General features: G+C 38.8%; 1 protein-coding gene across 2 annotated transcripts; it reads right to left on the bottom strand.

The window, feature by feature from the left end:
* Positions 1-28,946: 28,946 nt before the first annotated feature.
* On the bottom strand, positions 28,947-74,708 carry LOC124300576 (zwei Ig domain protein zig-8-like). 2 transcript variants are annotated; one of them, XM_046754810.1, is made up of 6 exons: positions 73,438-74,708; positions 42,575-42,741; positions 39,442-39,652; positions 32,644-32,771; positions 32,062-32,230; positions 28,947-30,044 (listed from the first exon to the last, which is right to left on the bottom strand). In XM_046754810.1, exons 1-6 carry the CDS (start codon positions 73,547-73,549, stop codon positions 29,956-29,958), a joined length of 876 nt encoding a protein of 291 aa, XP_046610766.1. In that variant the 5' UTR covers positions 73,550-74,708; the 3' UTR covers positions 28,947-29,955. The 2 variants fall into 2 exon arrangements, with proteins under 2 accessions (XP_046610766.1, XP_046610765.1); XM_046754809.1 differs by having other exon boundaries at positions 28,947-30,047.
* Between the last annotated feature and the right edge of the window lie 46,563 nt (positions 74,709-121,271).

A 121,271-nucleotide genomic window follows, 5' to 3' on the forward strand; every position in this document is an offset into this window, starting at 1 on the left:
CGTTAATGTAAAGTACCTGAATCTGAAAAAATCGGGTCTATGGCGCCATTTGACATTTTGATATTATGACATATAACCTAAATAGTTTAAAAAAGTAACCTTCTAAGAATATCCAAAAAAAATTTGGAATGATAATATTTAGTGGTTCATTTTTCGTAACGTCTTTATCATTGGACCATCACGACCCCAGTGTGTCAGATATGTGATTCTACAGAAGTGTGTCGAACAAGGGTTGAAAATATCCAAATGTTAATGAAATATCGCATGACATAATGATTCACACAGAAGTGAATTCCTGTCAGGCTGACAATTTTTTAAACATTTTCTAAATAGTTGCGTGCACAGTGCACAACGTGATAGGAATTTTCCTTTACGACAAGGAGAAAAATGTTTTGTGGTGAGTTTCGTACCGGGAGATTGGCTCGCTGTTGTCATAGTGTCGACGGGGGTGAAACCTCTTGGTTAATTTATTTAGCCCATAAACTTTCATCTCGGCGTAGAGCCGGGGGTTACGATAATATACGTACACACCACAACCACTTACTCACACATATACACACACAGACACTTACTCCGGCATCGCTTTGCGAGGGGAGTTTTGAAACAATCGACTTTCTGCCTCAACTCTTCCGAGTTGACGCCACGTTAATAAGGAAACCTGCAGCTTCTCACCCTGCAGTTGTTGAAGCGAAAGCTTTATCGTTCACCCGAATATATATTGCAATTATTGGCGTGCGATTTGTACCTGCGTGAAACCGATTGGCGAAAACATGTTACGGCTCTGCTTGTCCTCGGGACGATGAAACTCTTGTTTATTTCGTATTCCGTAGCTAAATTTCACCTTTTATTGCGAGTCCCGGATATATTCTGAAAGGCGTGCCTTACCGCTTTATTACCGGACTACTGTATTCAGATGGCGTCTTCATTGGCTTGGTTTTCCCCCGATGAAATTCTCGAGCAATTTTTTTTACCCTCCAGCCTTCCGTGGCTCCCCTTCGGTTACTTTTTCCCCATCCCCTTCTTCTTCTTCTTCTTTGCCACCATTATTCTTATTTAAAAAAAAACATGCTCCAGCCCCACTTTGGATGTCTACCTTTATCATGCCTCCAACGTGTAAATGAAACATCTTCATGGGTAGATTTTTCCATACTCGTAGCTGTTGCGGTCGCCATTGCTCGTACACTGAGAAAAATTTTTAGTTCCGATTGCCACTTGGTCCTTAACTGTTTTCATTTTTTACCACAATCGAAAAATATAGTTCTAGGTACAAAATGAAAATTAGTTTTGTAGCTGTTACCGGAAAGTCTAGTATCCGTTACTATTCTTTCTCATTACGATCAGTTACTAGATTTTTTTGCTCAATTAATGCTGTAAAACTGCGATTAACGGAACCACAATGGGCCAAAATTTCGCGATGATTCATATAAGATGGTGCGAAATTTAGTTGAAGGAAGTGAAATTGGAGTAAATTCACTTTCGACTTTTTGACAATTGTTGAAGACACTGATTGGAAAAGTTGGAATAACTATTTGGGGTAACGTGCCGGATAAGTAAACGAAGCGATTGAGCATTGTAATCAAATTCGTGTCAGGTAAAATTGGATTGAAGTTCGCCGAATGCATCGATCTATTCCCTGCTGCAGGTACTGCGTTTAGCTCTGTTATTACCACGGTTCATTGGCTGTAATTGATTGAATTGAATAATTTGATTCCAACACCCGTTGAACCGTGTGTAAAACGTGACTAATTTCACCTGTTCATCTCTACAAATGAAACTAGCAGAGCATACCGTCAGAACCCGGGCTAATTCCGAAGAATAATTCATCGCAAAATCTATTTTATTAATCAGACATGCAATGTGCGCACAGTATTAATAAGGAAAAACATGAACCATCCACGAATACTTGTAGAATTATTTATTTCAAGCGATCAATAATTTAGGATGGTTTTTACAAAGGACATTTTTTAATTTCGACAGGTGCAGCTCTCACAAATCGGCTTGAAATAATCAAAAAATTATTCCCTCATTTTTTCAAATTTTCATTTCGACTGTAACCCGTGCCCGCAAAAGGGTCGATCTCCCCATTCAACCCTTTCAGGGGCACATCGAATCTACCGAACCGATTTCTATAAAAATTAATATAGATAGGCTTCTTGGGTCACTGATTACGAATCTGAACTCGAAATTACAAAATTCAAAATGGTGGATCCAATATGACGGACCAAAATCCAAAGTGTTACTTGATATTGCCACATTGGATCTATTATTTAGAAATTTCTTATTTCAGGTTCAGATTTGAGTACCGAGTTTTATCAATATCGAATTGTTCTTTGGATTTTGGTCCGCTATTTTGAATTCTCCATTTAGAATTTTCAAATTTTTAATACAGATTAGTTATCAGCGACTCAGGAAACTCTTTGTTACCAAATTTGATCGAAATCTGTTGGGTAGATTTAACGTGTACCTGAAAGTGTTAAATGGGGAAATCCAACCCTTTGCGAGCACGGGTTAAAGTTGAGATAAAAAATTGAAAAAATGGGGGAATTAATTGAACTATTTGGTGGGGCAGCCGGTCGAAATTCAAAAATGACATTTTCAAGGCCACCCTAATCAACAAAAATGTTAAAATGGACAAAGAACTCAACGCTGCTTCGCGTAGACTTTCTCACACTGGGAATATCGATCCTTGTTTTGATCAGATCACGAGTTGATTATCTCGAGAAAGGAAGTCACAATTCTACAATAACGGGTCGTGAATTGAAGCTAACTTATAACTGCGGGTTCGAGCCGATATGGGAACAAAGTGAAGCGGTATAACGCGAAGACATCGCGTGACGCGAAACCTGCCGACAGGGTCCATTGTAGTGACATAAAAGCTCGACAGCGAACGGCAAACTGTACCTACCCATAAATTCATTACCCGAGCAATGTTGTTATACATTTCCCCGCTGTCTGAGAATAAACTCCGCTATGGCTTCGAGGTATCGCGCAAAAATTAGCCGCAAACTGTAACGATAGCATGCTGCTGCAGCCCTGTAATTACAATGCAGCACGATAACTTCAAGGTCCGAGTAAGGGATGTGAGAGACGAGGCTCCGCAGTGCTTGCCTGCTTTATGCAAATTTCATTCAAGCCAGTTGATCACTCACATGCAAAAACTGTTCTATGACCGAGTAGACTCACGTGTTCATGCTCGGAGATTTATGAGAGATATGTAATGAAATCGGTAAATCGCAAGATCACGATGTGCTGAGGTATTGGTTTCAACGGTAAAACCGACAATGCGCTCTCATAGTAGAGAAAACTCGTATTCCATCCACGCAAACATTTCTTTAAACAATGCCAGAATGGTCAAATTATTTGACTTTTGGTATACTTTGAACTGAAATCAAAATTGCTCATCATCCACTGTTCCATCTGTTACTTCTTTCTCGTCAGGTTGTTTGAAATTTTTTGATACTGTCAAGCCTAGAAAACAGTTTATCTTTTTTACTAACGTCTAACTCATGAGTCAACACTCGGAAGTACGTGAATCTTTTCCTTTTTTAACAACGAAACGAATGGTAAACAGTAAATATAATTTTATTGAAGTTTAGTTGGTGAAAAATTCAGTTACTACCAAAAAGTGCTTAAAACGGTAAAAAAGTCATTTTTCCAACAAAATCTTCTAGCTTCTTTTGCGATGAACCGATTTCCTAATTTCAAACGTGATTTTGAAGAAGTTACGTTAGAACATCAGGAAAGACTTACTTTTATCTTGTCTCGTTCAAAAAGTATGTTTATTCCGGGATATGAAAATGGAAAAAATACGAAACACGGAAATACGAAAAAAATCAACAAAAACGTAGAAAAAAAGTGTTTATAAAGGGTGTTCGTACGTTTTCGAGTCTTTTGTCTAAATAATAGCACATAATCAGTGATGATGAATTGAGGAAAAAATAGTACGACTGATTCAACTGCAGTAGCCCAAAGGCAACAAAGCAGCGTTCGACGTTCCTCGCAAACGGCCAAGTTTTATCTTTGAGCCATTTTCTGCGTAAAAAAATTAAAAAAAAATACATACAATTTATACAAAATCGCTGAATCCATGTATGTATAAATAAAAATAAAGTTGCGTACTTTTTTTATAAAGCATCCAAGTTCACGGAGAAAATTGCTTCAATGTGTGAAATACATGGCTTTAGATAATATATTTGATTATTTGCGTTTAAATTACAAAATAACAAGTCATATATTTTGATTTCAGTAAAAGAAAAAAAAAAAACTAAATTCACATACTGCCACGAAACTCCAACGGCAAGTTGAGAGTGGGATCGTTATCGACCTCAACTGGTTTGTTTTTTCAATTGTTCAATTACGGAAAACGAGATACCTACACGTAACCATTTTTCGTTATTGTCGATCCTTTTTTGGTAATTGCAACGAAAAATCCGTTCGTTCGGTTTACTCTACTTTTTTAGTTAAACAAGGCTTTAACGTCAATTTATTGTTGCACAAGCATTAAATTTTCGCAACAGTTACAAGAAAATATAGTAACAATGCTCGTAATGAGAAAGAATAGTAACGGATACTAGACTTTCTGGTAACAGCTAGAAAATTAATTTTCATTTTCTACCTAGAACTATATTTTTCGATTGTGGTAAAAAATGAAAATAGTTAAGGACCGAACTTTAACCGAAGCTATAAATTTCTCTCAGAGTAGGCAGAATCAGTGATGCAGGGGAACAATGACTATATCAATATGTGAAAATGACCCGTTCAATCCGAATTGAGAATATCTTATACGTGTGACTAAATGAGCAGCAACGTCCTTATCTTCATCTTGTATTCCACCTGCAGACGACACTGCAAAAGACTTTTGAATAGCTCGCGAATCAAACCCCTGAAGTACACTAGTTTTTCACTAGTTCTTGCAGTACATTTTTCAGGCTAAGGAAGGATGAATACTAGCGCTTAAACTCGAAAATCTGTCTAATGCCGTAATTAGAGTGTCGTGGCCGAAAAATGACACGAGAGCTTCAGAGCCGGCACCGACTTGAAGCTTTCGAGCGATATTACCATGATCTTTAAAGACCACACCTCGTTCTCGGTATATAACACGTTCCATTCAACTGATTAATACGAATCACGATTCTGTTGACGATAAGCGATTTACCTTTCCAGCTCTAGGGAAAATTATACAAGTAAACCTGGCCGTGAGGTTAATTGATTGGGCAAAATTTCGCACCCGTAAACCAACGAGCCTCTATCTTACGGCTAGATCGTCTTCCGCAAGCAGAGGTCCGGCATTACTATGTGCATATGTATGTATGTGTATATCTACATATAAATAAAGTTTATCGCATTTCACACGCGTTCCCTGTTATAATATTTACGGATTAAGGTGTGAACTGCCGTTCTACACGCGTAGTCGCGTGATATTTGTCTGAGACGCGTTAAGCCCTTGGCATTGTTTACTTGAATGGAAGTACCTAAATTTAGACCACTTTGTTACTATTTTAGGTGATAATTCTGTCCCGAGATCGAAAAATAGTACCTCAATTGGCATCACGAAATTTCGCCGTTCACCTGCGGGGTCTTACTTCGTCCAATTGTAGGTTACGCCTTATACAAGAGGGTACCAAAACCACGTGGAGGGAACTTGAAGGGATGAAGCAATTATTAATGCTGGGTGGTTTTGTTTGCGTCATGTGAAACACAACGAGGACTGTGTACGAGGATTTCGGAATACTGCCTGAGCTCAGGATGTTCATGGGTTTGCAGAGGAGGGTGAGACGGTGGTTACGCCAATCGTAGTTTCGCGTTATCGTGACAGTACCAAATTTTCCACGCTGACTAAACAGATCCAAGACATCCAGCCGGCTTGCGGAGCGGTTTATGAGGGAAGAAGCGACCGGTTTAGAGAAAAGCTGCAACTGCGAAAGGGAGTAATTAGTTCTGAAGTTATTCACAGTGAGCGTCGTTAATTACGTCTTTGCCCAAGCGTTGCCTGTCTGCATGGTGAGAGCCAACCGGAGAAAGGCAAGGGAGCCGAGGAATGCCTTCCGGGTACAGTGGTGCACTCATCTCGTAAACACAGTAGCTTTACATGTATTGCCGTAGCGTATATAAAGATACACTCAGAAACGGTCGCGAGAAGAGTCGTAAAAGTTGCCACATCACGAACAAGTCTAAGTGAATTCAAAGCTTTCAGTCAAAGAGATTTCCTCTCCGTGCTGTACAGTTTTGCACCTTTGAATCAGAGAATGCTCGGCGCGATCTGGGTGACACTCCCGGTTCTTGTACGAAACACCTGAATCTGCCCACAAGTCACATTCACCGATGTCGAATAGTCAGAATTGCCATTCCGAGCGCATCGCCAGGTCCTATCTATCCCAGAACCTGGATTTCATTTCTTTTACTCTGCTGGTTAAGTTGCAGACTTAAATTAGATTGGACTAAAGTGTGCAGATGTCAATGTTACGAATTGTCATGTTTATACAACTCACTGACCACTATTGACGATACAAATCGTTGGTACGATTTTTCATGATTCGACGTATTTTTAGGATAAATCGAACTCCGCGAATGCATTTGGTGTGGCTCGAATTTGGACTTACATCTCTTTAAGCATGTCTTGTTAGGTACGTGGATACGAGCTGCTCTCAAGACCGTATCAAAGAAATATCGGCTGACGTCCGTATACGCGTAGTCTGCTTACCTATCCCACGGTGCTGCTGCAATGGGTGAGGGAATCTGCGGATCTAGTCCCGGTAGAAATCCCATCCCCGTCTCCGAGCCTTGCGATCCTCTCTGCACCAGCAGATAGAGGCCTTTTATCCGACCAAAGTGCTTATCGCATAGAAATCCGAAACCCGTGTCGTTTCACCCTTCAATTTCTCATGCCACTCTTTAAATCCTCTCTCACACTACTCGGAGAGAGAGAGAGAGAGAGAGAGAGAGAGAGAGAGAGAGAGAGATGGGGAGGGGGGGGGGGGGGGGAGCACTGATCTGCAGGAGGGACGCAGCATCTTCCACTGTCACCCTGTTATGGAATCCCGATCGCATTTGGAAGGCTAATGGTCGATTTTCGCGAAAAGATTTCACTCCCCGATGCGGTCCTCAAGAATCACGAATCCGGCAAACATACCATTCCACCCTCAAATCACACCCCTTGTCGACACTAGTCCACAAGAGATTACATACTCACGCGTTGCATTTATGACATGATTTGACAACGGGCTAAGAATCGAACCGATCTTGGACCCAGGCCAACAAGTATCACGACTACGGGGTTGGAAATTGAAACAAAAAATCATCCCTCAAGTTCACGAATTGTTTCCGAAAATGTAGATCAGATGCACCGAGGGGTTAGATTGCTTTGGAGAGTTCTGTGAACCGAACTTCACGAGCCCTAATGAAACGTCAAGCGTTCGATAGAAAATCGGCAACTATTGGTATCAATATATATGATGAATAGAATGTCTAAGCGTGTGACATCTCACCAACATAATTTTCGCACACGTAACCCCGTCGTTCTTTTGTATTTTCATCACGTGGTATTATCGTGACGGAAATCTGTATGGTTATTTGGTGCTTTTGTTCCAGAGCTTGGAATTGGAAAAGTGGGGTGATCGTGAGTTGGAAGAAAAACGGAGATGAAGTTTCCCTTTAAGATACGACAACGGTAACGGAAGTAAACTCGGATACGAGAATTCTCTCTAAAATCTGAGATGCAAATAACGTAGCGTGATTGCCGAAATTACCATCCATCTCCATTCTCCGTACAACTTTGCGGTACGAAGCAAGGCAGCTCCGTCCTGTCAACACATCTCGTCCCCCATCAGTGCCACATTGTATATCGCAAACGCCAGTTCCCCTCACAATGGATTTCACCTATCTGTCGAAATCGAATTGCACGTTTCGCCGTTTCTTGGAACTTATCTTATCGCTTCTACTGCTTGTGTGGATCTCCTCCTATGACATCATTCTGAAATCCCACTCTTGTCACCGACATCCTTTCGATCTTAACAATCCCACGAATGTATGGCCTTAGTCAATGAACGAATAACCTCATCGAGTGGAAATCCCAAAATGATTCCTTGCTCTTTATATGAGGATAGTGCTTCGCTTCCATCTTGGGATGAGCAACATTTTTATCACCCGATCAGAATCGGTTTCGCCAGAGAGTTTTCAAAGCTTTCAGTGACCAATGACCGTACATGAGTCTTCGCTACAGCCAGTGTCCATCTGTCAGCCATTGCGTTCGCTAATCCGACATCCATCGCATCCTCGATTTCTTCTCTCGGACGTTTTCTTATTGGTTTTATCGAAGAAATCTTTCCTGCAACGGAAATTATTTCATTCCAGAATGCTGTGTACAGACGTGGCGATATTTCTTTCAACAGAGGAAAACTAAATCAAGTAAAGGTTCCTCGTAGGAAGAAATGCATGACACCTACTTCCAAACGATCGATGTTTATACATATATTGCATATAGAACTTTGATACTCGTTAAGTCAGCTGTGTTATTTCAGACCAATTTGCAGAGCTTGCAAGCAGTAATTGGATGATAACTCTCTACGTTCGAAGTCGTTCAAACAAAATTAATTATTATTCATTCCTTCCATTCCAATTGGGTTCTTGTTGAGGAAAAAATGTTGGATACCAAAAACTTGATGTATTCATCAACCTTATAAATAATTTATTCAGCTTAAGATAAGAAATAAGCTTGCTCAGTGATGTAGCACCAACAACAACTCCACCTCGGATGGGAAAGTTCGAAACAAATTTCACGATTTTTACATTGAATACTTAAACGAATGAATGAAGATGCCAATAATCACTACATCGCCCCACGTAATAATCCATATCATAGAGTGCCGTATATCGAGTTCCATAGATCAAACGATGGAAATTTAGTATTCCACAGCAATATCAGAATGCAAGTGAAGGAGGCGATACATTGTAGCCGAGTGAGATATACCTGCTTTAATTAAGCCAAGTTTTGACTCGGAAGGTTGATACCGTGGTGGTTCAAGCATCTGGAGGAACGAAGGCAAAAAGCCATGTAGTAGTCCATTGTCACGCGAGCAGTGCGATATGACAGATGTTACCGCGAGTATTCAAAGGATTCTCAGAGCATCTCGGCGTCTAACCGAATTTGAATTTCAAATCAGACTTGAGGAACTGTAAAATTCCGTGCATTTTGATAAAGTAGGTACCTATCCACCCGGCCTCGTGCCGTTCTGCTCGTACCACGCCGTAGTGAGGCGCAGCAGTCTGCAGTGTACACAGCGAGGCGGAGGATCGCGGAGCCGCACCAACGTTTGGCATTCTCTCGGGAGAGTGAGCAGCAACTTTGTTGTTTTCCAATACCCGCGTTCTATTTCTCCGGTGGATATTTAAATATTTATACCTCTCGGAGTCTCGTAAAATCATTGCTTGATTTTCATACACCAGTAGCTATATTATACCGACCTTCCTACTTTCATAGATCCTGCTTTTACCGCTGTTGCTGCAGGACCATAAATTCCATCATAGTTGAAATTTCACTCCCATTGTCTGCGAACTACCATTGTTAACGGATTTAGTGGTGGACGTGAAGAGAAAATTCTTCCAACTCCTCTTCTGCGTCAAGATCGATCCGCATAAAAACTCTCTAACTATATTTTTTCTGACATACCGGGTTATTACGTGAAAATGTTACGTGAGCGATTTGACACGGGGTAAATCTGTGTACATTTATCGTAACTCGCCTGCAGTTATGCTGTTCAGGGTACATTTCAACGAAATCTGCCTGCAGTTATGCAATTCAAGGCACATTTCAACGGAATCCGCCTGCAGTTATGCAATTCAGGGTATATTACAACGAAATCCGCCTGCAGTTATGCAATTCAAAGAACATTTGATCTAAATCCGCCTACATTTACGCAATTCGGGGTACGCTTCGCCAAAACCCGCCGGCATCATACAATTCAGGGTACAATTCACGGTAACTCGCTTGCGGTTACGCAATTCAGGATATAATTTATCGAAATTGGCCTGCGATAATGCAATTCAGGATAGATTTTCACCAAATCCTGCAAGTATATTTCCGCAGTTGCAAGTATTCATTTTAGTGGCCGGTATTTATTTCACTGGTCAGGATTGACCGATTCCTTAACTCGTTCTCTCCAGAATTGTGAACCATGGGACAAATGTTCATTGGTAAAATATACCCTGAATTTTTAAAGTATGGGAAGATTTATCCTGCGTTATACTTCCTACGGAAAGTTTCGACGGAATAACCCGGTATACACGAATAAAGGCGTATACTGTACCTTGTATATTAGCGTGTATATAAGAATCCGTCGCACAGCCAGTTCGGGAGTATATATTGATATTGAGCGAGAGCTCGTTCAGCGTTATGAAAAATGTCAGCTGAAAATACATCCGGTGTACTCAGGCTCCTTCTTATTATAATATATACCGATATCACGCGGGCAATAAGAAAGTTCCTAGACACCAATGTATTCAAATTGGTTCTTCTTTCCATTTCAACTTTCAATTAGCATCCAGATCGGATTCGACTCAATCAGCTATATATTAAAATTTTAAATCCGCCGGACAAAGTCGATCCCTTGCAGACTAACTTCGCCGACTGTCTCGAAGTTGTATGCTCAACTCCATTTCACATTTACCAGAACATTTTATACGCCATGTAATTTATTACCGAGTAAACCTCGATTCGAGTAGCAACCGGTAATGCAATTCTCATTATGTATTCACAAAAAAAAAAAAAAAATTAGGCGACTCAATCACAGGTTGCGACAATCAATTGTGCTTGCAATTATGATATGTATTAAAAATATATTTGATTAGGTATTAACCACAAGTTCTGGATTTAATTATTGAATACAGTCGCTGAAAATTCTCGACTTTCACACCACAAGTGTGTTGTTTGCAAGGCGATCGTAGCGGGAGCAATTAAATCTTGAATCGATCACAGCGAGAGGCCGAAAAACGCAGGCATTCAATTCTCTATCCAAGTCGATTTTGTGGCGAGCTTACGAAGCCAATGCCTGCGGGGAGTTGAAAAGTATCGAGTCTCACATTCCGCTCTTGTCTGCTGTGTCGTTTTGAACGAGTCCATCGGTTTCTCCACAGCTTTAAAGTGCCGCTGCACGTTTATTCAAGTCCTGATACTTCCAGCTGCAAGCTCAGCCTGTATAGTTTCTACTAAGATTTTGAATAGCACGGAAAGTTGTTGGAAAACAGAAACGTATCTGAGCTTTTGACAAGCCAAAACTTTGACAAAATTATTTCTGCAAAAACCAGGTATTGTGCTGAATTTTTCATTTCTTCTGAAACCCTTGCGGAAAAAAGTTGCTGATAAATTGAACGCATGCTAGCACGGGAATTATCGTGCAAATGTACAAGTTATTCAAACCTCGTCTCAAATATTTCTTCCTTTCTTCTTTCACAAATTTTCCCCTGCTGTCAAAGTAATTGAGTTGCAGTGAAAAGTTGTAACTCGATTGCCGCCTAAGTTTTGACTCGGAAATGGTAAACCTGCAGCTCAGCTGCACTTTCTGTTAACTTGTACGAATCGTTCATATTTGTAGCTTAAGTGAAATGATTCGGAGGTATTTTTTAATCCAAATAAAGTCGAAATTTTGTCACCTCTCGTCGCATGTATCGACGCAGTTTTTCTTCAGAGAACAAATTTCTTATACTTTCACTACTTCGTGCGGTGGTGGAATGTCAACATCTTACTCCGATGTAACGTCTAAGCCGTAACAAATATTTACACCTGTTTGAGAGGTTTCTGAAAGCCATTCGCCGAATTGCTTCGGTATAACGTGAGTGTTCATGTTTCTGAAAGGTTTAGGTGTGCTTTGGAATTCTGAGTTCCCAAACATGAGTGAAACCTTGAGCATGTTTTATGGAAAATGAAAATAAAGGCTTGGATGTCATTTCACTTTAGCATAAATATACCGTTCTATTGTCCATCACGAATCATTCAATATTTTTTAATTACCGATTTGGTGTTTTATGATTTTCCTTCATTCAGTGATCACCGGGAAACATTTTCAAATACACATTCAAATGAAAAATAATGCTAGCTTCAATTATGTTACATCGATTATTCTTACTCTTCATCTTCTTTGGTACCTAAATTTTATCTATCCTAATTATGTGCAGTGAGGCAAATTTATATTCAAAGGAACGAAGCAGTTTTGTGGAACTACAAGAATCGCACGAGACAAAGGAATAATTTTTCTCGTAAAACAAACCGTTTCTCAATGCCAATAGAGACGCGGCGAGTTAAAGCGGCTGAAAATTTACACTTGACAACGGTACAAGTTTTACGGTAACAGCTTCCTTCAACGCCCGGTTAATTAACGATTGTTAGTCCACAGTTGCGGAAACGAGTTTCTTTTTAGGGTGATTAGCGAGCGCAAAATCGTGCAAAATGTAGGAAAATATCCTTGACGTTGGCCCATTAGCCAAAGCCAGTATATACATACATGTTATAAGCTAGCGTAAGTACAAAACCGTCGTCCCGACTTTCCCACTCGGAGCAAAACTTGTAACTCGCCTCTGTCTACGCAGCGCATGTTTAACGACGCAAACTTGACGCTTTCTCAGTTATTAGCTGGCTGCCGTTGACGGGTTCGCTTTTTATTCTCATTCTTCTCATTCTTTATCCCGATTATCTTTGAACCTCTGTTTCTGGCCACCGTAGCACAAACCCTCCGCCGTTGTTTTTGATTCTAGTCACGAGTAGAGTTTACGCGACGTCTCCATTGTGCCTTCCCGGGTCAGTAATGAAGACACGGAACCGAGGGTCGAGGGAAGAAGGAAGAGGACCAACCCATGAATGATTGCCGCTCGATCCTCGAGAGCTTTTCGTTCCGAGCCTGGGAAAGGGGGGGGGGGGGGGGAGGGTGAAATTCCAGCGTGGGTAGGGGTCGGTTTTTCGAGAGACGAGAAGCGGCGAGCCTGGCAAACTGCATCTGACTGCGCTGTCGGCTTTTCTTACATCGCCACGGCTTACGCAGGCTACGCTCCTCAATGTCTTAGCTCCGAATGGCCGTATTCTTCCCCGTCCTCGGACGATGGATCATTTTTTTATTACACGAGTAACTCGAAACGGTGCCAGCGTCTCGCCCTCCACCCCGCCACGTACCTTCGGAGGATTAATGACACGGACGATGGGGGGAAATTTGTTATCTTCACTCTTGAAAGCTCGCTTTTGTAATATTATTTATACCATATATGTACATATACTTTGGCCGCTGGAGTGCTTGATATTGTAATAAGAAGTGACTCGAGTCGGATAGAACCAGTCACTCGAGAATACGTGAACTTTTTACAACCAGCTTCGTTTTCTCGCAATTCTCTGTACAGCTGTATTCTTAGTTCATCGAATACCTTCTCGAATTTTCTATCGGGCATTAGAATTCCAGTTCTGTACCATATATATGATACTGGGACAGAATCTTCTACCGTGAGCATTAAAACTTTCTCAGTTGTAAACTTTTAGAAAACGATAGATACGTATTTCACATTTCACAATATAGGGGCAAGGAATTTCTCGCGCGCTTCTCATAATCCTGAAACATTAATATCATATTGTTTGCGGTATCTCAGAATATCATCTGAGGGAACATGTATGTAGAAGTTGTTTCCGAGTAAATGCCACAGTATGTTGGGTTGCCTACCACTAAAGGGCACGAATATCGGTAATGCAGACCTACAGAGTTATCGGCAGTGAGCTTTCTACCGATAACTCGGTAGGTCTGCTTTAACGACATTTGTGCCTCTCAGCGGTAGGCACTTTAACACAACCGAAAACGGTCTGTACACCTTATACTACGACATACGTATACCTACGTATATATTGTACAAGACTTATGTCAAAGTGAAGCGTCGCTGAAACATTCCGCATCAATATTACGAATACCTCTATAGACACACTTTGAAGTTGTTATTCGATGTATGAAGTACCTCAAATAAATTTCTCATATTCGAGTTGATGAAAGTTTGAAGGTTCAGCTTCAATGATACCAAATTTCCGCCAGTCACACGAGAAATGAAAATGCAATATAACGTCAAATTTCGAAGTTTCTATTACATAATACGTAATTTCATGTCAATTTAATAGAAAATTGGAGGATCTGCGTAATTTTGGGCAATCGAAGAATCTTGATACGGTCGTTTCTTATTAATTTACAATCAAGTTAACAAATATTTTGTATTTTTTCACTATGTTAAAAAATATGGCAAAAACCGTACAACATATTTATTATAATGGGGATTTAGTGATAAAGCGCGATGAAATCATGAAATTGAATATCTTATACTTGAATCGCGGTGAATTCAATCATGCACTATGTTTAAATTGGTGCTGGAATAATTTCTTCGTTGTGTGATTCGAAGGCGGAAGTGGATTCTTTTTCATCTGAAATAACTTGCCCTCAACCATATGTATGTATATATATATATATATATATATATATATATATATATGTATACAAAACCGGTGTTCAAGGAGAAAAGCTCCTTTGCTCTGCATTCATGGAGTTGATCCGCGCCTCTCATTTCGTGAAAATATATTTCCTACTACTTTGCTATGCATTAAGCTCCCTCAAAGCAGACCAGAAGGCTCCTATCCCAAAGCATTTGGAAGTTATTAAGATTGCACAAGAAATAAATGATGGTAAGAAAATTGGTATATCGATTCTCAGTGACTCCCAGAGAAAATTTTTTCAGGCAACTCTATCCAGGAACAAAATAAACCGGGAAAATTTATCTTTTCTCACGCGTGGTGTTTTCTCGGTATTGCAACAGCTTTTCGGCCGAATTTCCTAGTACATCATAAAGTCAGCCGTTTCTTAGAGACATATAACTGTACTTGAATTTTTATCGTTTCATATTTTACGGTTTCAGTTATTTTATTTGGGATTTATTGCCTGCTGATCAGTTTTTCATAGCGTAAGAAACTGGTATTAATTCGGTGCTATCAGAGATAGAAGAATAGAAAATGTCAGAACTTGATGAAAAATATTTTGGGATTGCGTTGAAATCCAAAGGTTTTATGGATTGATAATTTTTGCCCAATTTTTTGACTTTGCATGTATCATTTTTCAGTTTTTATATGCGATTCATTCCATAAAGATTTCTTTGAATCGGGAAAGTTTTAAAATTTTCAGAGGTTTTAGGTATGCATTTCTCACATCGTTTAGAGTAAATTCACCTAATTAGATTCTTCTTTAAACGTATCAGGATGATTTACTGACAATGAGTACAATCTTTATAAAGTATAAAAAGCTGAAAATTCATTGCGCGCAAGATTTTTCACGTAATATTTGTAGAATAGCTTACGGATTTTTCTGGTGTAATCTACTTGCAAATGCCCACAAATTATTATAAGATGTTTTCAACAGCTTCATTTTGAAAGCAAATACATCATTTTCAAGAATCGTGGTGAAAAATGAGCCGTCTCTCAACATAAAACTTTAAGTATCTTTCTAGTATTTCCCCAGGTGATAATTTGGGCAATTCAGTTCGTTATAACATATCTTTGAATAGACATTTTTCATCCCGTATTATAATGAGCTTTTATGACTATTCTTATGTCACAAATGCAATGTAATAATAATTACGAGATGTCATGGAATGCCCCATATGTAACGTATATTACTGAAAATATTGTGTGCAAGAGTAAATTGAAAAGCGGTGGTAGACGCGCCGTGTATCCCAAAAGGCTATCATTATCTCCAATAAATAAATTTATTTTCAAATCAGCCAACACCCGACTCGGTCCAATCTCGCAACAAAAAATTTGATAAAAAATGATCGATTCTCGGCCAAGCAGCTTCCTCAACACGAACGAATCGACGATGGCTGGAGGAGCAGGCGACTTCAGATGTGAACTTAAACGGTAACCACAAGAGCTTTCAGAGCGAGAATCGCGGTTTCTACGTACGGTTAAACTGCGAGATAAGACGATGTCTGCGGCTTTTGCTTGGGTCTGAAATAGAGTGGCGATATGCGCGTTCCGGGCCAGCAGCAGGAGGTCAGACCGCCCTGAAGATGACGGATCGCCCCTGATTATACCGCGCAATTTATCTCCCCCTTCCGTTTGCCACATCGGTGGGGCTTCTATCCCGCAGGAACGATGGGGAGTTTCTAGCGTTATCTACCCTTCGCACTTAGGTAATTATCCAGAATAAATAATCTTGTCAAACGAAATGCTGCTGCTGGTGCTTCTCGGCGGTCGCCGGCTTCTTTGGAAAGGGTTTGTAGGTCGGTGCTAATGCTGCCCTCTGTAATGCCCACTTTGATATATACCTTCGCCACTTGACCTCCGGGCCGGGCGTCACGATCTCGATATGTTAACTCCGGGGCGATAAGTAAACGTTGGAAAATTATGAATAATAGTAATTGCCCTGTTCGTGCGGCTGATTGCTCGGCTGGCATGCGAGACCGTTTCTTATACCCGTCGCACGTTCAACTTTGCTCTGACAATATGATTATACAAAATGTACATATTTGTTCGTTAAATTTCATCCACCTCCGGTTAGATTTTCACTCAGGCCAGCGGAAACATCTCGATAATTTTTGTCGATGTTGAAAAACGAAACGCCGCCCATCGTCTCGTAGTGGTTCTGGATAAATCGCACACAGCTTTTCCGAAAATCACCTTCAACATTTTAAAACCAAGCTTTAACCTATCGGATCGTCTTGTATGATATCTTATCCGAACCGTTTCCAAATGGCTGCTGTTTCAGTGCATATTTTATCCCAAGGATCGGACCGCGTTTAACGCTACCGGAGTACTTTGATGCCCAGACTAATCCATCCATCGAGGTAATGGAGACTCTAAGTGCACTTTGGGCTTGTTACTTGCTCCGCTGGACGAAAGACGCCTGCCGTCATGGAAATATAATTCACTACCTCTTGACGATCGTCAGAACTTTCTCTTCGGGGTATTCGAAGCTCGCGTCTTTGAGATTCCTGGATTAACGCATCGTTGATCACTCGAGCAGAGAATCAACTTCCGGGGTTACATTTTTCAACGTGTCAATCTTGCGCATAGTTGCGGTAATTACTTGGATCCGTGTTTTATAATGTCTCAAATTTTGACAGCTTTCTTGTAGTTCGTACTCTCCTGATCCAAGGAGTGTAGAAGTGATCAATGTAACATTTAATTATTCTCAACAATCGAATATCCGTTCGACGAAACCTGCGATGCTTAAATGTGCTTTTTGACCTAGTCGATAACCATTTTTTTTTTATTGAACATATCTGATAAATGCACGCATTTGATTTAAGAAAAGTGCCTTTAAGTTCGACTTGAGTTGTAATAATATCCCAGCCCTTATTTTTCTATTCCTCAAAATTTCTCCTCATTATGCAAACTTAATGTATACCAAAGACGTCATCTCACTTGCTTATAACGTATATCACAAGGAATCGTGTTAACATGCTTCTGAACTTTTGGTTGTAAAGGAGTCTTCAAATAACAGCACAACTCTCCGCCTGTGAATCACTCAGCAATTCCTTTCTCCCAAATCTTGTCATCAAATTTTGCAATTATCATTATTTTTGCGACTGACACTCTGTAACTTGATCCAAAAGAAATTGTGGACTGTATATTTTGAAAAATATTATTCTAAAATTGAGCGGGAAACATTCGTGGCGCATGTTTAATAGTTAAATAGATTGAAAGCTCCTTTAGACGACAAGTTGACCCATGACTTAATAACGCTCTTTACGTTATGCACCTTGTATGACTAGCGAGACGGAGATGTTTGTGTAGGAGAAACTTGAGGGTTGATTTTAGCGAAGCCGAAAATATATGTTGCTGAGTTCAGCTGAGCATCGAATCGTAAGTCAAATTCGAAACTGCATATTTGGTGAGCAAACGGGAGTCTCTTGTACAAGTATCGCGCAGACTGTATCATCCGAAATTCTACATCCCTCACGGCAAGGTTGAAGTTTCATCCCTGTGAACGATAAGTAGAGCCGAGCGGAGTGTGTCAGATAAATGAAACCAATTTACCCGCGTTTCAGCCAAAAAAAAAAAAAAAAATAAGAGGAGTAAAGCGATCATGCCAGCCAAGTGAAAATTGGCAATACTTTATCATCTGAACTTCTCAAAGAAGCTAAGATTCTGTTTTACACACAATTGAGTTTAATTCCAAGTAATTAACCGATGTGTAATTGGATGATTTTTGAGTGAAAAAAATTATTCGACTCTGGTTGTGTGAAAAGAGAAAACAATGAAAAAGAAAAACAAATCTTCGCAAAAAGTCAAGAATTAAATCATTTTCCAACAGTAAAATATTTCATTGTTCAGTTTATAGTGGCATCGTAATTCGTTTTTATACGTGTGATTATTATGACGTCAACGGTTGAAAAAAAAAAAATAAATAGATAAAAAATAAAACAAACTCATCGTTAATCAAAGTAAAAATAAAAGCACATACACTCACACATACAAATTGTTCAAGAAATAAAATTATCTACGATTAGACTGTGGTAATTTTTACACGATGTAGATAACAATTCGAAAATTTTCTTTGAACAGTACGTTTTTCAAAAATACATCAATGACAAAATGAATAATAAAAAAACAAAAAAAAAAAAAATTTTTTTTTTTTCACACACCTACAAAGAGTCTGCGTAAAGTTATTGATTAGAGGAGCATTTTGACCATTTGATACGACAGCATTGTTCAATTCCAAAGCTTGTAGGTAAATTATGTTTTATTTCATCTCTCTTCCTTTCAAATCTACTTTTTTATCCTAGCATTTTTTCGGCTCGAGCGAAATACGAGTGTAATAAGAAAACCGTGTTGTCTGAACGATAATTTATTATTTTTGGAATCGATTTAATGACGAATAGAATGTTTTAGTTTCAAACTAAAAGTTTGCAAATAATTTTGCAACAAGTTTGTTCCTCTCTTGGCCCCGAGACCGGTTCTTGGCACATAATTTATTTGCGAATGGTTTAAAAACAGAATATGTGATAAAAACATATTTAAAACGTAAATTGCTTATGCTAATAAGCGATTTGAAAATATTCGGTTACCTGAGAGTAAAACGTTGCTTTATTGAATAAAATTCCTCAGGAAATTATTTAATTAGCGTTGGTAATTCGAGAAGACAATTGACTTCTTAATCTATTTCATGATTTACAGTTCCAAGAACATCTTGAATACACAAATTGATTTCCAAAAGGAGTAAGCATTTTAGAACTGATTTTTCGTTAAAGTTGAACGTACATTTTCGCACACAAAGTTACATGAATATTGAAAGAGTAAAAGGTACACAGTACTGCAAATGCTTCGCATGCATCACGTGCTTTTCCAGGCCACGGTGAAAACTGAATGTGAAACCCGTTTCGATCATGTCTATAAATCTTCGGAAACTATGTCTGACTGTCAAAGCCCCTCGCGACATTCTCATGACGCGTCAATTTCCGGGTCTAACTGAATTTTGTTCTTTCGATCCTGGGTTTCGACTCCGGCCTCGTGGAGTTTTCACAGTTTATAGGCCCATTGATACGGCCGCGGATCAGAAGAGTCATAAATTTTGTCACGCCGACTTGGAAAGGGTGATAAATTTTCACCCGTCGTGGATAAATCATTATTAGTCAAAGTCAGTCCCTGTACCATGAATGTGGTAAAATATATAAGATTCCGTCTCACGAGGACTGAGTTTTTTTCTCAGTTCTACCGAAAAATCTGTTCAGAACTCTGTTTCGGTTCGTTCGACGATTCACCGATTATTTAGTCGAACCGTAAAACGAAATGAAAACAACTCGAAGACTGTTGAAAAATTTTACACTTTCGCGCTTTTTTTCTCATCCTGACGCTCTCGTACGAAATGTTATTCGGATTGAGCGACGATTCTGCCGGATCTCTGATACTGTTCGAGAGAGTTTTTGTCTTACGTGACTGTTGAATTTTCTCCCTTCATGTTTTAATCATTTATTTATGAACATAAATTTTAACCAACCTGAATTTCATGAATTGTTGATTGCTACAGTCCTAAATTCACAAATGTTTCGGCTACGAAATTTAATTACGACGAAGTTTGTAAAAGATTTCAATTAATTAAGAAAAAATTTTATTCCAACGATTTTCCAAGAAATCATTCACCGCGGTTAAAATATTGTTCCCAAAATATAATTGGAATCAAGATAAGTCTGTACATTAAAAAACCGACGATTCACAATTATGATAATTTCGAATTTCTTGTTTAGATTCGCGGATTTTAAATTTTTCGCAATTAAGCGAAATTAAATTTTAATACGAGTCTAATTTTTTTTTTAACACGTGGCTTATCATTCGCGTAACATTTTTGGTCTGATATATGGTTGCTGTTACTGCAAACGGGCGCAAAATTAAAGAAGTTGGTTGGTCAAAAATCGATACATTTTACCAATTTTAATACCATGCCCGATAGTCGAACTAACACAATTTTTTTTTTTTTTACGAGCAGTCAATTTAATATCAGTAAAAAAGAAAAGTTCCAGTGAATTCATAAAAAAAATCGTCTTACGATTCAAACGAGCGATTATGGAGTAGAATCGAGTGGATTTTATAAAATTTCAACCGTTTTGAACCAATGTATTTAAAACCAAGCAACTCGCAGTCCCAGCTTAAGTTCACAATTCTAGTACAATTTTCTATTCTCGAATTTTGAAAAAAAACTTCGTAGCTTACGAATTTAGAAAATAATTTCACAATAGCTAATTAATGTACGAATATTTCTAATAAAATGAATGAAACGTATCCGGTTTACTGATCAACAAAAATTCACTTTCTGTGTGTAACATGAAAACTTTCAACTGATTATGATAGGAACAAGGTTCCGTACAATAGAATTGATATTAGAATATTTTAGATACGAATATTTTTGTTGTAATATGATTTTTTATGATGATTTTATGCGACGCTGGCATCCAACAAACATTCAAGCACTATGAATTCAGTCGTATTTTTCAAATTTGATTTTCTCGGACACGGCTGTCTGTCTAGAGTTTCTGTTTTGAACAATTGAAGTTCGAGTCACGGCCGACATGTGACGCAAGTGTCATTGAATTTGGCAGCAGACAGATCTAAGTCACCCATTGTAAACAACAAAATACCATGAATCAAAAAAGGTAAGTCGAAGCGACAAGCATTAAATTTTACTCGTAGTAGCTAAACTAACACAAAAACTAGACCTGGTCGAATCAATATAAAAAATGGTTTTACAAAGAAGGTAGCTACGTATTCAAAAACTAACAATCACCTTCACCTTGTTATAAAATTTTATTGACCAGTGTTTTGGTCAAGTAACTTCGTTGATGTGTTACTAGAAGATTTTTGTCGAAAAGATGAATTTGACGCGCAAATTTTTAGTTTCGGTTACCGCTCGGTGCTTAACTATTTTCATTTTTTACCACAATCGAAAAATATTGTTCTAGGTACAAAATGAAAATTAGTTTTCTAGCTGTTACCGGAAAGTCTGGCATCCGTTACCATTCTTTCTCATTACGATCACAGTTACTATATTTTCTCGCAACTGTTGCGAAAATTTAACGTTCGTGCAACGATAAATTGACGTTAAAGTCTCATTTAACTAAAAGAGTAGAGTAAACCTCAGAAACTGATTTTACGTTGCAATTACCAAAAAAGAATCGACAGTAGCGCAAAATGGTAACGCGTGCCTCGTTTTCGCAATTCCAACAATATACAAACAATTCTTTTAACGATACCTGTTTTATTGAAGTGTGCGATGGGTTGGATGGGGGGACCGAGTATCGCTCGTCTCATGGTTCGAGGTGAGGGTCGCGGTATCGACTGAAGCAGGAAAGCGACGGGAAGTCAAGACGGAAGATCGCAGCCGAAAGGTCTGCCAGGGTGGCGGTGTAAGCGGGCGACCCCTATTTGTCCGAAAGCCAATTTCGAGTAGGAAAAAGCTTTTTCGCTCGGCTATTTCCTATAATAGATGAGTCCGAGGCCGATACCATCCGAAAAACTCATAAATAGGTCCAACCGCAATTTCGTGTACCAACCCCGCGACATATCATCGTTGCAATCGATGCAGCCGACCGACGGAGGGCGGGGAAAATTTGACACATGTCGTCAGAGCGCCCGCGATCAGACCCCATATTTTTACCTTACTCTACCAACTTTTAGCGCTGCGACGCGTTAAAGTGAACGGAAAAAACCGCCTCGCTGCCCTCGGATAAAATTTATCATCGTTATTTACGGATTATTGATGCCGCTTCCTGTATCGACAGGGAATTTTGTCACCGAATCGTTATTGAAACATAACGTAGTTCGATGCCTCGATTAAGGGACCTTTTTTTTTCAACCCACGCAATTCCCATCTGTACAGGTTTTTTTTTTTTTTTTTTTTTTTTTTTTCACACGGAAGTGCGAGGCTAAAAGTTACGATTTTAAAAAAGCGTCAAAAGTTACTGGGAAAAATGTTTGCTATTCTTTTTAGTGTTTATTAATACGTTGTCGAATTTATTTTATTTTTGATCTTTATGCCTATTCATGATTAATTCCCATACGTTTTTCATACACGGTGAGCCGGAAAAAGGAATTTCTTAGCCCTTGAATTGTTTCTGCCTTGGGGATAAGTTGTTGCTAATAGATAAGGATTCGTTTCAAAATTAATATTTTCTATTACCGATCAAGTAACACGCATGAGTTTTGTTCAGTTGAATTATCGAAAGATACGTTCAAAGATATTTTCTTTACAAGAAAAAAAAAAAAAATAAATAAATAAATGAAAAAAAAAAACAAACAAACAACACAATCAATTGTTAGGCAATAATCTTCGCCAATTACTAAGTCAGCAAGGATAAAAATTCTGTTTTCCAATATTTATATTGACAAGATCAATCGTAAATCGTCATCGATCCTAAACCTATTTTAAATCACCAGCTTTTTAGGACAAGTATGAAAAGTTGCACGAAATCGTCACACTACTCGTCGGAATTACAATTTGAGCAAACATACAAAGGCTTGTTTGTATGTTTTGTAAATTTTTTACGAACCGAGTTCTTGCACAGCAAACGTTGAATCCACCTTTCTTCAAGATACCATTTTCCGTTTATCCATTAAAATAAGCAAATAAGCGCAATTTTATTATGTTCTTGAATGTTTATCGATTCGCAAATACGAAACAACAAGGGACACCAACGTCAGAGCAGACCGAAATATAACGGTACAAAAATATTTACTAATACACAACCGACAACAAAGTACGCTATTGTTTTCTCTTTTTGTCTAGGAGTTTCAATTGTCGGAAAAACTTAGCCCCAAAATTTCTAGCCTCTGTCGCCCCTGCATAAATTTCAGAAGATTATCGATTCGTTGATTATATCTCACATACAAAATTTTTCCTTCAAAGTTTGTTGAAGTAAATTTTACGCAAGATTGAAACATTCTCGTGGAATTAGAATTTAACTCTAGTTTGTTTTGAAGATGAAAATTATCTGCCACAGAAATTTTTATCGTCGGTATTAAATTTTCAGCAGACGAAACAAAACCATACCATAAAAATAAGAAACAACAATTTTTGTCGAAATCAAAATCATGTAAATCAATGAATGGCGCAAAAAAATTAATTTATACATGATGCGAATTTTTTTTAACTCGCTATAACAAAATTCAACGGTCATTTATTTATTATTTGATTGATTTGATTTGAGATGGCGGTGTGCGGAATGAGAAATAGAGGCCAAGATTAAAACTCGATCCGGAAGCTGCATGTTTGCGCTGCACTTTTCACCTTATCTGGATATCCAAACAAGCCCGTAAGAGCATGTTTCAAAGAAGTTACATATTAGAGATCAACGAGAAACTCAAATATTTATCTCTACCTCGCCCTCCAGGGATTCCTAGCTTTTGCCGGAAGCGAAGCTCATGCTGCCAAGCCAAGCAAGATTTCGCTACAAGCTATTTCAACAGGCTGTGCTCTTACAGTCGCCATTGAGAATTCATGTTGATCGGTGCTCTCCGAGAGCAATCATTCGCTTCTATGGGCTTATTCCGTGACCTTTTCACGCGAGTGGAAAAATCGTTTTTCCGGCCAAACTCGTGAGAATTAAAAAAGTCAGCATTGCCGAAGGTTTGACGATTCTCCGTACCAATTATTTTTGGTTTTTTGATGATTTTCCGAATAGCCCGAACGCGGTAAAACGAGAGAAAAAAAGTAACCAGGAAAATATGTAGTGAGAACATTTTCAGGAAGTGACCAGGCGAGTGCGAATTTCTTTGGGAACTCTTTTGTACAGCCGCCGCTGAGACTGCGAAACCGAAAACTTTTTAAAGCTGGTCGGTGCCGAGGATTTTTATTTTATTCATGACTCTCGATCTTGTCAATATCGAGAATCGCGTTGGAGGTAAACTTTGTCAGACACGATTTACACAAGTTTTACCGTCAACAACTTCTTACCCCGAAGTTTGCAAGCTCGAGTCTCTACTACTTGAAGTCGGCCAGCACCCGATCTCCAATAACGAATAGAAATATCTGGTCTACCTTTTTTACCAATACTCGAACGAAACTTCGCTCCAAAAGAGTCGATTGCGCGATTCTAATCTCGCAGCAGACTTCTTTGACAATATCCTGCGAATTTCCCCGTTCGTTTACATTTGCCATTTCGTTACCTCCGTCGACTCGAAACCCGTTCGGTTCACGAAAATTTCACTCATAAGGTCACGTAGTACTCTTACCCTTACCGACCGAGCAAACTCCACCTTTTTTTTTCCTATATCAAATAAGCAGCCGAACGGCAAAGATTGAAATTTCGACGGTGAATCATTCTTTCGTAGCGGAATTCAGGAAAGTTACTAATATTCCAAAAACCGGGGCGCTTTTTGGCTTCTGAAATGCGGGAAATTAGGGAATAGGAAACACGTGTCAAAAAGCATGATATACGAGGATATGAGTAACTTTTCTGAATTCCGCTGCAAAAGAGCGACGCGATGTCGAAATTTGAACTCTATCCGTTGGTGTTTTTTTTTTTCTCTTCTTTTTTTAATATATGAAGAAAAAGGGCGAGTCTGCTCGGTCGGTAAGGGTAGGAGTACTACATGCCCCTAAGCCTTCTTTACCAATGAGAGCCCGATTATTCCTGCAGTACAAGTGGCTCCGATAAATCCATAGGGCGCAAAGCTCCTCGGAGTCTCTTGAGGCGGGGTTATGATATCGCAGAATTCGTCTCCGCATCATGTAACGACTAATGATCGAGCCATTGTGTTGATCCCTGGCTGCGGATGGTTCGAATTATAATAGCATTCGATCGGTGATACATTGTTGAGGCTCAACATGCCCGACCGATGAACGTACGGCCGTATATACTGCCAATGAATCATCTCATTTGCGTATGTATACCCAATTCCCTAATGGCAGCACCGCGACGAGACGCGTCTATTGCGAGATGTGCGCGAAATTGTCGAACCGTATGTTCCATTTATACAAATTGAACTAGAACCCGCGGCGTATTCTCGTCGATTATGATTTGAAAAATAAATCAATCATTTTAACGAGTAATGAATTTCGAACTCGTTGCGGGGCTTAACAGGTTTCAAAGCCTCTTTTCCACCGTCTTCCGGATTCTCAAATCTCAAACCTCAACCCTTGGGCCGACTATAAATCCCGTAAACCGAGTACGAATTCCACAGCTGACTGGAAACAGGATTTAACAAGATTTAATGAAACTGTTTTGTGAATTCGGATGGAAATTAGGGAGGATTGATTTAGGTAAAGGGTTTGATAAAGGGGACTTCGTGTCAGTTTTAAAATATACGGCAATTGTAGAAAACTGGGATCGTGGCATGGAAGATAAATTATCCGAGACTATTATTTTCGCATTTGGAGTAAATCGGTTTAACCGTTTTTTAGATATCGTAAATACTGCAGAAAAAATTGTCTCGGAGAGCGCAATGGCGGATGTTATTGTCAAAAACAATGCTTTCTGCGGATTAATTTAGATGTAAAAAATATGTAAACGAAGTTCGATCTGCACGCTTTGAAATAAAACAATCCGCAATCGAATCTAGTGATCGCTCGTCGAGATATTAATTCCAAAACTTTCACTCACCTTTCCAGCTGTCTGTACATAATCGCAGGCAAATTCACATCATGGCGAATTGCAAGTCTCACCGCAAAGTCCATTAGTCCACTTTCTCCGGATTCATCTTTTATGAAAAGAGTGATTGTCAAGTCCGTGCAGTTGAAAAAGACTCGGATATGCACTTTCTTTTACTACTCGGCGGTAAGTTCCACAGCGAAGCAGTTTTCCTCTTCATCCCCTCGGAATTCTCGGAGACACGGGACGAGGAAGAGCGTGGATATAAAAGGTATAACTACACGGAGTCCCATTCAACTTTACGCTTTTACAAAGCAATTAAGACGCTTATACGGCATCGGGTATTTTCTGTACGAAGAAGCACGAATGCTTTCGCGGAAGCACGGATCCTCAGAAGCTTACAAAGCTCGCATTATAAGTGAACGGCCGAGTGATTCGATCCCACTCTTTCTCCCTCCTTCTTCCTCTCTTTCTACTTTACAGTTGTGTGCAGTACAACGATGAAAAGAAATTTTACGATCTTTTTACTTACTCCATGAAGAGAAATTTCGTCAATGGGAGAGACTAACTGTAAAGCTCGAGAAGGATTTCACCCTGATTTTCTTGGCTGCTTTCTCTGAGGATGAAAAACAGTTTTTTTTTTTTTTTTTTCATCCGTACCGAACCCTTTCTTCACGTGATTCAAATTCCGAGTAGACGTAATTTGCATTTTGTACAGAATTGACGTGTTCACGGGTTGGGGACAGAATTCCGAAAGACTACAAAGTCGAATGGTCGAAAACCCGAAATTTTCGAGATACCAATTTTAAAATAACAAAATTCGGATTTTCGATAAATCACCACGTAGAATAACTGTTTTCCCGAGATTTCGTTCAACCGAACGCTCTTTTATCCTTAAAAGTATGTTCAGAACAGTTAGCATTCCGAATGAACAAACTACAGAATGTGAAGATTTCGAAAAATGAAAGTTCCGAAATTAAAAATTGAGAGCGGCTAATACTTCGAAAAGCTAAAAAACTAAAAAAAATTACTTGTCGAAAATTAAAGTTCCGAAGGAGGAAAATATCGAGCCCCAAAATGTAGAAGGATCGGAGCTCGAAAGGACGAAATACCGAATCCCCTGAAAATTCGGAAAATTTGTTGATTCTGCCTCAGTAGGTATCGGGAATTTTTTTCGGTCAGTGGTTGTTGATAAATTTAGATCCGTAAATTTGCAAAAAAAGCACGAGTCTGACATTTGAAAAGTCGAATTTTTGACTCTTCGGTATTTTGGCAATTCAATATTTTTCGTAATCTTATCCATTCTCAAAAAAAGTGTCGGTATAAATTTATTTATAAATTTTTGCGTTCTCTATTTTCATTTTTGTACAAAACAAGTTTTTGCATTTCTGGTCCTTCTATATTTTTAACTGTCGACAATTTGACTTTCGGGATTTCCTGCCGTAAAATTTTTGGTCTTTCGCATTTTTGTACCCCATCCGTGTTAGCTTTATGATATTGTTCTGCACCAGTGATGGGAAAAGAGATTCTTTGAAGCAAACTGAAATTCATTTTGCCCTTCGAAATGCCGAACGATGCTTTTGATGATAACCAAAAATATGTATATACAAGTCAGAATTTCAAAATAACTTTTATTTCACTTACCTGTCGAAACATCCGTGAAACGCTGGTATTTATCCCTGAATATGGGACCATTGATTTCTTTACGTGACGAAAACACGCTGCAATTTCCAAACCATAAGGCTAGTGTGCAAAATCGAATCCACGAATCTGAAACTTGACGTGAACTTCTGAATTCGGAGAATCAATCCAACCTTCTTCACATTCATATTCAATAGGTATGAGTCGATGAAATTTATGCGTATAACGTCTCTAAGCACACTCGATCCTTTCACAGAATGTATAATTATTACACAAGGAAAACTTTGTAATCGGTTTACGCTGTACTTACGAACTAGAATCCACAAAGCATAGTGAACGGGTTTTTCAATATACCTGCTGAATAATATTCAGATTACTAATAATAATAATTTTATTTTACATAAAAGAAAGATGCCCGGGATCGCATCTCGCATTTTTTTGTTGTTACTATTTGGTAATTAGGAAATTTACGCCGAGTCTGATTCACCCTCACCTTGAAAATTTTTCGAACCTAGTAAACGGTTGCGATTATTCAGGAAGCCAATAACTTTATTGCATTACGTGAAATGTCGGTCAATATCAATATCGTTTATTTACACATTTGTGGAAAATTACATAGTTCGAGTATTTTTTAAACGAATGTATTCCGGGTGAGAGTTAGCTTCTTATATTATGATTTATAAAAAATCTGACATATTTCACTACCGTCAATAATCGGGCTAACCTTTCATCTGCATAAATGCAGATTTCGAATGCAAGTATAACACGTGTCTTGAAAGTCATGAAGTGGCAACTTCATCCGTAACTTCGTACATCAAATTTCTTAAATGTGTTCCGAAATGATATTTTATTGTTGTCAATGGAGGATCGAGCCCTCGTCAATGCCTGCACAATGTTTGCATTCAATGTTGACCAGTGAATAAATTCTACAAAGATAAGCTTTAGTGTGAATTTCGGCACGCCATTTTCACCCTCATTGTGAATCTGGGGTGGATTTGTACGGAACAATGATATCCATAGCATCGTTCTCTCTATCCTATATCACAATTTTTGATATAATATAAAATAAAAAAAAGTTCAAGTAATCTCCGCAACAATAATAACATCAATAATACACTTTTGTTTTCAATAATACTTAATATCGTTAAGCCGTCTTATTCGGTATTCAATTAAAATCTTTTATTTACAAAATTTACTAATTATCGTTGTTCGCTATCTACAATCAATCCTCAATTTATAGACTATCGTATTTGTGGTTGTTTTCTTTTTCTTTTTTTTATACATATACATATATTCAGCTTTTCTAGTTTACGTATACTTATAATTCAAATTATCTTTACATTACACATGATTTGGAAGTATGAATTTGGTTCGGTAAAATTTTTCCTCGCGTCTTACACCCCTGACACTCATATATTAACGTAAGAGTGCGAAATTTAATACCACTCGCTCGAAGCGATTTAAATACAATTTTACTTTATAATTTGAATCTCACACCAATCGTGGTTTTAAAATCATTCATACATAAATTTGTCTGACACACTTATCACGCGAGTAATACATCTTTGACAATTTTCCTCTATTTACATTATTCACAAAATCCTAAAGGTTCTTCGAACAATTTTCTTTTCACTGATTTATGACACTCGAACACTACGACTGTCCGTTTTTCCGTTCCGGTTGAGTTATTTGACGCTCACAGTTTCGATCACAGAACTCGCTTCATGATAAAACAATCGTTTTTGTCAAATTCACAAAGCTCACGTATAATTATAACAACATTATAGTCATCTATATTTATTTGAAAGTTATATCTCCAAGTGATATGTACAGAATTGTGTATTTATTTACACAGCCGTTGATTACGGTAGAATTTGTTTATCATATTATACTCTACGCCTTACGTCTTTAATTCTGAAACGTAACAGTCTGCGTATAATGCAGCTGATCTACTTACGTTGGAATTAGCGATGTCGTGTAAAAAGTTACCGAGACGGATTTTTAACGCTTGAAACATTATTGAACTCTTCACGTCGATTCGGTCATTTTCAGTTTCTGTTCTTTTATTAAACATTTTACGTAAGAGGTTAAGAAAGAGAGAAAAAACTCACGTAGCACCTTCTTCGAACGGAAGTCAAGGAAACAGAAAATCGTTCCTCGCAGCTCCTAAATTTCGCTGACTCAAAACGAACAAGCTTGATGTCATATTTCGTTGAGTAACGTCCCTGTGGGCCGATCCTAAAATATTACCCATAGAAAAGCGACAACGGGAAGTAGAGTGGCCGCCATTTTGTCACCACTACCGTGATGCATTGCAGCTGGGTGTTCTTCTGAAACAAATAACAGGCTATAGTCGGCGTTTCGGGACCTTGAACTCGCTGAAATTTTGGAAAAAGAGAAACATATCAAAAAACTTTGTCAAAGTTTCTGTATCGTTCTACAACGAAGATATCCGAATGACTTGCAAGGTGAACGTTAATATAAAGTTTGAATGAATTGCATCGTATGTTCGTCTGCATCTGTAACTCGGAGTAATCATTACATACGATTTGTGACATTTTTGCATTTTACCTGCCGACCAATGCACGATACATACATTATTCATACAGCGAGCATAATAATAATGATTATTCAATGTTATTTTATATTCGAAGTTAGCGAATTTTTGACATCGTTGGAACCGGGAGAACGTGAATACGAAAAAACCGACGAATAATTATAGAATTTGTATGATGGGGCGAATAATAGGGAAGCACGGGTATGTCAATATGTCCAAACTCGGATATGATCTATCTATTTGCATAGGTGTATAAATCGTGAATAATGCATGTATGCAAATTTGTAGATGCGCAGTTCAGACATTGTTAGTATCAAGCCTGAACACGAAAGGACGAGGGTTGTAATTGCGGGAATAACACTCAACTTTGGATTTGAATAATGGTATTACAATCACTCGGTAATTGTTCACAACTTCGAATTTTCGAAAAAGTTTCATGCACTAGAAGTACGTGAAAATAGAAAGTTTCTGATCACTGACGCGAAGAATTACAGGCAATTCGAAAGTGAAGTCTTTGTGTTCGTTGGAGCGTGATGAAGTGTACGAAACAACTTTTGTCCACGAAATCGGAATAGTGTTCTTGCATATAGATTCAATTGTCACGGAAAGTTTGCTATTGTCTTCTACGCGTTTCTACAACATTCTACGATTTTCCAGCAATACTTGAATAAGTTTAGAAGAATAAGATTCTACGGTATTATTTATTCGTCCGAATAAAATCAAGTTCAATATATACCCGAAAAACTTTATGAAGCCTCGTATTCCGAGTGAAAGAATTTTTTAATCTGTTCAAAATTCAATACAAGCCTTTTCTTTGATAATAAAAGAGCCTCGCGACGTATATTCAAGGGCACAAACCCGTACAAGGAGAAATATTCCACATCGCCACTTCCAAGCAATTGGCCTGAATAGAACTAACTAACAGGCTCTAATAAATGCCACGAAATCAGCTCACAAATTTCCAGACGTATTCACAGAATACCACCAGTGACATCTCTTGTAACGTTCGATTAGAAATCCTGTTTGTCTTTCACTAATGAAAGCCTAAGTATAGACATAGTCTTCCACCGAATTCGCCTACAACTAAACAAACCCAGGTACATTACGCTTGACTATCGGTCTAGACTATCGTGCCCGTAGGGTTCAGACAGATTCTCTGCATCGACTGGGAGCCAGAATACTCGCAAGACTGGATTTCTTCTCACCATAATAAAGCCTGAAACTGATACCCAGTTCTAAGAATGGATATTTGACAGGCTCATTCAGGGCATAGAACCATGACGCTTGAAACGTTGTTCAATGGGCTGTGAGTACCGTGATATGTGGATCCCATCGAGGATTTGACGCTTGCTCTAAATAGGGCGTTCACATTCGCGTTCAAATTCACAGTTACAGAGTCGGGTATGCATAAATGAGGATCGATCCACCGGGTTGTCAGTGTCATGGTCTTTTTTGTTTTAATTTTTCAAACCTGTTCGCCCCGCAATGCCATGCACGAGTTTGGATCAACGTTACAGTCAGGCTTCCTCTCGCCGAAATATTCATGTCCCGACCCGTATCCTCGGGGCTTTTATTTTCCGCGTAGTCCTCGGAGCTTTGTTTGGTTAGAGTAGGTCGATAAGAATGAGTCGGGAATCATTCGAGACTGCGATGGTTTAAGAATATCTTGAAAAAAGTGTCGGAGTTGTGAACCGATGTGTGGCGAAACGAAGCTCGGTACATCGATCAAAAGCTATCCTTCAAGTTTCGTTTCCAAAAGCTTTGCTGGGCTGTTGCGTGTCTCTTACCGTTCAGGATGTGGACCCGTACGTTCGTCGGATTTGCATTGCCAGGCGCACATGTGTAGAGACCAGAGTCGTTGAGGATAGCTTTTTGAATGAGAAGTCGACTGGAGGTCACGGGGCCCTTTTCGGTCACCAGGCTGATTCCTCCCCTCGGTGAGTCGAAGTTGATGGCCTGCGAATAAAGAAGGGAACAAGACATTAGCGTAAGCTGAGCTTGGGTCACTGAGGACGGCGCAATTGCTCCCCATCGGAGTTTTGATTTCGGGTAAAAGCTGCCGCTCAGTAAATGCAGACGGCAAAAACGTCGAGCTTGAAAGTTCTTGTTGAATTATGATTAATTCCTCTTGGGCACCGAGTGTGTGTGTGTGAGTGTGTGTGTGTGTATGTGTAGAAAAAGTATCGGGCTGTAGTCTGCCGTCTGCACTGCACAGTAGTCGGGTATTTTGTTCCTGTGTTTGTTTTTTGCTGAAAAATTGTCCAATCTAAAACCTCGGTAAACTTCCAACCGTTGTAAATGCGTCAAATTTATAACTCGAAGCGTATACCTGTACTGTACCGGTGAACTGTTATAAATCTATAAATTACCTCACGATTGTGGCTCCAAATCATAGTTGGCGGTGGCTCCGGAGCGAATTTAACGTGGCACGTGAGGTTAATGGTGCTTCCTTTATTTATAAAGAGATCGGGTCCTCCGACAATCTCGGTGATTGGCTCTGAAATTGGAAGAAAATAAGGTATTCGTCAGGATCTCGATTGAACCGCCAAGCCCCTTTGAGACTCGTGCCTCTGAGCATTTGGTCTCTTAGTAGTTCTGCTTTCGGAACGTTTCAAGCATTTCAACGAAACAGAATCAATGCTCACCACTCTTCACTTTTTGCCAGTATATAGGTACACATCTTATCTTTTTTTTGCTCGTTATTCAGGCTTATATTTATATTCGACTGGTTAGAAGTTGACTCAACTGATCATGTTGACACTTATAACATAACACACAGCGTAACTGCAAAGACTTTTGGTAACTAAATGATCGTATGTTTTGATACGTTTTATAAACTCTGTACTCGCAAGGACTTGAAACGAAAAAATACATTCGGCATGAGTTTTCCTTCAGAAATCAATAAAAATTGTTCAGTTTAGCCAGAACTATTTTTGTGCAGTTCGAGTTGTGATTCAAACGTATTAACAAGTTTTTTTTTTTTTACGAATCAACGATTGAAAATGAAGAAGTATTTTCTCAGTTACGTTCTTTTATCACCGTTTATTTCTTTATCACCGATGAACAGGCCATTCATTCAACCTGACTAATGAGCTTACAGTTAATCTGCACTACAAGGGAATTCGCGAGGGTATTTTATTATACCTATATACAACACTGCAGATATCTCGCGAAATTCCGAAAGTATTCTCTGAAAGTTCGTCTCTTGCGATGCTCAGCGGTGAATTAGGCCACCACTCTGTAGAAACTCTTTCCTTTGTTATCGGAAAATAGTTGGTCAGGTAGGTCCGTATACCGTACTCCGGATCGTGTTTGGAATGAAGAAGCGTATTCCATACCACACACTGTGTACCTCGTGAAAACCTAATACTTTACAGAGCGCCAGGCGTGAACATCTTCCGAAATCCAAACGCGTATGTTGAATTAATCTCACATCTCGAACCATTTCAGACGACAGTTCTCCATAAAATCAGATCGATATGTACGTAATTGGTAACGCAATCAAGTTTCTTTGTCACTTCTCTTGAAATATATCGGTAGAAAATTTGACGAAAGAGATGCGGATATATCCAAACCCTTGAAACTCATAGTTACATTATCGGTAATGAAGATACCTCGAAATCGTCGGAAAAAAGAGTATAACGAGGTTGAAAAAAACACGGTGATTTACTAGCTTTGAAAAGGATATATTGTGAAGTTTCAGGAAATTGAGTACTCAAGGGTGCATGCACAAAGTTTGGCGTCTGTTTAGACAGGTTAGCCAACTGGGTCCTGACTTGAACAACCGATACGCGCAAGTGTTTCGAGGTTATGTGGACCTGAATGCTGTTCCGTTATATTTTAGCCATTTTAAACTCTTAACGCAACGTAACATCAAGACGCGTGCAAATTTTGATAGCAAACGTCTGTCCACAAATGAATCGATCAACCTGTCAAGCAGCCGAAAAACTTGGTGGAATTAGTCGAACCTACCAATGAAATTACACGATTTGGCTCATGCGCATTTGAGTGTTCCATTTCCTCAGTCTGTGACGATAACTTTTTGCACCTTTGAGATTAGCAAGAGCTGAAAAGCTTCTGTGTTTCCAAGCTCGCGTTCTAATCCAGGCATCAAGATGCTGATTGCAATTAATCTTGACTTGTTCCGGGGGAAAATGCTCAACCCCAGTGTTAATGCGGGAGTGATTTGCGCCTCGGATGTGCGACGGTTAAGCAGCATCCTCGAGGCGTTAGAGGATCTGGAGCGTGAGCCGGACCATAGATAGTGAGACGCATGCAGTAAAGACCGAGATATAGACGTAGAATATGGGGTGCCGCAGAGGGATATGCCGGGGAACGGCTTGCAGGAAGGGCGTATACCACGCTTCGGGGGTACCCAAGAGGATGTCATTAGCTACGGACGTACGAGCGTCTATAACACAGCGTCGCGGGTACTTATATACGTCACAGCAAAGTAAGCCGGCGGCGGCGCTGCTGCTGCATGTGTTACTGCAGGAGAGTGTAACTGGGAACTATGAGGGGCATATGTTACGCGCCATATCGCCAGTGTCGGGGGGGTGAAAGCCAGTGGTTCCTTCCTTCGTTCGCGGCTTCGCCTTGCGCCCGCCCAGCCATCGCTGGGATGAGCATTCCTCGGTCGATAATAACCTTCCGTTCGCGCCATTACCGATCGAAATTAATTACGGCGAAATGCGCTCCCGGGTACGATTCTCCTCGCGCTGGGTCTTCTACCCTATCTAGTCCGGCGTATATACCTAACTCCTATTGCAATAGCCCGCTGCCTCTCCTATAAAGGGACTCGAGGAAACTGCTGAACAAGAGTCGTTACCGCAAAGGACTCCGGTAAAGTAGGTACCCCGCCTCTAATGTACAATGCTGTACTGCCGGATATGCCCGGCACCCCAGAAAAGACAATGATTAAACAGGCGAGGTTTCGTGTATATATATATATATATATATATATATAATCCTCAGATCCTATACGATCTCTGCCGTCCAATGTCGCGTTAAATAATATTCACGCCGGATGCTCGATTGATACACATCGGAGGTGATGGACATGGTAAATGGAATGATCTTCGTGGAGGAAAATGACTACTCACGTCGTTCACACAACATTCATTTATGGAAAAGTGCAATTTATCGCTGAATGTGGTAATTCCAATTGATTTCTGTGTAAAAAAATCCTGAAAATTTTTTTCGTTGTAGCAAAATATTCGATACATTCCCATGATCTTACACATTTTCGCTTGCATAACTCAATGTTTCAATGCAAGATTGCTTACATGTGAACATGATAACTTACATGATTGGAGTATGGGTGAGATTCTGAAATTAGATCAAGCCGATTATTGTCACATTAATTGTTCGGTTTTTTGTTTAAACAACGGGTCGGACGGGAGTTTCCTGTTCACCGGTGCAAAGCGACTATATCAATTTCTTTATCTTGAATAAACTGACCGAAAACGATCTTGGCCGTTTGCCAACATGAGAAACTAGTGGGCACCGTATTGAGCCAGTGTGGCTTTAATTTAAAGCCCGAGCTTCAACAGTGACCTACTAGCTGAAGGAATTCCTGATTTTAAATGCTTAATGTATTGCGCTCTGAACATTCTCAATTTATAGCGATCTTAGATTTTATATCAGATCGCGAATTTCGGGTTGTCAGGAATTTTGAAAAATTGGTACAAAAAGTATCACCGATTGTGATATATTAACCGACACGTTTTTTTAGCAACTGCTCAGAACCTATCATATTTTTCAAACGAAACTGCCAATCATTGAGGAAGTGTTTTTCACTTGAAATAATCCTTTCGCAAATGTAATGTTTTTTTTTTTCAAAAATTGAAAGTTTTGACAGGAATGAGTATAAAATCTGAGAACAGTTTTTGAATCTCGTCACTCTCGTGAAAATAAAATAATCTGGGTGACTTGGACAGTATTAATAAGAACGGGACCGCAAAAAACTTGCTATACTTATCGAATTCATGCTGAATAGATAACTTTTGCCCACCTCGGATCTAGAAGATTTCTAGTTTCTACATTATCACAGATAATCAAAATACTTTGATTACTCTGTTTTTTAGGGGAGTCGAATAGCAGTAAATACAATAAATCTTCACGTAATCATGGTATACTCTAATTTCTTTATACATTTTTCAATAGTTTAGAATTCTGAATTCCCAAAACGTGTAGCGCTTGCAATGACTCAGCCAATTTAGGTGAATATAAAGCAAGAAATAATTCGTATTAATTAATGAATCAGGCGGATGCCTCATGGAACTGCTCAAACTTTGGGCAGTCACTTCCCGACTTGAAAATTGTTAGAGTTTAAATTTTTAATAGTAATGAATAAATAACCATCGTCACCTGTGACAGAATCGTGTATAATGAGAGAGAAAAAAAATAAATAAATAAATAAATAAAAAATCACGGCATGGCTCTCATATCTGTAACGCATAACGGTTTAAATTTTTGGTCAACTGAAAAACTGTCTTTCATTTGATTGAAATTTCTTGAATACTCGTATTTCTGTTCATATTAATTCCCGGAGCTGGCAAAGTGATATATTAGACAAGAATTCCGGGCTTTTAACGTTATAATCAATGTGCCAACGGATATTACACATTCAATACTGTCAATTTTCCATTTTTCAGCCATTCAGGCCACAGCATCAGCTCGGATTTTAATTACATAAGTCATGTTTCGAGACAGAATTTTATGTTCTATATAATTCAAAATGAACATTATAATTGCGCGCATTGGTTAACCAGAAGGTAAATATATACTGTAGCACTTTTATCGAGGTGTAACAAAAAAAAATTCATGAAGAATCTGTTACCATAACGAAATCGAAGCACCTTGAATCGCGTCAAGTTTCCCACAAACGAACTATCAAAAGTTTAAGAGTGGACGTCTTGGGGACGCTCAAAGAATGATGAAATTTACCATAATTTTTTCAACCGCATACGTACTGCACGTACATCGTTGCTGAACATGCAGAGGGCAAAGACAGCACAGATTCTGTGAGCAAACCCGGGGCAAGAAAGCGAGAGACACCAGAAGCGAAGGTTCGACAAGGTTTCTTGTGCGCAGCTTCATTAGCCATGGGGTAATTGGCATCAGTCGTGACTCGCGTTAACAAAACAACCCACGATCTTTGATGTCGTTGTAATTTGCCTCGGCGTCTCGATCGACCAGATTGATCTATGGACTGGCAAATTTCGTATTCCGCTTGCTCTCATCCTGTGGTCATGGTACCCTCTGACCTGATGGACCGAGTCCTTGATAAAGGACCTTACCTCGACCCCAGTCACGTTTTCACGTTTCTCAACACTTGCGAGGTGGGACACATTTTCGTGTTCATACCAAGGTTCTGGATTGACATGTCATGAGTGTGACTGTGATGCAGTGACAATGAGTACAATAACATCAAAGCATGTTCCACGTGGGGCTGAACATGAATATGAAAAGATGCATGCACTTTATATTTGGGTGCGTGAATTCATCGCGATTCGTTCGGTAAAGTTGGACCTACTATTAATGTCCGTTTGTGTAGTTTTGGTTGCCAAAAAGATAAGCATCGACTATAAATTTTTCGAAACCTCCACAATTAACAGTATTCCAGGAAAAATTCATATTTGTATCCTGTAGCCATGTGCAGTTTTCGTGAATTGTTCACCGTGACTACTAAGCCATGAAATATTTAAACACATCACGTTGATTTTTGACGTAGAACGTAAATAGCCATGGATGACCACGGAGTGGGCGAGTAGCAAAGTCATGTTTTGGCTGCACGGAATCCCCCCGTGAGTTGATCGATGACGATCAGAGATATGTTCGAAACGATGTATACGGCCGACATTATTTTGGCATTAATGCTACATGATTCACATGCGCCAACACGGGAATTGTGATACCCCAGATAATTCTACCGCAGGCGATGGCAAACACCCTCCGATAGTACGAACGGGCAGCATCGCAGTATAGCCAGCTAGCTGGAATCCATATCATCTTCATCGAAGGGCGAAGTTAGTATCGTTAACGTAACGAAACACCATGGAAAAAACAGTTGTTGTACAATGTTAGAAGGACTTTCATGGAGTCGACTTTTCAAACTATGAACACGTTTTCTTTGTTATTATTTACTCGCTGAAAATTTCAGAAAATCTTGAGGTTCCAAATAACGACAAAGTAACGTTACTAACTTCAACCTTATTCTTGATCAACATCTAGATGATACATAATTAACGTAAGTCTTACCGAAAGAAATTCACGCAAGCTCCATATTCAAATTTAACAAAAGATTTGTTCGAATAAATATCTTTGCAAACCATCGAACTTGATTTTTCCCTTACTTGCTCAGATTACAAAAATAAATCACGGTCTAACACGATGTAACATATTATGTCATAAGTGAACAAGATTAGCTTAATTATGATAAATGATTCATTGTAGGTACTTTTCAAAGTTCGTTTCATAACCTTTTCTTTCTATTCCTTTCCAATCGAATACTAGTTGGTAATAGTTCCCTAAAATTCACTCGTCTAATGATATCGCAAAGCGAAGAACCACGATTTGATTCGAGTTACGGCTTTCTCTTCACAGGTCATCTGCAATTAGCGTGTTGCAAGTTATCAGGAATAATTTGCATACTTGATTAGAGACGAGATCAGGGTTTGGCAGAATTTTATGGTGATTTCCAGAACACAAAGTTACTTCGACCGCTGCTTGAACGCGGCTTATACTTTATCCAAGTCATTAGGACGATAAAATAAGGCCACCAAGATTACGCATCTGTAAAGGATCTCCTGAATTTAACAAACCTAACTAATCGGTCACATAAATTATTTGCTCAAAGTACTTTTCCACCGAATCAGCTGAATAGCGATAATTTTCTTTTCTTCTTTTATACATTGTATCGATATTTGGCTTGCAATTAGTCAATTTTGATGTGTCCTAATCAAAATGCCGCTTTACGAACTTTTTATTTGCTGTCGCAGATTGTTTACAATAGCAATACACCTAGTTTCATTCAAATGTAATCAAACAGTTGAGCAGTTTTATATTCTGCTGAAATCCAGCATGAGAAGTCGAACATCTTCGAAAAGAGCTGACTATTTCACGCGACATCGGCGAGGTTTCAATTTCTGTAACAGGGTACTCACCGACGACGGAAAGATAAACCGGATGACCCATCGGCGGCGTTGTCGATATCTGACACTCGTAGAGTCCGGAATCCTTGCGTTGGGGATATCGAATCCGGAGTGTCCACTCCTCGGAGTGCGGGGAATGTAGTGCCTCGAATCGCTGATCACTCGTATAGGTATACCGACCGACGGTCAGAAGATGGATGTCTCTATGGCGAACCCAAGACACCTGAAAATCCATTGACCAGAATCTTAAATTACCACTTTAAGGGCTTGAACTATCGACGACACAACCATGGCCATCCGTTTTAGAACTTGTGATAGATTGTTTGGTTTCGGCTTTTAAGAAATCGACACAACTGATCATGTTCTAAATGGTGGGGCTTTTTTTGGGTGTGATGACTTCAAGCGCTTGAAATATTGATGACACAATCACGGCCATCCGTTTTAGAACTTGTGATAGATTGTTTGGTTTCCGCTTTTAAGAAATCAACACAACTGATCATGTTCTAAATGATGGAGCTTTTTTTGGGTATAATGTATTCTATCAACATTAGAAACAGATGTTTCTCATTGTGGTCAGAGGAGTGATTAAATTGTTTTTCGTATATAAGATATGCTTTCCTGAGTGAACCTTTGAACAGAAATCAGAATGAAAAGTGGATGAATTCCTATCCCGGTTTACGAGTGAAAATTAGATATTATTTCCCCGCTTGTTTACGCAACAGGAATTGAAATCACTTAACTGAATTCTCGCATATGTTTTAAAAATATTTCAATAGCCACTGGTACGTAATTGGGCTCAAGTTTCATGCTTTGTCTCATCCTCGACAGTTTAACCTGCAAGTAGCAGAGCATAATTTTTCTCTTCACATAAATTTCCATCCGTACAACGACTTTCATTAACTCGTCTGCAAATGCATATCTACAGTTGGATTACCGTCACACTTTAGTGTAGAGAGTCGTCGGAGCTCTGTGAAGTTAAAGGTTGGAATTCTAAGCTCTTTGGCTGAAGAAGCCATTCTACCAAAAGCCTTTACAGTATAAGAACATTCATCTTGTATACAGCGTAATTATGCACCAGCAATTGCAATGTTACCGTTGAAAATTGCTGTACGTTCTTAAATTATATTACATTGACATGACGTTCTGGTTTCTAAAGTTAATTTTCTTACTGCTTACCAACCTGATAGAATGGCGAAGTGATAATATATTAAATTTTAGCAAGTGTATGAATAAAGAAAAAATAAAGCAATCAATCCTTTCTATTTGAATACCGACGGCTTTTGTTTTGACATTGAATAGCACCAGTTTGAAAAAGCTTCCTACGCGTTTCGTACGAGTATAATTTATTTCACCTTATAGTCATATCCAAGGAGTTATATGTGACACGATTCGATCCGTAACGGATTGCCATTCCGACAATGAAACTTGGCGTTGTTTCAAAACATGTGTTACGCGAGATGCGAACCGAAACTTACACCTTCAACTAACCGGAGTGGAAGGATGGAATAAGAGGTCACGTCCTTCAAGGATTCTAGAAGCTGGCAAAGCCACTTAGCGCGAATACCCAGAATGTCAGAAGATTTCAAAGCGTGATATCCGATGTTTCCAGTATTTTTCCAAACGTGATTTGTCAGGCGAGTTTCAATTTCCTGCATGCCGAGATTTTTTAGCGATACATAAATCTTTTCTGATCATAATTCAACCGGTGTGGAATTAATTTGGAGTTCCTCCAAGTAAGGTTTATGTATGTGAACCACGTGTCTGGCTATTACGATAAGCTATTCGCTGACGCTTTAGAATATCTAGTAGAGAATCCTGAGGTAAATCGAAAACGAATGTGGTATTCAAACGGTGGCGACACTTCAAGCTCGAGGAGTGGATAGTACTATCCTCGAAGCAGGCGAATCACGCAATAAACAGTAAATTTTACAGACAGGTTATCCCTTCATTCGAAAACGGTTGAATGTGGCTTTTGTTGATTGTACACGTTTTAGCTAGTAGCAATAGCCTTTTCTCCCGAAGTTGACGATCAATATTCAGCGGATGTTGATTCGTTTCGCTATGCTCAATCAGTCCATTATTCGAATGGACTATCTAACATCCGAAATGTCGAGACCACGCAGGCCATAACGGGTCTCAGCGTAAGGACGGTTCATTTTATTTTTAATGGCAAAGTGTACGGGTGAATTTATCAACAAAATATATTATGAAACGTACGTGTAGCTGAGGTTCATATAAACGTGAGCCCTGCTTTGCATACAAATGAGCTTTTAGATTAAAACTGTGTTTGTACTCGGTTACTACAAGCCAGTGTAGACGAGGACGTTTGTCCTTTGCTATTTATGAACTGTCGTAAAGCCCTTGCGATGTGTTTAGAATGTATTTCGTTTCCACGCTTTTACGTGCACTGAAAGATGTGTGGTGCCTACCCGCCTATATAACTGCAGTAAAAGAGAAGGATGCTGTATGAAACACCGAGGAAGAAAACATTACGGAATGTGGAAGTGTTACTATTCAACGCAGAGTTACTGCAACTCGAGGTAACATGTATATTCAGACACCCCGAGAGGAATATTTTCTGACTTTATTACGGATGTCACACAATATCGTTATATTTTTCAGAGTCAAAACTTTTTCGACTTATTACGTATCAACAAATATACAAGTTGCGTTACCTGTGAATTGTTTCATCGACAATTTTTGTTACCGTCAGTAGTACAGGAATTTTTTCACTAGCCAGTTTCAGAAATCTTTAATCGTGTAACATTGTTAAAGAAACTGGTCGATGAAACAAGATGTCAAGTGGACGACTTTTCGACACTGTGGCAATAGGTGAAAATGTATTGTAAGTCTCGGCACAGTTTGGCTGTGAGGCAGAATGGCGTATAACCAGGCAAACGATCTCCCACAGCAATTACTACCCCGTGACCTTTTCGCCCCAGAGTGAAAGTTTATGTTCATTAACCGAGGGAGCAAAAGAGAAGGGTTAGTCTGAAGTAGAATTAAGAACTTATGAATTTGATTCATTGCCAGCTCGACTAGCCTCGGATATTTACACCAACCTTGCAACTCTGACAGAAACTCGATGAATCCGATCACCTCTACAAAAGACAACCAGGCATCCTGTCAACGCTACACAACTCACCGTTCGATTTCCGAGGTTCTTCACCTTGCAGACAAGGTGTACCGTCTTTCCAACGAGACCTGTCACGTTGGATTGAACCGTTGTATCGAAGTACGGTCCAGTTCCTGGTGTTGGCCACTCCTCAAGAAAATCCGTCCAGAATCTTCTCGAACCGAAGGCCTCTCCACCTGGAACATAAGCAGAAGAACATTCGAATGTAACAATAAATTTCTATTGGCACGCTCAACGATGTGTCTCAGCGGAAATGTTCGATTCTGTACATTGCATGCACCTCCTCATTTGTCTCATGTGCCCTGGATCAACTTTTTTTATGGCCCATAAATGAGGACGAATAAGTTGCTGCGGTCACAGCAATTTCAGTCACGCCAGAACCAGACCTCGGAAAGCTATTGTGCCCGAGCCACTAGGCATTGAATCGACTGTAACGCTTAGAAGCTCAACTGTGCTTCTAGTGACATTCGGTTACGATGTTATCATAATGCTGCAGTATTACTACCGTAAAGACACGAGTGATATTTAACGGTATCGCGTAATGTGCTTTAAGCGTTATGTCTCAAAAGCAATCTTGCGAGTGATCATTGTACTCTATACGCTCCAACCGTCAATTCTAATGTAACTGTGTTGTCAGAGAATCGAACACTTTGAAGCTTCAAAGTCAAAAAGGTTACGCGTGATGAAAAAAATATCCCAGCGTACAAAAGCTTCTCCTGCGTGTACAATACCGGGTGTTACTGACATGTGGATCACGACTTTGTGTTTCCGGAAAGACTTTCGCCCTCCGGATATCTCTTCACATATATACCTGGAATTGCATTGTAACGTCTATGTCAGGACCCCATGTGGTTTGCGTTCATGGAACTTCAAAGTGATTTATTCAATCGTTGAGGTAACGTTTGCCGTTTTATCAAGTAGATCTGAAAAATAAGAACTGTATATTTAGAACAAAGAGACTCACAAATATACAAATAAGATATTCGAAGTAGCTCATTTGTTTAATGTAAAAGTGTTTTTCGATGAAGAACGCGTGATGCTTGATTCAACACCTTTTCAATTAAAAAAATACGATATCGACTCCAAGCGCGGAAATCTTCACGTTAGATGAATTGAGGAAAAGTAATTCGACTGAGGAGTATTGGTCGCTTCTCTCGAACCGAGTACCGGGTATAAGACTTGTTCGTTCCATTTTTCGTCGCGTTTCACCTCCTTGAGATCTCTGTTAGCACGGTGACTTATTCTCTGCGCTGGAAGTGCTCAGCAAACAAAGGGGATGAGCTACCGGGGTTGGCAAGACCAAGTAGGTATCCAAGAAGATCAAGAGGGTAGTGTTCACCTGAAAGGGGTTGTACCAACTAGTCGACATATCAGTCCTTAATGCGACACTGCTGAATATATAAAATACGGTGAACCAGAATTGACGTCAAGCAAATCGGAACATGTTATTATGCAACTTCTTTTGCGGCGATTTTACCTTGCGCGATGTCTTGGCACTCTGCTCGCAGATAACTCGATGGTTCGAGTTGCCGTTATTTTTCCTTGCGAGATGAGTTTTCCGCACCATATCGGAATTACGTATAAGGTGTGTATCTCGAAGCAGCCCAAGAGACGATATATGAGAATTCGGTTCGCGGGACAGAAGTTCTAGGATGAAAAGCTCGCAGACAGATGACAAGGTGCAATTTACGATTTATATACCGTGGGTTCGCGCGTCCCTCTTTGAACAGCTTGTCATGGAGCAGGGATTTTCATCTCTTACTCGATCTCTACGCGTCACGTCAAATATGGTGACTCGGAGACGCCGATGGGTCGAAATAAAGTATATAGGAATTGTCGCGTGCAGCAGTCGTCCACCCTTTTTATCCCGTGAAATAAAGTTGGGGAGTTCGACGAATTATTATTTCCAGACGTCACGGGGATCTTGACTTTTTCATTTCTCAAAGTATAGACAACTGTTGGAGTGATACAAGATTATACACTGAAAATCCTGGAATTGATGTTAATGAACGCGTTGAGCAGAATACGACGTTCAGAAATCATAAGAATTCCTGGAACTTTGGAAATTTTGCTGCTCTATAGTATCGCCAAGTTTTTGTGAATTTCGATAAAGTATCCTTCAAACGTTGTACCGGCTACTCGAAACGTTGCCTTTGGGAGCTGCTTGGAACCTGACGTAGTGAATATTTCGTAGGTATGAACAACTCGAACGTCTGCTGCAGAATTCCACGTGCGATCGTTACCAGGCATAATTAATATAGGCGGTAGTGATGCACGGGACAGTGACGTCCAGTGGATATCCACCGGATATCACGAGTAGATTATATTCGAGAGCTGTGTTGGATGTTCGGATATCAATCAGGTGTCTAATGGCATAAGGTCGTGACCACCAAAAATACGATTTTAGTGAAAAAAGACAGTATAATTTTCTGTTTTTTCACCCCTTGCTCACACAATGATGAAAACGAAAATTTCGAAAACATAAAAATTCTCGAAGATGAAAACGTGAGGTCGTGGCTGCCAATTTTTTTTTCTGTAAGCGTTCTAAAAACCAACGAAATGCATAAAAAGTTAAAATTAACAATCATACAGTAAGATTATCCAAATCGTCAAATATCGGAATGATAGGAATAATAACAATAATAATAATCATTTATGATTACGAACTTATGCAATCATTATCAAAAGGTCGTATCTATTAGCAAACACAAGCTTCTGCTGATTAGTTTATGAATTTTTACTTCAGCCTAAGAAAAGTAGAAAAAAAAAATCCGGCATATAGAACCTTTAGTTCCGCTATTAGTTCAGATAAATTTTGATGATTGATTCAGTAACAGAAGGTCGTATCTCCCAGTGCACACGACCTTTGACTTTTAATCAAACTGTTCTTAAATTTTAACGTTTCAGGCCATATTTTCGTGTCCGGAGCCTAGTTACAATAAAAAAAAAAAATATTACTACGCCCTTCTGCCCTTTTTTAACAGCGCAAGGTCGTAAGAGGACATTCACGACCTCATGCCATTTAGTTATATTGGTACCTCAGTCTGTTCTGTTCGTGCCAAAAAGACAGCCCTAAAATGTGAATAGTCATATGTTTCAGTGTCACTAGTTTCAATTTATGTCTCCAGAAAAATTAGAGAAACTATAAAACGCACACAACGACCTACCGATATCACATAATATTAGTAAATCTTCAAAGTTCAAACGAGCACGATACATAAGGTGATATAAATCTACCGCAAGGTTTGGACAAGGTACGGATCCATGGATCTTGCCTGTAATTTATGATATCGCATGCTGCATCAATGGCTGGCTACCTTCCTTTGTAACAATGTTGGCAAAGCGTACTGTCAAAAGTTAATAAGTCAGTGGGATGGAAACTTTTTGCCACAGCCATAGCCACGAAGAGTAGATTATCGTACGGACCGTCGAGAATTACCTCTCCAGAATTTTCTCTCGAGTTCTTGCTGAATCCCCCCGGGCTTCTAGACCCTGGCGGTTACCTTCAACTTCTTACGTTGCACGCGTCTATTCATTTACCCAGTAAAATACATTTATGTATGGGCGATTCTGACGATTTTCGGTAAACGATTCAAGGTCAAAATTTTTATTCGTCTCTCCATCGCATCAATTTTTTTGTCCGGCTGGAATTTTCAAGACCCACTACCAGGCCTCAGACATCGACTGGCCTTTTCGTTTTAAATGGAAAGTCGCCAAGTTTAGTCTCGCACTTTCGGTACATTAGATATGACAAGTTTTTGCGTTACCAATTCTGGGTCTCTCGTAGTGTCGTGTTCATTTCAGGGTAGAGGAACCCGGAGCGGAAAGGGTGTACGATGGTTTCTGACATCGAAAAAAATGGACGGTTACTTAAAAAAAGCATCGCTTATTGTTTTCACATGACGTAACTTCCACAACGTTGTGAATATTTATTGATAGGAATCTTCAACATACCGTCAATGAATAAAAGAACGTTTGCCCGGGGTATGCTGTTTATTATTTATAGCAAGAGGCACAAATATGGTTCATTAATTTGACTTCGACATCTTCGCTGTCCACACTTGCGCATTAGTTGTGGGACCACTTTTGGCGCCCAGATCAAGAAATCCAGTATTCATCAGAAGTCGAATATTCCTTTCCTAATGAACATTGCTTACACCAAACTAGAAAAGTGTTCCAAATGATGTAGGAAGCGACTACAACCAACGTTTTCTATCGTTGGAATAATTCGTCGAACTAATGACGTGATGAGATTGTTGAGTTGAGGTGACTTTGTTTATATTGAATGTATTGGCTGGTTGAAATTAATTCGAGTACGAAATATCGCTTATCTTGGAATAAAGTTCACGTGTTTCTTACGAGCTTGGTGCGTGATGTAGGAAATGTTCAGTACGGACTTACAACGTAAGAATGAAAATTAGACAATGGATGCTTGCGTTGCCTATTAACTAACGAACAAGGTTAGTCACACTTCCGCTCCAAGTTCCTCTACGCACTAAAATACTTCCATTATGCGCGTTGCTTTGAAACGTGAAACACCGAAGGGATGAAATTTCTGTATTATGAGAATCTTTCCATGTGAATTCTGAACTTAAACCTGATATTCGATATGATAAAATGCTTGACGAATCGTGAACGAAAATGAATGATGCCCTGAAATTAATTCGTCGACTTTTTCGTAGATCCTCTCCAAGACTAATCGTAAGAGTACTGAAAAGAACGTATAAATCGAAATTCCTGACCCCGATCGTTTACTGAAAATTCATGAAATTGCCTTTTTAATACGGTTACTGACCTTGAACAGGCGATCGTAACTCCAGTTTCTCCGTCTACTTGTCTTCGTTTATTAGGTTCGAAGGTTTATTCCATTGCGCCGCTCACTGGAAGAAGTCACTTATCTCAATTTCTCTATCGATTACAATCAATAATTAATATGACAAATTGTCAACAAGTTCGTATGGGGGAGAAGAAACCAACCCGTTGAGACCTTCGACTCAGGACGACATCGATACTCGTGTCAATTATTGACGGAGCGTTTAATTGCCTCAAGAATTTCGAACTGATCAAACGGAACGTTCAATTTTGATACGGTAAATTTTTTGAAAGCAATTGTCACTTCTTGGTCAGTGCAAAATACGCGTAGGAATTTCAGAGCTTATTTAAAAAAAAGCACGAACAAAACAGTTGCTGGACTTTTAGTCAAAAATTATCTCCGTAGAATTTCTCGGTGCCATGTTGGCACATTCATTTCATCTTCCGACAAGCAGGGTGCAAAAACGGTGATTAATATGTACGAACAGATTTTATGTAAATTTACCTGCGTTTTCACTCATGCCTGATATTTGAAATTATGCGCTACGGTATTAATTACTCTCTGAATATTGACAATATGAGGTCCGTGTGTGGATTTTACGGTGGGATGATTCCACATGAAACTGCGTTTCGTGTAATAATTACAGCCTTGTATTTTTAAGTACCGGTTTCAATTTCATTTTAATGTTGGTGAAATTTATCCAGTGGATGAGAGAGAACATTTTATATGACTCATTCGTCATCCATTTTACCCAGTGATTAAAGGTGAAAGAAATTCTCAGTTCTTTCTACTTCCAAAAGAAAGGAAAACCCGTTAGAGCCGAGATTTTTGTTCTCCCGAAGATTTCACCAACGTCCTCAGGACCGCGAAGTCTTCGAGGCAAACACCTATCTGTGTTAAAAAGTTCTTCGTCTCCTGATATCATTCAAAATATATTCCTCTCCTCAGCATTGCGGAGAAAGTTCAAACTACGGTATTGCGGAGAGAATTGATGCGTGAATCCGACGCTGCATGACGTCATTGATCGTCACAGCTACACTCGTTATATTTTCTGAGGATTCGAAATGCCGGAAGATCCAACGAATCATCAGAGATACTTGATGCATCGCTCGAACCGACTTCCGAAGTGGTTTTTTTTTTTTTTTTTTTTTTCTCCTCTGAAACATTTCGTTCCGATACTTCACTCAACCGTCGAGTTGTACAATTTTATCTGGTGCGATACAAGATTACGCGACAATTTTCAAAATGTTGATGATTTGAAAATTCAAGCTTTAGCTTCAAAGTTAAAAAATGCAAAATTCAGAGGTGCGTCTGTAAAAACCAATCGAGTTGAAGCAACTTCATTTCATTCAAATTCAACACTCATTCAATCATTGATCGCACATGATATTTAACGTTGTACAAATTTGATTCAACTTCTATTGATAGCCTATCAATGCGATGTGTTGAACCCCACGAAAATTGAAAGTCAATTTCAATATTGGATCACAATTCAATGATCGTAGGACGATAAAACATGTGTTCCGAATTTCTCGTTTCATAAAAAATCAATACTATCACTGTATCAATCGTTGTAGTCTACGTGAAGATTTTGTGTATTCTCCAAGATCCAAATTGACAGTGAAAATTGTTAATTTTTTTCCGCGACAAAATATTATTGCGGTACAGTTATTGTTGAGTATAGAAATATAATAACCGCGAGGAGAAATCGTATCAATCTTTTCTCTGTACTCGCAAGATCTTTGAGAGCGGTTAATACTACCAAACAGGAAAAATATCCTCAGAACGCGAATGGAACTAGAAACCTCAAAAGGAAGAATGACCTATTTTGGCACAAGTTCTTGGCACGATTCGTATAAGAATACTCTGTCTGCGGCACGTTGGTATGACGTCGAATAACGCGTGCTGGGAATATGACATCTGTAATATTCTGGAATATTCAAATTTTCTTGTACCTGGTACGTGGTGGGAATACGTCATTTGGAATATTCCATAATACCGTACCAATTGTCACGTTTTCAATATTTTCCGATTCAAGCAGGGTCTAAATTTTTGTTTACGAATTTTTTTTTTTTTTACGACTACAAGCTTTTCTTAGACGTCCTAATATTTGACCATCGACTCAGCATGATTATTATTTTCTATATTAACAAATTAAAAATGATGTATAATTGAAATATGTAAATTGTGGCAAGTAAAGCAAACATTTTCTGTCTAGATGCAAAGTTGACGGATTTTTTAATCATAATCAATTTTGAACAACGAAGTGGAAATTTATTCATAACGTTTCTTTTTTAGAAATTTGAGATTCAAATTTCCTGTTAATATATTTTCTGAAGATTGAACTTTCAATATTCATAATTACACCTTTGACAGTTGCTCATATCTCAACTATTCTTTGCGCATTCCGCACGCAGATTATTGATCGCATAAAGTGTTTAATTATAAAATACGGAATCAGAACTAATTCCTTGGATTCAGTCGTGCGGACTGCACTTCATCGTGATTTATATTAAACCTGTTTAAATCCTGAAAAAAGTACCTGGAAACCTTGAGAGTACGGTGAAACATATTTTTATTCATTCCTCTCCGCTTCTCATTTTTCAGTTTAATTCCACTTTTTATCATTTTATTAAGTTATATGGATCATCGGATTAATTAACCGGAATTAACACACCCGTACCAAATTCTACATATTTGTAAACGCGAACCGTATAAACCGTGTAATACGAAGGCAAACGAATGTGCCCGGTAAATTTCTCTTCTACAACCATGCCCTTTTTTTCACATTTATTTTTCTTTCCTGCGGAATACGCTTTTCCGCGTAATACATATTTACGTGTTTCGCCGCGAAATGAAATGTATAACGCGGGTACTTCGCATTAGCGTAAAGACAAAACACGGCGCAAAAATACTGTATCGCCATCTTTATCGATCGCTGTATAATTACATAGCGTTTTTTTCCCCCTCGTAAATAGGCAAGTATAACATAATCATTAGTACTTGATACGCGATCTTTATATGTTTTTACCATTTCATTTAAATTCACAAAAACTGTTCCTTTGACGAACAGAAAATTATTCCCCTAACGTATTCCTCAATTTTCATTATCACAATTCAGCTGATATTCAAGTTCAACAGGCTTCGTTAGTGTTCTTCGGTCATTTGAAACTCGTAATATAATTCTCAAAAAAATTTCATTCTTCTTGATACCCTGAAACATGTATTAAATTTAATGGCGTTTGGAATTGATAACTTTTTCTTACCTCTCCTCTTTCTATTTCTGAAGCTAAGTGCGTTTTCAAACCTCTGAAGAACGGAAAAAAAAAAAAAAAAAAAAAACGGAACAGATCATCAAACTTCACGGTACGAGCTAGTGTTTGGATAGTCAGAACAGTCATTTTGTCATTTCTTACCATCGTTTGCTTTACAATAGCGCAATGCTGCTGTAGATATAAGTCAAGTTTTGCAAAGAATTTTGCAAGTATGTGACATATTTTCGAGGAAGAGACATAAATTCACTGCATCCTAACCTAGCATAACCTAACCTCACCTAACGCAATCTAACTTGACCTAACCCAACCCAATCATAATACAGTCCACCTTATTTCATACAGGTATCTCATAAGTTCCTATTTATAAACGCGTGTAAAGATAATCGGCCGATGAGAATCAGGATCCTTGGGCAAGGGAAACAGGAAAGTGGGTAGATTGGCCGGAGAGGCAACCCTTTGTGCCCTTTGTAGGGCCCAAATCCGTTCTCAACGTCACGCTGAGCGCGATGAAGACAGCGCCAAGGGATGGGTGGAATAGGGAGGGTAAGGAACCTGGCATTCAAACTCTTACACGGCTCGGAGAAGCCGCAGCTTGAATCCTGGAGTCCAGACGCCTTATTGCGATGCCTTGAGCGGACGAGCCAAAGGGCTCAACGGAACACAGGTGAGGCCTGCGTTTGAGCTGCTGGCAGCGGAGCAACGCCTCTTGACAAGGGAAGGCTTCCGAACCCGAAACCCCGGTTGGCTTTAAGTGGTTTTCGTCTTTTCGAAACAAAAGCCATCAACTCTTCTGCGTACTTGTAATAAAGTCTTCATAAAGAATGAATTTTGTTCAAGGAAGTTCGCGAGTTTGGGGACTAAATTATATGCATAATGTACGAAGAAAAGTTTCTTTTTTTTTTATTCATCGTGAAAATGATTTCCACGATATTCTACGGTAACGTTGAAAGTAGAAACTCTTATTGCTGGGAACTCGCTATTATTTGTAGTGAATTGTTGTATCGTTAGACAATTTTTGTAGAAAACGATGAAATAACAGGTACGAAAAATTGGAATTATCTACAATCATCTAGAACTGAATAAAAAAATTAGCTACTCCTGAAATTTGGAATAAAATTTCGTCAATGTTCATAAAAGCCTACAAATTCGACCAAACATTATAATAATCGATTGTCGTTTACTACGAAAATAAAAAAGCAGTGGTCATAGCGAACAACAGAAAATTTCATATGTTGTTTTGAAATTTTACGAGTTTCGGCCAAAATTGACATTATTGTTCAAAACAGAAAGAAAAAAAACTACCAATTTCCGTCAATGATGAAAGAAAAATGATTGCGGAAAAGCAAGCCAGTCCACACGTAATTATAAGAAACCAAGAAATTATGTTAAAAATTCTCTTCAAAAACCACGATCGGATTCCAATACTTTAAAAAATAATGTTATTTTCACAGAAAGTCGAAGGAACTTTTTCCACCATGGTTTGTTTCAACTGTTATCAAGCATTCCATTCCGAATCCGATTTTGAGAATGTTTCAAAAACTGATTGCGCAAAAAGAATTGCTTGTGTATCAAAAGTTTGCAGGAAAATCTCTGCACTAACTCAGCTAAAATTTCAATTGCAGAGCTTTCCTTCCGTACATGCCGAAAATAGTCAGAAAATCAGAGTAAACCACGAGTAGGAAGTATTTTGAAACAATAAGTTGTTATGAGAGAATATGTCGCACTGAAGATTGAAATTTGGGGTTCATAATGTGATGAAAAATACTTAAAGTGATTCTTTACTAAAGTCGACATTTTAAAAATTACTATTCACCCACCAAGTGTCTGTCACATTTCATAAATTAGGTAGTTTTTCTAGAAAAGTTGATCTGGTGCATCGCGAGTATAAGTGAAGAAGATTTTCAAGATAGATTGTTCACAATGTGTTAGCGCTTCCAAGGCGAGAACAAAAGCCGGTTAACCAGTGAGAAAGAAAAAAAAACTGGTAAATTTATATCATGCAACGGCAAAATACATGTAGGTATAAGTTAGTCCTAGTGGTAATGAGTTATTCATCGTACCTACCCAAAAATTTCAGAAAGATGGTCAAACCCACAAAGTTTTGCGTAGGATCCATCGAAACATCATCCCTTTTCCGCTCCCCATCAACCTGGGATGAATTACGGTTATTAAGAACAGCCTTCAAAGAACATAATTGAGGTAGCTGAATGAGAGTACGAAGCGAGTTTCGTCGTTGTGGCGAGTTTCCGTAGAAATTGTGGAAAGAGGTACAGCGTCGAATTGGTTTCTGTCCCGGAAGCGGGTAAACCCATTAAATCAACCCTTAATCTTGGCGTCCGAAATGTGACGTCAGTAACACGAAACCCTCTCTTCGTTGGTGAAATTAACCCATTTGCGGAAACAAAACTCTGTGGTGTTCCTTGAAGACTACACGTATCATACGTCGAAAAAATATACAACCCATAAAAACGTTAAAACGAATTAATCACCGAGGAAAGTAACATTACGGTGAAAAGGTCCGTAAAATTGGTTACATATTGGCAAAGAATCATCATCCTGTTCAACGATCCTGTCCGTCGGTACAGGTGATGTCAATCAATGTGAACCGAAGCTGACACGTTGCGGGGTTCGGATCGAGGAAAGTATAACAAACACCAGGGTCACGAAAAACAATGATTCAAGATTTGCGATGGGACGATAATGATCATCCGATTGTAAACATGAGTCGTTTATACGCTTTGAAGAATGGTGACATTAGAACCGACCAAAATGGACGGATGTGGACTAATGCATAAAGTAAAGTTTGTAATCAATTTGGAAATTCAACATCAGATACTGGTGCATCAACATGTAAATGCAAGTAAGTCAAGTGCCGTTTTAAACTACGCGCGTCAACTCGATATCTCCTCTGAGGGACGATAGATGGCGCATAAACCGTGAATCGAATGTATCGATCGATCGACGTACGACTCTAATGAAGCGAAAACTTCATACCTATGCCGTCAGATCCGATATGGCTACGAGTTGTTTACAAACGGAGATTGTCTCTGAATAAACATTTTTAACTTCACTTCTATTTCCCTGAGAATCGGTGAGTTGATTTATTTACATAACCCGACAAATAACAACCTACAGCACAGTTTTGTTAACAGTTAGTAGTAATTAAGGTGGAGTTTTCGTAAGATACAATAAAATTATTAGAAAAATTTTAAGTCATATACGAAATGGTTAAAGGATGAGAAACCGACTTATTTCGACCTGCACATACATTATCCTACATCTCGCAAGTGCTTTCCGAGGTAACCTTACAATGTCTCGACTGAAAGCGAGATACCAAGTGAAATTCAAGATAAACCGGTACACGTTCATTCTCAAAGTGGAAACAAGGGTTCAGTGCCTGACTGCATGGTCGAAATATGGGAGCAATAACTTAAAGCCTCAGATCCAGGACACATTTAGCCAAGATGAGGCTAATCGGGATCCTAATTTTCCGGTCCCTTCTGTTTATTGTCAGGACCTCAGTCCTCGCTAAGGTTAAGCAATTTACGAGGAATAGCCTCGCGGGCTATTTTGCCTTCGAATGGAAACCGTATTGGGATTCGTAATTACATCGAATATCGAATTTGAAGATTGGTTACAGCCCACGGGTTATCCAACGTACTAGAGATCCAATCAGCACGCGATACTACATCACGTTCATCCGTTGTAACAGAATCTAACAGAATGGAAATTATCGGCACAACGAATTTTGCTATCCAAAGCCTGGTCACTAGGGTCCTCAACGTTACATACACGAAATTCCCTCTGATCTCACAAGTAAAAGATATCGCAAAGCAAAAGGCGTTCGCGCTTTGTTGGTAGCTGATGTTTTTTGGTTGTTATCGCTTCGAAGCTGCTCCGAGTTTAAATCGGGCGGATTAAGCTAGCAAAGGTAATTGAAGGGAGCTCAGCTACCTTAAGGTAATAATTCCATAGGGAGGCTCGGGCTGTACGACGTCTTGTGTCATAGACCATCCACGCCATTCAACCTACACCCAGACTATTGAACGAAGAGCTTGCAATTTCGTGTCACGCCTCCGGGGCTCGGGCGTGAGATGATGGTCTCCGCCCTATCACTTACCACCCCGAGTCGTGAATCTTTCGTTTCGTCTACCCGTTGGATATCCTCGGGTGGGATGGCGTGTTACAAATCCTCTCGTCCCTTTGTTTAACACAACAAAGGAAATTTTAATTTCGCACAAGCCAGATTGTTTTAATAACTTTGGCGTGCAGGCTCACGGTATTATATAAGTCAGGGTGAGAGTACGCTCCTCTCTGATTAACGAGAGACCGGGCTTTTCTTCTTCATCTTTCATGTTATTAGATTATACTTTTCATTTCCTGTTCACATTGAGAAACTAGCTTTACCAACGAACAAGTTTTCTCCGAGGGGAAGATATGAAGGAACCAGGATATTCAGGCTCCCATTAATACGTCTTTTCGCGGAAATTTTCACTTTACCGATAAAAATCTTCTTCGAATATAATCGATGATGAGGCTTTGAAGGATCTGATGAGGCGTGACGTGGAAAGTATTCTCAATTTCTGACTTCATGCAGGAAATACGTGCAGCTTAATAGTTTTTCAAGTTGTTTTGTTCGTTGAAAAATAATATTACGCTGAAACAAATTAAACACTATCAGCTTTTGCCCGAAGCATCACCGCTTTCTCCGAAACTTATTTCCGGACGAGATCCTCGCCGTAAGAAACTGCGAAAAGAAATTGTTCAAGATTCTTCCAACAGTTAATAAATTCATTTCTCCGAAATTGCAAAACTTTTCGTTTTATTCTCCGCATAAATTCCGACCCTCGAAGCGGTATTTATTACAAATAATTTGACTATCAGATAGCCAAACACATGAGTTTTTCTTTGAATCCTGCACAATATTACAATTTTAGTGTAAAGGTATAAGAGTTGTCAAGATTGATGCGATCTGGGAACTTTCGGAACGAATTTGGGCTTTAATATTCACAACGAATCCTATATCACTCGTTCAATCATCTGATGATTTATTGAATTCCAGATGTAATTCCGTACCTGATTTCATTGATGTTGACTCGTCTAATCTGGCAATACAGACCCGAAATCTCGACAAACTCTCAATTTCAGGTTGAACAAGGAGCACCGAATGATCATTATCGGGCCATATCACTTTCCTATTTCCCCTGTTCTCTTCAGGGTAGGCGCCATCCAATTATTGGCGGTTTTTAGGGCGTCTGATGCCATCCGGATAACGGAAGCAAGGATTAGGGGTCGGGTGACTGGGGCCCGTAAACCCCTAGATCAGCCCGCCGGTCTGGGAAGACAAAAGTCGATGTTTGTAAGCTTAACACCCCTCTTTCAGGGCTTCAGACGTCATCCGAAAGAGGTTGTACGATATAATTCACCACTGCAATGTTGGATTGGTTTCATTCAGAGCCACTTACGGTGTGATAACGCTCTGAATAACCTTCTAAATGTCGACCTCGATCCTAGATTAGTCGTAGCGATAAACTCGGAACGAGAAATATCTCTGGTATAAAGCCTGCATGATGCATTTCAAATCCGGCAAGAACTACTCGTTCGATTTGAACAAAATTTTACTAAAAACTAAATATTCGGTTTAGATCCGTCCTCCAAAAATTCAAATTATCTATGAATTCTAATATAAATAACCGAATGACGGCTTTAACGAATGACGGGATTAACATTTTTTTTTCAATTGTCTCGTCATTATTCAGCATGTGTTGAGAATTAATCAGGTATCGGATCCACTAGAAGTTGACGATCATCGATTCAAAAATCGTTGCGGTTCGCGTTAACTTCAAAAACGTGAGTGGCTTGAACAAACCTGTTGATACACTTGAACCTGGGTCATTGATTGATGTGGTTTCGCAGTACGCGGGTGTGTTAATGTGACATGGAAGTAACCAGGAACCTTCTCGAATTAACGAGTAAAATTATGACCTGGTCTCTCGGTCCGTTCCCCAGGCAATTTCTTTTTTCACTTTCATCGTGCATCACCGGGAGAAAAGCTGTATCAGGAACTCTACAGACATCGAGCCGCAGGCCTGCTCGCTACTAGAACAGCAGTGGAGAGAAACAGAGAGCGAGGCTTCGAAACTCGAAATGGGTCCCACGACGTCGACGCCACAGTCTTTGGCAAATTAGATTTCGGCGCCCCCGCAATCACCTTCCGCACCCTCACGCAATCCACGCAACCTGGGCAATTCCAAAGAAAACCACCAAATAACAGATAGAAACGATGAACTCGAGTCTAGAGTACAAACTTGTCTTTAACCCGCTCCGCTTCCCAGACTTAATTAACCAGGAAATGTGAATTTTCTCATTGCCTCGGATAACCGCGTTGGCTCTATTCACTCGATTATTTTCAAATCCATCGATTTCATTCCCTCGTGAACCATCTGCCTCGGCGGTAGTTTCAAGATCCTGGCAGTTTTTCCTCAGGTGAAAAATTCGCAGTAACTTCAATTTCCGCAAAGTCACTGTATTTTTATACGTGGAAGAAATCTGAAATATTCAGCTTGACGTTACATTCAGGTATCAAAAGGTAATCACCACACTGAAATTGAAGCGCAGAAAGTCTTCGATCGCAACTTTGTTCGAGGTTTAAGGACGAGCTGCTCAGGTTTATGAGCTACTGGGTACATAAACTGCGTAATTTAATCAGGTACCTAGTCAAGGTTCGGCAAACCTGTACAAGACATTCTCTGGAATATTTAATGGCACCCTTCGGTACACAACGACTTCGCTTGCAATCAGTTTACAGAAACATGAGAAGATGCGCAGGATGGTTACGGCAGAGGTTTTGGAATCCCGGCAGCAACATTCTCGGGTAGATAGATAGGATACTAAGATTGAGAACTGACGAAGTTCAATAGAAACGACAGTTTACCCATCCTGGAATAGCCCGGAGACACTTAAGATTGACGACTCGGTCGAAGGTTTGGTCAACGATGTCTACGTGGCATACAAATTGCCGACATTCAGAAATCCGCTCAGCCAGAAGTCGGCTAGCTGTTATGCTGTGCTATTATAGGATACCGCGGAATCACTTTGGGTCAGGGAGATGATAAAACCGTGTCAGGAACGACTCGTAAGAATAATCTCTACCATCATAAAGACCAGCCAAAGACCAAATCTCTTCACCTTTGGGTTGTACAATTAATCTATTCACCCCCCGATGGTCGTTCGTACAGTATTTATTGAATGAGATGAGTTTATTGGCATCGCGAAGTGAGCTTGACCATCGTTTTTCTCATAAAAGTGTAAAAATATTCAGTGATTCGCTCATCCGCACTTCGAGGTATAACAGTCTGAATTGTTTGTTAATGCCGATATCATTCCAGAGCTTGAAATCACTTCAACTTTACCGCTGCACATGGGAATTTGTTACGACTAACTGTCAAAAGAATGATCGAATACCTGTGTGTTTTTGGAACATCCTTGAATAAGTTGATCAATCTCAATTCAATGCCTTCCTACGATTGACTCCAAAGTAATAAAATAAGTCATGAAAATCTATGAGCTGTTTCAGAATGCGATGTGAAATAAATTGACCTCTGACGCCGTGAAACGCGACTATTTTGGCACCCTGCTTTCTTCCAATTTCTCTTCCAGAAGTATTCTGATCCATTGCTTTATCGACAAGGTAGGTATATAACCTGATCAAAAATTATAGTTTCAGGAAAAGTTTTTTTTTATCAAAATTCAAATCCAGTAAGATTTGTTCTTAGACAATGTCTTGAGAAACTATGAGGATGAAGCTAGTAACGTTGCTGTAACGATGCATGTTTAGGAAAAATGGCTAATCTACACCTTTATGACTTTCCGAAATGTAGTAAACCATTGCAAACAACATATACCCTTATTCTGAAAATCCAACTCCTTGAAAATCATTCTCAAATTGCTCAACAATGACCTTTGACCCTGCTGTATCGTTACGTTAACGTTACTAACTTCAGCTTCATGAGAAACTGTCGTGTGACCTACACTGTGGTCTCCACGTAGTCAAATAAGTAAGTCAGCGAATGAAATTTCGTACCTCTTCTTTCAAATCGCAAAGAGTAGTTGCCACGCTCAAGGTCTTGATGTCCCGAATCCCAAAGACAAGAAGAATCGATGGAGCTTGCAATTTCAATATTGATATGCCGACATCGACACAACAGCTTTCATGTATTATCACGGAATCGGGTTCCCTAAAGATAAAAAAGAGTATACCGTAGAGGGAAGGTTGAGCCGAAGTCTGGCACGTGGCTTTTCCGACGAAAATCAATTTACCGACGTCGGCTTCTTTCGGACGCATTGACAAAGATTCCGTTGAAGCGATCATCGAGGGAAGAGAGCGCGAGATATCCCCGGATCTGGAAACACTTGGGAGAATCCCCGGCGCAAATAGCGTTTATCCATCAATGCCTTCAGCAACGGCTACACTTCGTGGCGCATCTTTGGGTATACAGGAACACACGTGGCTGCCGTTTCCGCGTTGGTTCGCAAGTTGAACTTTAAGCTTAGATCACGGGATTTGGCATCGCGCCGCTGCTTGGTATTCAGCATTCAATGGCGCCTGATCCCACGTTTATTTGGCTGAGATTTTGACGCATCGCTGATGAGACCGAATGATAGATGCCTCCGGAATCCATCAACATTCCCGATGCATAGACATCAGACCAAAGCCCGTGCGCGTGTAGATCAATCGACAAGGTTCACTCGATGACACCCCTCTATATTACTCCTCTTAACTCGGCAGGCTAACCCCTTCGACGATTATTCCTCCACTCGTCAGGAAATCAATACGAGACTTCCGGGATTGGCCTAACTATCAACCACCCATCAATTGCTAGCTATGCTGCCAGTCAAGGCCTGAGAAACAAGGACGAAAACCAAATTTTACAGCATTACGTCTAAGACTTTCACCGATATCAACGTGCCTGTTCCGAACTTTCAAACTTTCTAGGCTTACGATGAGTTACTTTTTTTTTAAACGTGTTCTGTAATGTGTCATACACAGAATTTCAAAAGATTTTAAAGACGATGTCGAATGCACAGAGTAAATAAAACGATATCGAAAAAGTTTGGATTGAACAAATCTTCAGAAGCTGTTACTGTGATTGTTGGCTTGAATTCGAGTGAAAAAAATATTTCCTAAACATAAATAAATCTTCAAATAGCATGAATTTTGACTATAAAAAGCTGAGACCTGTTCAGTGCCAAAAACAGATGGTTTGTGGGATTTCGATTATATTTACCTGACTTGAATTATTATTCTCTTACCTCCTAAATAAGAAAATTTTGAGTAATAAATTACTACGTTACGGATATAACAGATTAATATAAATGAAATTTTGACTTATATAAAAATCTCGTTATTCCATAAAAATCATATAAACGAATCGATTTCGCGTTTCAAACGTGGAACTCGTTACCTTTTGATGTTTTTATTTTTCCACGAGACCTTCCACCTAACTCGTTCTTGTAAAAATTACAATTACAATAGCTATTTTCATTGATACAATATTTTCCAACCGAAGGCCCAGAGACGAAGAGCTTGAAGCTTGGTATTGACTAATTGTGCGCGAAGAGGTTGGAAAAGTTTTGATCGTCAATAAATAAAAAAGTTTCAAGAAAAAGAATTAAGTCTTCTTCCGCATCAATAATTAGCTCGGCTTAATAACTTTCGGTAAAAGATTAAAGGTAGATTATCGTAATAGTTCTTAGAAATTTGTTATCCGGCGAGAAAATTGCCAATCAATGCTCAATTAGACGTTAATATTTGGACGCAAGCTCGAAGGCTTGAAAAATTTTCAGATTCTGATTTTCGGAGGTCCAGCTGGTCGGAAGTTTACGCTCATTTGTTGTTAATTCTATTGTGCTTCCTACTGGCCGGATTCCAAATACGCCGATCCTCGTACTTCTTGATCGGAATTTAAACAACTTCTTTTCCTTATCACAGGTATAAAACACTTCTCAGCCCTGCCAGGCAACGAGCCAAGGACCAACACCAGCCGAGAACCACGGCAGGTTTTCTTCGCTCCCGTGTCAATAGGAAACATCGAGTATTCTCCTCTCTCTTCCAGGCCGCGTTTCTTGTTCACCCCTGCACACCCCTTTTTCCTTTATTTGCTGCTTTCTTCTTTTTCATTTCTCTTCCCACGCTCCACTTCTCGCGTTATTTTCACCTAGCTCCAGGCAAGTTATACGTGAGAACTCGACAACTTCCCCGAGTTTCTGGCACGTCCTTTATCGCAAAACGTTTGCTCTGAAAAATCGTATTTTGATGAAATTAGCACTGGAGGGGATCGGCTATAGCGTTTTATTTTATATTGCCTTTCGCATGAACCCGAAAACGTTTGATCGAGAATCTAATGAAAAATTACACTTGGATTTTCATTTCCAAACTTCTGGTGGGGATACGTTTGAGTGAAGTATTTTAGTATCGCGTTAATTCGTCCAAAGACTTCAATCAACGGTGCGACGGAATCATCTACGGAACACTTACGTTTTATCTGTACGTTATTAAGCGGTCGTCAAATACTCCGAGATATTTTATGATCTGGAAAATCTATCGTGAGCTTAGATTTGCTGAACTTACATTGTTACGAGTCTCTCTGTCTATACTCTTCGCAATAAACCATGAATCTGATGATAAAGAAGAATAACTGCGCAAAAATCAAATCCATTTTATCAAATCAAGTCGGGCTTCTGGCCGTTTCATTGCTTCCGCGAATCGTGAAACACCAGGGACGTGAATCAATGAACCAGACATTCGTCATTCAGGCGTGTATCCCGGAAGAGTGTATCGAGATGTTCGAAGGGACGATGAAATTCGTGTTTGAGAAGTGGATGCGAATTCGATTGAAATCACTTCTTGAATCCCAATGAAATATAGATGAAACTCGAATTTAGATTTCAAATATTCGTTACAGAATTTTTTTTATACAATCCCGTGCAAGTAGATGGCTGAAAAATTGAATTTTCAATATATCGATGGTAATAAATTATTCGATTTGGTTGGGGTTTGTTTTCTCCAAAAATACGTATATCGGGCTGTATAAACATATTTTTGCAAAGCAAAACGGAGCAATGCGAAGCATCGTAGTTGAAAATAACGCGAAGCATTCAGCATAATTCTACTCGTATTTATTTATGTTTTCCTTGTGATTTCACAAGTGATTTGTACATTTTTTTACGAGAAATTCAATTTCAATCTCCATTTTCTTGAAAGAAAAAAAAAGTATCCATAACACTTTTCCCAAATTTAATCTGAATTGGTTCGTCCGTTTGCGGTTGTTGTTATTAATATCAATAATAATTGATTCTAACAGAATAAATACGTAGTTAAAGCTCAAGCTACCTGATATTTTTGAATAAAAAAAATCCCAATCAATTTTAATAATATAATTAGTTGTCAAGTTATAAGTTTCCAAAATTCCGTCTACTTGCATATTTACACCCTCTTAATTGATACTGCACTCCGTCGTAACTCGAAGCTTCGACGTTCTAACCAGCAATGCTTTATTCCTGTACTCTCAAAGGCGAAACCATAATGGCGCGGCGATACCCTCAACGACAAAGATAAACGAGACAACAAAAGCTCGGCTTGTTTAACGTTCGCGTAAGCTGCTTGTCGGCAAGTCCTAATAGAAGTAGACCTGCATGGTATACGAGAACAAAGTAATTGTCGGAAACCAATGAAATTAAGGGTTAGGTCAAAGGATGAGCGTGTGTAATTAACAAGTCGGCGTGGCTCTGTGTCGGTAACCTGTAAAGCTGATGATGGTGGCGCCAAGAACTGTGCGTTCAACTGATCTCGAAAAGTTGCAAATGAGGTTCGAGGTCGCTGATTTATCAGAGCGATAAATCTACTCCACACCTTTGACGTTAAAGCACGAGTTCTGTAGAAAAAAATTCAGTGATTCTGACAATTCTGAAAAGATCAGTGATTAAAAATATTCTAAATCTATCGTCGAATCCCTTTTTATCACAAGAGTTTGAGTATTTTCATACGATTTATTTTGCGGGGTAATTGATATGATTGTTCTGAAGCTTATCGTGACCTATTAAAATATCGAAGCATGGCGGTAGCGAATGTTGGAAAATTAATTAGATTGTTCCGAATGATTAATACCACCGTGTGGCACCAATTATCACGTTTTGGTGCATACCAATAATTTTTACTAGTAATTTGTCTTCGGTCTTGTTTTCTGACATAACGCATACTTCCGAACTTTAGATAACTATCGATGTTGCGATTACGGTACGATTGAAACGGCTGAGTGATTCAATTCTCCGAGAAACGTTCCTCGTTAAGGGAATCTCAAATAAAAATGCAATGATTCGGTTTCGGATGTTAACAGTAAGTACGCGAGTCGACTTTTCCAGAGGTTTGCAAAACTTTGCAAAATCGTCATGAAAATAACGTTTCCCTTTGCACAGGGTCGATTCAGGTACATAAGTTGGAATATGGAATAAAGCTTCGTACACAAATCTCTCCGGGTTTTCAAAACTTTGGAATTGATTCGGTGAGTAACTACCGCGAGACCAGAGATGAAACTTTTCCGAGTCTAGGGAGATCGGATAAAGAAAGTTACCGAGAATATCGCGGGGATGGAGGATAAATATTTTTAGAAATTGGAAAAAACGAAAAAAAAAAAAAATCAAAATGACGCGACGCGCTTTTGTTCTACGCCGATTGCTTTCCATTCGTATATCTGTATTCCTCCGGCGGTATTGCCAGTTTCCACCCTCGAAAGGCTTGCCTGGTTCCTTTCCGCGTCTTCGGCTCATGGACAAAAGTCGTCGTCCCGCTTTGTAAGCGAAAGAAACGTGACGCAATCAGCGCCCACGATCTCCGGAAAAACCGAGCCGACCCTTGGACCGGGTTATTTTTTATTTTTCACAAGTCGGAACTTGGGCTTTTCGCTTTCTCTCCCCTCGCTATCGCAGCTTCCTTCTGCACCCCTCATTTGTCATCGAAGGGGGTCACGATCTGACCGCGTGCTCCCAGCTTAGACCGGCTTATCCTGTTATAAATTTCAGATTCTCTCCCTGCAACGTCCGCCGCCCCCGCAGCTCGTAACGAAAAATGCTACCTCTTTCCATCGAGCGATGATTTACCCCAACGGCGTAAATTTCTCTTTGATAAATTCTGACGTCCGGAGGCCCGCCGCGGATTTCACAATATTGCCTGCTTGATGCATGGTCCGGGTTTCTGCTGTGCCGGATCGCTGAATTATCCGACTTCATTTCGCTTCGCGAATGTGGGGAACGACGCTCTCGGATGATGAAAAGTTTAGCACTTCGCGTGTATTTCATCCGACCATGACGCCAGATCCTCGTTCTCTCGAGTTTGAATCACGAGCCTCGAGATTCATCGATTCGGTTTGCGGTTGGCCGTCAACTGTCGGAAGAATCGGCTCGAAACGAGCCGGCCAAACTGGAAAGCCGAGCTTTCCTGCGATAGGCAGAACCCGCATTTCTTACCGTCCTCAAAAGCTAATAGTGTAGTTCATTACGCATTCGAACAGGGGTGAAAGGGGCAAATTCTCATGCGTGAAAGATTTCGATATGGTAATAGATTGCGAGAAAGAAACGCATGCACGTCGTGGATTTAGAATGAAAAGCAACTGAATGAGCGACGATGAATTGTAATAAATCAAAAACGAAAGTTCGTGTACCGTATTCCATAAGGAAAGTTGACGATAAATTCTTAGAACTAAGATTTTTCTTTCAATTTCAGTTGTCGTAATTTTAAAACCATAACTAAAGAGATGCTATAAAAAAAAAAAAAAACACATTGTGTCGTATTTCCAACGAATGGTTGATTTTTTCCTCAAATTTCATTTTCCAATGGATCTTATCGTTTCTTTGAAATTCAGGATATAAGTAACCGGAGGTGTTTAAGGTTTTAAAAAGTTTCGTGACAGTCTATACCGGACATTTCATGCATCGTTAAAATTTCGTCTAAATCGATTAAACCAAAGCTGAAAATCATACGTGGATCATCTCGACTCAATATGCTTGAATTTTTCGCCCAACTTTCATCCAAATCAATGAAATCGGAATTCAGGACACAGCATTTTCCGCGTAAACACCACCACGTCAATTCATGATTGCGAACGCTGAGAAACGATTGTGCGAGTGATAAAAAGTGTTTCCAATTCGAGGATACTCGAATTTTTATTTATTTATTTATTTTTTTTTTCAAAGCAACTTCTTTCGCGACGACAAATAAAACAGACACTCGGCTTTACGAGCGTACCTGCCTAAAAAAGCGCATGTATTATATATATTGTACTTTCATTTTCAAGCCGTCGTCGTCTCTTCGCGAATGACTGATCGCTCCAAGGCTCGTCGCACGTTCGTATCGCATTCCTTTGACAATTTACCAGGGGTAATTGTTATATCGTAGCATGGAGTAGGTATTAAATTCCCAAGGAACATCGAGTAAGGTACCCGTGCAAATTATATATCGTCCTTTTCAAACTCACCTTAACTTTATTTACAACTTGTTGACGCTTAACGAATATCTGCTACTTCCGCCAAGTTCAACCCCTCGGGTTGAATAATTCGAAAGTGAAATGTGAGTCAAGTTGCGTATTGATAAAGAGGTGGAAACACCTTAACCACTCAGCAATTCAAATGCTCGTTACGTATTTCGATTTGCCGACTTATCCTAGATAAGTCAATTGTAGTTTACAATCTTCGATCGCACGATCGGAATATTCTGATTAAAAAAGCTGAAAAACATGAACTTTTAGTTAAAATTTAATCTGAAAAGAGCAGTTTAAAATTTATAAACTCGGTAATTTTAATCGCTAAAAAGAATCATTATTGCTCCGACGCCATAATTATTGGCTTCGCTGTGGGATGCACGGAGTAATCAAGTGCTTTAGTCAGCTATAATACAGCAGACTGAGTCAAGCTGTGAAGTTTATTGGTTCACAAAACGTTATCAATTTTCTTTCAACCAGACGCTGTGAATTTTCGCTACGAGCTTCAAGCTACCGAGAATAATACCCACATTATGACACTCCCACGATCCTTAAGGTGGAAATCTGAAAGCGACGCTTGATTATTAAAGCATTTTCGAGACTCGGAGTATTTTGTTTTGAATAGAAATAAACGATTGATAATTTCTCAAAGGCGTGATGCTGGAAAATCACGATCGAATTGGTATTTTTCGGCACGAAGTATTGACAAGTAATTAAACTATGGTTCACGAAATTGACAGCCAATAAAAGGAAATTTCGTCGAAACGAGAAGGTCAGCAGTTCGTATTAATTCGAATCAAACATACTACAGAATTTTTAAATTCAATGAATCGTAGAAAAATGTGGCTTTTGGTCAAAAATGAAGATGAGTTATGTAGCCGTAATCAGAAAATTTACTGTCTCTCACTATACTTTTCGATTATAGTCTCGCGTGTTATATTTTGTCGCCATTGTTCCGATACAGGCGCTGATATTAAGCGAAAGATATTTAATAGAATCGGCTGCTTCGTTTTGGAGTAAAAGAATTCCCACGGAAATTAATCAAGCTGACTGAAGTCGAGCAAAGTGAATTCGGATAGTCAGCCAGAATTCGACTTGTTAAAATTTAATCGTCAGGAACGAAACCTGAGGTGACATTTTTACGATTCGTTTTCCGTGCCGAATTCAAATTTGGTTGTAAAAAGTTTCCGGCACGTCCAGTTACAATTTTTTTTTTTTTTTTTTATAATTTTTTTTTTTTTTTTATTCATACAAATTAAGGCATAAAGTTACCAAGAAACGCGGCCTTACCATTTTATGGCAGACTATAACTCGGAAACGGGATGCGCTGAAGAGATTAGCAAAAGCTTTAAATGTAGCTCAGTTCATATCTATTTTAATATCAGTACTAGCTGCGTAATGAATTGAGAGAAAAATTAGGTGGTTGAAAGGGGAAATAAAACTTTTCGCGTTTCTGTAAGCTGTGTTTTATAAATTACATGCCACAAGCATGCAAATTGAGAGAATGAACACTGTATAAATCATTTGACGTGTGGTCAAGGAGTGTTATCAAGTATTTATGAAGCCTGATTTTACCCAATGATAACAACTGTACTAAATCCTATTCCTGACAATTAATCTTCAATCATATTTAAGCCATTCTTAATATTCTATTATCTCGACTCAATCTTTAATGTTCAACGTTGATCCCCCAATCATGTTGAACAACTGGGACAGCGTTTGAAGCATTTAATGTATCTATGACACGACAACCACAGCATATATTAATTTGTAGAGGTTAAAGTGACTCGAAAATAAACTACCGTTGAAATGTTCCAACCTGTATTTATCGCTCGATGTTACTAATCTTTCATATTCTACATGCTTGCTAACACGAATTCTTTATACATTTAGTACCTACGCTGAGAAATACGTAATAAAAAAAAAAAAACGCAAACGACATTTTCAACTCTGAACATTGTCTGCAGTTTTTAACATTTCCGGTTTGAAGTTACGCGTGTAAAAAGTTACAAGTCCATTTTTCAATACTATGATGATTAATTCGTGGTAAAAAAACAAATTATATTACTAAAAACATTTTATGGTTAGATTAAAATTTGTTATCAAGAAATATATAAAAATTGTCGGTAATTGTGATTACGTAATAATCATTCACTTTTCGTTTTTAAGCAAAGATTCAAATTTGCAAAAGTCTTGTAACCGAGGTTCGGAAATATTTTTAAACTTCGTTATATGCTGCGGTCGTTTGCTTTTTGGTTGCCTTTTTCTTGGTGCATATCTAAATATTCTATCTTCGAAAGTTTCGAAGAGTGTTGAAACAAATGGCGTCGTTAGTGAATACAAAAACTTTGCACCAGTGCAGGTTGCAGAAAATATTGAATTTCAAACTTTTCGTGGTGTAAGAATCCAATATTAATTTGGTGCGAGGTTATCCTATGATTTTACCGTGAAATTATTTTAGTTGTCGAATTCAGGATCTGGTGTCAATCAGAGTCACCGTCAGGTTGAAAATCACAACCGACAATCGATTGAAATGAGAAACTTTTTCAGGACGAAGTATACAATTATTTATGGTTATTTTAGCATTTCTGAAATATTGACTGAACGATGGAAATCGAACTTTTGGTCGATCTACACTCAAAGAATTCCTTATTTAATAAAAAAAAACATAAACAATTCGTAGCCGCATTTTGAAAAAAAGTTTCTCATGGCAACACAATATTTTGTTGCAAAAGTAGCAAAATTAATTAAAAATCTTTTTTCTTAGACATTACTAAAACGTTATGTTTTCTGTGCACTATAATATCAACTAAACTTCTTTTTGGTTGTGTGGAAATAATGTTTGGTCGGATGTATATTACCCCTGAAATTTCTTTTCCAGGATAAAATTTTGATAATTAATACCAGATTTTGTTTCGAATGTAATTCTGATCGATGGAAGTACATTCTTAAGAGGGTTAAACTTGCAGTTTCTCGCAAGCTTTATTCGCGATTAAAATTTGTGAACGTTAAAAATACTAAATTAAGCCTTTCCTCCATACAAAAATAAAATATTCACTATAACACAGCCATTGTTGCAATATTTTGACTTTGAATCAGAAGCACTTTGGGAGCCTGCCATTTTTTACCGATCCAAAGATCTGTTTTCAGCGACACTCGGATCACGTTTTCTTACGCCGTATATTCGCGTGCGCTAACTTTTGGCATGAAGTGACACGAAGGGTATCATATTGCCTGGCTGAAACTCACTCATCATCCAGCTTTACGATGGATTTCGAAGTTCAAATACTGCTTCGTAATGCTTTTAATGGGTTACACGAGTTTGGAATATCAACAAAAAAAAAAAAAAAAACCTATATCCTCTAATTTTTTTTTAAGTATAACAAAAATACTCTCTTACCTCAACTTTAAGTAGGTACATAAAAGAACACCGTTTGATTTCAGATTTTTTGCTTTCAGATAAAGCTGTCACGAGTTATCCTGGCCACCCCGAGGATGCTTGTTTCTCCAAAAACCACTTCTTAACATCTGAATTTGCAAAATTTTTGAATCAAAATTTTATAAAACATCGTTATTTTGTATGATTATAGTTTCAATGTGAGAATTCTTTTATTATATTGAAATGAAAATGATAGAAAAGATCTTTTTTCTTCTTGAAATCGTATGCGTGTTATCCGTACTTCGAGTCTTCTAAATTCTCTTTACAAACTACAAATTGAACGAAGTTATTTTTCATGTATAATACGGTAAAAAAACGAGGACTCCGTGTGCGAAAGCATCGCGGTTAGCTTTATAAGGCAACTGATTTCGAGGCGGGAAGAAAAGCTCCGTGAAATATATTTCCAGCCCGGTTATATCCGCGTGTAAGAAATCGTATAATTTGCGAATTGAAAAAAACTAGGAACCACATCGCTGAGCGAGCGTGAGACCTTGAGCAGCTTCTCAATTATTTTTCCCGGCTTATATACTGAAACTTGAAGATTGCTTCCGGGGCCATTAGACCCCACTTTTATCCCGGCTTGTGGAAAAACACGTCTTACGCTTTTTCCGGGTCGCTGTTTTTTGCCGACTATCGCTATATTCACGAGGTACGACCATATTTATGTACCGATATATATCTACAGGTCTGATACCCCGCTATGCCGCAGTATCGTAAATAATATTGAAAATAATGCCGCAGGTGCTCGTTGGTTCATAAAATCTACTTGTTGAGTACCTCTTGCCCTTAACTCTGATCGTATAACATTTCCAATGTGTTAAAAAAAAAAGTGTGCCAAAAATTACATACGTGACTTCACTCGGTAGGGTAGAACACACAAAATTAAGTAGTCCTTAAAATTTTCCATGAGCAGGGAAAATCACTTTAATATATTCGGAGGTCGTTCTTTTACTTGGCCTTGGACGTAAGGACTCATATAAAAGCGGTAAAGTTTCGCCATCCAAATAACGTCACCAAAGTCATAAGTCATTTAAAAGGTGGTGAACAGCGTTGGGAATTATTCATGAATTTTTCGATCCAATAGAAAAAAATGTACAAGCTGAAAAAGGTCACAGGAAGAATTTTGATGCAAGTACGAGTGAGTTTTTATGACATCAAACCAATAAATTCTGGTACGTTTTAGACAAACAAGTTGGACTCATTGAACAGAGGAAAAAAGCTTCGTCACTAAATTTTTTATTCAACTTTTGTTGGTCCTCCGTTTACATGTTTGATCTTAGGAAGAAAAAGCAGAAAATACGTATCGAAGTTCCCGTAATTACAGTTACTTTTATCAAAAGCAAACAAAACATATTCCTAGTACAATCGATATTACTGAATAATATTGAACTGCAGTTTCTCAAACAAATAAAGCTCGATTCACTTGATAATTTTCTTGTCGAGAATGGTAGAATTTTGAAAAAATTATCGCATGTGACAGTTTATGCTACTTGATTGGAATAAACCTTTTCACTATTTCTTTGAACTCGAGGCTACTTTCAAAAGCCAAAATGACTTTTATTTTGTTTCCAAAGACCGCATTTACAATCCAAAAAAAATCAGTGTGTTTTCACAGAAATCCGCAAGAACGCGGGTAGCCGAGAACGAGCACAGAATGGAACCGGGTGATTAACAGTGATAAATTACCAAACTGTCTCGCACTGACGTACCAACATTGGAAGAGCCTCTCCATTCCCCAGTTTTCTCGGCAAGACGGATGAGAATCGCGACAAAATGCGAACGGCTCGTTGGCAAAGTCGGTTTGTGTCATGAACGGGTGAATTGGTTTCAACATCTCAAGAAAGCTTAGCGTGCTTCACGTCGGCGACGATTTAGCGAGTAAACTACGCTCAACTCAACACATTGATCTGCGCTCTCCGAATCAACTTTTGCGCGTTCATTCGATTCGCAAAAACCGCACATGAATTTTTCTGACCGGGTATAACGAAATAGTATAAATTTCGATTCTGTAAACTTAACTTTTTGTCTTCATTTTCATCAGATCTGATTTTGTCAGATCCTGTTTATTTGAATTCGATGATTTTGTAATCCAATGTAACGAGTAATTCGGTGCTTTGAAATTTAAAACGGGATTGAAAACGTGGAGGAATTTGTTTGGAATAAAAAATAAGTCTAACCCTGTTTCAAGCATACGGTGTCTCGCTCAAATAGAAGGAAAACAGGTGAGCTTGCGGCGTCAGACGTGAGTGAAACTTCAGGCAGAAATTCTCTTGTATTGAACGAGGACTCCCTCCGGTGCCTTTGGCCTACTAGAATCTCTGGTGAGTTCCCCACGCTCTTGACGTTTTCCCCGACCAACCCGTTCTCGCATTGTAAGAATTGTCATAATTTAGGTTAAAATATTTCCGAAAAGACTGTGACAAAGAATGAAAATCATCCCAATCAGCTAACGAGAGCCTTTTGTAAACTTCATTTTTTCCCTCCAATTTTGGCTGGTTCGACGAAAAAGTGATCCAAATTATATGAGTCACCTACGATTTTCCTTTGTTCTCACGTATAAAGTACTTCCTTTGAAGTTCCTCGTTCGTTCTATCGATCTGAAATTATCCTGATAAAAGAGACGAGGCGAGAATTGCTTGTGGTGATTTCTGAACTTCACGATAAATTGATAAAAGCGTTTATTTATACTCTCTTCAAAAATGATTCATCGTTTTATTTTGTACCTAATCCCGTTACATTTTACACTCCAAGAAGTACTCGCTGGATTTTTAATTTCTAAATCGTGACAGTAAGTATGTCAAATCGAAAATATGAGATGAAGCTGAAGCTAACAGCCAAACGTATTGACGTTTTCGGGAATATGAAAATGCAGTTCAGTTTTATCCTCATAATTCTATGAAAATGTTGGGGCTTCAACGTATTTCAAAAAATTTAGATATCCGGACTCCACTATCTTATTCGAATGAACATCAGAACGTTCGGCTGATAATTCTGGCGGCTAGCTTCAGCCTCGTAAACACAAGTCGACAGTTAATCGTGACAGAATCGACAACTTTACTCTTAACAAACTATATCTTGTTCCATTTCAAAATTGAAACTGATAGTCCTTTGTTCACCTGCTCCAAATGTGCCAATAAAATTTTCATTTTAGGCAAACCAGACATTGTTTGCGAACCTTTAAAAACACTTTGGCTCTTGAAACCAAGTTATTGTTGTGCCAATGGGATTTTTTTTGTGTTCAGCAGATTACCGCTATTCTGAATGACCAAGAAGACCGTGAGTCGAAAAGTGGTCCAAAAGAGGCCAATAAGATATCGAAGGTCGGAAACTAATTGACTTTAAAACGGACTCGATGAGCCAACAAATGCTTTTTCTGATCCAAAAATTAGTACCGGCGGAAGTTCGTGAAGATCTTTTATTATTTTCATACCGCTGAGAGGAAAACAAAAGGCAAAGCGTTAAGCGGAAAGCGAGGCCTGCAGCAATTTTTCATATAGTATAGAAGCTTCGAAGAATCTTTACGTTCCTCTGTCTGCGATTAGCAAAGTACAAAGAATACTCGTAACATCTATATGCCATCAAATCCTCGCCTCGAGGCGAAAGGAGAAGGGCGAAAGCTCGACGTGTGAAATTGGACTTTTCCTTTTCGTAACTATGCCTCAGGGGCTAAACCGAACGGTCGGGAATAATTATTGTCAATGGTGGCTGACGGAGAAGTTGGGGGGATAGGGGGGGTCGTTTCTAAACTGAGAAGCCCAGCTCAACTGCGTGAAATTATTTACAATTACGTACGGTTTCCACGGACACTTAAACTTGGTAGTAAAGAATTTCAAGGGTCGTTGTGTTTTCCTCTGACAGCGGTTCGTACTACCGGGAGAATTATACGACTCGTTTCTCAGCGACCAGGCGGTTCGAGACCAGAAGCACAGGCTTCGCATTTAGGCAGGAAGAGACCGTTGAGTGCTGATTTTTTCGCCTCCCTAGGAACCTTCATGCTAATTTTCAAACTACCCGAGCCGCTGCGGAACAGTGTGAAAACGAGACTAAACCTTCGGGGAAATTTATGCGAAGTGCCTTCTTTGATGTTAGAGTGAAATAGAGACGCTGGATATCGACGACTTGATATTCCACCTTTGCTCACCCGTTTTTATTGTTCTAAGACGTTCTACGACGCTGTTGAATCTCGTGAAACGGCAGACAGTGACAGAAGCAACTTGTATTCGTCGAATGATCCCAAGTCATGAGCTTTGGAACGATCATTTCAATTGTTGGCCAAATTTTCAGCCGTAGAAACGACTGCTTACAAAGAAGTTCAAGCTGCGTTTTTATTTGAAAACAGAAACATGTTGTTGCTTGGAATCCCCAATGAAAAAAAAAAAAGAAAAAAACTTCGGCCAACCAGACAAAGGTCAGATAAAGCACAGTCATTACCGAACGTCGAACTATTCACGAAAAATATTTCAGATATATCTAATACCATGTTGTTAGCCGAAACTTGTTCGATATTTACATTGCAGAATGTTTAGGAATTACGGTCATTTCGATGTTGACCGTTCAGCTCGGGTACATCATGACATGTAACTATTCCTACGATATGTGGGTGAAAAAAGATTGGAAACATGAGAATCACTGTATCGTAAAGGTCGCTCAGATAGAGGCAACTCGATCCAGTGTTCTCAGATATTTGATTTTCAGAGTCACCCTAAGGTATTGACTTTATCTCCAGCTAGAAACATTTGAGAGAAAAACATGCGTAAAAAGTGGCAGGTCACGTCTGAGATGAATTGATTATTGTAAATACAAGGATGACTCACCGCAGAAAACGACGAAGAAAAATAGGATCGAAGTCATCTTGAAGGGTAGAATCACTCGAAGGTTGATACATTGGTGATATCGTTTGCCGAATACCGATCGTTTGTAATACATACTCACTTCACTATTGAGCGTGAAAAACACAGCCCACGATTATGAAACGGTAGAACAAAAACAACAGTAGTCCAAAATTTTCATCGCAGTCGACATGCTTTCAGGTTCGACTCGAACACGTCAATTTATGCTGTCGTTTCTTTCCAGGAAATCCGGACGTTAATACGGGCGAATGTCCTTGCAAATGTGACAGAGGCAATGGGTGGTAAAACGCCTTGAAAAACTTTGCTTTCAAAAGAAGAAGCAGAAAAAAATATTCTCCGTGAACCCCGGGGACGGATTGAAAAGTTTTAGGGTTCGAATTAACCTTTTTATACCCCGATTCACGCTTTTTCTTTCTAGTTACGTTCGGGCATGTCAGTTTGAATCCATTGGCACACCATCGTTTCGCCCTTTTCCAGTTGGACTTTTCATCGCACCTGAATCACTAATGCATTTTGAACTGCACCCACTATAGTACCTCGCAGGGCAATCAGCCGCATTCATTCGGTAACCGTTGAGGCTATTTAACGTGACGTTTCAACAGGATTTATCGTAAAACTGTCACAATCACCCCCTGAAGAGGGTAGCGATCACTGTCGCGGAGTGTGAGATCATGACTTTACTACGTGCATTGGGCAACACTTGATGATCATTCAACCGTGGCATGCTGTTCAAGAGACTTGTAACTATCAACCAGTTGGCAAGACGGATGTAGTTACAGTTATGGTTACATTGACATTCCCATTTTCGTTCACGAGGACTCGACGCGTTGATCGACTGTTCGACGTCAACGTTCGTTAGAGCCGATTAAAATTAGTACAAGTTAAAAAACAGGCATAAGCAACATCGATGAATTTGATTCGACACTCTTTACACAAAAACACTTCATCAAAGCCTGTCGGATCACAACACAATCACCCGGAACAATTCTCCGACGTTTGAATGTCCGATAAACTATGGATCTAATCAATTCTCGAGTTGCAAGTTGCGAGTGAACGATCGCTTTCACGTCAGGACGGAAATCCGCGTGACTGTAATGACGGTCCTGATGGAATTCTGGAGGGTATTTTATTCGAGTACCGTTTCCAACGACCGGCACAAATGACACGCGAGATATCTGCACGGCGAACAAGCCGAGGAGGAGCACGCGACGAAGCTCAGTGTTCTCGTGGCAAGAACCCCCATCTGACTGCGCGAGCGCCTCGCGAAATCCACACCCCCGACGACCGCCGCCGCCTCATGCACCCTCACACCGACTCACACCGATCTCGATGAACGTGGCCGGGAATCGTCGCCCAAGGGAATCGGCCCGGTGCAGTGCCGTTCTGGACAGCGGTCCACAATTCAACTACTGTCTCGGTGCAACGTCGTGCCAGAATATCCGCAAATTCGATTTTAACCATACTCGTTGAAATTGTCCAGCTGCGCGACACCCTCGAAGAATCGCAAATTGGTCGAATGGGATACGAGCAGGAGCTTTGGCGCTCTTTTTTTTTTCTTTTTGCGCCTTTCGAATCCAACTGCGGCGACGAATCAATCGTGACATTTAATGTTTGATAAGACACTTGTTCACTACTGAACAGTTTTGCGGCGAAATTTTGGTTTCGATCATTTGGTTAAGGGGCTGTCCGTAAAGTACGTGGCTATATTTTTCAAATTTTGTACCCCTTCTCCCAAAATAAATTTTTTTTATACATTCAATGATTGATAAACGAGTGGTTTTTTGAGAATTTTTATCATTCTGCGACATCTCAACGAACAAATAATGAGACTGGCCACGCTAGAAAATCTTTGTTACCAAAATAAGATTATTCTCAGCTTTTTCGAGATAAACGAGCTGAGTTTCTAGTTCATCTGTTACGAAGGCACGTCGTTGAAACCCGTGACCGCGGAAGAGACGATATCGCACGCGGAATAATGAATTAATATGCATCAATTATAAAACCACATATCGCAGACTATGATCCCCCCTCCCACGTAGCTACGTGGTTTATGGATAGCTCTTAAAGAGGTGAAGTCATCATTTTTTTCCATGAACGGTATCTTTTTTTAGTTACGTAAATACATTTCGATACTCATATTCTGATTTCTATCCATATCGCTTCAGAATTTGTGAACTGTATCATAGAACCATCTCTTCGGACTGCACTGAAACTTCTGTCAATCAAGTAATCGTAGGGGACATTTTACGACCGTTTCGCATTCCTAGAATCAATGGTCGTGTAATTTTTGTTCATGTTTATTTACGTAAAAAACCTTAAAATAAGTTGGATAACACTGAAATTCAAAATTGGTTAATTGAAAGCAGAACGTCGCAAGTCGTGGCCTATAAGACCTTTTGAACCTGACTAAATGAAAAATAATCACGTCATCTAATTCTTGAAGGTCGTAAGTGACGTTATACAACTCTTTATCACTATAGGCGGAAATTTTTTTTAATTTCTTGGAAAAAGTGTAATTTAACGATTGAAAACAGAAGGTCGCAAGTACTGTTGCTGAAGTCCTTTTGTTTGTGAATTCACAAAAAGCATCATTTCAATTAATAATATATATTAGGTCGTATGTTGGCAGATTAAAATTGAAATTTATTTTAATAATCTCCATTTTTGATTTATCTACGCGTTCCGAACGTTTTCATAACATTTCCAAAACGATAAAACGCGGATATTTACTTGCATTGTAAAGATTTTAAAATATAAAAAAAATTTTTTACGATTTTAATTTATCTGTGCGTTTCAAATATTCTCAAAGTTTTGTAAAGGAGAAAACGAAAAAAAAATAAATAAAAAATGCGCATACGACTTTCTACTTTTATATTTGATAATTGTTCAAGGGAATTTTGAAGTTTTTGTCGTTTCTGATTTACCGAATGAAATTTTTTTAAAATAAAATTTGACGGATACGACATCTTGCCGTATTCGTTTTGTTATTAGCTGTATTATTTAGTAATGGGAAACGGTTGTATCTACCAATCAACGTACGACCTTTTACTCTTATGGCATTTTCGAGGTTTTCGAGTTCCGTGCTTCGTAATTTTTACCTTGTAGCAGTTTCCTGATCTTCAAACGAACCTTTGACGCGCTTCTTGAAAAGCTGCAGACCGTATTTCATACAAGATTACGAATACTTCCACTAATTCGTTGCAATTATTTGTTCTGTTTTTTAATTTAAATTTCTGGGAATGAATGTAACTGCCACAAAGCCAAATAAGGAGCTTAAATATGTAAAGAAATGCTGTACCAGTATACTCTGAAATTGCATATAAATCGGTGACCACACAAGGACCGACAGACAGTCTGTCAGGATTCAGGGGAACTGCTCATCCAGATCTAACGCGTCACACCCCAAACTCGTACCATGCGGGCATTCGTTTTCACGAAATTCCCCGGATACATACCACCATGCTTACAATTCTCGGGGGAGAAGTTAATTTTGGAAATTTTCGAGCCAACGTTCGGAGTTACGTTTAATTCAAAATATACGCTAAAAATAAAAGCACAGAAGCGACGGTTACGTATAGATGCTTGCGCGATGAGACGGGTGCGTTTCTGTTCTGGAAAAATAAAAAACGGTCGTTAAAAACGGTGCATAAAATTACTTCGTCCCAACCGTGGATGAAAGGGGTGAACCCATATGTATATATATTTAGGTTTGCTCTCGTTGTTTTGACTCTTGAATACTTGCCAGACGATCACAGGATCCCTCTCGTGAACTATCTGAAAGGGCATATGTCGACCACTTGATATTCATATCCACTATCCGGTATCCATCGCATGCACATACCCGTGTACAGCAACGCCAAACAACGTCCAATGTCTACATGCCGATCAAAGGTCAGTGGATAATGGTTTAGTACATTACACTATCGACCTATCGCATTAACTCCACTAAGGGAAAACTACGTTGCTTCGGACAATTACATCCTACACTGTAAAATTTCCGCCTTTCGATTGCCTGTTATTGTATTATGAGCTGTGCAAGTATTATTTTAAAAATATCTTACAGCGTATCATTTCAAGTTCTATTTTTCAATGGTTCAGTAGTTTGATGCTTTATCATCGAATCCTTCGTAGATCTTGTATATCTTGGCATGATTCTTGTTCGGAAATAACGAAAGTATTCTCGCGATTTGAGCAAGCAGGAGTTAAAATGCTTCTTTTTTCTTACCGCTAGGTGGCGACTATAAATGAGTGCAGTGTCGCCAACCTGGTTAGAATATTTACCTGTTCAGCGATTGGCGGGAAATTTGGAGATTTTGAAAGCAATTTAGGTTTTCCAAAGTTTTTGCTAATTTCACATGCTTAATTTGAAAAATTTGATGGTGTGATTTTTTTCAAACAGATTTTGACCATTTCTTTTCATCCGAAAATTCGAACAGTAAGATGACAAACACAAATACGCTATCCCTACTGTCAAATGCGAAACCAAATAAACTAAAACCACAATTAGATATAAATCCAAACAACGAATCAAATATGATCTCAAATAAACAAATCCATCATCCGGACGTAACCAAAAATGATCAAACCCCAAACAGGCCACAGAAAAGGCGTAAAAAAGTGCATAAAAAATTATTCGTCAATTTCACATTCAGGTTTTCGAATTGAACAGAACATTTCTGATCATAAAACAAAAACAAATTAAATTGATTTCGCCAGTATGCTCGTTTTCATTTTCGTTGGATTTTATCTACGACTTTTGATTGGTTTATCGCATTCTGTTTTTGAAGTTTGGTTTTTTTTTTTTTTTATTTTTTTCTGCGGAAAACGTTGCTAGTTCAGCGATTTTTGATGGTAAATAGTGCAGACGAGTCTAGCGGTTTTTTGTGGGACTTGACAAAGTCCCTCGAAGGATTACGACAATCCGAGTTGGCAACACTGCATGAGTATGGATTATTATCATAAGTGTATAAGTGAGTTGTTAAGTCTCAGTCTTCTTTTTACTCATCTAATTAAGTTCCATTCGGTAATTATTTTTCGTTTCTTGTATTGATCGCACACGCCAGGTGATTATTATTACAGACGAATAACGAAACTAAAAATTAAATACTTAAGCTAAGTGATAAGTCTTTTATCGTATATATCGCACTTTTCGCTAACTTTTCTTTTTTATTTTCCACGAGGGAATACACGGTAACAGAGCAAACGTACATTATCTCGCGTGTGTAGAAAACGGGAATCGGCTAACTCGATTAAGGCATCGCATCGCTCGGAAGTTTTTTGCTTCCATCGAAATTCTGTGGTTGGGTCAATTCCTAACCTAAAAACGTAATTGATTTCAGGTGTTACGGATTAACAACACAAAAAGCAGACAGTGAACTAACAGGAATTCACTTCCATTCTTCGTCACGATCTCCCAATGCGTACAACTGACCTGTGTGAACTACTTTATCGAAATTGGATTATGATATTACAATGTCTCGATCCAGTTGAAACACACATCTCGTCTAGGTTAGGTTTACGTATACAAGAACACTTGTTGCTTATTTTTCCCTACATTTAAAAGTTTCAGTCATAGATTTTTCTCCTGAATTTCGTTACTCCGGAGTTTTTTGGGGTTACTGATCACGATTCTGAAATTGTAATTTGGTGATTTCTCAATCCAATATGACGGACCCAACATTGCGGATATGAAATCGTAAAAACTATCAAAATTCGATGATTCTGTCCGAAACTTGTTACTCGGAGGTTTTTGGGCATATACGAAATAGCAAAGTTCGTTTGAAGTTGTGAATAAACTGTGATAAGGCTAGAACGTAGAAATTTTTTAGGTGGAACGCTGAGCATCCCACTGTGACCGAAAGGGTTAGAGCGGAACGTGGATCCAAATTTAGTAACACAAGTATTCTCACAAGACTGAAACGTTGACTTGCTTCGGTAAACATAGCGTATTGTGCGTTTAGGTAAATACCTAAGTAATTTAAACCGAAGCATTCGTTTCGTGACAAAACCTAGTTACATATCCAATTTCCGAGCAAATCATACACTCGATTGAAGCTGCGGTAAAATACGTTACGCAAAACAGTCAGAGACGATGTGAATGGCGCTCATGATCAGTCAGACAATTGTGAGTATAAGTAGATAATTTTGGGGTAGCGATGCCGCCGCAATTCATGGCTAAAAATATCAAACTTCTAGCCGCTTTTGCCGAGGAACCGCTTTCATTCATTTCGTCAATTTACACGACAGCTTAGCGCCAAATGGCACGTGAAGATAACGGCCAGGGTGACATACGCAAAGCGACGGTGGGCCAGAGGGTGACTAAATCGGTTCTACGACGGCCAGCCCAAGCCCCCGTTACTCACCGCCAAAATGTGCGACTAAACGTTAAGCCCACACGCGTGTATTGTTCCGCTTAAATTCGCGTACCTCTACTTACATTTGGTCATCCGTGCATTATACCCACACAATAATACCTATATTGTGAATAGATTTAAAGCGAGGCATACGCGCAGCATTTGCCCTCCCGTTGCGGCGTTGAATCCCAAGCCCTATTTCACGCCCACGGAATCACTTACAGCGATATGCATGCTTGCGTTTCCGGTTTTCCGTTATTACTTCAACTTTTTTCATCCGTCTGTTCTTTCATTTTATAGTTTTCTTTTGAAAAGGAAGTTTGGCCAGTTTATGAACTATGCATGTACCCGTTTTTATACTCACTGCTGGCAGCGTCCCGCGGAGGCAATTGCAGATCAGAAATTCTATTACGAGATAACTACACAGAAGGCTTATTGTTACCGGTACGGTATCTCTGCTGGTGGCTTCCGTGTTCCATTATTAGGGTGCTAGTGAATTCAAATCTCACCCCGAAATCGCTTAGTAATATCAAATCGTTTATTTTCACACCGATCGCTGTGTTTTGCCAGTGCACCGAAGGTCTGTTGAATTCCCCGTGAATGGATTTGAAATTCATGTTCTAAATTTGACTGATACTGTACCAAATTCATTTCATGTCTTACGGATATATGATGATGGAATCAGACAAGAACAAAATTGGAAGCCTCGATGGTTTTGATCGAATTTGTGTCCCGAAGAGCTGACGCTATTCTGCCAAGAGAAAAAACACTCATGGAAGTGATTCAAACACAAATGATCGAAGGGAGCTTTTGATGGACGTCCTTGACCAAGGATCCGGTTCCGTATCAATGATGGCTCTTGGATCGAAGGTTCGAAATAAGATCATTACTCGGGTGGCGCAATACGATTGGTATTGTATAGGCCCCTGCGGAGAGGGGCGATAAAGAAAACAACCCAACTCGACAGTCTGCACAGCGTACAACGCAGATACTTTCGTCGAAGCTACAGTTACCCATTGTAATAGGCACGTAGAGCCTGCAATGTGGTAGTCTGTCCCTCTACGCCAGGTGCCCACAATCGTCGTTCTTTATTCGGCTTCCCATTGTGTCCTCCAAACTGAAAATCGACACTCCAACAATAGTTTCTGGTTCCATCCGCCTCGGTGCAACACTGCGGCGGCGCTTTTGTTGTCTGTTGTTATCCATGACTTGGCAAAACTGGTAAAACACGATATGAACATTGTTACTACATATATACTTTTGATAATTACTCTCCGCTATCGCGTATTACGATAGCTGATTAAAGCTAACGAGTACGATTCACAAATACTCTGCTTGCATGTGTTGAATAAGACGCCAGTGGATTGGTACTAGTTTTTGGAAGTGAATGTGTTTTGCTGAAAGAAGGATCAACTGTAGCGGGTCATCGCTAAATATGGCCAACTTTCACTCCTCGGTCGTCGACATATCACGAAATTGTGTAATTTGAGTAGATTTTTTAAATCATGGTTACTTCGACTTTAAATAGCTAGGTGAAAACGAGAATTCGCGATGCAGCAAAAATCTCCCGTATTTTCGACAAAACGATTTTATCATACCTTCTACCATTGCATGATGTCAGAACTAAATGAAGACATTCAATTGAAATACTGTAAGTTTTCTACAGGTTTTGTGGAACGTTCTCAACATGAATCGATAGTTTCCACCAAGTTTTTTGATCGTTGTTACCGGTGCACCACGCATTTAAGCAGAGTGCATGGCTTCATGAATGAGTGCAGATACTATGGCTAAGTGCTCCTGGGGCATCAATTATCTACAGCCAGTAAATGGATCGACAATGAGACCATCGGTTCCTCATTCGAACATCTGACTTGGAGTGTGTTCGACATTCTAGCCTCTAGAGGTCAACGTCAATTTCCACTCGGGCATGTTTCGCAATTTGCAATCACGGGGAAAATAAACAATTAAAAAATACGCGTGAGGATTCTTCGTCCAGGACGGTAGGTTGGACTAATAAATGAGATGGTCGAGGCCGGCATTCTGTACCCACTTTTGTAACCAACGCTTAGTGCAGCTACATGAAAGGACAACGAAAGCGGTGCGACTGAGGAGGGCAAGTTCCATGGAATGTCGCGATCCTCGGCTATTTTGTTGGATATTAATGGAAGGTGGCTTGATAAATGAGGTGACCGTGCAGGGAGCCCTGCGAAAGATAGGGTCATCCTCTCCCCCATGGCGTGCCGTGCCATGGCATTGCCGGTATATTATCGCCATCGCTCCTCGCATACGTACACCAACCCCGTGGTGGAAGCTAGACCAGCGTCGAATGGACTGCCCTGGATTTCCGCCGCGTCATTTTCACGTCAACTTCCCGTCAATCAAATTTCCAGGCTCCCATTTGAACTCGGAGACGCTTCGTATATTAAACGGACGAGGGTAAGACGCGAGCGAATGAACGAGCTGACCCGCGCAAAATTTTGACAAAATTAGCCGCAGGTCTTGGTCTGGAATACCAGTTTACGTCTTTGGTGTTAACAGGGATACGTCTGTTTCCGCGTGAATTGGAATCGGATGGGCTTATCGATTATGTTACCGTCATATTTTCCCCCAGCGAGTAGGTACAGAGCTTTTTGATCCAAAGCACCAACATGTTTTTTCTTCTATTAGTGTGTTGTCAACATCTTTTATTGAGTCGCGTCTGCAGAATTTTATTCTTCTTGGCTGCTATTGAACTCATTATTTATTCAATTTCAAGTGCTCAATGTTGAAGACGCTAAACATGACTAAATGTTGGATCTTCACGTCATACATGGTCGAGCCAAACGTGGTGGCACGATCTTCAAGCGGAATGCCTATGATGATATTTATCTTTGCTTAAAACGTCGTCTTGGAACAGAAAACATTTATTCAAACTTGGTAGCAAACTACATCACTCGCACAACCATTGTCTAGCATTTTTCAACATTTCGGATTCCGAAGAAACGATTTCATCGACTCCACTGATTTCGGTTACCGAACGGCAGATTTTTTTACTTTTCGATGGTTATTTCGTTTATCGTGAATTACAGATGAATGGCTCGACTGATTTGGATGAAGCTTTAGTCCATACATAAACCATTCGTTAGAGTGGTATCGCAAAACTTTTCAAACTTTCACCACTGCTATTTCTACCGGCTAAGAACATGTTTCCGAACAAGTTTCCGAAAAAACTACCAAACAGATATGAACGTGTTTGGATAAGAATGAAATATTAAATGGAAATAAGACACGATTTGTTTAAATACGTTTCAACTTTCGGCTCATTCACTCACGGAAGTTTCATCACTGGTGAAAATTTCAGTCTGTTCCCATGCGGTCTCCGTTGGCCTGTATGGAAATCTGTGGTAAACCAGGGAAGGCAAGTGAGGATTTATGTAGGATCAATTCGGAACAAATAGAACGTATGCCCCAGCCTTCATTATCCCACGTGGGAGCACGGGACCGAACAGGAACTAAATTGGAACTTTGGGCTCCGAAGACAAAGTCGCTGGTAACCCACCACCCACGATATTCACCCAATACGTAGAAAGTACATAATATCAGCACATCAAGGAAGAAGCTCTTCTCTGTATTCTTTATTCGAGAATTGAATTTTTTATTTTTACTTGAGAATGATATCAAAGAGTCAAAAGCTTTTGTTGGAAAGGCATTACGTGTTCTATAGTAAATTTTGAGCACTTGAACGAGAACTCAGCAGAATTCATCCCTTACTATGTAATTGGGTTTTTTGAATACTATAAAAACTGTGTGAACTGAAAGTATTTATGAAATTCATCTAAAACACTCCTTGATTTATTTTTGTTCAGACTTTTTCACCGTCGTAAGATGTCAAACGCTTCTGAGTTTGGAATACCTATCCTCTTTATTTACTTTCTGCCAATCTGGCTGATGAACCTGAATAATATCAGCTATTCGCTATGAAACTAGACGGTGTTTTCACTGCTATCATATCGATCCTCGGTGTGCGGATGTTTTGATCGTATAGGATGATCACGGACACGTCCAGAGGTGGAGCAAGGGTATGAAAAAGAATTTTGGTGAACAGAGAAGGGTTTCCGGGAAAAGGTCTCCTTGGGAAACAGGGTTATGAGATGGGATCCAGCCCGCGTGAGAGTCCTGGACTTCTCTAATCGCGAGCCACGATACCGTCGTCTGGGGGGCGGGAAAGTTGGCTTTGTGGTCCTGCGGATGCTGCAGAACTAGGCGAGAGTTGCACCCTGAAACTCCCCAGGCGAAAGCTTGTCTGCGCCTAGCTTCCTGATGAGATTTGGCTCGGCTGCGTTGACCGCGTCTGATTGACATGGCTGAGGCGGTACTGACGACGAGGTATGCTGGAATCGAAGCCTGCCCCCTATTGGCGCTCGATGTTAAGATAGAGACACACCGACGATCCTGAAGGACTTTACCCACCCATTTCAACCCCTTTCAATTTCATGACCTAAATCTACGACTGAGCATCTTTGGGGAATCCTGTTTCTGGACTTGAAACAGCAGTTAAGGAGTTTTGAGCGTGGTGTCTGTTTTACCGACCGTGCAACGCTGTTTAGCTTTCAATCACGAACAGTGTTTACTGTTAGTCGGAAGACCACGTCTCTATTGTCACGTTGCTCTGTAAATGTGCTCTAATCATTACTGTGGAGTACTCTGGTATCTAAAAACTAAAGTCTGGATGTTTAATTGATGCGAGATTTATTCGTACGAGACTGCTAAATCCTGCTGTCACTAACACGCTGGCGGCACACAGACGCGAGAGACGGTAACATTATATCCCAGATTTCCCCCACAACTAAATGATTTATATACTTATACTTTGCTTTGAGTTTTAAATGTTTTCACTATTTCTGTATTTACTTATTTTACACAATAAATTTCAACATTTTGCACCTAATCTTCAAGATCTGTATCAATATCATTAAATCATCTCATTCGATCATTCTACCATTATGATACGTAAAGATCTCATCTTCTCTGCACCTGACCGATCTGTTTCACCCGCAGTTTTCGATGACGTTTTCTGACTTCATTTTTATTCTCTGTGTCAATGTTATCAACCAAGCCAAAAGGCAAACTATCACGTGAAATCATAACGTCACTGATGGTGTTCTTGAAAAAAAGGTAGGAAATAAAATTTCGTTATGAATACCGTAACAGACGGTGAAACCGTGTATCAGGAGATGGGGTGAATTGATTACTAAATCACCGTGCAAAGTACGAGTCCCCTAAATTTCCATCCTCTGATTTACTCACCTTTTACTGGTAGCACTTGAAACTTGTGGATTTGATAAATTACGAAAGTTTTTCCCTCCGTTGTTATATCTCAAGCGATATGTGCAAGCATTATTTCATTCATATCAACTTTCGATAAGCTCTAATATTCCGTTCCCATGCACATAAAATGGTAAAGTTTACACAGCTTCCTTCCTTGTCGAAAATTTTGAACACCGCGTGTTTCTTTTTATTGTTATTGTTTATTTCATCGCTTTTTCTTCGATCCTTCCACCGTTACCTACTGACGACATAAAAGGTCCTGCAACGCAACATTTTACGATTGTTTTTGAGAGAGCTTTTGACAGCTGACCGGCGGTCTCTTGAACGCGATAAATAACTGAAACGTGAGACACTTGTGACAAGGTAACCCTTCGATCGGAGGATAACGCGGTGGTAAACGTCGGGCCAAAATATATGACCCTGGCACAGCGCAAGCACACATACAATGCAGGTCTACATCGATGGTACCACTAGAGTGGTGGCTGAGTACAGGTCACATGTGTACCGAGATATACGATTATGGATTTCAGCGTGTGCAAACGAAGAGTGTGCGAACCAAGGGTCGGGCTCTTTACACACGCAGGGTGCGTGTATGATACATAACCACATACGTATGTCCAGCCCCAACGTGAAATGACGCGATAGGGAACCCCCTACCAGCGAGCCCAGTAAACATCGACTCGTTTAACATTTCGTGAACAATCCTGTAAATATTCAACGCGTAAGGAGACCCCTATAAATTTTGATACCACTGGGCGTTGAACACAAAAAAAAAAAAAAGAAAAACATTAAAAATTTCGATCGCACAGTTCGATTATACCGAGTGAATAATCATCCTTGTCACATTCCAGCTTCGTACGGCGTCGTGACAAATTATATGCCATCGGCGATTTTTTATCCCCGATGAACAAATAGTTCGCCAAATTAATGGCAAAGCATTAACTTAATTCCCGACCGTTTTTCATTCGAATGACCCACCTTGCGACTGTACGTGTTCGTTCACGATTCGATCGGGCACTAAACACTTCTAACTTTATCGTATTACTGTTAAGGAAAGAATTTGTACGGAATGGACTATAGTCTCACGAAATCGTTTTGAGGGTCAGTTAATAATCGATGTATCTTGCGAAAAGTAGCATGTTGTGGTTTTCACCGCAAAAACTAGCACGTTTTAATACGGATTAGTGAGAGTTTAGTATTGCTGGGTATGAAAATTCAAAAAGACTGATTTACAATCAGTCATCTCCAATAAGATAAAACAGTTATTACACTTTTGTAGAAATACTACGCATACTTTAGGTAAGGACTACATGACATAAATACAATAATACTAATTGATATTTATATTGATAAAAATTCTGGAACAAATTTAAAACATATGTTAAGAACATGTAAAAAAAAAAGCATCGGCAACACAATTTCGAGGATCTTTTACAAGTTTATTTTGACGCGAAAAAACGCATTTCTTTAAAAAGTGGTTATGGAAATAGACTTGAACACAAAACGCCGTGCCAAAAATCACGCACAGGTATTCGCGAAATTAACGGGAGATGAACTTACTTACATGTGAAATTTTTTTCAATTAAAATGTGAACAAAAATAACCGTCTAATTTGGTCTCCCGTACCGCGAGCCATAATCGTACCCTCAAGTTGATTCCAAAAAGTTGCCATTATTCGTACTTTTTTCAGGGAACCAACTGATTCCGTATTCTGGCGAAGTGCCAATTGCCGTAATAACGATGCCTCAGAAGACACGTTTTTCTCACATTTTTAATGTCCCATCATTGAAGTTCGTACACATCGAAGATCGTTGATAGAATCAGGATCATGGATTAGTCATTTTTAAAATTGGACTACCCAGAAACGCCAACAAATTTTTTGAATAAACCAATCCTTAGTTGAATCGAATAATTGGTATACGAGATACGTGCATCCCCAGAATTCACACTTTTACATCTATCTACCTATTTGCGTATTGGTGAGCCCTTAAGGACTCATGTATCGTCACTCCTACTCACGTTTTTTGCCCACCCAAACCTTTCATCAAGTAGAATAACGCGGCTGGAATATTTTCGACGATCCCGTTAAATTCACCCCGTTGCTGTGCATAAGTTACAGTTTGCATTGTGCACTGGTGCACGAGGGCGCAAAGTTTGCGTGGGAAGTGTCCAACGGGAGTTGGCAGCGTTCCTCGAGGGCATCTCTGGCTCCTAAGCTGCTTTAGCTGAACTCCCCGAGCTACCAACATGCGACGTTGACCCGTTAACTACTCCCTATTAACCGGTCGAGATTTTGTTTTCTACTACTGGTTCAAAGTTTCGTTATTAGCGCCATTGGATGAGGATCCATTAAATTAGGTATCGGATCAACTATGGAATCATTTTGGGAATACCACATCCATGTGCTTCTTAATCAGACACACGTCCCACTGGAAATTTGCAGAACTTGTGACTGTAATCCTCCTGACCAGGTAATGCTGCTTTTCAACTACTAGTTTGCGCTGGTTTGTAACCACAGTTAATGCTGTCTCGTTGGGGACGGTAGATGAACAAAAAGCACCACCGCTTCCAGTCCTCAAAGTTCCTGTTCAGCTCTTGCAAGTCAAGTTCCAAACTGAAATGACCCCTGTAATTATGACATCAAGCTTCCAAACACTGTAAGTTATAGCTTTGCTTTCCAACGTCAACGGAAGGAAAGCTTTGTCAAGTCAGTGAAACGGTGTAACATTTGTCGATGGCAAGCCGCCATTTCGATTATTGATCTTGACTTGTTCTCTGAACACACGCATGTTTTTTTTTTCTCTTTCTTCAGCAGCAGCCTTATCCGTTTGCAGGTTTTTACTTCCATTGAAGGTAATTTCAACTTTTCACGGAAAACTTTTAAGCACTCTTTTCTGACTGGCAGCTAGTCATTTTATATTCCGTATGAAAGTATTTGGAATCGCAGGCACAACGTGCGAACTGGTTGCTCATTTTCAGTTGTAAAAAAATGGCACTCGAGACAAAATCAAGAGTTTGTTAGACTCTTCGAATTTTTCACAAAGCAATTAACGTCATTCATTAATGACAAACGCGACCTTGGACGATTGTTCAGGAAAATATTTATCCTCTCAACTAAAAACATGGTTCACTTATACGATCAATATTCGGAGTCGGAGTTCAATTTTCAAGAGATTATTCACCGGCGTGAGCTTTGAAAATGGAGAAATTGTGCGGTTTGACCTCAGGACTGGAGAGATACCCTGCGGATAAAGGTATACGCATGTATATTATATAAATATATATGAATGTGTGTGTTTACCAGCCACAGAATTGGGATGGAACTTACCTCCTCAGTCTAGTCCTATTTGCCAAAAGCTATTCAAGGCCTTCTCCTCTACTGCCCGAGTAGCTCGAGTATCTCTGAGCAGTTTCGACTTTTAAAGAGGCACGTCTACGTTGAACGTTGAAAATTGAATGCGTTAAGCGCAGTATTTGGGCAAAGGAAACCGATAAGCAATTTTCACATTTGTAGCAGGGAGGTTATTTTCAAATTGTTTTGTTACACTTTTCAATACAATAGGTTACAATTAATCCAAAGCTCATAGCGAAACTTCTGTTCTTTGAGCTTTCGTAAATAGAAAAATCATTATACACGCTCAAAATGAATGAGATCTTCTTTCAATATTCATGGGTATGTAATGTTACCAAAACTCACGAACGTCATGAAAAATTTCGCTAGATGATGGGATTCTGTCGAGTCGCAGAGTGTCTTTTGATTTTGTCGCTGTTGCTGCATTCCTCGTCAAACGGCTGATTCTGAGTGTTTCATGCATATGTATGTGTAAAGCTACGGTCAGGTTAGTGCGTAAACATCAGATGTGCGCGGCAATAGGATGACTGTAGAAAACTGAAGGAAAGGGAGAATTTCTCCCTCGGCGACCGTCGCATACTGCCTCGAGAATAATGTATCAAGCTATTCAATCTTCACGCACCGTCGTTTCGCGGAATAAGATAGAGACTTTTCATATTCTGAAGCATAAGCGTTTTTCCTATCCAGAAGTCTCCCGTCCTCGGATCGAGACAAGGATTTCCATTGGATCGGGACCATTGAACAAATATGCAATTACTACATTTCTTTTATCGCACTTGGTTGTTGCTCTTTGTCTGTTGAAATATTCTCGAGTTCGAGTTTTTGTGGGGATTACGAGGACTAAACTTTTTCGATATCGGAGTGAACCTAATTAATCAGGAGAAAAGAGATATAGACGCGAATTTTGACTTTTTGTCAATGAGTATCATCTTCTTCTATGATACTGCGAATTTGTGGTCAGTTTTAAAGAGTAAACTAATGTTGAGTTACAATAGTGTCCATCGGTCATCATTTATTTTTATTTTTATTTAATGCACTCTCCCTATTCTTTGAAGTTTCGGAATTTCTTAATATTCGTCATCATAGCTTCGTTAGTTACTTCCTATATCTAGTGTACCATATGTTCTATAAAATGCCACATCAACAACTCAAAGCTTTTTGGGATTTCAAATTCGACCGGGTTGATATTCATAACCGGAATGTAGCGAGAGCGAAGTTCGAATATAATGAATAATGTGAAAACTAGGCTATGTTTCAGTAAATTATTTGAAAAACGGCTATCCAAATTTCAGCGAGACAAGAAAAACGAATCGGGAATGTTTTACCGCACCACAATATGTGTAGAGAAAAAGAAAATAACTCCCTGTAATTTTACGAACTGCACAAACTGAAGGACCCTAGAAAATACCATTTTCAACCGCAGCTGAACTTAACTGTCGTTTGGAACGTATATTGTAGAGTTTACGGACAAGTGTCTACAGGTGTTAATTTAAAATACTTTTAACTGGCGGTGACATTTCGTCGGTACATGGAAGCTGGGGTGAATTTTTATCAATTAATTGGCCATCGGTGTCGCGGCTGCGGCTCTCGATAGTATATTCACGTGTGAGCACTGTAATTGGCTTGGAAACTCTTGCATAGCATAACTACTCTAATTTAAATTAAACAACAGGGTGACCTCGTTTGCAGGAAAAACTCATGGGTTAACCGATTGCCTCCGCCTTCTTGTAAAAAATATTAACAATACGATAATAAGCAAGTTGTAAGATTTGAACCATGAGAAATTATAATTAGTTCGTTCGTGGGTGTGAGAGTGAAAAGGTTTACTAAAATCTTTGAAAAAAAATTGCGGGACATTCTTGTACGTGAAAGTGAAGAGTGATAATCAGTATCGACATTTCAAGATCGTTTTAAAATCGTAAAAATTAGTCATGGAAAAGGGTATCCTGATCTATCGCGTTTTTGTATCCAGTTATTACATGTACACATTGTGCTACATGCATGTTAACACGATGAAAAGTGAAAGTTGACTTGAAATCAACCACGAAACGTTTGCAGGTTCGTGAAAAAAACGAGAAGTTTTGCGGAAACATCGCATGCAAAGTAGACATTGCACCGAGTCGGCACCTCAAGCGACAATAAGCATGGCTTCTATCACGTCATATAATAGAGTCTAATGTATTTGTGAGTGATCCATGGCGACGAGGAAAGTCAGGGTGAGGAAACAATCTGCGGCGAACGCAAGAGAATTTGCAGTGTTACGTAATAATGCCGAGTCTTTACGGAGTGAAAAAGTGTATGGAGCTTGCAAAATAGCGTGGCGCATGCAATCTCACCCTTTGATGAAAACACGCAACGTGCAATCAGCTCCTGTCCGACCTTACCGGAAGTCTGATACGTGTGCGGCTAGATTACCGTGAAGTAGTAGCTAGTCGACGGGCTTTTATCACCTTCAAAATCAAACCGAGCCTACTTTTCAAAAGGTGCAGGCAGCTGCCTCGAGTCAAAATTTCGGCCGTACGGTAAACTTGCAAATAGGTACTACGTAAAGCCTTATTAAATCCTTTTGACCCTTGAGTCCTATTCAAAAGCTTGAGATCTACGATGTATTTTCAAACCAAAATTTAAGAGTATTTTAACACCACATATTGCAAGACAGCAAGAACATAAAATGTCCTGTTGAGCATTTTTTGTTTATATAGCAGCATGATGATTGTCGGCAGGGCTCCGCCGAAACTTCGCATCGACAAATATTAGAGTAAAAGTCTAATTTGACCGAAATCAACGAAAAGTTCCCCTTCGTCATGAACTCTAAATGAATTGGTCGTGATCTTTGACATCCTACTATAACTTATTTTGTACCAAATGTTCTTCAACCTAAAATAAAGGATCAAAAAAAAAAAAAAAATGGAAATATCTGTCAAATTCAGACACAAAGTAGGATTTATTTTTAACATAAAATAGTCCTCCATAAGTTCTATTACCTCATCTGTAGGTCCGGCTTACCCCATATTGAACGTAGGACTTTGTAGGCTTAGATTATAGCCAAAAGTTCGACTCTGGGCAGCCTCATGATGTTGAGGATCTCTTGTCCCCTTCGAAGATACACTTCCTCATTTTGTGTGGCTTGTTTCGTCTGAAAAATTGACCAGTTGGATTCGATTACAGGAGGAACACAGCTGAAATCAACCTGCAGAGATTGTCATTTCATTGGACGAAAGATGTACAACATAGGTACCTCTCTGAAGTCAGAGACGGTAGGTTGTCGATACGTCTTGACTCGAAGCATTTATAGACGTATTGATGATGTCGAACGTCGTATATCCTTGAATTCAATTGAAGTGATACGCAGGAAGTAGCCGTGAAAGACGATTTATTTCCGCCCACTATTGAGTTATCCAGCTGGTATTCCAAAGTTACCCAGTAACTAACTCTATTCAACTCAAGGTTTCGAATTGTGAACCGACACGCTGGTCGTCCGACGTATCCCGTTAAGAACGTCAGGAAACAGGTTTCACTTTTCCAACTGGAAAATAAAGCAGTCGGCTAGAAGCAACGCCAATTCGAAGCCACGTATGGAACGACTGGTCCTGCGGATTGAAAGATACTACCAGAATTTGTTCTCACGTGATATTGCACACCTTAAAGTAGCTTGTTTTGACATTTTTTATGCTCACATGCAATGAATATGGACGTAATGCATTAAACAACGACCATGACTTAGTTAGTAGGATGACCAAAACCAATAGATTTACCCCGAGGAGCTATTTACTAGTTAATATAGTAAACCACTTTCAAATATAACCGCTCGGCGAACGTATGAAATTGCTTGAATTCGTTTAACATGACTTTGAAACCGTTTGAAATTAGTTTGAATCCGTTTGAAATCGCTTAAAATCACTTGAAACTCTATGAAATGAAGTTCAAAATAACTAGGAATCATTTTGGAAGTGCTTAAAACAACTTTAAAAATGTGTGGAATACCGTGAAATTAGTTTCAAACCGTTCGATATGATTTTCAAATGGATAGAAAACCATTAAGATTGTTTGAAACTATGAAATTAGATTCAAGCAGCGTGGAATTATTTCTGAAACTAGTGATGTTTCGTTTACTTGTCTACCGCTGGATGGCGCAACTTGACCTATTTTTTATGTGTTACCATTTCAAATGCACGAGTATGATCTACCTGAAAAAATTCACGGGCATACTTTCAAAAATTTAGAATGCGATATTGTGGTTTAAAAATATTAATGTAACTCATAAATATGGAAAAGAAAACATCTGGAAAGAGAGAAATTTATGAAAAATTACTGTTTAAAATAAAAAGATATGGGTCAGCATGACCCAGTATGTTCTCGAAGAATTAACCTAGCGCGTGCCGAGGTGAACTGTTATAATTAATAATATTAGTCGATTTCGCTAAAGGCGAAGGAAATACCGAGATGATACTTATGACACCACTAGAAATCATAAATTTTTCATTTTCCCAGTTTGAAGGTATGGAATATTTATACATATTTCACTTTAACGCCATTCTGACTTACACGTCAATATTTTCACGTACCTTGAAAAACGTATAAGCGAGGATTCACTATGTTTCTAATAATAGCTTAATAACGGCCTTTCTAACTATAGCCTAACGCCGAATCTTTTGTTAATCAAGACAATCGCCATGTACACTTAGGGACAATGAATCTAAGAAGCCTAATTTTTTGCACTAGACTGATATGTTGGCAACACAGAGCAACCTGCAGCGCCACAGTCGGCAGAGCGTGAAACTAACTAAATCTCAATAAACATAACATAACCCATGACCGTCGAATCTAACCTTAGAATACGTGTCAATCGAACAAGTCATTATTCCCGCGGTGTTTTAAGGTTAGATTCGACGGTCATGGGTTATGTTGTGTTTATTGAGATTCAGTTAGTTTCGCGCACGGCCGACTGTGGCGCTGTAGGTTTCTCTGTGTTGCCAACATAACTGTCTAGTGTAAAAAATTAATCGTCTCAGATTCATTGTCCCCAAGTGTACCTACATGGGTTTGTCTGTGTAGTTTCGGTTAGTAAAGTTTATTTCGAAAACCCACGTGTTCTTTGGACCGTATCTTATCTTATACTACCCATATCGCACAGTGAGAACTCGATTCCCGGAGCCCCGGTTTTCTTGTTAAATCCATTAGGCACCTCGCGAGGAAGCGAGGTAACCGCATGGTGTAACAATACGTAGTAGGTACTTCCTCTTCCTGCGGTCAGGCGAGCGTGGGTCGATGTTTCAACTAGCGATAAATCAACATACAGTTGAAAACAGTCATTTCGAAGTATATGGGGGGATGTATGGGCAGCCAACTTCACGTTTGCACGCGGCGCAACAGATGTTCAAAAATCGACGTACAATTTGGTAATTTCAAGCCAACGATAATCCCGACCAGCCTGCGTGTAACGAGAATAAAACCGGCGAATCGGAGCAAAGTAGACCAGAGTATAGTACAGCTTTTCCGTCTACTAGACTTATCCGTCCTAACTTTTTCCTGATATTGGTAGTACTTCCAACTGCCCTAGATTATTTATAGGCGAAACTTCAGATTCGGGATAAAGCTACAACAAAGTTGCAGCTTCCACCATTTCAAGGTGTATTATATGTATAAGGAATTCCATGCGAACCCAACCAACGTCTGACTCTCACCATTTTAGATTTTGATCAAAATTTCTACTGCAATTGTCCCAACCTCGACAGTATCCTAATTTTGTTAGATTTTTTATTCAAATGGTAATTATTTATCAATATTTAGAGTGATATTGAAAAGGGACTTTTTTAAAATTGTCAGAAACTGTATTTTCTTGTCCAAATATTTCAAGACCGGGCCCATGTTGGGCCGATTTTTTAAAATATTTTTTTAGCACTTCCACTTTGTTAATCAACCAAAACGGTCCGAAATTCGCAAAAAATTCTCAAAACTTCAATTTTTCTCTGAAAACATTTCTTGACCGGTTTCATAATTAAATTTATTAAAAAAGAGTTGTTTGTGCCAAAAAAACAGACACGAATCACTACATAATGGAATCGGTCTAGAAATGTTTATGTCAATAACAAGATTTTAAAGAATTTTCCGGCAATTTTCAGACCGTTCAAACAATGTCTTAGTTGATTAAAAAAACTAAAAGTGTAAAGAAAAAAGAAAATGGAAAAACATCGGCGCATCATGGACCCGGTCTTGAAACGTTTGGAATATAAAATACAGTTTACTGAGAAATTTTTGAGAATTTAAAAAGATAATACATACAAACATTTGAGCAGTTGAATGAAAAATCTGAAAAAATTCAGCGTACTGTTCCAGATTTGGGATAATTGCAGAAAAATTTCTATAGAAAATAAAAAATGGTGAGGGTCACACGTTGATCGGATTCGCATGAAATTCCCGATACAGAAGACGTTCCGGTTTCCAGAGTGAGCCGCAATTTCTGCGTCGCAAAGTCGGCTTGAGTTTCAAAGCACGTTTAGTTGCACGTCTGCACATATGCAGCTGCCAATAGAGAAAAGAAATGCGGGACCAAATCGGTTGACTGTAAAGAGTGCCGTGGTGCTTTCTAGTTTCTACTTCTCTTTTACCCCGCTTAAATTGCACCTCGTATATTTTTTCAAACTGGGTGACGAAGTGAAGATTTCAACTGATCCCTGCACTCGTGGGACGTGAGCGCAACCCCTCGCCGTTCACCGTTCGAACGGATCGAACCACTCGCTGCAGCTGGTTCCACAACGAACTATTTTACGGCTTCGTATTGGAAAGAAGATTCCGAGGGAGATTCCGATCAGGGCGGTAAATCATCCCTCGGTGGCCATAAACGACGCGGGGGGAAACTTCCGGGACAAAGGATGCTGCTGCAGAGCTCGACGCTCCTGGAAGGGTTGATTTTCAACTACCGATGGGTTCGGCTGCTTGGTTGTATTACACTCTGTGTGAACAAGAATTTTAGGATATTAATTGAGTGATTAATTGTGCTTAGCGGTGTTATGGGTACCGTTCTATTACCGCATTCGATGCGCAAGGGGGATGGAAGTTCTGTCTTGGAACGTGGGAATGGCAACAATGATCCATCGATCACGCAAAGTGCTCAACTTTTGAGAAAAATGTACTCACGCAGCCATAATTGCTCTTTTTCTTACACAACATGTCGAGCTACCGAAGATTTCGAGTGACGTAGATACTTGATTTCGTAAAACTATTTATTTTTAAAATTATAACAAATTTCACCATTTAATTTAATTTTTTTTTTTCTTCATGGCATGTTCGTAGTTATCAGTCTAAATTAGGCAATCTACGTAAAAGATAACTGATCAGTCAACTTTCGCCAAGCGATAAATATCAATTTAGGCTTAAAAAATTGATATCCATGGCTTAAAAGCTTCGTAACTTTTTGCCTCCCTCCTCCATTCTTCGCTGACGTGCAATAAACAAAGTCTGCACGACGACGTTGAATACACCACAGTGGGTTGATGATATTAAAACTATTAATTTAACACGTTGCGAAAATTCTCAAGGGTCGAATGTACGCCACTTGAAGAAATCGACAAACACGTAAACCGATTAGGCCGATGATAATCGAGTCAACTGAGCCGTTTAGCGAGCCCGCAGAATTACCCGAAGAATTTATTTCGCCGAAATTGTAGGACGCGAAACGGTGCGAGAAATCGATTCGCGGTAACTAACGTGAGGCGGGTAGAAGAGCAACGCACATTTCTCTTTTCTCCTCTCTTTTTCTACCCCTTCACTCTTACTTCTAGTTTTTTTTTTTCTCAAACTTTTTTCTCTGTGCTCGTTTTGCTCTATTTTTCTTATTCGCTTTTTTGTTTGTTTTTTTTTTTTTTTTTTTCTTTGTCAAGGCGGGCTAATTACGGAAACGTCAACGCTCTCTTTTCTCTTTCGTCCTGTTGCAGCTTAGAGCTTGCGACCTCAGCTCTCTAAAGCTGGCATTTTTTCCGCCCCAGGAAGTTAATTAAGTGAGTCTGCTGGTGGCCCTTGAGTAGATCCGTTTACTTAGTAGTCTGGCTATTTCCATTCTGTCTGCAAAGCCGCTCGTCGATCACCTTCAGTCAAGTGCTCACATCAAATGGATAGCTGTCCAACATTCTTTGGCTACAAATTTCACCCAATTACATCCGGGGAGACGTAGGGCTGAGAGAAGACGAAGATAATGCCTCTTCAAGGAGTCGAATGCCTGTAAAATTCATTGATATGAGCACATCGATAATCAATAAAATGTTGGGAAATAAAAAACACAGACGGATACTGTCATGAAAAAAATTGAAAGAATAGAAGATTTTAACAGAGTTTTTTAATGCACTCACTTTTTTATTTAGAATCAAACGAAAGAAAAAATAAAGACGAAATCAAGAATGTGCTCCAATAATCGTAGACCCTATTACTTAATTTTTTTATATTTTGTTATAAATTTAATTCATCAATATTGATGCTGAATACAGATTCCTGTACCGGCATCTTACCGATACTTAGCCATGAAACGAACCTTTCTAGTATTTTCATGGAGAGGGGGATGTCTCCACTCTGATTGACTTTATCGATCGAGTCATTTGATTGGCCGACGTTATCCATAGTCCAGAACTGGCCTTCTGTACCTACTCAAGATGGTCTGCAAACATATTTGCATTTAATACCTGTGAAATCATCGTATTCATAAGCTGCGAAGATCTCTTGAAAATTATTAAAATACTGGCATTAGAAACAAAAGCTCAAGTGTATCTATGCTTTAGTTCAAACCACTTTGAAATCGTTGAACATCTGTTGGTCTCGTTCGATTCTAGTCCATAATAGGTCGACTATTTTTACCCTACTAATCTCCTTGATGAAATTGACGTCACGCCGTGAAACGCAAGGCTCAAAACGCAAGGCGGCTTGAATCTGCATCGATAATGCTGATGGGGCTTTGAGATTTCAGGGGCGATGAAGCATAAATGTACCTGTGTACCTGATAATCGAGTTTCTCAGAGAATGGAAATTATTTCACGATGTACCGAGACCCGGCGATACTTTTAATTAATAGAATTACTTATACAGCATAAACACACTGCGCAGCTAACAAGCCCGCGTTTCTCTGCAGGACTGACTAACGCAATTTCTTAGGAAATTATCAGCCCAGCCATCATCGAGGCTGGGAGTAATTTTCATCCCGTAACACATGCCTTGAATATAAATTGTAAGCGACGCTAAGCGTTAAGGCGATATCTTACTCTCTTTGACGAGTAGTGGATCGGTGCTCAGAAATTGCACGTCGCATTGAAGGAAAAAATATGGTAATAGGTATCACACTCTACTGTCGCACTCGCAATCAGAATATAAATTTTGGAATAAGTAGATAGGATATAAGAATTCCGGGACGCAATAGCGATGTACCGACTGTCGGTAAGGTAGGAATCGGGACTGACTCCGTCGATACGCCACTATTATGTCCCAGAACACTTATATTCTATTTACTGAAATAATGTCACGCTTTGGAAGCAACTCTTCATCTCCAACTATGTCGAATAATATTAAGCCTGTGTTTCAAGATCAATTTCAACAATATCAGACTTCAGGCTTCGTTCAAACTTCTGCTTAACGTACAGGCAGTTGGTGCTTTGTGACATTCACACATTGTTCAAGTTGTTATAATATACACCGTCCGTCTGATACAGTACAGAATTTATTGCACTATGCGTCGAGCAACTTATTACAGATGTATGCAAGTCAACGTGTCGTTAATCCACTAATGAATTGGTCCGCTTTATAAGCTACCTGCGCGTGATCTGCATGAGGTAATTCTAGAATTTCAATTACGTACTCACAGTAATCAGACCTTCGAAGTTTATCGGTTATATACGTAGGTATAATACAAAACAGTTTTCATTGATAGACAAATGTTTCGAAATCGCAAGTCAAGCTCCCTGATTTCTACTCTATGACACACTACGGGTAGTATTTTCCTAAAATATAGTTGCAAAAAGGCCGTGATTCGAGGATTTAAATGACTCTGAAAAATATTCAAGAAAGAAGCTGCGGTCCTTCAGCCAATTTCTTCTAAAAAAATTTAAAATCCCTCTTTTTTATCTTTGCCTCGAGTTATTCGTTCAGCTTGAAAGCGTTTCTACCGGATGTCATAAATACTTGTATATAATATTCAGACGTCTTTGTATCGCGTCAATTGGATGCAGCTGCGTGTAATAAATAACATTGCGAAACAAGGACACAGGATAAATTATTGCCACTGGATAAATGTTTGTCCACCGTTGAGAGATTTCTAAAATTTACCAATCGTCCCAAATTTCGCCCACTTACTCCAAGTGCAGTGTTAAAGTCTCGAGTATGGGACTCACGAGTCAGGAGCAATGAACTGGAATGCACTTTTGAAAGGATCGTCTCCCAGTTCCGATATTATTCCCTGCCCGTAGCTTTTGGAATTTGTCACATACGCATACCTGCAGAGATAATTGTGAGATAATAGAAATGAGAATCGAAATATCTCGAAGAGTGAAGAGCCCAACCAGGAATTTATATCATCCGTGATTAAAATTACTTGCAAGGGATTATTAATTCAGCAAACGCTTGATAAGCACTGGCGAGAAATTCGAGTTTAAGTACTTAGTGACGCTAAGCTTTTGGGACAAATCGCCATTATTCCTCCAGCTTCTCCGCGAGGCGACCGAGAGATGCGGTGTAAAACTTTTCGCTCAAACTTTTTATCACGTATAATTTAATTACGGCATATTGTATTAAGCTCGAAATAATTGATAATTATAACAGGAGACTCAAGGCACACTGTTTAAGCAGGATCGTAAAGCGGAATGACTGATGCATTTGTCAACCCGGAAAACTTCCTTTCGAAGAAAAAATTATCCTCGAATCAAAAATGCGTTGCATCGTTCGCACAATCGGTTTTTAGCATTTTTAAACATGTTTTCATGTTTTCATGTAAAATCCAAGCAAACGATTTGGTCATTTGAAAAATTACGGACGAATATCTTTACCGATTCAATCGAAAGTTTTGGTAGAGAGGTGTCACAGAACTTTCCGAACTTCTACTGCTTCCGGTTCAATACATCCTGAATTTCAACTACATCGCTAAATCGATTCGAATAAAACTTGTGAAGAAAATCAGCTATTTACTGGAGATGAGGCAATTTTTTTTTTTTTTTTTTTGTACAATGTTTTTCAACTTCCGGTTAAAAAATTATGGTTTACTTTAATTGAAAATAGGTTGATAGTTCTCCGAACTTTCCGTGAGCTTTCCTAGAATTTGAATACGTGACTTTATTCTAATTCACTGCCTACTTGCTGCAATATAATTCATTCCAAAACGTAGATATAAGTTGATTGTTTAAATTATCTCTGTTCACGTATATCAGTTTCTGCTTCGAAAAATTTTCTCCCTCTGAGATAAATAGCGCCTGTTCCTCCTTTTCGAATATCTAACGAACTAAGCCGAGCCATTGATGATTATACGAAAGGACCTCGACCAAAGGCGGGAAAAATATCATTAGAAATTAGTTGAAGTGTGCTGTTAAATAGATAATGGATGACAAGGTATGGTAGGGGGGGGGGGGGGGGTGGGGAGGGGAGGGAAGGAGATGCGCCGTCGTCCGAGGATCCTTTGAATTGCTCAAGATTACGTTTTGCAACCCTTGCAATTTCTTCGTCGCAGTATAACCGCGAAGCACGGTTTGATAAATGCCTGAAAAAGAAGAACCACTAATTTTTCATTCCCTGGGAAATGAGGCTGGACGCAGACGCTGCTGAATAACAGTTCTAGCCCTGAGATATTCTCCGATGATGATTATGAAACTCGCTGACGACCGAGCGTCGATGGTTTTTTTTTTTTTTTTCCTTTCTTATTACTCTTCTTTTACACCTTACTCCTGTCGTATTAATTTTTTTTTTTGTTCTTTTCCTTTTTCAATTTTTTGTTTTTACTTGTATTCTTTGCAAGGAATTTTATTTTTCCCCCTCACCCTAATCTCCTTTTCAGCCGAGATCGATTTTCTTGCTTCCTTTTTTTTTTCTCTTCTCTCACCCTTCCGGCACTTCTTATAACGTTTACCGCTTCACTTGGTGGATTCTTTTTATTCGGCGTCACTTTTCACAGACTAAAGGTATTCTCAGTGAAAATAATCTCATTTTAAGTGATTAAACAACGCCATCAAATTTCTTACGCTTAGAAACTGTTTCGGTGAAAATTCAATTAAAGACTCGAAATGATTGAGGTGATATTTTTTTCTCTCGCTTCTTCTAAAATTATTAGACGATTTTCAAAGTAAAAGACAACTAGTCAAGGAGGATTTATTTATTATTGAAAATTTTGAAGAATTAAATGTGATGAGATTACTTTTATCAATCAACAGACTGTTCGAGAAAAGTGTTGCAGGAATGAAATTGATTTGCTTCAAATTGCATACGAACGAAAACGAAGTTTACTTTTGTAGTAAATAGCTGGTCGATTTTTCGGTATGTTATTATTTGTAAATATATAGTAACTAAAGGCATGAACTTTCGGTAACTTCATTCGTCGCCTCACGACGAGTAATTACAATCTTATACTCATACATTATTGATTGCGAATCCTTCGAGGTTTTTGGCCAAACGTATAATGAGAACATCCAATTCGCCGTCTTCAAAAAGTTTCGCAATCGACTGATCGGAAACTCATATTCGCGCGGCCGTTTCTGCGGATATCTACTTGATTTTGAGGAGCGAACAACGTCGCGGGGTAGATCTGAAGCTCGTTTGCAAGTTAAATTGGAAAATCGTGAGGCCATCGTGTGCGTTCAAAGCGGATCGATCGGTTCAATGGCCAAGGAAAAATCAATAACCTTAAGTATTCGTACAGATAGACGCGGAATGAAACCGTGGCAACAGAACCGGCTTTGGAATCCCCGGTGAACTGCATCACAGTAATTCGGAAACGCTGCAGAAACTTTTGGGCGATAGTCGAGTTGATTGAATTAAACAGAAACCAGATAAACTGAAATGCAAATATGGGTCTTGATTCATTTAATTCCCAGCGACTGATTTCACCGCTTGTTTAATTAATGATAGTGAAATTCTACCGTAAATGATCTTGGTACACGGATCTTTTTGCATATGAACCATTCCGTCTCAAACTGACCCGAGTCTGACTCTCACCGTCGGCTATTACGTTTATTTTTAAGTATGATGTGAAGTGTACAAAAAAAAAAAAAAAAAACTTTCACCGAGTTTTAAACATTCTCGACCACGGATCTTATTTTTACCGCTCCCAACTATTTTCGAATAAACATCCGTTATCGACTGGCTTAAAAAGTTTCTCATGAATTCCTTGTTCAAGGACGAAAATTTTCAGACCAAGATGAAAGTGCAAGCTTTTGGTTTAGAAGCTATGTGCGAGACTAGTAATCATAAAGCGAGGAAAATCGAACAAAATATAAATTTCAAAAACCCAAATTAATATTTCATACACGTTTTAATGCTTTTCAATTACTTTTTTGCCTGTAGCTTCAAAATCAAAATCACGAAAGTGAGAAGAGTCGAATTAAATATGAAGTTATATTTTTCAAATTTATAAGCAATTAGACTTCTCTTTCTTTTTAATTACTTGTTTCGCCTGTGACTTCTAAACCAAAAGCTTGTCCACTTGCATCTTGGTCTCAAAATTTTTACTAAAGAATTCATAAGAAAAATTTGCGGCTGATCGATTCGGGCTGTTCAGTCGGAAATTGGGTTTCTCGTGTTTTTGGGAGCAGCAAAAATCAAACTCGTGGTTCAAAAAATCTAAAATATGGTGAAAGATGTTTTTTTTTCTGTACACTGCCCGTGAGTCGGTTTAGTGCGGAATGCCTCATACACATGAGGAAGATAATTTAGGTAAATTCATGCGACAAGAGAATGAAATAGATATTGCCGAATCAGGTTCAAAAAGGTGATACTGAATTTGATTGGCATGAATTTTGATGAAAGTATTTTCGATTATTTTAGAAAAAATTCAAAAAACTCTCGAAGGTCTCATTATTATTCAACTTCTTTATTGTTGAACTCGTATTTTTTACCCAAGTTTGGTTAATCCGAGTTCATTTTTCGGCTCGCTAAGTTATTCACAAAAATATATCATCGTCAATTGCGAATTTTCATAAATATGTTTCCAATAAAGCATACAAGTTTAACAATCATAACTTGTCACGGTTCTGGCCAAACTCTTTTGTAATCAAAGAAGTAGAAAGAGAAAAAAAACTTCATCACTGGCCATCTTCATAAAATTGACCAACGAACAAAATCAAGCATCAGTTATCAGAATGGGACGCACGTGACGTTTCAGCGTTGATAAAAATTGTAAAATACTTTCAGCGATTTCAAATTGTCATTATCTTAAGATTTTTAGCTGAATTTAGATTAATCTGTCATTTTTTTTGTTAATTTTTTTTTTCTGCACTGAGATATTGATACAGAAATGTCTTAAGCTTTGAAGCTTTGTTATACAATGTTCCTTTTTCGTAAACTTTGTTGTTAGAAGTTCCTTTCGAAGGAAGTATTTCGGAAACAATGAATTTTTTATGGACGTTGGTTCGGCAAATGTAACCGGTTTCATTAAGGCGCGTGTATAATAAGTGGGCCTTGGATTAGTTTAATATATTCATTAGTCTTGTGGTAATGAATTATTGAGCGTTTCATCTCATGCTCGACAAGACCGTAAAAAACAGGCATCGCTGTAAATACTGGGATGAAAAATCTAGGGAATGAAAAAAATGTGGTGAGCATATTTCGTGACTCCTTTTTTTACCGTGAAGATGCACATCTGATACCAATTTGCGTTAAACTAGCAGTAATTTCATTCTCTGCCGTGATCGGAAAAATCGAATTACGGTAATTCAATTTCTATTTTATTTTCACAAGAAGAATTGGATTACAGTCAGCTTTGCGTGGATCTCTTGAGGAATAAATTTACGAAGAAGCGAAATTTCAGGATGTGTATATTACAAGAGCGAAAATTTTCAATCTCTGTTTCAAATTTCTGAATTATTACGTTTGTAGAGAATAATGATGAATTTTCTGTAACTAATCTTCGATTTTTTATTCATAAGAAGATTGAATTTAAACTTCAATGAAGAGCGCAAAATTCAACTCGCAAGTTGAGATAATTATTAATTCAATAAATTTCATAGGCATTTCATACGAATTTTGTTTTAAAAAATTACAAAAATTTATCGTCAAATTCGTAGATAAATTTTCATTACGACGCCCCGAATGTGATTTCAACAATTTTATTACAGTGACGTCGAACTTCGTCGAAAATAAGATTTGAAAAAAGCAAGCTCTCTCTACTTTGACCGAGTTCTGAAAAATGCTGAATAACAATGGCAAAAATGTTTATCCAAACATCGAGGGAGAATAAAAATTAATCGTATGCTTTGCGATGAAGAAATACGCGTATAAATTATACAATCAATAACGGACTCTGTTCAGTTGCAGATTATTAAAATCGCCTGCTGCGTGACGTCTGAAAAATTAATTCGACCAGACAATCCATGAGCAGAAGAAATTCTCAATCTGAGAAAAGTGAACCGGGAATTAGAAATTCAATCTTGAATCTCGGGGGTGCATAAAGCATCTTGAAAAGGGGGAATTTTGATCGACTGCCTTGCGTATCTCAACGAAGTTTCGTCGTAACGCAGATTTTTCACACGGGGTCTTCTGTACATAGTCCAATCGCAAAAGTTTCACTCGTAATTAATCTTATTTAATTCCATCTGGTACGTATTTGCATGACGAATGAACTCATCGGTAGATCGGGGTGAAATGCTCGCCTTTCTTACTATTTCAGTTTCAAATGTCAATTCGAAAGTTATTCTTTCAAAAATCCATTGAGCAGCTGGTTTTAGTGTAACATTTTTAATTATGAAAACTCTGATTCGTCATTAATTATGTCAAATTTCATTAGTTGAAAGAGCCGGAACGATGAATGCTCGAATTTTCGAGCGATCAAACGTAAAGGTGGAAATAGTTTTCACTAGTATAAAATCTTCGAGGGATTTATTTTTCGCTAGGACGTGAAATTTCGAATCATTCAAATCACTAAAAATGAAAATTTTGTATGTTTGAACTATTTTTGAAAAGTTTAATAAATCGTGAACGGAATTTCGGATAACGATGTTTCATTTAACATTATTTCGATATGGTTAAAAAATATAGTAGAATCCATCGATTTCACTATTTTATTACTTTCTACGAAGTCGGTGAAATAGATTCGCTTTATTTTTCAGTGCTCGGTGTAATATTTTGGAAACAAAAGAAAATTTGGTCTTAATAACCAAAATTTGATCCTGGGAATGAAATTTTATGGTCAATATACATCCGACCAAACATTATTTTCATACAACCAAAAAGTTCATAATGTTTCAGTAATGTCTAAGAAAAGGTTTGGCACCACAATCCTACAGATTCTGTTGCGGTTGTGAAATCAGATCCACACAGTTGCATCATTTTGTAAAAAATGGACAATGATTGTTCAGTTGTTATAATTAAAAAAATTATTCTTTGATTTTAATTTGTGCTCCATGAATTAAGTGCCATATCGAACAATGACGAAGAAATATGGCATTGTGAATTGACAGGCTGGTTCAATGGTATTAGACCACGAATCTTACTTCTCTTGCGAGAAAGGATTTTCAACGCGTTACAAATAGTATTTTGCCACTACAGCAAAAAATTTTATAGATTCGCAATGCGACGTATTATTTCATAGCGGTAAATCAATTAGTAGCTTTTACGATGTAGTAAATTTTACTAGTCTTTATCGACCAAATAGATTTATCGAACTGTATGAAACAATTTGATTGATTCTAACACGGGGTATTCGATAGTTTAATAATACCATGAAAAAAGTATCACTTCGTTAAATTGACTCAATTAAAATAGAGATTCCGTATTTACGAGTATATTTTATTCGATCAAATATTTTTGACGATTTTGTAACAAGTATTTCAATAGATTCGGCATTTACAAGAAAACTTTGTGTTCCTACAAGAGAATTTTCTGCAAAACGCGACTACAAGTTGATTTAAAAAAAAAAAGCAAACGTATTCTCCGAATGTATAATCCCGCCTATACTTTGTATCGCTGGCCAGTCGAAAGCTCGCTTTTTCCAAAGCTCGCAATTTTCAGTCCATAGTCGTAGAATTGACGTCTAAACAGGTTTCAAAGATCTCTGTCATCCAAGCAAACAGAGTTCGCGGTATTTTTTTATTCCAAGTCTGATTGAGAGCTCAAAGAAGTTGATACGATCGGTTCTGAGTTACCTGTGGAAAAATATTCGAGTGATCTCAAGACGTAACAGGCAAAATGCTTTAACAAAAACAGAGTTATCGATTCAGAGTATCGCGTGGGTGCGATCGAGACGGTAATTTTGTCGGAACGTGTACCCGACGACATGTTGGAGTAACCCGGTGGTTGGAAATACGATTCCTCCAAGAGATATTTTCCTGACGCGATGTGATTCATGTTTGGATAACATTATACCTGTACGATATTTTCAATTCGAAAAGGGCTCTTCGTCCCAGCAATATGTAATAAAAAAAATTTGAAAACGGAAGGATTGAATCTTTTCTTCTGGCATTGAAAACGTATTTTGATAAAATAATAATTCGCGTGGAAAAATATGAAGACCGTAGCCATTTCTCGTAACGATATTATGTTTGAATGGTTTCTAAATTGTGAAAAAAAGTTATTATCATAATGTTTCTTGTTCAAGCATCAGAACGTGGTGAAATTTTTCTTGCTCACTTTTTTCTTAAAAAAAAAAATGCATAGTTTATCAAAATAATAGTATGAATCATATAAGAAACAGTTCTTGCATTATTTTCAACACGGAATTTCTTCACATCGTCACAATTCTGAGTAAAAAGCTAAATTTAAAATTGTGTACAGTTATGTATATAATCAGTACACTGAGAGAAATTTTTAGTTCCGGTTACCGCTTAGTCCTTAAGTATTTTCAGTTTTTATCACGATCTGGGTACAAATGAAAATTAGTTTTGTAGCTGTTACCGGAAAGTCTGGTATCCGTTACTATTCTTTCTCATTACGATCACTGTTATTATATTTTCTTATACAACTGTTGCGAAAATTTAATGCTTGTGCAAGAATAGATTGACGTTAAAGCCTTATTTAACCAAAAAAGTAGGGTAAACCTCACAAACTTATTTTGCTTTGCAATGTAATGTCTCGTGAAATACAAGTTGGATCAGATGATTTTGTTTCGAGTAGCTCAGAACGCTCGAGATTCTGAAAGCGCATACTTGGCCATTTGAAAATACCTGCGCGGAATCAATCGAGCTAAAAGAGCACAATTACCGAACAGTGCAGTAACAGAGCCCATAACAGTTTGTACCGTAAGGCTTTTATCACCAGCGGTTGTTTTTTCGATTCCTCCCTTCTTTTCTCCTCATTTCGAACAAAAGGTCTGTTTGAATGCTCAATCGAGCAGAAGTTCGACGACGCAGCGATCGGAGAGGCTGTATAAAAGTTGCGCAAAGACAAGACGCGCATTTTTAGTAATTCATTCATTATTGATCATAAGAGAGAGAGAGAGAAAGACTTTCCACCAAACAACATCCATATAAATTTCATTCAATGATCGTACAGATGTCAGTACACGGTACATTAAAAGAAAATTTCCAATACATGAAATTCATTTCTGAAAGTAAACAGACCAGCAAATATAGTCGTTAGCGATAATTTCAGTTTTTTTATAATTCACAGTGTCAATTAATTTGACATATTTTCACATTCGCCGAGATCATTTTCATTTCCATTCGCTTTTTCTTTCGGGCGTCAAATACAGTGAAAATTGCACTATTATACTATACGTTCAAAAATTTTCAATACTCGGCTCATTTTTCGGCTTGAAATTAGACTGCGATAAAAAAATTTCTATTGGCAGTTCCATTTTTTCACGAGACCAAATAACGGTTCGAAAATTTATTTCACGTGAAATTGAGTTCTTAGAATCCCGTGAAAATCCACAGTGTTTCGGAGCCAAATATTTGCTCTTGTCTTTTTGCCAAACTTACATGTTAAAGTACAACGAATAATCAACCTTTTCGAATCGGAACGGTAATGCAAGTTTGCAAGCTTGCAAGTTTGCGCTCTTGCTTCGATTCGAAAAGGTTGATATATATACATATATATGTGATACTTGTTCGTCGTTTCTTTTTCATTTCACTCGCTGACCTACTCAACGTTTTTGGCCTCGATTACCTTCTGTATAAAAGTTGTGAAAGAAATCGAAACACGCTCCTTAATCCGAATTTTATTCTGCACACCTTTGCGAAATTGGTCCCAATTGAAAGGGTTCAAAAGTAACCATTTCCTTTTCGACCAAGATCTTACTTTCTCTACGAGTATATCTATACAATACTGTTTTGTCAACCTCGAAATGTGGTTAAAAATCACCAAGACTGCAATTAGAAAAGGAGGAAACCATTGGATTCCAAAGAGGTTGATTGGCCCGAAATCGATACCTACTAATAATTTGGTAGTGAGAAAATCGTACATTGAGAATTCATCAAATTATTGGATTCGTAAATTGCATAGATGTCTATAAAAATATATGAATAGAAATACTGGAACTATGTACAAAAGCTTACGGATCTTTATGCTTCGTGTCAAAGAACTTTAAAATAGTTAAAAATTTCCTAGTTTCGTTCGGACTCACTGGACTATGGTAAATTTTATTTTAAATACTATTTCTTATACATATGTAATTCATTGGAATGAGTTTGCGAATTATCCCTTTTTCTTTGAATAGGGGCTAATAATTAATCAATGTCGGTGCAACGTTTGAAAATTGAATATTTAACGACGCCCACTTGATGCGAAAATTTGTGAACACCCAATGTACGATTATCATTTTGTACATTGAAAAAAAAAGTATTGACTTCTGACCAACCTGATTTAACACGAAAATGACAAGTTTCAAGTGAGTTTTTGCTAGATCTCGACGTTTCAAAATCTAGAGAATCATCTCCGACCATTTTTCTGGACGTCTGTTTGTATGTATTAATGTATGTGATAACTCGAAAATGAGTTACCGAATTTCAATAATTTTGATTTCAATCGAGGCGGCTTTTCGAAATTTAGAATTGAATAGATTTTAGCTGTAATCCGTTGGGTACTTTTTGGAGTGTTAAAGCAACAAAGTCCCAAAAAATAAACTGAAAATGATGGTATCCTGAGAATGGATCAACTGGTTCAAATAAAAGTTGGTGCCGTGGAGTTTTTGGTTCGCTGATCACGAATCTAAAGGCAGATTTGAAAAATTTTTATTTGGCGTGTTCAATATGCTAAAAAAGGAACCAACAATATTTGGATTCTTATGAAAATTGGTACTCGAAGGTTGGTAGGGTCGCCGATCCCGGATCTGAGGTCAGATTTACGAAATCCAAAATGGTGAATCGAATGTAATGAAGAAAAAAATTTGAAATATTTATATTATGGTAATAATTTGTAGGTGAAGGTTTCATTGGTCGCCGATAACGAGACGAAGATCAGACTTCTAACATTTGTAATAGCGGATTCATTATGGTGATTGCAAATGAAGAAAAATCGTCATATGTTCGTGGAATATGATACCTGCGGGCTTTTGAATCGTTAATAACGAATAGAAATATGTAGTTCGAAAGTCAAATTCGATATTAATATCTTTTTCTGTGAACTTATAACCTACAGCCTGAAAACGGGAAGTTTGAGCTTCTTTTCCTTGCTACGAACGAAAGACAGTCTTCGAAAAGACACCGAATGTTTTTGCTCTTAACTTTGTACTGAACAAAGCAACGCCCGAGACTGGATGACACTGGAGTCCCTACAGAACAGAGTCCGGTAAATCGTTTCCATCTTGGTCATCATTTTCTAACAAACTAAAATCTCGGGAAATTTCAAGCACATCTAAGTGAGTAGAATCTTTGACATGAATAACTAAACCAATTATCAGCCAACATTGTAATACGTTCATCACATAACATCAACGTTTTGGATACTTATACGTGTTTAAAATTTCGCATAGTTTCGGTTTGTCAGAAAATGGCGACAAAAATGGAGGTGATTGACGGGACTCTGCTTTGTGGCGACTCTAGATGACAACACTTACAGCATTTCTTCGTCCGGTGCTTCTTGCTAGTCAACCTAACCTAACCTAACCTAACCTAACCTAACCTGACCTAACCTCACGTAACTTAACATAACTTAACTTGACCTAACCTCCTTCATATTGACAACAAATACTTTCTTACCCTATTAGATAATAGATACCGAAGGACGTCTTTCCCCCAAATTGTTTTCATGGTCTTAGCGAGCATCTGATCACTGACAGATCAAATCGATCCAGTGAAGACTCGAAGTTCGGTTCGAGTATTTGCAACGAAGTGCCTATTCACAGGTAACGGGGTTAAAAGGGGATTTGGTTCGTGAAAGCTGAATATAACGGTAATCTAGCCAAAGTGGTTCCTGGATCAAGCGAAGGCGGACGCGGCGGATCAGGTGAGCCAACTGTTACACAAAGATGCCGTTCGATGGGGCGATCTTGCGGTCTGACGTGAAAGGACTAATTTTCTGCTTGGCAAGTTCATTTTGTTTGACGTTTTCCCCGGGCAACATCTTCATCTTTCTCGTCTCGGGCCCTCGCACCCTTGTAAAAAGTACCATGCGGAAGATTTTTTCCCCGTCTCGTTGCTTCAATCTTCCATCGTCCGAAGCCCCGAAACACGAACCTCGTATACCAGAATTGGAAGTGGATTACAATCGTTTATCCTTTACCGAGCACGGAAAGGACACGATCGATTTGCTCGCTGGAATTTATTGTATACCTTCCGTATTGCAGGGAATATATATCACCTTTAAATCAGGTTCGGTGGATACACGTTCGCTTCGAGTACTCCTGACGGTTTTGACACATTTCAAATTCCTCTACGAACAGTTTGATACGATGCTGATATGTTACACCGAGTTTATTCGCAATATCATAAACTACACGTTACACATTGCGATTTCTTTGAGTTTTCAAATCGTATGCCACTGGACACTTCATCATCGAAGACATGTTGGAATTGGAATAGAGCTGTGAAGTATTTTCTCGAAATTAAATGGAAACAGTAGTTATGTATTTGAAGCTAAGAGCCTTAATTTATAAAAGAAAAACAACGTCAATTTGAATTGCAAAAATTGACGTTGCCATGTCTCAAATTAACCGATGAATACCAAAATTTCCAACACTACTCGTGCGTTGTGCGAACGGTTTAAGCGTGTCCAGCAAATGATAGGCTTAGAAGAAAAGCTGAATTAAACCATCTCTTAAAATTAACCTTATTCAATACAGCTGTAAGAATTCATTCAAATACACATAAAGTGACCAGAATTTCTGTAAGAAGAAGTTTATCGAAATGCATTCATTCGCTTACATATTTACCAACGTGTTGAATGTTTTTAATTCACACAGAATGAATAAAATTTTTCAAGCAAACAAAAAAATCCTCAAGTCCTGAAAGCACACGTTTAACGTGACAGTTGACGTTTGTGAAAAAACGGAATGCCTGCAGCGAGTCTTGGTTATAAATTTTGAAAATTTTCAATGGAGAGGAAAAACGGCAGTAAAAAACCACCGGAAAACAAAAACAAAGCGGTACATAGCCCGTTCACAACTGTCAATAAAATAAAATTCAAGGTTTTTACGACCGTTGTTACAGAGGGAAACGATATACATGCGATATATTTCCCATCAATCGATCATTATGCAAACGACACAGTGGCTTTAAGGTGTTTGTAAAAATTGGCGCAGGTGTTTTTCGCTGCTCAATAAAATTTCTCTCACAAGATTCGTTCCAACCAGGACTCGAAATTCTCCTCTGTCAATGATAAAATAAAACAGTTTAGATTTCCGTTTCATTTATCGTAAGAGGAATCGGTCTAGATCACCTTGGCGAACGACTGTCGACAAGCTGCGGAATGAAATCACAAAGAGACGGTGAGAGGGAGAGATAAAGAGAGAAGGAACGTAAGCTTCCCTCAAGAGAAGTGACGGGTGCTCGCGAAACAATCTCGTTAGAAACCATCAGCCTAGTTTACCACCACCCTCAATACACACTCGCCTCCTTACCATCAGCCGATACGAGGGATGCCTGTAAACTCGCTACCCACACACTCGGACAACTTACGTTCCCTCGTATCTTCTTCTTCTTCTTCTTATTCTTCTTCTTCCCGACACGTCGAGCCACAGCGAGTGCTTTCGCCGAAAGCTTTCCTCTCCTCTTCGCGACATACGCCGCCAGCAGGGTCACGGATTTGTCCGACCGATTCTCCGCCAACTTTACACATTCTCCTAGTCATCCTGGATAAGACTTTAGACTCATGGGGGTGATATAACCTCCCACGTTACCGAAACACCATTCTGCAGTCCTGATATTTCCCGAATCACCAGCTACTCTGACTGTAACGTTATGCGATACGTGTTTCGAGCGTCTAACGATATTTCGTCTGCTCTGTTGGGATACGAAATACGAGCGTCTCTCCCGGCAATATGGCGGCGTAATCCGTTAGCAGCTGATTGCTTGAGCTCGATTGTACGAATATAAAGCGACGAAAAAATTGTTGCGAAAGATTGAAATTTTCTTTTGTCGCGTTGAGTTGTTACGCTTTTGAATATACGGTGAAAAACGAGTTTTATTACTAAATATTACTCGATTATCGTAGCACATGTTCAGCCCCTAAATAACGACCTCCGATTCGTTTAATCCCAATATTGTTCCCAGTGCCATTTAATGAACGGCAATTTCGTTTCATAAGCAGACAATTAACAAATATTAATTAAAATTTACAATTGCCCAGCTGTGTAGTATTCGAACTAATATTTTCAGCTTATAATGTATTACATAACAATATTGGAAATTGCAAGATCATTCATACCCTTGTATATAATTTGAAATGAATTGACGCATGCCTAATTAGTATATTGATTCAGACTTTGATTTTTGTTTATTACTTCCTGCCAGCTAATTGTAAGATAACCGTATTCATATGGCTGGGATATTCAACTCGTCACAGCTGATTGGCTGATGATCTTGCTGCTTGATTATTTCTTGGGATGTTGGTGTACGCATTAAAATTTATGCCCTAATTGATATATTTTAAACCTTCGCGTAAGGCAAGCCAATTCATATACAACGCTGCAGTTTGCCATGCTGTGATAAAAACTTCGAGTAAATCCTGATTGGAAATCCATTATGAAAGCTTTCATCTATACCCATGCAATTCATTATTCAGCCAATTATTACCTAACCATACGCGTTGATTAAAATCCACCCACGCGTGTTGAAGGCTGCATCGGAATACTCAATTTTCTACTCGTTTACTTTGTGCAACACAATAAAAACTTGAGAAAGAGAGATTTTTAATAATTCTGAGACTAACCGGATACGAAGAAATCGAGTTATTGAAATAATATTTTTATCGAACAGTTGCCTATGAAATCTTGATCAATATAATCACCATTCAAACAATACTCATCAAGGCTAAAAACAACGTCTTCGTAATAATAACGCTAATTTTTCGTAGTTCTTGATTTGATGCCCATCTCACGTCTAAAAGGAATTGTCGATTACAACAGTCATTGTGATTTTTCCATCAGTATTTGGGCTTGAATTCAAGTGAAAATTCACTTTGTATGATATGTTTCGAATTCGTTTGCAAAATGCATTATTTCTACTGTATAAATGCGTATAACGTACATACTCGGAAGTATAATTTTCACATTTGACTTTATCTTCACACCCGTATGTAAATTTCTATAAATTATAACGGGTCTGCTTATCATCCTTGTTTTACTGTTTGATCATACAACAAAATTTATTGCAACACCATGTAACGATGTAGGTATGGTTTCAGCAATCAACCCCGTAATTTTTGCCGAGTGTAGCAATTCCCTTTATCACTCTTCATTCCGAGTGAACGGAACCAAAATCTATGGTGATTTGTTTATTAATTTATAAAATATAAAACATAAAATAGGATGTAGAATTAAATCTATACAGGTGATGTTTTCTAAATTTTATATATTTGATGTATCCTGACAAACATAAATGCTTTGAAAAGATTTACTGTCGACGATAAGTTTTATTTTTATGCAATTGTCATCGACAAAAAAAACATATCCCGAAAATTCTTCGAAAAATAAATTTTGTTGTCTTGCTGATCAACTATCCGAATATTCGTTTTTTGGAAAATAAATGTTCTTCAAGGGTCTAAATAAATCCTAGGTCCTTATCTAATTCAATCTTCCAAGCTCCCCGTGGAAATTTTGAAAAACCTTCTACAAGTTGTGGAACAAGGCAGAACTGTTTTTTTTTTTTTTTGTGAGTGAAACTAAGATCAAACGTGATTCCAATTACAGAATATTTTTGGAAAACAAAATCAGATTGCGTAAAAAATATTCCATAGCAAGATTGTAACGATCCGTAGGAGAAGATATATCGAAATCTTACATCGCGACCGCGTACATCAATAACTTACAATATTTGAACCTGATCGTTGAAGGACTCGAACGCATGCAGGCAAAGGTAGAAGTTAATTAGCGTGCAGTCACCCTGCTCCCCAAGAGTCTCCTGTTCATAAGGTTAAACCGCCGTTTCCCCGACTTTCCCCAAGGGAAAACCTTACGGCACACTTAATTCAAGGGTTACTCCAACGGCGTTAAATATTGTTGCACGTGGTTGTATTAACGCCTGGTTGAAACTTGGATTAACTCTATATTCACTTGACGCAGAAGGTAACGACGTGCAGGCAGGCTTCAAACTCACGGCACATGCAATAATCATCACTGATGCACGGTCCGTAAACCGTAGTTTCTCATTGCGTGAGTCCAGCTTGTCAAAGGTTGTTGAAAACCACGAAGAAATTTGAAATTAGTCAATACTTTGACTTAGTTTAATATTTTGTCACGTAATTAAGCGCAGTTAATTATGGACAACGCTGTCAAACGTCTATTGGGTACAATGCATTTCTTTTTCCAAAATTCAGATATCAAAATGCGAGCTTAATTGATTACGTGATTTATGAGACGCAAAAAACATCATAGAGTCGTAATTATCATCGGTATTATATTTTATTCAGAAAATCTGACATTGACTATTGTTGATGAAGAATAAAAATGAAAATAAAATATTGTTACGACTTATTATTTTTAGTCCTGAAATTAGATATTTCATGAACTCAAAGCTTTCGTATACAAAGTGGCGAGGCTGAATATTACTTATAATATTTAAAATGGCAAATATCGATATCCTATAGCTGCGTTCGGATAACTTTTTTTCAAAACGTGGTGGAAAATAGTGAAAGAATGGCAAAAAAGTGTAAAACTCGTCATTTTCGAAATAATTCGTACGGGCAATATACATCAAAAGCAATGAAATGACAGAAAAAAGTTTTTGTTAGATCGATTAGCTTTCGAAATATAACGATTTTTTACTCTTGTGAATTTTTTTGAAAGGTTTCTTGGGGTAATGCATACCCATAATTTTTTCTTGGGATAAAAAACCGAATGCATAAAATTGTCTTACTCCCCGGAGAGGGTGAAGAAGGTTATTAAGTTACGAACCTTCTGAGCACGTGTTTTTCTAACCTGAACAACATTGCCAAACGGATAGTTTAAATATCCCAGACAGGAGGATTCGGCCCATCCTGACCAGAGAGACCCTTTTGGAGTCGGAAAGACTGCAATAATCACGGATAATCAATAAATCAATATTAACAGTTTGCTGCAGACAAAGAACCATATACATTGAAATTTCAGATAGTAAATTCATGAAGCAAACTCCACACGCACATACACGTCAGATCGTAGCGTAAGCTGGCTTGTTTAGCCTGAAGGGATCCTTTTGCCCTCGAGGACACAGACGAACATGCGCATAGCACAAAGTACGAACCAAGTTTCAGTCCATAATTGGATTAATAGGATATACTCTCGAGGTTAAGTAACGAACTCTCGAGTAAAGTTCTTACACGATACGAGTATCGGTCATGCTTGGCGGAACATCGATACTTTCAATTCAAATACATCATTTTCCTTAGCTCATGCAACTGCATTATTGCAATTAAAAATTTGCAAATACATGCTATAAAAGTTTTCCCTTTTTTTTTTTTTTTTTTTTTTCTTACAGAAAAATCAAATCGAACTACGGAAATCCGATGCTAAGGATTTGCTTCTCGGTGTCTTGAAAGCGACAGATATCGAATCTAATGAAAAATTTCTTCGTGATTGATTGCGGTGGAGTTATTAAAATGGTTAAGGGGTCTGTCTACTTTGTAACTTTCGAAGAATTGATTTTTTTATTACTTTTTTTTTCTTTTAAGATTACTGCTATGTTTATTGACATAAAACTTGTTAGGTTTAACAAAAGCAGTCGTAATTTGCAAAGAAACGTGAAGACATTTATAGATTTTAACCAATTTTTTAGGGTGAAAATGCGAGGTAAACGGAAGTCTTCAAAAAGTGGGTAAGTGTGCGCTGTTGAAAAAATCTGATCAACGGCCAATCTCAAACAAAAAAATTGAGTGGTTTAGGTTTAGTGTGACAGTCGCTATATCCCGTACCTCAGATATTAATTTATATCCACAAGTAACAAAATGACGGACAAAGAAAAAGAAAAATTGAAAAACCTGTTTTTTTGCCTGTTTTTTGTAAAAAAAAAAAAAATTGCAATAATTCCGGAACGCGATATAGCGATAAGTGTACAGAATATGTATGTGGTTAAAATTTCATTAGGATCAGGTCAGTAGTTTCTGAGATTTTTTCAACAAGCGGTTCGAAAACGTTGTTTCGAGAAAAACGTGTTCAAAATTTTAATTTATAAAAAATCGTAAAAAAATCTGACTTACACTTAATCAGCAATGCCTGGATCTTTCTAAAATTTTTAGAGAATATTTTTAAATACATAAACGTTCGAGAAATTCAAAAAAAAAAAAAATCAATTTTTCGAAAGTTACGAAGTAGACAGACCCCTTAATACATTCTTGTTTCATCAGTTTTGCCAACGGTAAAATGAAAATGATGTACCTATGTTGGATGACAGTTTACACACATCTTTTTCGATTTTCTCTCTTAATAAACACTCGAAAGTCAAAAATCGAAAGCATGGTCTGTGGTACAAAGACTAGAATATAAACTTCGAGGATGGATAATATCAAATAATAAAACTGTTTTTGCGAATAAACTTTAGGCACAGCAGCATCGGAACCTTCGTTCGGTATGAATACCAAGGTGACAAGTTTAACCTCGATCGATTTGGAAAGAGGCCCGTCATACACGGCCAAATACACGCAACGGCACTTCCATTCCTCGTTGGCAGGCTTGGGGGCATAATCCAGCCGGAGTATTCGAAAAATAGTTTAGGCCGGTTGCCTCGCAGCTGGTCCCCGCCACATGGAGAGTGGTATTTTAATACAGCTTTCCTGTTAGAGAGACTGCTTCCTCGCGTATCAACTTCGGAGCTTTGCCCCACTCTCAGTGGTGCCAGGCCAAAGCCAACCATTGGAACTCGTCCGTGTTCCACAGAAAAATAAATGGAAATAAAGAAATGAATTAACCCACTCACTAATTGGACTTTTCGTTCGCCGTGTATTTTATAACGTGTTCACCAGGGTGTGGTCATCGGCCAACAAAAAAGCAACCCTGTTTTTTCCGACCAACCTCGGTACTGATCACCGCTTTTTTCAGGTACACCAGCAGCGACACTTGTTTTGAACCGCTACACTGGTTCAGAACAAAACTGTTGTGAAATCACCCCAATTTTTGGTTCTTCGCAACATCGCATTTCAGAAGTATTCACCAATGCTACATCATCGCTACAACACGGATCATGAATTTTATTTTTACTGACAAAGATCAAACTTCGAGAAGTGTTGACAATAGTTTACGATACGTAGTACGATCTTTATGCGACTTGGTCTCACCTTGCGGATGGGGTACAGAAATGCGAAAGACCAAAAAATTGATGGTACCAAATCCCGAAAGTCAAACTTATCTACACTGAAGAACGTAGAAGGACCATAAATACGAAAAGATGAATTTGTATAAAAATAGAAATTGAGCATGCAAAATTGTATAAATAAATTTATACCGAAATTTTCTTTTGGGATTGGGCAAGATTATGAAGGACAAGATATTGAATTGCGAAAATATCGGACAGTCGAAAAGTTGACTTTCCAAATGACTTTGGCGAAGTTCTACAAATTTGAATTTATCAATAACGGCTGACCAAAGACTTGAAACGTCGAAATCTCGAAACCCACTAAAGACGGAATGGCCAAAATACCGAAATAATGGATGACATCATGAACCCATATATGCTCTGGAACGCAACACGTATCCGATAGCCGGTGTTCAGTGCCATCTACCGTAAGTCTACGTAACTATAAAAACCGTATTTCAGCCTATCGGCTTTCCAGTCCTTCTCTACATTTTGCGAATCGTAATTCTGCTCTTTCTGAACTTTGATTGTCAGTAGCTAATTTTTTCGGTTTTGCGGCTGTTCACAGTATTAACCGCTCTCAATTTTTAATTTCGGAACTTTCACTTTCCTGTACCTCGACATTCTGCCCTTTGATCACTCGGAATACCGACTGTTTTGAAAATACTTTTTCGAATACGAGAGCGTTCGGTTAAATAAACTTTTCGGAAAACAGTTGTTCTACAAAGTGATTAATTAAATATCCCAACTTCGGTACGCTGATTATTCGTTGTTTTAAAATTCGTATCTAAAAAATTTGGGGTTTTCGACCAGTCGATTTTTTTGGTTTCTCTGGAGCTTGACCTTCACCCGACTGAAACTCTAACATTAGGGTATCAAATTTACCAAGGACGAGCCTTGGAGTTCATGCACGTGCAAGCACGCGGACCAGAGTTCAGATATCCTTGCACAATGAGACCACCACCAACAGCGGCGACTCTTGCGTGCAATTACGAAGTAGTTCATCAATGTCAGTTCACGCGCGATTAGATCTGGCGAATTAATAAGCCGATGTCTTACCCAACCGGCACTGACTCCGCTCCGTTGGTTCATTCATCACGTCAGTCCGAGCTTTGACACCCGCGTCAGGTCCAGATTCGTGCTTTCTTTCGAAACAATCAAACCAATGAATACACCAGACAGCGACATATTTCAATGGATGCAGAGTGTGTCTTTCCTTTTCAACTTCTTTTCATTTTTTTTTTCACACACCGCTTTACCGGACTGGATGCTTTCCTGTGGGTCGACCAGGTGTTTCCGTGCTTCCATTTTCCAGGGTGGCTATTCATTGTTGCGCGCGGCAGGAAGGGAGCTATTTTGCAGTCGAGGGCATAGACCTAGACGCCGGAAATTGATGCATTGTACAATTTCATTCAACGTGTCAGCAGTGCGATTGTTGCGTTCTCCTTTCTCATCGTGAATTCGGGCAAATATTTGATTCCATTTGGCCGCGTCGGCCTCGCGTCGCGGGATCGAAACACGCCGGGGAGAATAAATGAATGTGTAGAACCCCTTTGCCTTTTAACCTGAAAATACCTCTGCAGCGGGGTTTACTTGAGGAAAGTCCCTCTCTGTTCGTCCGCTGAACCCGCACGCGTTAGTCGTCCATCCATCGGCCCATTCACGGGTGCCTGGAATTGAAAATGAAACGCGTGTGTAGGCGAATTACAAAGCAGGAGTAAATACTCGACTTCTCTTTATCTTTTCAACATCCCGTTTGTCAGACGCAATGACGCTGGCCCTTTTATTATACTTTGTTGAATTACATATTTCATTTCCGGCAAAAGCTCCTGGCGGTTACTATTCCAACCCCATCAGCTCTGCCACGAGCGGCCTTGGTTCTATTTTCGATTTTTCCCACTCTGACCTTTTCACGTTGTCTTTTGATTCCGGGAATTCAAGCCTCATCGAAAGCTTGGGGAATTAAAACGAACGCGTGATTTCCCTTCAGTGTTACACTTGTGAAATAATCACACTAGATATTATTTTTAAATAACTGAAGTCGATGAGCGTATTTTGAAAACGCGATCCGTTACACTTTGGCAAATAATAATAATAATAAATTGCGGAGTGGGCGATTGAGGAAAATTAATCGAAAACCTCCATCGTGGATAATTAAAAGATTGAATGATAGACTCCAGACGGATAACGTTCACCACTAAAGCCACAGTTAATTAGTGGAGTTATTAATCTGTCGATAAAAATTGAGTCGAGTAAAGCTTCGCTCTGCTCGTGTACGATGACGATATGGGAAAGTAATGAACCTCGTTTATCGATCTGCGGTGGAAAGCCTCTCGTGTGACGTTAAAATTTTTTTTACCAGTCGATTTGCAAGGTGGTTACATTTCGCTTCGCCTTTTGCTTGTACTCGTTTCATCCAAACGGTGCTTGACACTTGATACTTACTGTGAATTTTTCACCTTGAGAATAGTGATAACTCACTTCCCCTCAACGATGAGAAATATTATTCCTCTGCATGACGTGGCAATGTTATTTCGAAGCATTAATTCGCACTCTAATTACACTCTTATTTCGTATCCATGCAATTAACTTTAAATCTATATTAGGCTGACGAAGTGAATCCTTAAAGAGAGTGTCATGTTGAATAATTTCATCTGAAGATCGTAATTCCGGAAAATCTGTCCAATTATTCTCAGTCTTCTCGGCTTATCGACGATTACGGGATGTGAATTGTGTAATGCTGATAAAACGAGCTTCAGAAAAATGCTTTCGAATAACGGAATGACTTAAGATTAATAAGCGACGATTATCACAAGCTGTATACAAAATTGTATGAATAAATACTTGATTACACGATCTGGAGAATTTACCCTAGAATCGAGGGTATCTTATTCTCAACAATGCTGAAATTTCCATCTCGAACCCTTACTTTTAGCGGTGGGTATGAAAAATGGTGACTCGATTTTAGAATGAAACCCGTAGAAGTGATTATTTACATTCGAGCTCGGATATCTGATTTTTTTTGGCAGCAATAAAAACCTTGCACGAACGAAAATATTTTGATTCCAATGCAGAGTTGCGACGATATTATTTATTTGCGGTAACCATGTTCACTCGGTATTTTATTCAACCAAAAGAAAACAACGGTTATTTGAATACGGTGGAGAAAATTTCTCTCCCTTTCGTTCCCTACAAAAACTCATTATTATTCAAGATAACTTAAGTCTGCTTGGTCCAACCACCTCTATTCGTACCCGAGTTTACAATCTACAAATGCACGGTACATAAGCCGCAGCTTTATTTGAATTCAATGAGAAACGAAGGAATAATAATCTAACTTGTAGACGCTGACGAGGTTTACCTTTAGTGAAAAATCACCGGAGCGAACCTCGCTGCAATACGAGTATGACGTAACGAGGACCACAATTTTCCATATTCTAAGGCTGTGCAACTACAGATGCAGGCAACAATATTTGTCTGCTCCACTTTCGTTGAATCGTACAATCACCCAGCAGCACGCATGTGGCGTCTATCTGTTTACGTATACATGTACTAGCGAAAAGAGCTGTCGTGATTTCTCTTTCGCCGTCTTATATATTCAGTCCTTATACATAGCGAATTCGGCGAGGTTGCAAAAGGAAATCCGTGGTCGAGAATGGTTACGCATACAAGGATCTTGTCACGTCGATTTGGTGGATTTGGTGAAGCATAAGTATCAAGTGCTCCAAGAACAAGTGAATAAGGTCCTTTTTCAACCCTAAA

The sequence above is a fragment of the Neodiprion virginianus genome, chromosome 3 (assembly GCF_021901495.1).
Source record: "Neodiprion virginianus isolate iyNeoVirg1 chromosome 3, iyNeoVirg1.1, whole genome shotgun sequence".
NCBI classification, from domain to species: Eukaryota; Metazoa; Arthropoda; class Insecta; order Hymenoptera; family Diprionidae; genus Neodiprion; species Neodiprion virginianus.

Excerpts from the sequence above, each read along its gene's own strand:
- LOC124300576 (XM_046754809.1), bottom strand. The coding sequence starts at position 73,549 with ATGTATTACAAACGATCGGTATTCGGCAAACGATATCACCAATGTATC. Across the intron at positions 42,742-73,437 it reads TTTCTTCGTCGTTTTCTGCG|GTGGAGAGGCCTTCGGTTCG; the intron begins GTGAGTCATCCT and ends CTTATGTTCCAG. Across the intron at positions 32,772-39,441 it reads GGTTTATCTTTCCGTCGTCG|AGCCAATCACCGAGATTGTC; the intron begins GTGAGTACCCTG and ends TTCCAATTTCAG.